General features: G+C 38.4%; 2 protein-coding genes, 2 long non-coding RNA genes and 1 pseudogene across 9 annotated transcripts; 3 read left to right on the top strand and 2 right to left on the bottom strand.

Annotated features, from left to right (window-relative positions):
* Window positions 1–782: 782 nt before the first annotated feature.
* LOC141515521 (uncharacterized) lies at window positions 783–6,435 on the top strand. Its single transcript, XR_012476342.1, has 3 exons — window positions 783–914; window positions 3,930–4,035; window positions 6,264–6,435. It is a non-coding gene; the product is annotated as an uncharacterized LOC141515521 (long non-coding RNA).
* Window positions 6,436–13,485: 7,050 nt separating this feature from the next.
* On the top strand, window positions 13,486–108,384 carry MAPRE3 (microtubule associated protein RP/EB family member 3). Of its 6 annotated transcripts, XM_074209890.1 has the most exons (9): window positions 61,250–66,401; window positions 87,537–87,628; window positions 90,818–90,967; window positions 104,306–104,433; window positions 105,042–105,187; window positions 105,953–106,154; window positions 107,607–107,761; window positions 107,912–108,064; window positions 108,225–108,384. In XM_074209890.1, the coding sequence occupies exons 4-9, from the start codon at window positions 104,313–104,315 to the stop codon at window positions 108,291–108,293; spliced, it is 846 nt and encodes a 281-aa protein (XP_074065991.1). In that variant the 5' UTR covers window positions 61,250–66,401; window positions 87,537–87,628; window positions 90,818–90,967; window positions 104,306–104,312; the 3' UTR covers window positions 108,294–108,384. The 6 variants fall into 6 exon arrangements, with proteins under 6 accessions (XP_074065993.1, XP_074065992.1, XP_074065991.1 ...); XM_074209891.1 differs by lacking the exon at window positions 90,818–90,967 and having other exon boundaries at window positions 61,249–66,401; XM_074209889.1 differs by lacking the exon at window positions 87,537–87,628.
* Window positions 38,994–65,439, bottom strand: LOC141504711 (uncharacterized). The gene is made up of 3 exons (XR_012473460.1): window positions 65,287–65,439; window positions 61,228–61,399; window positions 38,994–39,181 (listed from the first exon to the last, which is right to left on the bottom strand). It is a non-coding gene; the product is annotated as an uncharacterized LOC141504711 (long non-coding RNA).
* On the top strand, window positions 92,663–95,877 carry LOC141515515 (cellular tumor antigen p53-like; annotated as a pseudogene).
* A 6,930-nt stretch (window positions 108,385–115,314) lies between the features above and the next one.
* On the bottom strand, window positions 115,315–115,779 carry LOC141504708 (small ribosomal subunit protein uS8-like). Its single transcript, XM_074209887.1, has one exon. It carries the CDS (start codon window positions 115,755–115,757, stop codon window positions 115,374–115,376), a length of 384 nt encoding a protein of 127 aa, XP_074065988.1. The 5' UTR covers window positions 115,758–115,779; the 3' UTR covers window positions 115,315–115,373.
* Window positions 115,780–118,528: the final 2,749 nt, after the last annotated feature.

Raw genomic sequence — 118,528 nt, 5'->3', positions numbered from 1 at the left:
AATTTATTCACATGTCAACTCCATGAATGAGAATGAGCATAGAATAGGGAAATAATGGTACCTGTGTTAGACATCTTGAGTGTCCAAACTCTTCAAAGTGGGTACTTTTTACCCTTAACCTTCTTTGGCCTTGATTTATTTTCTTCTCTACCCATTTACCAACTGTTTCTTTGAAAGACCTTTCATTTGTAACCATTCTGTTTTACCTTTTTTTTTTTTTGGTAAGGCAATGGGGTTAAGTGACTTGTCCAAGGTCCCACAGCTAGATAATTAAGTATCTGAGGTCAGATTTGAGCTCAGGTCCTCTTGACTCTAGAGACTATCCACTGTTTCACCTAGCTGCCCCCATTTGTAACCATTCTGGAGAATAATCCTGAATTATGCCCAAAGAGTTATTAAACTGATATACCCTTTGACCTAACAATACCACTACTAGGTCTAGGATTAAGATAAAAGGAAAAGAAAATATTTATAGTTCTCTATGTGCTGGCAAAGAACTGGAAATTTCAGGGATGCTCTTCAAAGGTGGAATGGTTGTGATATAGGATTGTGATTGAATACTACTGTATTATAATAAATGATGAGCTCAATGATCTTAGAAAACGTGGATAGTCTTGCATAAAATAATGAAGAGGGAAATAAGCAGAACAAAGAGAACATTCTAAGAACAACTCTGCATGTTTTTTTTGTGAGTTTTACTGTGACATCAGCCCTGACTTAGCTTTCCCACAGTCCCTCTCAGTTCTAAATCTATGATCCCATGATTCCCTAAAGAACTTACCTAAAGCCAGGGTAAGAGAGACAGTCCCTTTTAGCCCCATGTTGGTAGAACTCACAGAATGGTGAGGTTTCCAGAAGTTCTGTTACTCAGGATTGTTCTTTGGAAAGCAAGGTGTTACCTGCCTGTCTAAAAGGTGAGCCAAAAGAATGTGAATTTCCTCAATGACTCAGGTCTGGTCTACCATGGAGAAGAGGAGTGTACAAAGAAAAAAATTGTCTTTCCTTGATCAACCCTGGTTGGATGTGATGAGAGAAGGAATTTGAACAGAAACCCCTCTGAATCTTGTTAAAGGTATCTTGTTTAATAGGTCAGTGAATGGTAAGTTTGGTTATCTGGGTTTTCTATGAACCAACAGACATCATGACCCCTATAAAACTTCATAAACAGCCTTCAAGATTTGTTGGTGTAGGGGCGGTTAGGTGGAGCAGTGGATAAAGCACCAGCCCTGGAGTCAGGAGTACTTGAGTTCAAATTCGGTCTCAGATACTTAATAATTACCTAGCTGTATGGCCTTGGGCAAACTACTTTAACCCCGTTTGCCTTGCAAAAAACCTAAAAAAAAAAAAACATTTGTTGGTGAAAATTGTGAAGTATTCATCACTTTGACACCTCATGAAGCAAAAAATAAAAATGCAAATACTTAAAATAAAAGTTTAAAAAAATCTTCCCACCCAGAGTCCAAAGTGGGGATGAGGTAAACATCATTACATCTGTTTCCTTTCCCTGTCTATTTTCTGGATAAATGCTTCAATGCTTCCAGAATTTGCCATAAGAATTTTTATTTATTTATTCATTTATTTATTTGTTTGTCTGTTTATCTAGATATTTATTTATTTATTTTAGGTTTTTGCAAGGCAAACGGGGTTAAGTGGCTTGCCCAAGGCCACACAGCTAGGTAATTATTAAGTGTCTGAGACTCCTGACTCCAAGGGCTGGTGCTTTATCCACTTCGCCACCTAGCCGCCCTTAAGAATTTTAAGCAACCAGAATATCTAAGAATATCTAACCAGGGATCTCTTGACCCTCAGGGGAGAATAAGGAGATAGAAGGGAAGTGAGGACTTTTGAAAATAAGATTCCATCAGTGAACTAGTTTCCTCATTCATTAAATGAAGGATTGGATTGATGATCTCTTAAGATTTCTTCCAAATCTAAATCAATGATCCCATTATGCTGACCTCATACAAGTATCTGGGTGTCCCCATAAGCTAGTAGCTAAAAAAGTAGTAGAAGGATTGATAGATCTATCCTTAAAATTGAACTTTGTGTGTCATTAGTCTTCATCCTGAAGTTGGAATCTTTCATGCAACAATAATTTTGCAGATAAGATGAGAAGGGGTCAAAAGAAACTCAGACCACTAGGGAAATAAAGCCCCTAACAATGCCTAATGGTCTACATCTCTATAAGACATACATCTCTGGTTGATATACTATCCAATGAAGCAATGAATCCAGAAAAAAAAATGATTTTTTTCCATGTTTGAGACCTGCCTATTTCCATTTCAGCTTCAATTAGTCATCTCTTCCATAACCTATTTTATGATATGACATAGGGGAATAGCTCCTTCTTCAAAGTTTCCTTTTCTATGTTTTGGGCAAGGATTGAGGTCTTTGAAGTCTATAGGGTAACAGCATTATAGTAGAGGCCTTCAGATGGTTCCTTTAGTTCACTGGGTTTGATCTATTCTCAGGAGAGAACAGGGAGCTCCCTGAAAAAGGTAGATGTACCAGGGTCAAGAACACCTTGACCACCAGCTCCACAAAGCAACCTTTTCAGGTCAGGAAAAGCTATATTAGCTTCAGACTATCCCTCCTCATTCAGAGATCCCCTTCCTGGAATACCATGTCACTTCTTTGACCAGTCTAAATATGTGGATCTACTCTAGGATAGATCTGGGGGTTTGAAGGGCATCTCAATTTATGCAAAAGTAAAGTCAAACTACAATGGCACATCCATCCTTGGTACACCCATTCATTCAATAAATTGACTTTCTACACTAAACTCCTTTAGCTAAATAAAATAGGCAAATTCCTCTTCATCTATGATGAAATTGTCAAATATCTCATAAATATGGAATTGATCCCTTTTCATTCCAAGGCCCTTTTTCCATTTTTAACTGCACTCTGAGATAGGAATCAAATATATATTTCAATCTTATCAAATACTGTTGGCATTCTAGAAGCTCTACAATCTGTTAAAATTCTCAGAATTTTAAAGTTAAAAGGAACCTCCCTCACTTTACAGGTAAGGAAACTAAGGGTTTTCCCAAAAACCATATAACTTGTTAATTGCAGAGTTAAGACTCAAGTCCACAATGAAGGTAGAATGTGACTCTGTTATTCTAAGTTCAAATCTTATTATTTCAATTTCTCCTGAGTCACAGAATATCACTGAATTTTTCCATATGTTTTTCATCTCCCCAGGAAAGTGCAAAACCTAAAATTCATCTGTACATTAGGGCAGATTATAAATAATAGACAAACTCTGTTTACTTCTACATCATTCCAACCATTTGGGGATCATGTGAATCCCCTACAGTCTAGATCAAGTAGGGTGACCAAGCTGGATTGAACTTTCTGAGACTCCTCCAAATCATAACTTTTCCTCTAGGGTCACCTGGATCTGAACCTGTACCATAGAATCTGAGTTAGAATTGGGCAGGACTTTAGAGTACATTAAAAAAAAGAAGTTGCTCCCAAGGAGGCTCCATCAGGACCCCAGTTATGAAACCAGAGGCTGGTCCTGAACACCCTAGGAAAGCATACAACTTACAGGTCTATCTCTATGCCATCTTTTCCTTGACCAAGAAAAAAACAAAGCTTAGGGAAGTGTTGAATTTTTATCTCTATGTTCTCCCTGATACATTTCCCTCAAGAAGGTCCTGTTCCATATGAGACAAACCAAAATCCCCTCTTTGCTTTTTGGTTTAGAGAGTTGCAGAATGATAAACTCAGCCTCCACACTGACTCCCAAGTCTTCCCTTCTTCTTTAGAACTTTAAGCAATGAGATATTTACCTCTCCCAGATTCCCACCTCCTCCACCATGAGCTTTTCATCTATCATAGCAAATTCCCTCAGTAGAGAAAAGCCTTAGTTCAGACTTGCATCACTTTTCACATAGATTATTATGGTTTTTCTTTCTATTTAGTCTCCCTCCTGCCAGAATCTTCTTTCTCTGATCCACCCTCCACACAACTATGGAAATAATCTTACCAAGGCCTAAGTGACAGTGTTACTCTACTACTCAAAAAAGTGTAAGTAGCTCCCTCTTGTCTCTAGGACAAAAATCTAAATTCTTCTACAACCAGACTCAAATCTATCTTTTTGGACATATTTCATATTATTACTTTTCACATACCCTATGTTCCAGGCAAATTGACTTTTACCCCAAACTCTGAATTCCATCTTTCTCTTTTCCAGGTTTCTCCTTAGCTCTCACTCCCTCCACTGACCTTTCAGAATGTTTACCTTTATCTTCCTTTAAGGCCTCTAGTAAAATGCCAATTCCTTAATGGCAGAGACTTTTATTTTTCTTTTGAAAGGCAGAGATTTTTATTTTTGTTTTGAATCTTACAATGCATAGTACTTGGATTAATAAGTGTTCGAATTAAAGTCAATGGTTTAACCACAGTGGTCCTGGGGTTCACACTCTCTGATAACAATATCAACAGGCTTAAGGGAAGAACAGTGGTACCAAGAATCTTTTCTCTGACATTCCTATGAGAAGTTACTCAGAGGGGCAGCTAGGTAGTGCAGTGGATAGAGCACCGGCCTTGGAGTCAGGAGGATGTGAGTTCAAATAAGGCCTCAGACAATAATTACCAAACTGTGACCTTGGGCAAGTCACTTAACCCCATTGCCCTGCAAAAAAACAAAACAAACAAACAAAAAAGAAGTTACTCAGAAACTTCCTCTGAGATCACTGACCTGATTCTAACACCAGTGTGTTGTAGAAGAATCCAGAATGCAGTATTAGGAGATATGTCCCTTTTTCTGGAGTCTCTTCCAGCTCTTCTAATATAAAGAGGAAATAGTGGTATTTATCAAAAAAGAGAACGAAGAGAGTCAAAATGTGGGGTTTCTTTTGTTTTAATACTTGGTCTGAAGAATGGTATAGGTCCTTGGAGGCATGTTAATCAGCAGCTAGTAAGGAAAATTCTTTTGACATAGACTCTTGGAATTAAGATTAAAATTTTAGATGGAAGAGAAGTAAAATTACAAAACATAGATTATAAACTCCTCTATATGATTTCAAATTCTTAGGGGGAGAAGAGCTGAGACAGTCTTGTTTCATCTTTGTATTCCCAATGCCTAGTATAATAGCACAGGAGGCTATTAAATTATTATTATTATTAATAATAATAATAATAAATATGACACTGGCTCTCACCTGGGGTCCTTCGGTAGTGACTCAAACATCACTTTCCATAAGGCTACAGAAAAACATTGTTAAGAGAGTGTGTGAATTTTCTGCAAATTAGTTCTTTACCTGAGACTGTAGCATCACATTGAAAATTGCAATCTCTCAGGCATCTGGACGAGAGTCTTTTTCTAAAATAATGCAATATCAATTTTAGCCACCAGAGGACACTCAGCCAACAAACGCCTAGACAAAATTTTGAAACCTAGATCTTTGATTTGTATTAATCCTTTCCTAGTTGGACCTAAAATTACTCCAGGGAATAAAATAAAATATTACTTAAAATATAAAAATATTAAATATGTAATCTGTTCCTAGCTTAGCACACCATACAGTCTTTTACATTTTTTCAATTTACTGTCTACTACATTCTGAGATTGAAAGATTTAGCCTGCTTTTATCACCTTGTTTATTCTATAGAAAATACCCTGAAAAAATAAACTATACTAAACTGTATAGAGGCATTATTCTATTAGTCTACCACCATCTCCTAGCCTTCCTCTAAGATCCTTTCTGGATCTTTGGTTATGAAAGGGAAAGAGTACAATCACTCATATCACCAGATTTTGAAAAACAATGGTTGAAAGGAGCAGGCAGAACCCAATTTTTTTTAAGGTTTCTTGCAAGGCAAATGGGGTTAAGTGGCTTGCCCAAGGCCACGCAGCTAAGTAATTATTAAGTGTCTGAGACCGGATTTGAACCCAGGTACTCCTTACCCCAGGGCTGGTGCTTTATCCACTTCGCCACCTAGCTGCCCCTGAGCCCAAATTTTCTAATTCTATAGAAAGAACTCAAGAACACCATTTGTTTCCCAGCTTAGACAACTACTCCAAGGCATTAAAGGGAACCTGAGATAGAAGAACAATGACTAGTTGATTCTTTGTTATAGGGATAAGAATTGGAATCACTGAAAAGGGAAAAGCAATGAGATGCAATCCTCTGGAACAGGATATTTGACCAAAAATCTCAAAGGTCATCCAGGGTTGGGAAAGAAACAGACTAACATCTATGTCTTTGCCTGGAAGCAAGGAATTATACCTACTCATTTTTTTTTTTTCTCAGGACTTGCATTCCCTATTTCTGAATCAACTAGTTAGAGGTCCCAAGGAAGAATAAAGGGAGAAATCAAGAATCTTTATCCTACACCTAGTCTATTTAGACTCTCACTAACTTAATGGCAGACTTTGGACTATAGCAAAAATGGATTGTGATTGAAAGAGGGAAGAGTAAAAGCTAAAAAGTAAGTCTTTAGTAGTCATTTCTATTGGGGATTCAAGGCTAAAGCCTCCCAAAAAAACAGGTGAAATGAAAGGTACAGAATGGGGAAAGTTGTGCTTGGTGTGGAGGGAAAGGAAGGAAAATTTCTGGGTAAACAGTATCCAAAGGCATGAGTCCTCCTGATGCCTCTCCTCTCCAAAAAACAAAAACAAAAACAAAAAAACCAAAAAACTCTATTTTGAAAATATATTTTTCATATACTAATAGGTATTCTTGTTACCTCCTCCAATAGAATGTAAGTTCCTTGAAGTCAGGGACTGTTTTCATTTTTGTTTTTATATTCCCCATCTCCTGGTACAGGGTCTGACACATAGTGGGCAATAAATAAATTTTTGTTGATTGAGTGGGAGAAAAAAAAGAAAAAAGAATGAGTGGGAAATCCAGTCAAGTTGGCAAATAGGAGCAAAACACTTCAAATTCCATACATGTACTCCAGAGAAGATAAAATAAAACAAAACAAAAAAGAATCAGTCTAAATAATGATAATAATGATTAAGTAAACAGGGAAACTACACTTAAGTACCATCATCTGTCCTAGAACAGTAAAGGGGGACATTCAAAAACTTGTAGGCGCTAAGGTCAGTATCACAGCCAGGTAATCCGGGGAGAATCAAGCAGTAGGAATTTGGGGACCTTTTAACTCCCTCAGTCTTTGTGCTCCAGTCGAAAATCCAAAGAACCACTGAATGCTCTGGAGAAGAGACTTCAAGGCAGTTAAACTCAGGGAGCTTTGGGCGCAGGAGTGAAGCAAATCTCCTCCAAGAGGGTCAATTGATACACACTCCAAGGGGCTCTGAAAGTCTGCAGAAAACTGATAGGAGCTCTCCAACCCTTATCACCTTGACAGGATACAGGCTAATCTAGGACTTGTGCCTAACAGATACAGTGAAAGGCAGAACCAGTGGTAGAACAGGGACTCTTATTATCCAATCTAAGTATGTAGGAACAGAGTCTGTCTTTGATAAATATGGAGGAAGGGATGTGAAAAGCAAGCATCAAATGAATTTCATTGTTATTTGAACTGGAGAAAGGAGTATTGAATGTATATATATACACAAATACTTTACTATAGAAAATCATTAAAATCAATTTGAAAATAGGTCAGAATAGCAAGAGGAAAGGGAAGTATTAAGAATGCAAGCCTGGGGTGGCTAGGTGGCATAGTGGATAAAGCCTTGGAGTCAGGAGTACCTGGGTTCAAATCTGATTTCAGACATCTAATAATTACCTAGCTGTGTGGCCTTGGGCAAGCCACTTAACCCCATTTGCCTTGCAAAAAAAAAAAAAACTAAAAAAAAAAAAAGAATGCAAGACTGAGTCAGAGGACCTGGATTTGGATCTGAGATTAATTTACGGTCTTTGTCACCTAGGACATTATTTAATTTCTCTTAGCCTCAAACTTCATCTCTAACATAAGAGTCTTGGGCTTGATGGTTTCTAAAATCTCTTTCAGCTCTAAATCTGTGTACATATGATTTATTGAGATGAAAAATACAGAAGTGTCTGCAGCTTTGGAGAAAATGACCAATGAAAAGGCTTCAGAGAAAGGATGGGATCTTCTGATCTCATTCTAAATTTAAAGTAGCCTTGAGACATTCAGATAAGTCATTGAGAGGTTAGTGGGGAGAGAGAGAGACAGAGACAGAGACAGAGAGAGAGAGAGAGAGAGAGAGAGAGAGAGAGAGAGAGAGTAGGAGGGGAGGGAGCGAGCTGGGAATTATCTTCATACTATGCAAATTTATTTTTAAAAATCATATGAGGAACAAGAGTTTGATATGACAGTATGAATGACAGCAGAGATCACAACTTACAATAATAATAATGGTAATATTTATATAGTTCATTAAGGTTAAAAACACTGTGGCACTTTATATGGAAATAAAGTGAGTGCTAGTTACCTTGAGGACCAGCTGGACAAGGGGTGGCAAATGAACATAATTGAATATTATTATGTAGAGAAATCAGAGTAAGACTTAAATGAAATGATACAGACACAAGGAGAACAATATGTACAATGATTAAAATAATGTAAACGAAAGTAACATTAGGAGATAGGTAAACTCAGATTAAATGTAATTAATATTCTTAGTACTATAGAAAAGCTGAAAGGAACACATTTATCTCTTAGGTTTTTTTTTTTCCCAAGGCAAGTGGGGTTAAGTGGCTTGCCCAAGGCCACACAGCTAGGTCATTATTAAGTGTCTGAGACCGGATTTGAACCCAGGTACTCCTGACTCCAGGGCCGGTGCTTTATCCACTGAACCACCTAGCCACCCCACACTGCGCCACCTAGCCACCCCAACACATTTATTTCTTAGTAAAGATATGGGACACTATGAGTATGGGTTGAATGTTGTATATAGTGTCAAATGCACTTTGTCAGTGGATTTTGCTAAACTATATTTCTTTTTTTTTTCTTTTAAAGACAAGGATCAGGGCAGGTAGGTGACACAGTGGATAGAGCACTGGCCCTGGAATCAGGAGTACCTGAGTTCAAATATGACCTCAGACACTTAATAATTATCTAGCTGTGTGACCTTGGTCAAGCCACTTAACCCCATTTGCCTTGCAAAAAAAATAATAAAATAAAGACAAGGCTCAATGTAGAGAGAAGCATATCAGGAAATGAGTGCAGTATACAAAAAAATACAAAAGGTTTCAATAAAACTTTTTTGACATTTTTATTCAAAGTATTTAAAGACAGTAAGCAATCAGATATAGTTTATACCAATTCAATTATGTAAAACATTTCCATTATTAGTAATTTTGTGCAAGACTAAATAAAAGAATAAAGTGAAGTATCATGCTTCAGACTTGTATTCAAACAATATCAATTCTTTTTCTGGAAGTAGATGGTATGCTTCATCATTAGTTCTTTGGGTTTGTCTTGGATCATTGTATTGCTGAGAAAAGTTAAGCTATTCATTTTTTAATTGAACAACATTGCTGTTACTACACTGTAATGCAACAATCTCCTGGTTCTGTTTATTTCACTATGCATCAGTTTATATATATTTTTCCTGGTTTTTCTGAAATCATCTTATCATTTTTATAGCACAATATATTCTATTATAATTATATACTACAGCTTGTATAGTCATTCTCTCATGATGGACATCTCTTTAATTTCCAATTCTTAGCCATCACAAAAAGAGCTACAATAAATATTTGTCCTTTTCCCTATTTTTGATGCCTTTGCACTTATAGATGTAGTAGTGGTATTGCTGGATCAAAGATTATGCACAGTTTTATAGCCCTTTGGATATATAGTCTCAATTGATCTCCAGAATGATTGAACAGTGCATTGGTGTCCCACTTTTCCCACATCCCCTCCAACATTCAATTTTCCTTTTTTTTTTTTATCATACTAGCCAATCTGATAAGTGGTACCTCGGAGTTGTAATAAAACTTTTTAAAGAAGGAAATCTAAATAGTATTGTAGCAGGAAAAGCACAGAGGTTCCAGGAGTATCCTGAAGGACTTAGAACTAAGAGGTAGAAGAATAGGGGGGAAATCCTTGTGTAATAGGAAGAATATGTAAGGCCATTAGAAGTGGAATTCAAAAGACATTTAGAAGATGAGGAAATGATGAACTCTGTCAAAAAGAGTGGTGGAGTCAGAGAGGAGAAAGAATTCATTCTTAGATTAGTATGTGACTGTAAAGATAACTAAGAGACCTAGGAGAGAGGAGAAGGGTTTCAGAAGCCAAACTAAACAGTCCAAAAAGAAATTGATTTAAAAAGGGGGGTGGGGTCAAAATCAAATGAAAAGGATGATCAAGAAGCATAGAAATGAAAAGGTGATGAATAAATGGGGACCCCAGGCAGCCAGTCCTTTTTTTTGGGGGGGGGGCACAATTACGGACTTCAGAAGAGAGACAAACAGTGATTAGTGATAAAGTTGGAGGTTAAACTTTCTGGTAGGAGATGATAGGGGTTGAAAGCAATTAGATCTCTGCAGAGAGGTAGTCTATATAGTGCGGAATGAAGAATACACGATGTTGACTTGTTTTATTGTATTTACTTATTACAAGGGAGTTTTCTATTGTGGGACTGAAAGGATTTATTTTTTCTATTGCTGTTATTTATTATACTAATAGTATTTTTTCCAATTACATGTAGAACTAGTCTTCAACATTCATTTTTGTAAATGAATTTTGAACAATTTGTAAAACTTTCTCCTCAAGAAAGTAAGCAATCTAAAATAGGTTATACATGCACAGTCTTGTTTAAACGAATTTTAATATCAGTCATGCTATGAAAGATGAATCAGTACAAAAGGGGAAAACCACAAGAAAGATGAAAACAAATAAAAAGTGAAAATAATATGCTTTGATCTGCATTGGAGTCCATAGTACTTTGTCTGAATGTGGATGGCATTTTCTATCACAAATCATTTAGAATTGTCTTTAATCGTTGTATTGCTGAGTAGAACTAAGTCTATCATAGTTGATGATCACACAGTGTTGCTGTTACTATGTACAGTGTTCTCCCTGTTCTGCTCACTTCACTCAACATCCGTTCATGTTAAGTCTTTCCAGGTTTTTCTAAAATATACCTGCTCATTATTTCTTATAAAACAATTATGTTCCATTACATTCATATATCACAACTTGTTCAGTCAGTCTTCAACTGATGGGCATCCCAGAAGGAAGAATTTTTTGTAAAGTAATGGTGATTTTTTTAAAAAAAAGAAAAGAAAATGTGGTTGGTATGTGATGGTGCACAAAGTTAGAGACTTATTTGTACTCTCTACTATTAACTTATTCCCAGATGGTTTTCCCAAAATAAATTTCTTTTCTCTAATCTGGGAAGTTGTAATAAATGAATACATAATTCTCTCTTTTTTGTTTTTTTTTTCTTAGTTCTGAGTCTCTAATCAGAGAAAGCACTGGGAAAACATCATACTTGTACATTTTTTTCTCCTGGAATACTCTCCTCAATCACTTATTCCTATCTGCATTCTTAATAAGAGCACCCAACAAATAAAGATAAATACAATTTTAAGAAATAGACTTTTACCTAATGGCAAGGGTGCAACCTTCTATAAGGAAGTTCAAAGGGAAAAGAAAATTAAAAATAACCACTGGGGTGAAGAATTAGATATTGAGGGAATGCTCAACAATTCAGAAATGGTCAAGCAAGTTGTAGAATACAATTATGATGGAACACTATTGCGCTATAATAAATGATGAAAGGGATGATTTCAAAAAATTTGGAAAGACTTACATGAACGGATGTAAAGTGATGTGAGCAGAACCAAGAAAACATTGTACATTGTAATAGCAATATTCTAAGGATGATCATTGTGAAAGACTTAGTTGTTCTAATCAATACAATGATTCAAGACAATTCCAAAGGACTCATGATGAAAAATGTTTTCCATCTCCAGAAAGAGAACTAATATCATTAAAGCATATTGTTTTTCACTTTATTTTTCTTGTCTTTTTGCAACATAGATAATATAGACATGTTTTGCATGACTTTACATACATTATAGCTGTCATGTTGTTTGCTTTCTCAATGGGTGGAGAAAGAACTGAAGGAAAGGCAAAGAATTTAGGATTCAATTTCTTTTTTAAATTGCCATCCCCAACAGTGTAGGAGTCTTGGGCAGGAAAGGGACTGATGCCCTTAATGTGTATGGCTCACTGTGACAAACCTCTCTTTTCAGTTGCCTCTACCCAAGCTCAACTCTGGTTTTTCAGACCTCCCCTCTCCCAGTTTCATTATTTTTTTTTTTTTAGATTTTTGCAAGGTAAACGGTGTTAAGTGGCCTGCCCAAGGCCACACAGCTAGGTAATTATTAAGTGTCTGAGACCGGGCCGCCCCCCCCCCCCCAGTTTCATTATTTTCAATGCATATATTTAGGGACTGGATTCCTCTTGCATTTCTGGAGTCAGGAGTACCTGAATTCAAATCCGGCTTCAGGCACTTAATAATTACCTAGCTGTGTGGCCTTGGGCAAGCCACTTAACCCCATTGCCTTGCAAAAAAAATGCAGCCAGAGCGTGGTCGTTTTAGATATCTACCCATGGGGTGACTGGCTACCCTTTTTTCAGTTCAATTAGGGAAGTCCTTTATCTTTGTGAAGGGAAGGCCAGGTTAAGTCCGGTCTGTACTTTGGTAGCAAGGTAGCAGGGTGGATAGCCTGCGGGAAGACTCATAGGTGGGACCCGGGATCCGGCCTCAGACACTTTATTGGCTTTGGGGTCTTGGGCAAGCTTGTCAATCCTCTTGGCAAAGTTTGCTCATCTGTAAGATGAGCTGGAGAAGGAAAGGCCAAGAAAACATGGAATGGACTCGTGAAGCGCTGGACACGCCGGACAGCAACACATGAATGAATACCTGTTATCTGCTTTCTATGATTATCACATCGACTAGAAGGGAGGTGAATCAGAATTTCCTTCCTTTTTTTTTTTTCATGTCAGGCAAAGGGGTTAGAGTTCAGGCCACGGCGGGGAGCTCCGTCGTGGAACACGGAGTGGGGCTCCGGCCCTCCCCTGCGCCTCCCTTTTGCTCCGGAATCGAAGCTCGTTCTCTCCTCGCTCTTATAGGATGGAGACGCGTCCTTCCCTTCTTCCAGGCCACTAGTTTCCAAGGGTGGAGTCACCCGGTTACTATGGGGAAAAGGGGGGAAGAGTGTTCCTAGTTGCCATGGTGATGCGTAAGAGGGTTCCCTGGGTCTCGAAGGGACCGAGAAGGCCGATGCGGTTGTCACGGCTACCAGCGGGCCTGTTCCGTCGCTAAGGAGGGGCGGCGGTTCGGGCTGTCCCCGTCCCTGTGCCCGGTTGCCGTGGAGACGGCGGGTGGCCCGGCCCCGCCCCCTCGGACTCTGACAGCGGCGGCCGCATCGCGCCTGCGCAGTGCTCTCTTCCCCCGCAGTCTCGGTGCGTTGGAGCCGGAGCCAGCGGCGGCCTTTGCCTCGGACCCTCCGCCGCGGAGCCCCCAGCCCGCCCGCCCGGCCGGCCCGGCGCCTCAGCAGCCGCCGCCCCGCCGGCCCCCGCCCCCGGCCGCCGCCCGCCCCCTCCCCACAGCCGCCTCCGCCGGAGCCGTCGCCTCGTGCACTGTGAGTCGGGGCCGAGGCGACGGGAGCCGCCGTGGGGCTGAGTCAGCGAGAGGCCCGGGCCCGGGCGGGGGAGGGGCGGGGCGGAGGGCGGGGGCCCGGCCCGGGGCCCCGCGGCAGCCGCTCCCCTCCCCCCCCCCGGCCCTCCGCACTCCTGCCGCCCGCTCCCACCCGCCTCCGCCCGCTCCCCTCCCCGGGACCTGGCGGCGCTGATCCTGGGGCATCTCCGTGGTGTGGACCGGGCAGCCCGGAGAGGGAGGGCAGCGGGGGCACGGGGAGGGCAGCGGGGGCACGGGGAGGGCAGCCGGGGGCACGGACACAGGGCAGCCGGGGGCACGGACACGGAGGGCAGCGGGGGCACGGGGAGGGCAGCCGGGGCACGGACACGGAGGGCAGCGGGGGGCAGGGCCTCCTGCCCACTCTCTCCCTCTTGCCCGGGCTGGTTGGGGGAACAGGTCTGGGCAATCCCAGCTGGCAGCTGAGTCCTGTGATTTCAGAGCAGCTTGAGGTGGGGATGGGGGTTACTTTAGCCGGGAGGGAGCTCCCGCCCATCCTGTACAGTCAAGATTCGTGGTGCCCTCCCGAGGGCACAGCACCAGCTGGGGTGCCATTCTAGGTGGGGCAGCCTCCATGTCATCCTTTTCAAAGTAATCTTAAGACTTGATGGAGGTAATGAGGGAAAAGGGCTGTATTTGGCAACTAAGAAGTTGGTATACTGAAGACCTTTTCAAAATGTGATGATTAGGAGTAAGTTATCTGAAGCAAATTTTCTTTAAAATACTCTTATGGTTGGAAGAACTGTGTTTTAGACTTCCATAATTTTTTGTTTTACTCTTTGTGTTTAAGATTAGATATGAAGACTGGCTTAGATTAGGAAAATCTCCAAACTACCTTTCAGCTCTGTTGTGCTAGGAGTCTGATTTTACTTGCAGTATAACAAAACCTACAAACAACTCTGTTAGGATTCTGCCATACTTGCATAAGAGGCAGGAGATGTAAGAAATACAGTGACTGTAAAATGTATGACTGAAGCATGAACTGCAGGTCCTGGGCCTAGAGAGCCTAGCCTTCCGCGGTGACTCTGCATGAGAACTATCGTGATAGCAGGAACAGTACATTTGGGTGTGGGTTGTGTGCTCCTAACTTGGAACCTGATCATGTTTCATATGCTAACTCATTTTTTCCTGCCCCATCAGAGTAAGGATAGTTCTCAAATACCTTTATTTTTCTGAACAGAGCCAAAATCTGCATTGAGGTCAAAAAGCTCCATTAGCTGTGCTCAGCCAGGAGCAGCCTTTTAATTAATATGCTTCAACATGAAAGCTCCCTAACCACTCCACTCTTCATATATGTCGATTTCCTTTGATAATTTTTTATTTTATTTTTTTGCTTATAAATTTCATTGCATGGCTAGTAGGCAAGCATAAACATAAGCTAGTTTCACTAGTTGAGTTCCACTGTATTATATGTTGGGGTCTGAGATTATGGGTTTATGCAGCAAATGGGATGAAAAAAGCATGGTGAATTATCATTTGAATTTGCTGATTGCAAACAGTAATAAATCATGATGAATCTGACTCTTAACTTTTCCCAGCCACAGCCTGTTAGCAGCTTCTCTAGACCTCCCTGATTCACATCAGATTAATTTAAAATAGCATAGGTGACTGCCACTCTTGTATAAATTTGGATATGAAATATCAGAGAGAAAAGTATTGGATCCTGTGTCAAATGTCACAGACTGTATTTGGTGGGATCTATCTTCCTCTGGTGTGAGAGTAATTTGGGATCTAGGAGTTCATTCCTTTTGTTTTTTCCCTCTCTGACTTTCCTGTCAGACCAGCTGATAAAATGCCTGATGGAGTAGAGTTAGTGAAAGCATCTGGGTCCAGAAACTGTTCCTCTTGCCTTAAGTAAATTTTAAGAATCATCAGCATTAATTGGGAATAGAGAAAGGAAATGCATTATGATTATAATAGGTCAGGAAAATGTTCCTTGTAGCTTTCTGTGGGATAATGATGATGGTTCATTACATCAAGCTGGACTTACATGATTAATTAGTTTTTAAATATGAGCCAAAGTTTAAGAACTTTGTCCTTCTATCTGTATCCTCAGAGATAATATACCCACTAATTGAGATCATAACATAAAGATATTGAAATTGGAGACTAGTGCTAACTTACGTGCTAACCCAGTTATGTTAGTCTTTTTGTATATCTACTTGTGCTTCTAGGGACATATAATAAGGAAAGTAATAATAACTATCATTTATATAACTCCTTCTTTGAGCCAGGCATTGTTGCTAAGCATTTTTCAGATTTTATTTCTTCTTATTCTCACATCAACCTCAGGAGGTGGGTGCTATTATTATCCCCATTTTACAGATGAGAGAATTGAGTCAGAGATGAGAGAACTTTGCCCAAGGTAACAAAGCTAGTAAATGTCTTAGACTGCATTTGAACTCCGGTCTTTTTTGACTTCAGAACCAGTGCTCTGTCCACAGCACCATCTAGCTACCGCTGAATGTAAAGAGTTATGTTATGAGATAATTTTATTTGCTTTACAGATTTATGTTAAATATACTGAGAAGCAGCATGTAAAGATGGATAAAAAACCAATTTCAGGTTTAGGAACACAGGTTCAAGTCCTACTCTGATTATTTTGGCTGTGTGATCCTGGGCAGATCCCACAACCTCTCAGTACTTAGGCAGGTCTCTTATCCTATATGTTTCAGGCAGAGTTCTGGTCTGCATTGGTAGAGAAAATTTCCTCAGCCAAGAGTTCCCTGAACCAGTGAAATTGCAGGTCTAGTCCTCATCCCTGTTAACAATCATAACTGATGCTCTTATCAGTACAGGATAATCTTAGAGCTATTTTTTTTTTATTGGTGGTGATGGCTTTGCACTGGTCCAGTCCTCCTTATAATTGCTGCTTAGGGTTAAGAGGTCCCACATCATGACGATGGAGCAGAAAAAATTTGGGGATTGAACCTATGATCTTGGCCTCAGTTATCATGGTATTCAAACCAACTGACCTAACAAGATGGCAGAACATTTTGCATCTGCTATGCTTTAGGTTAGACAGATAGTCTACATCTTATTGGATGAAAACATAAGATTATATTTTGAGTCAAAATCAGACCTTGCCCAAATGTGTTTAGATTCCTTTGTGTAGTGATTAAGGATATGCATAGTTATCCAGAAGTCTTAAAATATCTTTAAACTTTTCCAGTCATATAATTTTATGTAATTTTTTCATAAATTTATGTAATGAAACCTAATGTAAACCAACCCCTTCGTTTTATAGATGGAGAAACTGAGGCTACAGAGGCAAAGTGACTTATTTGAGGTTATATAGCTGGTCAGTGATAAAGTGAGGCTAGAGTCAGGCCTCTTGATTCTCAGAGTGAATACTCAATATTCTTTTATCTATATAATGCTGCTTCATTCCTGCTATTTCAAGGTCCTTTGACAAAATAATTTGCTTTTATATGATTATCCCTATAGATATGAATTGTTTCTCTTGGCATATTGCAGAATTAGGAACATCTTAGCATGACCTTCTCCTCAAACATTCATTCTTGCCACCAAAAAAAGAGAATTTTTTTCACTCATTCTGACTTCAGAAGATGCTAACCAGTTTTTTTTTTTGTTGTTTTTTTTTTTTGAGCTTGGATGAGACTAACAAAGAACAAATGGAGAGTTGAGTGTTTGGGGTCTTCTCAGATTTGTCTCTGGCTGCTGCCCTCTAAAAGGCAAAGGTTGTTCTGTGTTACTTTTTAGCCTATCTTCCTTCCCTTAGGAACAAGAGGGAAACTCCAAACCCATTCTACATTCATACAAGTGGAAAAAATGAAAAACAGCATTTTGAACTTTACTGTTATGACTTTATTCCTTATTGAAATGCTAGGAGTAAGACACTGAACTTTCAGGTAGTTTCTCAGTGCCTCAAGGGTAAGTTTGGTCAGGGAGAATTTTATCCCATAAAGATCTGGCATATGAAATGTTGTTACAACTGCCAAAGTCTGAATATATGAAATGCCCTTTTGTTTCTGGATTTTCAGCTGACCTGATTATCTGAAAGGCTGGTGTATGCAACATTTGGCTGTTGGAGTACAAGCTTAGTGTGTTTTTGTATTTTGTGGGGGTAGCTGGTCCTCAGTTGGGCTCAGGCTGGTCTGGCTAGTGCCTGTAATTTCTAATGGAAGAGCAACCCAGGTTTTAAGCAATTTTGGTTGTTTTTGCTTCAAGAATGAAGGTTCCATGCAGCTTCTCCACTAGTTGTGGGTGCAATTTTATTATGTGAACTTGTCCAGGTTGGCTGTAGCTCAGTGTTGCCTGGAGAAGAGAAGAAAAGACTCAAGGGAATTATGATAACTGTCTTCAGATACTTGTAGGGCTGGTATGTGGAGAAGGTATTAGCTTGTTCTGTTTGGTCCCACAGGGTAAAACCAAGAGCCACAGGTGAACAGTGCAAAGAGGTAAAATTAGACTTGATGTCTGGTAAAACTTCTCAAAGTAGAATGGCTGCTTTGAGAGGTGGTGGGCTCCCCTTCTGGGTTATCTTTTTTAGATAACCTCTGGTGGGTCAGGATCTAATAGGAATTCCTTTAGTTCAAGAATTGGCCTACTTAACCACTGAAGTTCCTTTGAACTTAGAAATTCTGTGAAATGATAAAGGAGTATCAAGGGGAAAGCAAAGAAGGCAAATCTAAAATTTGCAAAACAACAACCTCATTAGGGTGCAAAAGTTTTGTATTTGGTTGACAGTTGCTTCATAAGAAGCCAGAAAAGAGATTATAGCCTCACTGAGGAGCCTGTTCATTTATGAAGATAATGTGGTTCAATGAAAAGAAGGCTGGATTTTGATTCAGGACATAGGTTTACTTGGGAAAGACACACCTCTCTGGGTTTCAGTTTTCTCATCTGTAAAATAAAAGATTGGATTGAAACAATTAACAAGTATCCAAGAAATATATCATCACAGAGACTGCATCAGCTCTAATACTCTTAACATCATCTCTACCCTCACTTCTCTCTGACCTTCTCAGTAGAGGTCTGAGAGGCAGAGCAAAAAACTTCTCCCCAATCCCCCATTTAAAGAAGGCTCAGTGCACAGACTGGAATTAGACTCCACCACTCTGCTACCCCAGCTGTGGTAGCCCCGGCTCTTAGCACAGTGCCCAGGACTTACCAAGTGCTTCATAAATGTTTATTGTGTTGTATTAGTTTATTGTTTCAAGCCTACTATGTGCTAGGCAATAACTGTTTAAAATGTTTAAAAACCCCTGCTCTCAAAAGCTTGGAGATCCCATGTACATTTGTGAGGCAACACAGAATAAATACAAAATCAATACAGGAGGAAGAAGGACACTAGCAGTTGTGGGAATCAGAAAGGCTTTCTGAAAGAGGTGCTGCTGGAGCTCAGAGACGGACTCCCCGAGAGAGAGAGGTGGAGAAAGTGTGTGCTGGGTATGGAGGATGGTCAGTTTCTGGGCATGAAGGCAGAATACTGAGGATGAGAGAAGGCCAGCTGGACCTGGACATTAGAGTGCAGGAAGGGAAGTCTATATAATGAGACTGAAAAGACAAGCTTTGGACCAGACTGTGAAGGCCTTTCAAAGTCAAACAGAAGAGTTTATATCATGTCACCTCCTTAGTAAATTAATTAATCGACAAATATTTATTAGTGCCAGGCCCTGGAGATACAAAGATAAAAATGGAAAAAATCTCTGCCCTCAAGGAGCTCTTACATGATGAATATGAGAAGACAGCACATACATGCTTACAACACGGTAACGTTTTGGGGAAGTACTAACAACTAGAGAAATCAAAAAAGATCACCTTTCCTGTGGAAGCTGACCTATGAGCTAAACATTTCAGGAAACTAGAAATTCTAAGATCAAGTTACTAAAAAGGGAGGGCATTTCAAGCATAGAGGTAAGAAGCAGAATATCATATATGAGGAACAATAAGAAAGTTGGACAAGAGAATAAATTGTGTGAAGGGGAGTAATAAGTGAGGAGACTAGAAGAGGTAAGTTGGAGCCCAATTGTGAAAGACTTTGAATACTCAATAGAGGAATTTGTATTTGGTCTTAAATATGACTAGGGAACCAATGCAGTTTATTGAGCAAGGGAGTGACTTGTGCTCTCAGCTCTAAAGCTATGTTTCTCAGATGGAAAGGGGCAAAAAGACTGGCAAAGGCTATTTATATCAGACTTCTTTCTTGCTTTTAAATCTATTTGTGGAGTTGCATCTTACTATGGAGGGGGGGAACTTCCTGAAAGGCTAAAAGTAGAGACGTGAAACCCTGGGGTGGGTAGAATTGGACCACTTCTTAAAAGAGTAGTCAGAAAAAAAATAAAAAATTAAAGAGTAGTCAGGGCTAGAAGAATATTGTACACATAAACAGCAACATTGGGTGATGATCGGCTATGATGGACTTGTTCATTTCAGCAGTATAATAATCAAAGATAATTCTAAAAGCCTTGTTATGGAAAAAAAGACATCCATATTTAGAGAAGGAACTATGGAGTTTAAATATACACCAAAGCTTACTATTTTCAATTTTTAAAAGTTTTCTGATTTTTTTCCCCATTTTGATTAGATTCTTCTTTCACAACATGAGTAATATGAATCTATTTTAGCATGATTATGCATATATAGTCTATATTAGATTGCTTTCTCTAAGGGGAGGGGTAAGGGAAGGAGAACAATGTGAAACTCAAAATAACTGATTGTTGAAAACTACCATTGCATAATTGGAAAAATAAATACAATATTTTTTTTTTAAAAAGAGTAGTCTGGGCTGATGATCATGATCCTAAGCCTATAGGTGAAGTTTTGAGGCATAGAACTTCCAGGAAAAAAAAGAACTTTCAAGAAGATTATGTACTTTTGCAATCTAGGACATTTCATATTTCTTGGATAAAGAGCTTTAGGGTTCATATTCCTTTGTCCATTCTACTTCTTTCTGGTCATTTCATACCCTTTTGAAATTTATTCCTTTTCTATTAAACTGTTATGGCAAACATTGTAACTCTGAGGACAACTTTTCCCAAAGTATGATCTGTATGTTCCTGAGACCATTTCAGGGCATTTGAGAAGTCAAAACTGCTTTCACAGAAATACTAAAATGTAATTGCTTATTTTCCAACTACATATCTGTTTAAGACTGTATTTTTTTTCATTTATTCAATCAGCATTTATGTGATTAGTATGGTGCTAGACACTGGAAATACAAAAGTTAAAAAAAAAACAACCTCTCTGTCCTCAGAGAGCTTATGTTCTCTTTTTTTTTTTATTAAAGATTTTATTTATTTTGAGTTTTGAGTTTTACAATTTTTCCCCTAATCTTACTTCTCTCCCCCCACCCCCCACAGAAGGCAATTTATATTGTTTCCATGGTATACATTGATCCAAATTGAGTGTGATGAGAGAGAAATCATATCCTAAAGGAAGAAACATAAAGTATAAGAGATAGCAAGATCAGACAACAAGATATCAGGTTTTTTTTTTTCTAAATTAAAGGTAATAGTCCTTGGTCTTTGTTCAAACTCCACAGTTCTTTCTCTGGATACAGATGGTATTCTCCATTACAGAGAGCCCAAATTGTCCCTGATTGTTGCCCTGATGGAATGAGCGAGTCCATCAAGGTTGAACATCACCCCCATGTTGCTGTTAGGGTGTACAGTGTTTTTCTGGTTCTGCTCATCTCGTTCAGCATCAGTTCATGCAAATCCCTCCAGGCTTCCCTGAATTCCCATCCCTCCTGGTTTCTAATAGAATAATAGCGTTCTATAACATACATATACCACAGTTTGCTAAGCCATTCCCCAATTGAAGGACATTCGCTTAATTTCCAATTTTTTGCCACCACAAACAGGGCTGCTATGAATATTTTTTGTACAAGTTATGTTTTTACCCTTTTTCATCATTTCTTCAGGGTATAGATCCAGTAGTGGTATTGCCGGATCAAAGAGTATGCACATTTTTGTTGCCCTTTGGGCGTAGTTCCAAATTTCTCTCCAGAAAGGTTGGATGAGTTCACAGCTCCACCAACAATGTAATAGTGTCCCAGATTTCCCACAACCCTTCCAACAATGATCATTATCCTTTCTGGTCATATTGGCCAGTAAGACTGTATTTTTTTTTAATTGTTTAGTCATGTCCAACTCTTCATGATTCCATTATAGAGTTTTCTTGGCAAAGATAATGGAGTGGTTCTCCATTTCCTTCTCCAGTGGATTAAAGCAAACAGGTCAAGTGACTTACTAGTAAATGTCAACTGATCATACCCAAAGGCTGGATTAGAACTCAAGTCTTTCTGACTCCAGGTCTAACACTGTATCTAGTGAGCCATCTAGCTATTTCAGGTGTTCCTTCAAACACTTCACCCAAAACAATCATAACAAATTGAATGAAGACTCAAATAGGAAAATCTAGCTGTTTCCTTTTAAGTCAGACTTTAAAGAGATATGCAAAAAAAAAAAAGAGATATACAAAAATATGTAAAACAGGGATAGAGCATTGGATAGAGCATTGGCCCTGGAGTCAGGAATACCTGAGTTCAAATCAGGCCTCAGACACTTAATAATTACCTAGCTGTGTGGCCTTGGGCAAGTCACTTAACCCCATTTGCCTTGCAAAAAAAAGCCTAAAAAAATATGTAAAACAATGGTAGTCTTCACATTAATTTTCGTTTTGTTTTGGAAAATAGTTCTTTTATAAGATGTTATTTATGTTGATGTTGTAGGTTTTTTATTATTATTGTTTTAAAATGAATTAGATAAATTTTTAATTATCTGTTCTAAGATAGTAAATATTGATAGATATAAAATCACATGAGCAAAAATTCTTCAGAGTATAAAGAAGTGGGGTGGCTAGGTTGTGTAGTGGATGGAGTACCAACCCTGGAGTCAAGAGGACCTCAGTTCAAATGTGGCCTCTGACACTTAATCATTAATTAGCTGTGTGACTTTGAGCAAGTCACTTAACCCCATTGCCTTGCAAAAAAAAAAACAGAAAAAAAGTATAAAGGGATCCTGAAAGCAAAAAGTTTGAAAATTGCTGTATTATGTTACTCTAATAACACGCAGACTCTGAAAAATCTTTTAGCTTAATATTAAAAAGTAGTGTTAATATTATTACTAATAACTTACATTATAGATTTTAATATTTAAGTACATTTTATATACATTTTCTTTTGAACTTGCCAGCACTGAAGTAGGTAATGCAAATATTACTTTAATTTTCCAGATGAAGAAATTGGAACTTGGAGAAATCTTCATTTACCATAGGTAAAAAATAACAGAACAGAGACCCAAATTAAGTGTTCAGACCTTTTTGTGTGTGCATTCTCTTTCTGTTGTTTGTCCTTCAGTTCTTGAAGAAGACCATGACATCAGGTGATGCCATGACAAGCACAAGAATTGGATTTGAGTGAGGGAGTGCTGTGCTAAGTTACCAGCTTTACTTTTTTCCTCCAGAGCCATCTGGGTCCAATGGCCAGATATGAATCAGGATGATGGGAGATGACCCTGAATGTAAGGCAATCAGGGTTAAGTGATTTGCCCGAGTTCATACAGCTACTAAGTGGCAAATGTCTGAGGCTGGATTCAAACTGTTGTCCTCCTGACTCCCAAGTCCAGTGCTCTATCCACTGTGCAACCTATTTCTCTTTCTAAAAGGAAGCTAGCTGAAACACCCAACACTGTTTTACAACAATTATACTTTTAATCAGGTATATGACCGTGACCTGAAGAAGGAAACTGAAACTCATAGATGATAAAGTACATGTCCAAGGTCAGTTAATTCATGACAGAATTGGAACTAGTGTGACAGCTTCCAGTCAGGTACTCTTTCTAGTAGTTCATATTTATCAAATGCAGGTCTACACCTTCATCCTTGTTTCATTTAAACCATTTGAATGAATAACTACGAATCAGTAGGCATTTATTCAGTTGCTGTTATGTAACTAAGCACTGTGCTGGATGTTGGGAATACAAAGGCAAAAATGAAGAAGGCTCTGCCCTCATGGAACTTATATTCTAATGGAATAAGCAACATGTACATAGATATGTTAATATAAGATAAGTACAAGGTTATCTCAGGGGGTAAGAAACTAGAAGCAGTTCACTGGGAAAGGCCTCTTTTAAGAGGTGGAGGCACTTGAGTCAAGCTTTGAAGACTCAGATTCCAAGGGGTGTAAATGAGGACAGAGAGCCTTTCAGGAATTGGGGAACGGGCAACTTGTGTAAAGGAACAGATAAGGAGATTCAGTGTTATGTTATAAGGTGCCCCAAGTAAAGTTGTTTTGTTGGAATCATAGAGGGTGTGAAAGGGATTAGTGTATAATGAGTCTGGAAAGGCAGACTGGAGCCAGAAGGGCTTTAACTGCCAGAGGACTTTTATATTTGATCCTCAAGTCAACAGGGAGCTATTGAAACTTCCTGAGCAGGGGCATGACATCATGTTAGACCTTTACTTTAGTAATTTCATTTTGGCAGCGTTAAGGAGGTAGTTTTAGCAATAAATGAGCACTAGATGATAGTACAGTTAGTGAATTCAGAACTAGTTGAATAAGTGGACCAATCATCACTAATGAATCATCTGAAGAGGAATTCTCCAAGGACCAGTCCTTGGCCAGTTGCTTGGATAAAAATAACATTTTTATCAGTGATCTTAGTGAATGAGTGAGAGAGGGAGGGAGGAAGGGAGTGAAAAAAGCACTGGAGAATAACAAGGCAATCTCTTTTCTCCAGGAACTCACGAGGGGGAGATGATACGTAAAGATGTCTCAACTGTACATCAGACAGCAATAGCTTGTAACTCTTAGGGTGCAGCAGCAAAGCAGATGATAATACATCTACTTCAATGTCATTTTTTGATAATACCATGCCAACCCTGTTATCAAACCATTGGAAAGTGCCAAGGCCTATCTATAGTGACAAGATCTTTCTTTTCCAGGCCCTCAGCAGCTTTACTGCTGAGGGAGGTAGGTGCAGCTACTTTCAGTTGTTATATTCCAGTAGTTAGGATGTTTTGACCTTAATAATTTACATTGTCATCTACTCCATCTTTTTAAGAAAAATTCTATTGCTGCATTTTGGTTTTTAAATATCTCAACTTTGATGGACTGTGCTTGCTTTTAATGAGGTTTTTGTTAGTTTTTATAGTTGTTCAATGGAGGAGAATCAGTAGGAGAATTAAGTTACAAATGAAATATAAAATATTTTTTAAAAAATTCTCTCCCATCCTTGGCAGAATCTATTCTTTTGATATAGAAAAAAACCTTTGGCAGAACTGACTGCCATACTGACTACATTCTATCCTAACCCTCCTTTTGTCCACAGGGACCTGTTTGTAAGATAGCATAGATAGGCCAGGATGATCATGGAAAAATTTCTCTCTGTACCTAGCTTACAATTTTAAACTAGATTTAATCCATGATCTTGATTTTATTAGCTAAACTGCCATACTCTTAACAAACTGAACTAAATGCCCAGACTTTCTAACACAACTTTGCAGCATTTCATCAAAGACTCATAGAATTGGAATATATCTTAAATATTATCCCCTCCAGTTAATAACTTAAGGTATGACTCCCCTCTGCCACATTCCTGACAAACAGTTATTCAGCTTCTGCTTGAACATTTACAGCTGAAAGGAATCTATTATCTCATAAAGCAATATTTGGGACTTTAAATGCTTCATTTGCCCATGAAAGTTAGCCTTAATGCTCTTTTAAGAACATCTCTATTTGTTTGGGGGTTTTTTGGGAGGGGGTTGGGCAAGGCAGTGGGGTTAAGTGACTTGCCCAAAGTCACACAGTTAGGTAATAAGTGTCTGAGGCCGGATTTGAACTCAGGTCCTCCTGACTCCAGGGCTAGTGCTCTATCCACTGCACCACCTAGCCACCCCAGAACTTCTCTATTAAAAAACCAACTCTCTAATATTTGGTATATGTAGATATGTTTTATATGTATATGTATATTCATATTTCAATGCCACTTGCCTGGAGATATAGGACTTTAAAGTGAGTGTGATATCAAAACCACCATTGCTCAATTTAAAGCCAATTGAGGAACAGATATTGTTTCATATGTCCATAGTGATTCTTCTATGTTGTAGCCTCATAGGGTATCTACACCAGGGGAGCCTAGGGTCTTTAATTTCTCCTGAGGGACTCTGCTCACAGTCTCTATGCTATCATGATGACTGAGAATTCCACACCCAAGTACTTTCCTCCAGATTACCTCTGTAGATGACCATAGGGTCTCTTCATTGATGAAACAAGAAAGGACATGCTGTGTCCTTTGTGCTTTTGTGGCTTAAAAGTGTCATCACAGAGGAATATCACCAAGTGGAACAGTTTCTGATTGTGAAATGCAAGACATAAATGTAATATTTTTAATGAATAAAGTAGATCTTAAAGACAGTGTTTTCTGTATCTTCCAACCTTTACCATTTAGAATTTTAAAGAATTTCAAAGAAAGAGCCCTAATGAAGAACCTCTTCCTTCTGCCTTATATTTTAGGATTTCACTTAATTAACATTTTTCCCCATCCAACCAAAATTCAGCCTTGACCTGACTCTTAATTTTTTTTTGCCATGTGCTAATTTACTTAGAATTTCTGACATGGCTTGCCAGTGCTGAGCCCTGCCACATCCTCTGTGACCACTGGCCTTGTTTCTAAACCAGGGCAAGTGGAGGTAAAAAAAATTCCCATTTTCTATAACTATGTCATCTACAAAGGACTGGACTGGTAGTTTCCTCCTGGTTGTTCCAGTATACCAGCTTTTCAACCACAGCATCATTAAGAGACCAGAACAGCAACATTCCTCTTGTCTCTGGTATAGTAGAGATCATTCTGTTTTCCTTTAAATAATTTCTCCCTACCCCACTCTTCTATGTATTACCTTGATTGCCTAGCCTCCTGGACATAAGCCTGACAGGGAAATATGTTTCTGGCATCATTTTCCAGGATCCAGGGCTTGGAGCATACAGAACATATGGGCTGTCATGCAACTCTGCTTGTGCTGCCGTAAATGTTTTCTAAGCAATATCTGTCTTGTCTTCTAAACTGCTCTGAATACCCAAACACTTTTGTCTAGGGTGGTGTAAAGGCCTCCTCTGCTACATGTGCTTATTAGAGAGTAGCTTTGTGGATTTGCTTGTGATGGCAGTGTACTGTAGAGTGATTATGGGGCAGGATTCACCCAGCCCCAGGGGAATTGTTGTCTTCTTCCTGAGTGATCTAAAATATGTTTGCTGACTGGCAAGAAATAAAATCGTGGGTACTTCTGAGTCAGTGAGACCAGTTAGGTTAATGAGTATATGTGAAAGGGCAAGGCTTGGAAGGTTGGGTGAAACTGAATAGCTCTTCCCATGTGAGGAGTTCTACACTGAATCTGTATCTGTTGTAGTTTTACATGAACTACAAAGTCAGACTTTTTCTTCAGGCACCTGACTTTTGGCAGACAGCCCACTGAATCTTTGTTCATCCCTGCAGGTTATCAGCAATTTGAATTTATTTGCTGGTTGCCTTGATTTTTAGATGGGAATAGTACAGAGTTGGAAGTTCCCAAGATAGAAGTTGATTTAATTTTGGCATTCCTCTGATATACCTTTCAGTTCTTGGCATTGTATGTGCTGTTCTGTACTGACCTCAGAACAGCATAATGTAGTTTTGACTGCAGGCAGGAAGGTGGTAGTGTTAAATATTAAGTCTTTGTTATATCAGGTCCAAAAATATCCAAATTTGTTGGGATATTCATACAGATAGGATATTGGGATCATAGGACCCTCATATAAAGCAAAATGTCAATCAACTGACTTATTAAACCTTTGCTTTGAATTTAGTTAGTAGGGTGCTAGGTAATATGAGATACCCACAGTGAACTTAGTTGGAGAAATGAGATTTAAATAACTAGTAAACAAAATAGTGTTATATGTATGTATATATTGTATTATATATATAATGCTAAATTACAATTGTATATTATAAATACTATGTAATATATAAGATGTTAATTCTACACTATAAACAAATGCAAAAATAGTTTAGGCTTCTCAGAGGGAGTGATAGAAGGGATACAGAAGAATCAGAATGGTGCAGTGTCATGAAATCAAGAGAGAAAATTTCCTGAATAAAGAATAGTAGGGGGCAGCTAGATGGCACAGTGCATAGATCACTGGCCCTGGAATACAGAGGACCTGAATCCAGCCGCAGACACTTAATAATTATCGAGCTGTGTGACCTTAGGCAAGTCACTTAACCCCATTGTCTTGCCAAAAAAAAAAGTGGTAGTATCAGATACAGTGGAGTAGTTCAAAGGAATTTAACCTGTGAAAAGACCATAGGATTAGGCTGCAAGGAGGTCATAAGTCCTTTCTACTCTTGAAAGTATAGATATAGGAACCAAATTTTTTAAAGATTGGGAGATAACGCATATAAAGGCAAAAGAACACTGTCTCCTATCATTCAAGGCCTCCAACTTATCCTTCTAGATTTAAATATCATTACTTCCTTTTGTGAAGTCTAGGTTACTTACTGTCCTCTCCCATTCTCATTCTGTCCTCTCCTCATGCTATGCTCATGCTATTTGCTATTCCTAGACTAGATTCTCCATGAATTCCCTACTCCTAAACCCATGCCAATCTCTATTTCTTGAGATCTTTTCCTTCCTTCAAAACCCAACTCAGATACCACTTGTTCCATGCCTCTCTGCCTAAGTGAACATTTCTTCCTCTACAGCTTTCTCATTGTAAGGTTCAAGACAACATTTTTTGAATCTATTATGTATATTATGGCTTAATCCTTGCAAATTGATTATAAATATCTTGAGGGCAAGGTCTGTGTATTGTATCCTCTTTGTATCCTTAACACTTTACCCATCAATTAATGAATACTTTTTAATTGAATTGAACAAAAAAAAGTTAAGTGAGCTGAATAAGCTGAAGATGATAGAAAGAAGAGAGAAGCATGGAATCAAGTTCTCCTGACTCAAGGGGTAGGAAGGGCTGACATATAGAACATAGATGAAGGAGTTAACTTCCCCAAGGAAGAGTATTACCTCTTTCTCTAAGACTAGTTGCAAAGACAAAGACATGGATGTAAAGACAGGTATATTAAGATGAAGATAAGGAAGCTTATTCTGTGTGGTTTCAATCTTTTCAATAAAGAAATAATCAACAGTGAGGAAAGAGGTAGTCTTGAGTAGATCTCACATAGTTTGAGGAGTTTTAAATGTAAGAGATGAATAAAGTAATGTACAAGTCGATGTTTGATAACATGAATTTGTAATGAATCTAGTCTATATAGTTCTGCATCTTTTTTCCACCACTGTTCAATATCTAGGGAGCAGAAACAAATACAATCAGTTCTTTTGTGATACTTCCTTTTAAAAACTCATATTTGTTCCAACACAATTGATTAGAGAATATTGTGAGTATAACTAAAATTCAGATTCGCTGATGCTCAAATTCTTCCATGAGAAACAGCAAGAATGGTCACAGTAATTCACAAACTGCAACCCTTCTGACACCAACTGACACCAACTTTCACAAGAGGTCTTTATTAGGTAAAGTGCCCTTTATTGTATTATCTTCCAGTGCAATAAGAGCTGTGGGAAGAGAGGACTGATCCACCTCCTTCCCCTCCAGTTTTCCACTGTGACCTCCCAAGTTCCATAGTTATGTCCTCCCCAACTTACAGTTTTTCCCATCCCTAGCCATGGAAACCTAACAAGGTCAAACAGCAGTCTAAGACCGAAGAAGCTGCCAATATTTATTATTGTATTTATGTAATTCTCAACTATTAACATGAGTAAAGTTGTCATTAAATACTAATAAAAAAACTACCATTCCAAAAATTAGATTTTTTGAAAGTAACTAATGAAGTTTTTGAATATTGTATCCTTAAACCCCATTCTCCCTCATAAACTCTATGGTTTTCATTGTGCTATTTTGCATAGCAAATGAAAAAATATAGCAGAACTGACTTTTGTATCTGGAGGTGAGAGGGGATAGAGATTCATTCTTAGGCATTTGATAAAAAATGCTGTGGAAGGTCTAATCAGGGTAATTTAAGTGAGAGAGCAATGTCATTGAATTAGTTTATCATGTTGTCAGAAGTGGATAAATAGTCCAGTGAATCTAGAAAAATAGGCTAATGATCCAAGTAAAATAATAGCAAGTGAGCAAATTATAGGACCCAGTGACTACAGAAAGCAAATTCACTATCTATATAAAAGAAGACATGTGAGGAAGTAGTAGTTTCAGGTGAGGATGAGGAATTTGGGGAAGGGGGGAATATTAAAGATTCTGAAAGTGAAGTGGTAGTGTTTTTTTAGTGATCAGATAATAAGATATTGGTATATGATTGAAGGTAAGGACTAATAGAATAAAGACTGGGAAGGTTTTAGAATTGAAAGTATTCTCACAAAGGATATGCCCTCTACTGGTGTTTGGTAACTAGTCATAAACACAAGTGTTTCTCTTTTCCACTCTGGAAAAGAGCTCCCTACCTGCCAGCCTTTACTTGTCCCCAATTATGCCTTTTGGGGAGTGTATCCTCTATACCAGAACCTAAGATCCTCTTTACAGACTCCCTGTTAGGACTCTGTTCGCTGTCCAACTCTCTTCCTGTTCAGTTAAAATGTGTGAATGGTTGGGCCATCTTTCCAGTACCAGTGCCCTGTTTATAAGTCTATACTAACCTGCCCTGCCCTCTCTTGTCCTCTTACTGCATCCACATGAGCCTGTGCTGATACAAGGATCTTAGAGGTTCAGGGGCTTGATAATAGCATTGCAGAGGATGATGGTAGGAGACAGAAGAGAAGAAAAATGTGAACCATGTGCTGACAACTTCTTGAAAGGTGGAAAAAGTGACATTCATTCTCTCTTGTGTCCCAGGATTCAACCCTGAATCCTGCTGTGATATTGTACAAAAGTGTCATTTCCATAATAAAAATACTGGACAAGATAAGTGATGATAAGTCTGCACCTGGCTTTCCTAGGATTAGACAAATAAATCAAATAATTCAGGTTCAATCTTGTCCTGGACAAAAGCCAAGAGATCTCATTTTATACCTAGATTGAAATAAAAAGAAACTTCTTGCCTCTGCTCCTATTATTTTTCTCTCCCGGGAGGTCTTGTAGGGAGGCAATTCAGAACTCCCTTTAATTTTCTATTTAGAACACCTGCAGAGACATAAGTGAGAAGCAGAGTACCATGGAAAGATATACTTAGATCCTTCCCCCCACCCCCATCACTTCACCTCTTCAGGACTTTGTTTCATCTGTCAAATAGGGAAGAGACTCACACCAACTGGCCTCAAAAGGCTACTCCCAAGTCCAAGATTTTATATGGTTCTATGAAAGAAGTCTTGGAACGGGGCGGCTAGGTGGCGTAGTAGGGGCGGCTAGGTGACGTGCCTTGGAGTCAGGAGTACGTGGGTTCAAATCTGGTCTCAGACACTTAATAATTACCTAGCTGTGTGGCCTTGGGCAAGCCACTTAACCCCATTTGCCTTGCAAAAACCTAAAAAAAAAACCCCAACAAAAAAAAGAAGTCTTGGAACAAGCTGACAGAGGCGATAAAGACATTAGGATTGAAGTACTTGCTATCCAGGAATGGGAATTTAAAAGCATGTAATGAATCCATGGTCTAGAGATGAGAGGAATGGGTGCAGGGTGTGCATCAGTAAGATATGACAACAGAGTCAACATTTGAAGGAGTATCAGGCTTTCATTATAGCAGTGACATAAAGACATGTAAAACAAGTCCAGGGGTCACAGTAAAAAGATGCGGTGAGAATAGTAGGGACTCAAGTAGTGTAGGATTGAGGAGAGCTAGGAATGACCAAGGTAGGTGTAAGAGTTTGGGTTGAAGAATACTGTGACAAATGGAAGACCTTCAAATCTCTTTGAGAACAAAGGACAAACAACCACAATAATGAACAATAAGGAATATAGTAAAAGTACTGCTTTTCAATGTGTCCCTTTACCCTGTAAGCTCAGTGTAAACTCGTGAATTACCACTACTTTACTGTTAGAAGAATCATGTTGCAGTCATCATCAGCAGTGGCTGCTGAGTGGCATGGTGATCAGAGTGCTGCACCTGGAAATAGGTGGACCTGAGCTCAAATCAGCCTAAAACAATTACTAGTTGGTGATTTACTTAATTTCTTGGCAAGTTACTTAGCCTCTTGTTTGCCCCAGCTTCCTCAAGCCTAAGTGGGAATAATCCTTCCCAAGCTTGTGAGAATCAGAATAAATAATACTTGTAAAGCACAGTGTCTGGCACATAGTAGGTAATATATAAACGCTGGGTATTATCATTAATAATGATGATTATAAATTCTCTTCCTGTTCTTCAACCTAGCTTCAGAATAGCTTCCCTGAATTGGTCATCTTTTATTATTATTTTTGTTCCAGAGAGGTGTGTGTACCAGATTGTACAGAAAACAGTCCTAGAAGATAGGAGACCTGGGTTCAAGTCCTGTCTTTGACACATACTTACTATGCAACTGTAGTCAAGTTAACCTTGCAGAGCTCTAAGAAACTATAAGATTCTAAATTGGGAGCAGCTAGATGACACAGTGAATGAAGCACTAGCCCTGGATTCAGGAGGACCTGAATTCAAATTTGGTCTCAGACTCTTACTAGCTTACTAGTGAATTGGGACAAGTCACTTAACCTAGATTGTCTCCAAAATAAAAATTCTAAATAGTCAAAATTTCTATACCAGGAGTTTCTCATATATCAGTACACCAAAGAAATCCCAGGTCCATATCATGTTATTGTTATTTATCATTTTAAATGTATTTGTGTTTTAAAGTTTAAAACATGTTTTCCTCATCACAAAGGGGAGAAAGGATACCTTCATAAACATCTCACAGCCACATCCACATTCAGACCCTCCTACCCTTTTGCCTGGACTAATGCAATAGCTTCTTTTTTTTTTTTTGCAAGGCAAACAGGGTTAAGTGATGTGCCCAAGGCCACACAGCTAGGTAATTATTAAGTGTCTGAGAACAGATTTGAACCCAGGTACTTCTGACTCTAGGGCTGGTGCTTTATCCACTGCACCACCCCCTAGCAATAGTTTCTTAATTGTTCTTCTTGCCTTATATCTCTCTCCTCTTCAAGGCTTCTTCTCCACAGCTGCCAGAGGGATATTCCTAAAGATGATCCAGTCATTCTCACCCTCTGGGGATCCCTTTTATCACTAAAAATAGAAACAAACTCCTCTGTTTGGCATGTAATAGGTTTTTCCAACTTTCTTTTACATTACTCCTCATTATGAGCTTAAGTCTAATCTAACTGACCTTCCTAACTGACCACCCTCTCTGGTGACATTTTCTCTTCCATCTCTGTGCCTTTGTATAGACTATTCCCTAATGCTTAGCATGTTCTCCTTCCTCTCCTTTTCCTCTTACAATCCCAAGTTTCCTTCAAAACTCATCTCAAATTCTGCCCTGTGTGAGGCCTTTCCTTATTCTCTGAGCTTTTAGTGCCTTTTCCTAATCTTTTTCCCTTTCCAAGAAATTTTCTTGTATTTATTCTGCACCTATTTTTTGTAATTTACCATATGTACAATTATATCCCTGTTTAGAATATGGACTTCTTGGAATTAGGGATTGTTTCATTTGTCTTTGTATCCTTCAAAACCTAGCACAGTTGCCTGGCAGTTAAACATTTAATAAAATGCTTGCTGATTTGTTTGGTTGGGATGAGACAGTAATTCCAGGTGTGGACTCATTCAGACATTATGTATTCCATCACCATTATTTTTCAGAGGAAAAAATTGAAACCCAAGAGATAAAGTGACTTTCTCTAGATCACAGAAAATAGTAGAACTAGGATTCTGACACCATCCTTGCCAGGACACTGATTATAAGCATTGAGATGAAAAAGTAGCATAGGCCATATGGGGAGCAGAAAATTAGAGTCCAATTTGACTGGGGTCTAGAATAATATAAGAAAATTCTGTTAAGATGTTTAGTTGTTTTGCATTAAAAAAGAATCTTCATTGAAAGTTATGAAGGTGGGGAGGCTAAGTGGCGTAGTGGATAAAGCACCGGCCTTGGAGTCAGGAGTACCTGAGTTCAAATAGGATCTCAGACACTTAATAATTACCTAGCTGTGTGGCCTTGGGCAAGCCACTTAACCCCATTGCCTTGCAAAAACCTAAAAAAAAAAAAGTTATGAAGGGGAGGCAGCTAGGTGGTGCAGTGGATAAAGCACCGGCCCTGGAGTCAGGAGTACCTGGGTTCAAATCTGGTCTCAGACACTTAATAATAATGTAGCTGTGTGGCCTTGGGCAAGCTACTTAACCCCATTTGCCTTGCAAAAACCTAAAAAAAAAAAGTTATGAAGGGAGAATTGCCTGACAGATACAATTATATTTTGTCTTTTATTGGTCCTATTCCCGAGACACTTACCAGGGAACTTTCATCTTTTCCCTGAGAAGCTAGTAGACATTGAATTTTATTTCCACCAACACACATGGAAGTTAAGACATAGATAACATGATGGCTTGGGCCTTGAGTCTCTTACTGGGCCATCTACTGCTCTGAACTGTCTAAATTAACTTAAACCTTACTGAAATATTTAGAGAACAGGAGATAATCCTAGATTTGGGGGACAACTGATTAAATTGTCCTCTTCTTTGTTCTTTGATAAAATGATTCAGTATCATAAGAATCATTAAATTGAGATGTGCTGTATTAGAAAGAAGGCTGGATGTAAGTAATGTAATATCTTTCACACTGGGCACATGATTTTAACCCCTTAGAGCCTCAGTTTCTTCATCTGTAAAATGAGGATAAAAATAGTAAACCTATTTTGTAAACCTCAAAGAGTATATGAATGGAGAGAGTTACTCTGTAAACTTAGTCCTATCTAGCAAAGCTAGCTCCATCTCTCCCTCAGGGTCTCAGGATACACTCAAATGGTTTGCCCCTTTGGCAACTGGGTTCCCCTCATTGTTAGCTCCCCAGTTCCATTTAACCAATTTATGTCAATTAACTGTTACAAATTAACTATTTACTTTGAAGATAGAGCAAAAACAGGAATAGAACAATTTTCTCCCAGTATTTCAGGAGCCCCTTCTCTCCTATACTACCTCAGAACCTAGAGAGGTATCTACATAGCATTGGCTCCACCAAGTTCAGTACTTATTTCAACTCCAGCTGAGTTAAATCCCTGAAAGCTATTTCATGCTCCTTAAAGCTGGGCTTGCTGTGAAACCCATCCTGTACTTGACTTCAGCACCTCCTGACTGAACCTTCAGACCTTTTGACACAAGGTTGTAGCCTCTAATCTCTTTCATCTAAAAGGGAAAAAAAGAAAAAGAAAGAAAGACCAATCCCCTCATAGTATGTCTCTCCTTACCCAAGCACTGCCATGCAAGAAGTCAAACCAAGAAAGGAAGGGAGAAGTTGATTAGTGCCTTTTGATTGCATGCCAGTTCCAGGTATTCCACTTTAGTCAGTCAAAGAGGTTCCTATTCTCCTCATGTTTAGCAAATCAGATCCAAGAATAGAATGTTTTCCCATGCTCCAAAGCTCTCCAAGGCACTTTTAATACATGTCATCACTACTCTCCTGGAAGCAGGCTCCCCAGCGTCTTCCACCTGGGGAATTGCATCAGCAGTACTCTGCTCATGATCATAAGTCCTGAGCTCCCCAGCTATTCCCCTGTTATACAACTATAAAATGATGGTATTCTTCTATGCAGTTGTCTGTCTTCTCTACACCCCCCCCCCATACTTGGTACATAATAGGTACTTAATGAATTACAAAATTTCCTATTTGGGGGTAGCAATAGCATAGATAGGGTCATTTCTAATTTATCTCTAAATTAAGGATCATATGATCATAGATTTAAAGCTAGAAAAGACCTTAAAGTTCATCAAGTATACCCTAGTCCTTTTACAGATTAGGAAATTGAATTCCAGGGTATTAAGTGACTTGCTGAGAGTCGCACGAATTTGAATCCTGACTCCTTCCTTACTCTAAGTCCAGGCCTTCACCTATTGCACCTCATAACTTTTCATGGACATAGCTTGGTCTGGACCCTTTCTATGATCATAGGAAAGTGTATAGGGGAAAATCTCTCCAGTTCATGAGCCATTTGAAAAACAAGATTTTACATTTCATTTCTCTATAATGTGGATGCAGAAAGATATATATATATATGTATATATATATATCATAGTTAGCAGATCAAAATATATGTGTGTATATATGCAGATAGATAAAGATATATTTTTTACAGAAGCAGAGGATCTTTTTTTAACTAGATGAACAATTGGGTTCTAGAATCAGAAATGAGCCCTAGTCACTAGATCTATTTCACTATTTCATATCTTCCCTGAACCTGTCCTACTCCAAAACTTTTCTTGGCTAAAAATTGGTTGCCCCTGTTTAGTTCTCATGAGTCTGGATTTGGAGAGAATCTTTTGAACAGGGCCTATGGATAGTAAAAGAAAATTTTTTTCCAATGACTCTGAAAATTTGTTCAAATCTAATGAAATTATGTAGGTTCAAAAAGTGATTAGATAAATTCATAGATGATAGCCTAGAGCTTCATTAAGGTAAACTAGGAATATTGGGATTCCAAATCTGTTGAGGTAACCCTTTGGAGGGCCTCACAATCTTCCCTTGATAATATCCCTTGATATCATTATTGGATTTAGAATCTTAGACTGATTGAACCATTGAATTTGGTCCATTATGACATTATTTTTATTGAAACTCCTTACATTGCCAGTATTATAAAGTACTGGCAAGAAAGACACAAAGAGATGAACCCAGAGATTAGTAGAAATACTGGAATTGGGGTGATGGAACAGATTTAAGAGATCAGGTGTCAAGGATCACATGGGACATGGGAAGATTGTGATAATATAGATAAAAGATAGTAATATTGGGGCGGCTAGGTGGTGCAGTGGATAGAGCACCAGCCCTGGAGTCAGGAGGGCTTGAGTTCAATTCTGGCCTCAGACACTTAATAATTACCTAGCTGTGTGGCCTTGGGCAAGCCACTTAACCCCATTGCCTTGCAAAAACCTAAAGAAAGGAAAAAAAATGGTAATATTAGTCTTCTTGTTAAATAAGAATGATAGAAACAGGTCCTCAGGAGGTAATAGGAAAGTACTAGCAGGGAGACATGGGACAGGAGTAACAAAAAACTGATATGCTGTAATTGTAACATACTTCTCAGTGTTGAATTACCATTTGGGCATCTTACAATCAATGTGTACTTTACTGGATAGGATGATTAAATATTCTAAACCTAAATAGGCCATCAGGGGCAGTGTTCTAATTCCTCCTCTGTTTTTATCTATGACTTTGGGAAATGACACTTTAAAATCTTCCTCATATGTAAATAATGCTCATCTCCCACACAGAGTTACTAGATGATGAGCAAACATTAATTATAAATATGTGTATTTCCATATCCACCACTTCAAAGAGTTAGGCTTGGATCTTGGGAAAACTAATAATAGGAGCTTCAAAATTATCCACTGTTCTCACTCACAAAAGTCCAAATTCTATTGGCAGAATTTTTCATAGTTGATTTTGCTGTCAACTCTAAAGGGAAGAGTTCTACCAGCAGAATCAGAAGCATCAGGTAGTAAAACTGCTGGAGGTCACATGAAATATGAAAAAAGCAGGTCCTCTTTCTCAAGGCTTTGTGTTACTGATCACTTTAAATAGAATAAGTCTTTTAGCAGAGATGTCTTAACATTCCCAAATACTGGTACATGCTGCATACTTTGACAAAAATTTCTTAAGAGTTATGGTGAATTCCTAGGAACTGTGTGAAATGGTTGATGACTTATTTCATTTCCCACCTCATACACATAGACCAAAGACATATTGAAATTAAAGAAAATTTGTTTTATTTGCTTTGAATACTTGAATGCAGTGACTGGAAACTGAGGTAGTAAACAGAAAGAGAGCTTATAGAAATTATTGATTGCTCTTCCATCTCAGAGCTATCTATATCTATATAATACCATTGCCACTTCCCACCTCAGCAGAGATACTGGATCCAACCATAAGAAATTTCAGCATTTCATCTGCTCATCATTCTAGGCTGACTAGGCAGGTTTATTGGTATATATATATATATTAAGGGTTCTAACTGTGGTATGTGAGGCCCTTCTCTGTTAAATATAAGGAAAGACAGTATTACATATCTTCCAGTTTCATATTCTATGATTGTGAGAGGTTATTTCTGCTCTGACCTTGGAAATCCATACTGATTAAAAAAAATTCTCTGCATGTAACTGACTTTTCAAGGAAGGGACACTGTGTGCTTTATGCATTTGGCCTGTTTTTGAATGCTGGCCGAAGAGATCATTGGTCATTAATAACTATGACCTTTCACTGAATGTCACTTTTCAGTATCTGTATAGCAGATTTCTTCATTTTGTTTGCTTTGTGGTTTTGCCTCCACCAGAATCAGAATGAAGGCCTCTAATTCTAGGCTTCAGGATGAGAGAAGACTGGGAGAGATGAAGAGAAATTAAAGTGTGGAAAAATCAAACACTTCTACTTCTCTGCTACATATCAAGTCTACTCTGAGTCAGAACAATGACCCCTTATCTGTCATAAGGACCAGTACTATATGCTAAAAGTGAAAAGGCTTCCAGTTCTCCTCATTTCAGGAGAAGAATCAACCATTTTCCTCTTCAATATAAATGAATATAAATGAAATCAAACCCTCACAGGACACAGCTTCATCTTATGCTTCCAGTCAAATTTGAATTCCTGAGTAGGAAAATGGATGTCTGTTCCTCACAGTGTATTCCCTAGAATCTGAAAATAGCTTAATGGGATAGTAGGTGAGCCCCAGCTTATTCTGTGGTCTTACTTTTATTATTTACTCTCCCTCTTTGTGCCAGTTGGGTTTAATATTTCAAGTACTTCACAACCATATATGTAATTGTTATGTTTTATCTATCTAAATTCTGTTAAGCCTTGAAATGCAGTTTTCTTTGCTACTCTTATTAGTGATAATAGCTAACATTTATATGGCACTCACTATACTTTACAATTATTAACTCATTTAGTCCTCAAGGTGCTATTATTACTACCCCCATTTTGCAGATTAGGAAACTAAAGCAAATAGGTTAAGTGATTTGCCCAGGGTCTGGTGTCTCAGACCACATTTGAATTCAGGTCTTCCTGATTCCATTGTGCCAACTATGTGAACTAGCTTGCCCAACAGTGATTGTTTAATCATTGAAGCTTTTGTTGTCTCAGTGAAGAAATTGTATTGTATTAAACTGGTTTTAATTTCTTAATGCACCACAAAAAAACTATTAGAAACATTACCTAAACTTAACTGGTTTCTTGGGTAGGCTTCTCTATGTGTAGACAAGGGAGAAAAGGATTCATTATGACTTTCTTACCATCAGGTTGAGTATCAGGAATATCTGGAAATCAGCAGTCTTATTTCAGCCTGTTGTTGACTCACCACTGTAAAAAAGGCATTGGACTCCACAGTGTCTCAATTTCTCTCTATAAAATAGAGTTATTACCTTCTTCCATTGTCTGTGCATGCACTCAGGTTTAGAAGCACTCAGATGAAAGACAAAGAAAAATTAAGTGTCCCTGCAGGAAAGTAGAAAGGGAAAAAAACAAGATGGAAAAGTTTGGGAGAGCAGTGTTCTCCTAATTTTGCAATGGGAAGGGACCTTTCTGAAACTCAGTTCTCTTTGACCTTGTTGTTACTGTAAATAACAACATATATGTGTGTACATATATACACATATACCAAGTATATTATTTGTATTTGTATCTTATATAATAACATATTAACCATAAATGTAGGTATATTTGTAGACATATATACACATATACATATATAGTTTTAAAATTACAAAGTACGTATATAGTTGGGCTTTTTTAGGTTTGTTTGTTTTGTTTGCAAGGCAAATGGCGTTAAGTGGCTTGCCCAAGGCCACACAGCTAGGTAATTATTAAGTGTCTGAAACCGGATTTGAACCCAGGTACTCCTGACTCCAAGGCTGGTGCCTTATCCACCAGGCCACCTAGCCGCCCCTGTATATAGTTTTAAAATTACAAAGTACTGCATATATTCTTTGTTTCTCCTCACATTAGCCCAGTGAATTGTGTTATAAGTATAATTCCCATTTTTTAGATGAATAAATTGAGGTTAAGTTTGGTTTTTTTTTTTTTTTTTGCAAGGCAAACGGGGTTAAATGGCTTGCCCAAGGCCACACAGCTAGGTAATTATTAAGTGTCTGAGACCGGATTTGAACCCCCAGGTACTCCTGACTCCAAGGCCGGTGCTTTATCCACTACGCCACCTAGCCGCCCCTAGTTTTGGGTTTTTTTGCAAGGCAATGGGGTTAAGTGGCTTGCCCAAGGCCACACAGCTAGGTAATTATTAAGTGTCTGAGGCCGAATTTGAACTCAGGTACTCCTGACTCCAGGGCTGGTGCTCTATCTACTGCGCCACCTAGCTGCCCCATACTTCTCAATAATCTTAAGAAAGAATAATGTAATTCAGGTGCCAAGAAACTAAAATTGAATGATTGTGTCAACAGAAACAGAAAAACAATAGAATGTAACTATCATTCCCTTTTAGTGATGAAAAGAAGCATTGAGGTGGCATAATGTATAAACCCTTGGCTTGGAGTTAGGAAAATCTGAATGTGAATCCCATAGCATATGCTTGCTAGCAGCATGATCTTGGGCATATTAACCTGCAGGCCAGCCTCAGTTTCCTCATTTGTGAAAAAGAATATTAATCGCACCCATCTCACCAAATTATTGTGAGAATCAAATCAAAGATGTAAAGTGCTTTGCAAACCTTGAAGCCCAGATATACCATATTTCCCCATGTATAAGACACTCCCATGTGTAAGGTGCACCTTAATTTTGGGGCCCGAAATTTGAAAAAAAAATGTATTATGTAAAGTTATTGAACTCAAGTTTTATTCATCATGAAATTCAAGGACCTTCTGCTCATAGCTTTCAGACATCTCTTGGGCAAGTCTGGTGCATGGACACATGCTTGATCCATTGTGTTTCGTGAACCTGAGGCACCATTTGTGTCCTTTAAAATCAGTAGCTTCTTTTTTTATCAGCAATTCTTCTTGCTTCATGCTGAACCATCTTTGTGGACACAGGAATTCCAATTGCCCTCTGCTCTTCGATCCATATCTTCAGTTCCCTCTCTAAATCTGACTTGCTTCTCATGGCCTTTTTCTGCTGTGGTGTTTTCAGTAGGGTTTCTTCTTCTCCAAGTCAGTCTCAGATTGTTTTTTCAGTTGGAGGAGGACCAAACTGATGTTCAGCAGCAAGGTTGCCATTCACTTTTGCAAACTGGATCACTTTTAACTTGAATTCAGCACTGGACAAAAATCTTTTCTGAGTAATTTCTGGGCAGAATATGGCAAAACATAACCATATATATATATATATATATATATATATATATATATATATATATATATACACACACACACACATACAGGTAACAAATGCTAAATGAACACAAAGACAACAAGCATGAAAAAAAGCAGGAAAAGCAAGTAAAAAAATCTACAACCACAGTATAAGACGCTCCCAGTTTTTAGACTCCAAATTTTTTGAAAAGGGGTGCACCTTATACTGGGGAAATACAGTAAATGTTGGGCATTATTATTACAAATATCCCAACAGATGGGGCAGCTAGGTGGTGCAATGAATAGAGCCTATCTGGCCTCATATACTTAATTACCTGTGTGACCTTGGACAAGTCACTTAACCCCATTGTCTTGCCAAAAAAATATTAAAAAATAAAACAAATATCCCAACAGCTAAGACTTTTCAGTTCTTGAATGTCAATTAACTAGAATAGCAAAAAATTGACCTTAATCCATATGCATTTGTAAAAACTAATGAGACTGTTTCTCTTCTGCTACTATTTCTTCAAAGCCCAGGATATTTATGGGCTTTCTGAAAACTAGAATTTTACTTCCAAAGATTAACATCTTTTTGCCAAATCAGGGAATCTTTCCTCAATCTTCATCTTCAGTCAGTTCTCCATAGTTCAATATATATACAGGGAATCCAGGAAACAGAAGTGACATGTTACAATAACTTCAACTCAGCCCTCATTGCTACAAGACAAACTTTTTTATACTATCCTAACTCACTATCTCACCACAGTGACTTTTCTAAACCTTTTCATTCCACCTACCATAACTTTTCCTCTGTAACCCCCCCATCATCTCAGTGAGAATATTGCTTCATATTTTACTGAAAAAACTTAGACTATTCACTAAGAGCTTTCTCTTCTCCCCTCTTCCTCATCTCCTTCCAAAGAGTCAACAGGTACTTTAGGACAGGGTGACTAACAAAAGACCAGGTAAGGCTGCTTGGGAAACAGAGACAGACAGAGGAAGATCAGCAGAGCTGACTGGGTCAGAAAGTGGACTGACTGCCCCTAGTTGGGGTGCATTTAAGTCAAGTCCAGTAGCCCCAAAAGGAGCAGTACTCTCCAGACCATCAGTCCTACTTCTAAACTAGTTTCTTTAGCTATAATCCTAGGAAGCAACCCTCTGGAGATAGAACTTGACAAGTTCTTCTCCAGGTGTGGTAGCCCCATTTCAGCATATAGTTACAAATCACAACAAATGGGGCTCTATCACCAGTGGCCCTATGTCTTCACCACTGGATTCCATTGATAATATAGAAAAGAGTGCCTCACCTAAATACAGTTCATTTGCAAGTCAAGACATCACTCTCTTGATGTCATTGGTACTCTTTGAGAATGAAGGACAAACAACACCACCACCAAGTGGGCAGACATGGATATGTTGTAGTCTGCATCATTCAAAGGAACATTTACATTGATTTACATTGATGCTCAGTCATCCAGTTTTACTAGAATATGGAATGCTAATAGAAGATATTATAAGCTTGGGTTGATATCAGACAATGGAGGCATTAAATGTCTGACTTAGTTTGTATTTTATCCTCTAAGATGCTAGGGAGACACTGAAAGTTTGGTTTTTTTTTTTTTTTTGGTCAGGGAGTAATAAATTTGACACTATCTTAGGATGATTATTTTGGTAGTTTTGTAAAGGATAGAAAGGGAAAAGACTGGAGGTAGGAAGACTCAATTAGGAGGTTGATATGTTCATCCAGGTCAGAAGTGATAAGATTTTTTTTTTAGGTTTTTGCAAAGCAAATGGGGTTAAGTGACTTGCCCAAGGCCACACAACTAGGTAATTATAAGTGTCTGAGACTGGATTTGAATCCAGGTACTCCTGACTCCAGAGCCAGTGCTTTATCCACTGTGCTACCTAGCCGCCCCATAAGTGATAAGATTTTGAATTAAGATGATGGTGATGTTAGAGGAGAGATGGATACAAGAAATGCTGTAAAAATAGACTCAAAATGGCTTGGCAGTGAATTACATATGAGAGATGCAGAAGAGGGAAGAGTCAATATATGACTCTAAAGCTTTAAGCCTAGATAACTAGGAAGATTGTGATACCATGAAAAATGGAAAATAAAATAGCAAAGTTGGAAGAAAAAAAAAAGCAGGGTTAGGAACAAAGTTGAAAAGTTTCAACCATGCAGAATTTAAGTTGATATCTAGATCATGATGCCTGCCAGACCATCAGAAATGCAGGAATGGATTTCAGCAGAGAGATTAGGGTTGGATACCTAAAATTTAGGAGGCTCCTTTATAGAAGAGATGATAGAGTTCATGGGAGCAAACTAATCACCCAAGAAAAGACTATAGAGTGAAGAGAGAAGAACGCCCAAGTCAGAACATTGGAGACACCCACATTTAGTGAAAGAGAGATGAACAGAAGAATAAGGGAAAGATCAATATCATAGAAGTCAGGAAAAGACATCAGATATCATATTTAAGTTGTAACCTTTCAGAAAGTAATTCCAGCAAAATAGACAACCATCATCTGGGGAATAACTGAACAAATTAAGAATGTGAATGTAGTTGAATTTTATTGTATCATAAGAAGTGAGCAATATGATAAGAGTCAGAAAAATATGGAAAGACTTATATGAACTTATGCAGAGTAAAGTGAACAAGCCCCATAAGAATACTTTATTCAATGACCATGATAATGTAGTGAGAAATACCTCTGAAAGACCTTAGAAATTTGACTAAAACAGAATCCAATATCACTTCATTAGACTTTATAAGAAGAGCTACCTTTGAAACTAGTGATAAAAGAACCAGTCATTCATTCAATATGGTCAATATTTTGGTTTTATTTTGCTTGACTATACATAGTTGTCATAATGGAGGACTTGAAGGAGTGAGTAGAGAAAGGGTGGACAGTGACAAATAATAAAAAAGACCATCAATGACATTTTAAAAGTTGCACAGAGGGAAAGGGGTATTTGAAGGTATAAAAAATAGAGAACTGTTGCCCTAGTTGAACTTTATTATTTATGAAAATTCATTTGTTTGTTTACTTAGTTACAACCAAGATATTATTTGGCAGAAGTGCACAGTTTTTTATATGTCAGAATTAAAGAAAGGTGTTTGTTTTTTTTAAGGATAAAGGAGACTTTAATGACATGCTTAAGCTAGTAGATAGAGGTGGGGGATTAAAAGTGAAAGTGGGAATACTTGATGGGATAAATACCCAGAGGAGGATGATCTTGTTCAGAGCCTTAACAAGGGATTTCCTATTGATGAGGTTCCCCAAATATTCCTAATCATTGATGATATAGAATTAATCCCATTATGTCCTGGAAAATATCAAGCTTCCTTAGTAGAATCTAGTCATTTGAAAGAGATTAGTCTAATCATTTATCCTGGAATAACAAAGTGAATGAGGAATTCATGTTGCCCAGAATACAACATGCATTTGTAAAACAGTCCATTGCGTGTGTGTGTGTGTGTGTGTATGTGTGTGTGTGTATACATACATATATATATATATATATATATATATATATATATATATATATATACATGTATATATGTATATATGTGTATGTGTAACTAGCACTACAGATAAATAGTGCCCTGTGCTGAGAAAAAGATTCCATTGAAGATACTACCCTCCCCTTTTGATAGTCTCAAACTATTCACTGCCACAAAAGCCCATGATAGCATTTTTCTAGAAAAACAGGAAACATTAGCATCTCACAGGAATGAAAGTTATAGATAGCCCAAAGTACAATCGAAAAGTGCACAATGGACAAAATTAGGACTTGTGGCACAAACTATATAATCAAAGAAAGATGGAGAGGACCACAGGTTTACAGTTTTAAGTGCTACATAGTATTCCAGAAGCATTACAAAAACCAAAAATCTCTAGCCCTCTTTTCCTTCTATTCCTGTTCTGCTAATTTCCAGCCCTGGGTAATTCCCACAAAAGTAAATTCTCTATAGATGATTTATAGAAAGATATGTTTGAATTACCCTGTTAAGAAGGCATGGATAGGTTGTAATCTAGACTTTGTATTTACTAGGGATCTTATATATACCTGTTCTCTTACACCTTTTAAAATGTAAGCTCCTTGAAGGCAGAGATTGTTCACTATTTTTCTTTATTACCCTAGTCCTTAATATAGTGTCTGGCACATAGCAAATGCTTCATAAATCATAAGATCTTAGAATTAGATCCAAAAAGAACCTTAAAGAAAGAATTTTAGAGATCTAGACCAACCTCCTCATTTTAGAGTTAAGAAAGGCCAAGAGAGGTTGAGTGACTTGGCCAGGCCACAGAGCTACTAAGTGGGTAAAGCAGGATTCAAGTTCAAATCTTTCTGACTCCCTGTCCAGAATATCCATTGTACAGCACAACTGCTTTATTTGAAAGAATACCCATATAGATGACACTGCAGAGCCACACGATTAACAAATAGTTGTAAGATAGTTAATTATTCTGATGGATAAGGATAGTTTTGAGAGTGACAGGAAGTATGTCTGAGTTGAGCTGCCCTGTGGATAGATGAGCATCTGAAGCTCAGCTAATCAATCATCAGACTTTCAAAAATAAGAAGTCATGCAATACTCTGACAACACCTTGCAGGATTGTATTTGTATAGAAAGGAACCAGAGGAAGCATTTGCCTAGTCTTTTTGGACTTGGAGGTAGGGTCTGAATGTTCACACAGATACACACACAGGCAGATACATACACAGACACACAGATACACCTGAGATGCTGGAGTCATATAACCATATACCTACACAGATTGTGCAGCTTTGGAATTTTTTTTTTTTTTTTTTTGTGAGTGTTAAGGTTTCTGATAATCTAAGAATTCAGCTATCCTTCCTATAGGAAAGTTCTGTGTGGTAAACTATTTGAGATAATATTTCTTTTTTTTTTTGTAAGGCAATGCGGTTAAGTGGCTTGCCCAAGGCCACACAGTTAGGTGATTATCAAGTGTCTAAGGCCGGATTTGAACTCAGGTTCTTCTGACTCCAGGGCCGATATTCTATCATCTGCGCCACCTAGCTGCCCCGAGATAATATTTCTAACTATGTAACTGTGGCTGTGGGCTTCTTCATCCCTCTAACGATTCTATCATCCTTGGTGACTTAAGTATTTGTACTTATAACCTGTTTTATCCTGGCCTCTCCATCCCTCAAGCTTTTTAGCTTCTATGACCTATGTCACTATTCTGTTCATCTATCCAGGGTAGTCATCACACCTTCAACACCATCACTAATAATTGTGCCATTTCTATAATTATTAAACTATGAAATTCATCTCTCTTAATTTCTATCTCTTGTTCGTTCACATACGGCACTCTCTTATTCCTCACTGAGACCAGTTCCCTTTATCTCTCCCTATTTAAATTCATCACCTCTTTCTTCCTTTCCTCAAATATCATTTTGACTATTATAAGATATTTCAGTAATCTTCTACCTTTGAATCTCTAGCCCTCTTGTCCTTCTATTCCTATTCTGCTAATTTCCAGCCCTAGGTAATTCCCACAATCTTATTTTCTACTCCTACTAGGTTAACCAAATGCACCTAAAACTATCGACTAGGTGTACCAAGTGACTATGTGATTCATGTGCAACTGTGCCCCTCAAAGCTGAATGATAATTATTTTATTCACCTCTGATTGACTTGTATCACATTCCCCATAACAACTGTTTTAATCTCTCTTAAACCACCTACTTCAATCAATATTTACTGAGAGTCAGTCACAATGCTCAGCACTGGAAATAAAAAAAGTAAAAGAACCCTTGCCTTCAGGATATTATGATTTCATTGAGGAGAGGTAATATATACATACCCACCAGTACACACCCTACTCTCTCTCATAGCAAATCTAACTCATTACTTTAAGGAGAAAATTGTGGTCATCAGTTATATTCTCCTTTTCCCTTCCTTCTGTTACCAGAAGTTAAAGTGACTCTCCTTATCTCAGTAAGGCAGGAATAGTGAAAAGACAAAGGTGCAAAACTAGGGTTGGACAAACTACAACTATAGACCAAATTCTGCCCCACAATTTGCTTAGCCTGTTTTTAGTTTTATTGTATTTAAAAGTATAAAAACTATCCTGAGCTACCTAAAACCAGGCAGATGATTGGGATTTGGCCCTCAAGCAATAGTTTGCTGGCCCCTGGGTTAGAATATAAGAGTATAGTCTCCTTTTGCTGGATCTTCATCCAGATCATGCCCCCTAACCCTGAGAATCCCCAAGGCATTGTCCTGGGTCCTCTTCTTTACTTTTCTTGGTGTTCTCATCAAATTCCATGAGTTCAACTTTCATTTTTATGCACATGATTCCTAGATCTAAATACCCTAAAATAGGGATGCATTCTCTCTCCAACTCTAGCTTTGTATCTGAATTAGGAAGTTAGGTGGTATAGTAGTTTAAGAATCAGGAAGACCTGAGTTTAACTAACTAGCTGGGTTACCCTGGGCAAGTCACAGTTTCCTCTACTATAGACTGGGAATAATCTTAGCACCCATCTCCCAGAGTTGTTGTAAAGATAAAATGAGATAAAATTTGTAAAGTATTTATCATAGTTCCTGGCACATAGTTGGTTAATAAATACTCATTTCCTTCCCTTCTTTTAAATATCTAATAGAATGTCCTGATGTATGGATGGCTAGGTGGCACAGTGGATGGAGCACCAGCCCAGCAGTCAGGAGTACCTGAGTTCAAATCCGGCCTCAGACACTTAATAATTACCTAGCTGTGTGGCCTTAGGCAAGCCACTTAACCCACTGCCTTGCAAAAAAAAATGTCCTGATGACATCTCAATCTCAGCATTTCTGAAAAAGAATTTATTATCTTTCCTATCAAATCCTCTGCCCTTTCAAAATTTCCTATTACTGTCGAGGGGCCATCATCCAACTTGGCATCTGGGTTAGCAACTTCATTGTTATCTTTGACTCTATTCTCAATTCAGTAGAGATTTCCAAACTGTCATTCTTAATCTTCATAACATCTCTCATATATGCCCATCTCTTCTCTTGACACTGCCACCACCTAATAAGGCCTCATCACCTTCCGCCTGGACTGTTACCTTAGCCTTCTAATTGTTCTTTCTTCCTTAAGTCATGCCCCATGACAGTCCATTGTTGTCTACACAACTGTCAGGGTGATTTAGCTTTCTAAAGCTCAGATAGGATCATGTCATTTCCCTACTTGATAAAACTCCAGTGGCTCCCTGTTACCTCCAGAATTCAATATATCTTGTTTGGCTTTTAAAGCCCTTCACAATCTGGCTCTTTTCTACTTTCTAATACTCTAATACTTTGCTTCCCTACACATATTTTTTGATTTACTGATAGCAGTGCCCTTTCTGTTCCTCTAACAGGATATACTAAATCTCAACTAGGAGCCTTTTAACTGTCTGGGACCTTTGCCTGGATTGCTTTCCTTCTTCCCCTCCACTTCCTTGCTTCTTGCCTTCTCTTAATATCCTTAATATCCTCTGCTCTAGTCACACCTTTAGCTGGAGGCCTTTCCCACTCTCCACCCCCTTCCTTTTAGAGATTTATCCTCTATTTGTCCACTAAAAATGTGAGCTCCCTGAGGGGAGCTTTGTATTCTCTTTGTATTTCCAACACTTAGCATGGTGTTTTATATGTGGAAATCACTTAAATGCTGTTGGCTTCCAAAACTGCTAGAGAGCAATGGGCCTAAAGGCAGGAAGACCCGAGTCAAATTTTTACTAAATGTTTGACCCTACCTTTGTCTGCCTCAGTTTGTTCACCAGTAAAATGGGAACAGTCTCCCTCCAAGGGTTGTTGTGAGGACCAAATGAAATCATACTTGTGAAATACACAGTACCTGAAGCATGATTTGTGCTTAATAAAGGCTTATTCCCTTTTCTTCCCATAACTAATCTTTACCTTTAATTTTAAATGCCACAAAAGACCAATTCTTTGGTAAATCCAATGCACCTTTCCAGTCTCCATCCTGATTGATCTTTTTTTTATTTAGGGTTTTTTGCAAGGCAAACAGGGTTAAGTGGCTTGCCCAAAGCCACACAGCTAGGTAATTATTAAGTGTCTGAGACCAGATTTGAACCCAGGTACTCCTGACTCCAGGGCAGGTGCTTTATCCACTACACCACCTAGCCGCCCCTGATTGATCTTTCAACAGCATTTGTTGCTGTTAAACAACCCTTTCTTACTAATCCTCTCCTTCCTTGGCTTCTTCGATTCTACTATCTACTCTTCAGGCTCCACTTATTCTTCAGCCTTCAGATACTTCTAACAAGAACTGTGTTAAAACTGTGTGCTTCCTGTGTGCATGCTCCTTGATAAGTAAGCCCTGGCAATACAGAAATGACAAATAAAAGGAATGCTGTTACCTGCATAGACCTTACAACATCATAGATACAGTTAAAGGATGATAGATCACAGAACATGAAAATAAGAAAGGACTGATCCTGAAGCAGCTCATTAACTGGGAACTGACAGTTCACCCTCACTTCACTTCTGTTCATTGCCCCTCATGTTATCCCTTAGGAAAACAGCCTACTCCTTCCTCTCTACCTCCTGGCTCCCCTGAGGACCCAGTTAAAATCCCATCTTCCTCACTATAGAAAGCCTTTCCCAGCTCCCCTTAGTGCTAGTGCCTTCTCCAGTATGTCCTATATGTGTCCTGGTTGCATAGAGTATTGCCTCTTGTCTCCCTCATTAGGTTGGGGCTTCAAAGCACAGGTCTGGTTTTGCCCTTCCTTGTATGCCCAGTGCTCAATGCCTGGCATGGAATAGGTGCTTAACAAACATACAGAACATTCCTTTAAATATTTGAAGCCCTTGATCATGTCCATCTAGATCTCCAAACTTAACATTTCCTACTTCTTTCAAGGTTTTCTCCCATGATTTCAAGATCTCAGCTGGTAAACAAGCAATTGATGGAAGTACTTATTATATTCCAAGCATTGTAGTCTCCCTCCTCTGAACACTTTTCAGCTTCTTGGTATGTAAAATGTAGCCTCCAGAACAAAATGCAGTCCGACTAAAGCAGAGCACAGCAGCCTTGGTCCCTGCTTCTCCATGTGGCCAAAGATCACATTCTTGCGTTGGGCTGCCCTATTACATTCTTGAATCATACTGAATCCTCTAAAACTCCCAAGATCATTTTCAAGCAAGGAGCCATGCCTCACCTATCTTGTACTTGTAGAGTTTATTTTTTTTATAACTAAATCTAAGATCACATTTATCCCAGTTAAATTGCATTTTATTTGATTCAAATAAATTTTCTAATCTTTCAAGATATTTTGGATCCTAAATCTATAATCCCACCTATTAACCATTCCTCCAAGCCTTGTATCTCTGAAAATTTCGTAAACATGCCATCTATGCTGATATCCTAATCATTGGTGATGGTAGTGAGAGTTGAGAAAAAGGAACATGTACAAGAATATTGTGGAAATAGGGAGCAAGTGATGGGATGTGGAGAATATATGTGAAGACAAGAGTCAAAGATGATTCTTAGGTTACAAAGCCCAGGAACTGAGAGCTTGAACAAGGGAGGAAGAAAGATAAAGGATTCAGTTCTGGATTTAACGAGTTCCAAAATATTGATGGGCAACCAAGGCTAGAATACCTATCAGACAAATAGGAATGTAAGACTAGAACTCAGAGGAGAATTTGGGGTTGAATACTTAATATTTGTTGGGAATCAAATGCACAGAGGTAAATAATTGAAACCATGAAAATGAATGAGCTCATCAAGGGAGACATAAAATAAGAGAACTAAAAACAGAGCTTTGAATAAGAATTTATATATTTAGGGAGCCAAAAGTTGGAGATAAACTAGAGGAAATGGAAAAGGAGTGATCAGAGAGAGACAGGATAACCAAGAGATTACAGTGTCACCAAAGCTGATAGAATATAAAAAAGAGGCGATAGTAGGGGCAAATACTATGGGGGAAACATGGAGGATAAGACTTAGGAAAGGTCATTGGATTTGTCAATTAAGAGATCTTTATTACCCTTAAAGATCAGTTTCAGTAGACTGGAAATAGAAGTAATACTGTAGAGGTTTAAGGAATGCATGGGTGTTGGGGAAGCAGAGGCAGCAAATGTAAATAACTTCTGAAAGTTTGGCAGCAAAGGGAAGAGTAAATGATAGCAGAGGATAGTGGAGACAGAAGCTTTTTTTTTTTTAACTTGACGTTGTTTGTAGTCAGAGAACTCAAAAAAGAGAGAGATTGAAGATGAGAGAGAGATTGAAGATGAGAGAGAGAGTGTGATCAGTGGAGGAAGAAGGGGAATGTAATTAAAGGCACAACTAAGGTTTGGCCTTGACAAGAAATAAGGTTACCTCATCTTTGACACTAGAGAAAAGGAGGAATAAATTGAAGACAAAAAAGTTTTGAGGTATGAAAGAGGGAAAATGAGGACACTCAGCCACTCTCAGTGTAGGAAATAAGAACATTCACAGAGAGTGGTATATAACACTTGAGTAGAGATTTTAAGCAGAGGAGAGATTTAAAATAGTTGTGATGAAGAGTATGATTGGTATTAAATGAGGAATGAATTTTTAAAATGGCTATTAAAGCTTGTAAGGGTCCAGTTGACTCTTTCTAATGAACTTAGAATGATTTTTGTGACTTCCTTCAGCAACACTCAGAAATTTAGGATTAGGAGCAAAGATGACTGATAGGAGTAACATAGGATTATCAGTAGAATGACTAGGATTTTCCTATGGTTTCAATGATGACCTCTGTGAGGCTAATATAAAACCCCAAACCAATCCCTCTTCCCTCTTCCCTTTCCTTTAGCTAGTTTCAGCATCTCAAACTCAATATTTGGCTCTTTTCTCTTCATTTCTCCCTCCATCAGTTCAGTTTTTTAATATGTCTGAAGTTTATCCTTGTTGTGGCTTTAACATACACCTAGATTATTGTAATAGACTCTTTTTTTTTAAGTTTTTGCAAGGCAATGGGGGTTAAGTGGCTGGCCCAAGGCCACACAGCTAGGTAATTATTAAGTGTCTGAGGTCGGATTTGAACTCAGATACTCCTGACTCCAGGGCCGGTGCTCTATCCACTGCGCCTCCTAGCTACCCCTGTAATAGACTCTTTTTTAAATTTATTTATTAAAGATTTTATTTGAGTTTTACAATTTTTCCAGATCTTACTTCCCTCCCCCTCACCCCCACGGAAAGCAATCTGTCAGTCTTTTATTTATTCTTATTTTGTACAAATAATGCTTTTTTATACATTACTAAAATATTCTTGTTTAAGATTAAACATAATACCCCCCCCCCAAGAAAATATAGACCAGCATAATAGACTCTTAACTAGACTCTCTGTTTCTCATTTCATATTTTACATGGCCATATTTTACATGGCCATATTTTACATGGCCATCAAAATCATATTCTTAATGCATACCTTCTCCCTGGTTAAGAAACCTTTAGTAGTTTCCCATTGCCTCTAAGATAGAATACAAAGGTGTTAACATGACATTGAAGGCATTACCCAATTTGTCTGTAATTATTTCACATTGCTTCATGTTCTTTGGGTATATCTGATGCTTACTCCTAGGCACTATCCCAAGAACCTACCCCTAGGTTTACCCCTAAGTTTAGCTTAACCACAAGTTTCATAGAATTGTGAAGCTGGAAGACAGCTAGTAGTTCTCTAGGCTAGCCTATATCTAAACAAAAATCCCTTCTGGGTCATTCTTAACAGATGGCTAGTACTCATTCTTAGAAAATGTTTCCTTATATCAAACTGAAATCTGCCTTTTAGCAATTTGCATCCATTATTTCTACCTTCTGAAGATAAATAGAACAGATCTGAGCCCTTTTCTTTACATTGGAGGACAGCTATGAAATTGCCACCAAATTGCCTCTTCTTCAGGTTGTACTTTTCTAATTATTATTTTTATTTATTTAAGGCAATGGGATTAAGAGTGACTTGCCCAAGGTCACACAGCTAGGCAATTATTAAATGAGGTCAGTTTTGAATTTGGGTCCTCCTGACTCGAGAGCCAGTGCTCTATCACTGCACCACCTAGCTGCCCCCTTCTCTTAATTATTTTAAATAAATCTTATGTGGCATGGTTGCAGCTTTCTGCTTATATTTGATTTTTGTCACTATCGTTCTTAAAATTTTGTTCCCAGAACTGAATACACTCTTTCAGATGTGGTCTTATTAATTAAGTCATAGGATAGTAGACCTATCATGTGTCTTAATACTAGATATGGGACAGCTAGGTGGCACAGTAGATAGATAACTAGACCTAGAATCAGGAAGTCAGGAAGACTGAGTTCAAATTTGACCTCAGACACCCTGGACAAATCACTTAACCCTGTATGTCTTAGTTACACCATCTAATGAGTTGGGGAAAGAAATGGCAAACTACTTTCCAGTACTTTGCCAAGAAAACCTTGAACAGGATCTGGAAGAATTCAACACAACTACCGAGCAACAAAAGGTATTGGATGAAATACCTTTTTAAAATGTTGACTGAGATTGAATTAGATTTCTTGCTGTTTTGTCTTACTGTTTGATTCACATTGAATTTGTGAATTAAAACCCCTAGGTCTTTTTCACATCAACTCCTCCATCTTCTACTTTTAGAGTTCATTTTTTGAATGACTTTATATTTATTCCAGTCAAGTTTTAATCCTTTAGATTTATCATTCTAACTTGTTAATTTTGGATCCTGACACTTATCTGGTTTGTTAGCTATCCCTTCCAGCTGTGTCATCTGTAGACTAATATGCTACCCCAACCTTCATTGAAGCTGATAAAAATATTGAAAACAGCCAAGAACAGATCACTCTTCATACTTCACTAGACACCTTTGTCTAGATTCACATTGATCCATTAATAACTTCTTTGTGGGTCTGGTCATTCAACCAGGTCTGAATCTCTCAAGCCCATATCTTTCCATGCCATGGGAGACCTTGTCAGATGCTTTACTGAAAATTAGATGTGCATTGTGTTTATCTAAATCTTTTCTATTTCTGAAAACTAGTTTGTTTCAGCTTTAGTTATCCTATCAAAGAAGAAAATTGGATTAGTCTGACATAACCTTTTTTTTAACTAGCTCATTGTGATCGCTTCTTCCCTTCCTAAATGCTCACATCTTTTTATAAGACATTCTAGAATTTTTCCAGGAATCCAGATCACATTTAATGGCTTATGAAGTCTGAATAATACACATTTCCCTTTGAAAAATTGGGACATTTTCCCATCTCTAGTCCTTTGAAACCTCATCGATCTTATACAGTTTTCAGTGATCATCAACAGCAAGTTAGCATTCAGTAACTCAGCAAACAGTTAATCTGAACCTGGTAAATGGAACTGATTAAGGACAACTGGGTGTTCTTATGCTGCCTCCTTATTTGATCCTGTTATTCAACTCCCTATAACTATTTGTTCCATCCTTCCTAGTATAAAGATCATCCTCTTTAGGAGAGAAAATAGAAGACAAATGAAAATTAACAGATGACCGTTTTTCTCTGTCTTATTATCATCATACCATCCACTCCTGATCAGACTTCCTATATCCCTTCTTTGAATTTTCCATTGCTTCTAATATGACTAAAAAATCCTTTTTGTTCTCTTAACGTTTTTTGTACTACTTTCAGATCATTCTGTGACTTAGCACCCTATTTTTGAGGACAATTACTGTTTTGTAATTCATTCTCTATTTTGTTCCCATTTCCCTCTTCTATACATGTGTAAGGGGAAACCATTTAGTCTGGGTTGGAATGTGAATTTTCCTTAATCACAGAGTGTCTAACTTGACTGGATAAGACTCATATTTGAAGATTTACTTAATAAGGGTTATATAATCAAGGCCGGACATACAGTCCTTATTTGGGCCTAAAAGCAACTACTGTTATATAAATTGTTTATACACGTCTCTGATTTGGCATGATGCCAAGTTTGTTCTAGGCCCCTATAAAAGTCCATTTTTTTCTGAAATATTTGATGTAGTTCTGTAGCTTCAGAGGTTTCTTCAATGCAAGTTGTTTGTAGAGATTTCCTTTTTCTGTTGAAATGTCTTACTAGAAAATGAGGTAGGAGGTAGATCATTCAGACAGGAACTTGTGGTGGGAACAGGCTTGCTAGCTTGCAGCATGGAGCAGGCAATGGTGGACATGAAGCAAACCAGGAACTTGGGAAACTGATAAGCAAACTTGGTCTGGTCAGATAGATTTATGTGTGGACTTGACCCTGTAGCCTCCCACTGCCAAGTCCATACAATAAAAGGTATCCTCCTCAGCTTTCCTTTGGTCTCTCTGAATAAAAAACCTGCAAAACACTTAGAATGGAATTTGTTTGAAATATCCAGCTCCCTTCCATTAGATAAGGATTTCTATTTGTTTTTGAGCTAGAAGTTTTGATAGGATTCTATTTGATTTACAATTGGCTCAAGTTGGCAGAATTTGCCACACATTAAGATTTTTCCATACAACATAAAAAAGGAAGGAAGAAGTTTTTATACAATATAGACAAAAACAGTAAAACTTTTGGCAGCCAGCCAATGAGATTTCACATAGATGACATGGTTTTACAAACACAATTCTCTCAAATCTTATAACATGTACTAAAAAAAATCCTACTGACAAGAATTCCACTTAAGCTGAAGAGTAAATGTTTACAAACAATAGGATTTTCTCTCTGCTCATCCAGGATGTCTCTTATCTCAAAGTTTGTTGATCAAGGTACTAACATTGTGATACTGACACAGGTGAAGTCAACATTTTTAGGAGACAGACCTTACATACACATTGCATTTTATAACCCTTAGTTAAAGGTTAAGAGACAAACTTCTAATTGCTTAAGAAATATAAATTCCGGGGCAGCTAGGTGGCATAGTGGATAAAGCACCAGCCTTGGAGTCAGGAGTACCTGGGTTCAAATCTGGTCTCAGACACTTAATAATTACCTAGCTGTGTGACCTTGGGCAAGCCACTTAACCCTATCTGCCTTGCAAAAAAAAAAAAAACTAAAAAGGAAAAAAAAGAAATATAAATTCCATCCTAATATCAGGTTATACATTTGGCATTGATCAACCAGAGCAGTTTTTCTGTCTTTCAAGAATGACTTTCCATCTCATACACAATTTGAAAGCCATCCTTTGAGATGTCCATATGAATAGATCTTATAGACAAAACCTTTTCCTTTTGATCTATTTAAAAAAGAACAGGCCTGTGGGGAGATAAATATTTCTGAACCTACCTTCCTCAGGAGAATTGTTTTCTTTTTTTAATTGGAACTATAGAGATCAAGAAATATTAATAAACTATTTAAGGATATGAGAGTAGACATTTCCCCCATTTTGATCATGACAGACTTTGCCCTTCACAGATCAATTATAAATTTTAGGAAAATAATGGGGAAATCATATCAGTGGAATTTCAGACTTTTCTGAGAACCATGGGCAAGTAAAATCTACAACAATAAGTAAAACAATCACAAATAAAAATTACAGAGATTCAAAAGAAAGGGGTAATCTTGAATATATATATATATATATATCATATATATATGGATAGATAGATAAAAGCACACAGTAGCAAGGAAAGGTTTCAAGTCCCATTTTTTTCTGAAACACTTGATGTAGTTCTGTAGCTTCAGAGGTTTCTTCAATGCAAGTTGTTTGTAGAGATTTCCTTTTTCTGTTGAAATGTCTTACTAGAAAATGAAATTCTGAAAACCCTTAGATCTTTATGATTTACAATTTGATCTGATATTCACAGAAAATTCAGTTACATACAAAAAATTACAATCATCATTTCGTTAGTCCCCCATTTGGAGAATGCTTTCCACTTTAACAATTAGACTTTCATAATGGTTATGCCAAATTACACATTGAGATGACTATTTCAAATTTAGATAAATACAGGCCAAAATTACTTAAATTTCTAAACTTGATTCTAATATTGTCTGACACGATTATAGCAATTTACCATAAAAATCAGAGACATATAAGAAAGGACAGTGGTACCTTATGTATTTTAGGTGTCTGTTCCAGGTGGATAGTGTAGGATAACCAAGTCTCTAGCCAAAATTCTCCTTCCAGGTGAGAGACATTTTTTCCGAAAATGCCACATTCATGGGAACTGAGTTAGGAAGAAATCCAGTCTCAGATCAACCTGAAAACCGTTTCTCCCACTCTCTTACCCTGAACAAATTGTTTTCACCTGTAAACTTCAACCCTCTTGTGTTTCTTTCTAATGGCTTCTATAGACTGTGGCTTACCAGTCTTTTCCTTTGATACCTGGATTTCACACTTAAAATAGGAAGTCAATTTCAGCCCCATGTCATTTTTATAGCAATTTCCTATAATCAGACAGAGATTCATCTTTAAACTTCACAAACTAAAGGATCAGAAATCATGTCATATTTTGATTATGATCATATAGTGGTAACAATTACAAAAATGTTAATCATGTTGAACAAGTGCCAAATTATAACAAAAAGTCTGAAACAAAACATAGGAACAAAATTTTCTTTAAGATTCTCCATTAATTTGCTTCAACACGTATATGTAAAAGCACTCGGATGTTCTGAATTAACAGTGTGTGTGTGTGTGTGTGTGTGTGTGTGTGTGTATGTATATGTATATACATGTACATATATACACACACACACATATACACATATACATATTGCAGGACAATTGGAAAAAGAAAACAAGAGAAAGAAAAACATTTTTAAAATATAATAACCCCAACTAAGAACTATATAGTTGAGAACATTATTCATAATATGTTTGATTATTACAGAATATCTACTACCATATTTTAAATGTACAAACTACTGTTACAAAATTTTACTATCAGTCATACTGAATCTTATGTCACTATCACTTCATCACCCTGCCCCCTTCAGTCAAAGGAGCACATAATATCACCTGCAGATTAAAAGAGAAAGAGAAGGGGCCACTAGGTGGCACAGTGGATAAAGCACTGCCCTGGAGGCAGGAGTACCTGGGTTCAAATCCGGTCTCAGACACTTAATAATTACCTAGCTGTGTGGCCTTGGGCAAGCCACTTGACCCCATTTGCCTTGCAAAAACATTAAAAAAAAGACATCACATAATTAACCCATTCATTGGCGATTAAGTTAATTAAAATGACTAAAATCAGGTAGCTAAAATTGTTAAATGCCCATCAGACTTCTTTACAGAAAAATTCTTGATAAGGATTTATGACTTGATGGTTCCAAAAATCCTTTCTCTTTATAATTACAAGATTTTCTTTGTACTTAACAGCCTTATGAAATTCATGAGTCAAATGTCAAAGACTATGGTTACAATAAACAATAATAATACATAAGAAATTTAGTTTTCCTTCATATTGTTTGTTAATGATACAATTCTAAACTACCAATTAGTGAGCAATATTTCTTAATGTTAGAATATTTATGAATATCACAATATCATAATTCAAATTATGTATTTTCCAACAAAAAATTTCTTAAGTTAAACAATAACTTAATAATGTACAGAAAATCAATCCATGTATGGTTATCTCATTAAAAAGGTGATCATATAGTTTTAATACATTTCTTAATTTATATAATCCTATTACTTTTTCCTTCAGAAACTAAGTTTTAGATTAAATCAACCCAAAATCTGGACTTCTAGGTCCTTAATATATACATGTAAGTTACAGGTATTCCTCTCTCCCTTTATTATTATTTAAAAAGAAAACCAAAAACTTTTCTTTCTGCAGTGTCTGAGTAACAGTATTAGAATAAGATTTTTCAGCTTCCATTCTTTATTCTGAAATCAACACTTATTTTTATGAGAACTAACCAAACCAGCACTGTTTAGAGATACAATTTTAGTAGATCAAAGATCATGCACTGGCATCTTGCTTTGTGAGGTTTTAGGGGTTCTAGCCTAGACCTCCCAAATCCCCCCAAAAGGTCCAGTGACCTCTTCTTTGATCTCCAGGCCCAGAGGCAACTAAAGAAGAGCTGCTGGGGGAGCAACACAGAGAGACCTTTAATCTAAATTATTATTATTAGTTTTTTAAGCATGCTAATTAAGACCTGTCAAAAATAATTTTAGGCACAATTTTAATTTCTTCTAGGTCCCTTACATGGAAAATTTGTCAAATCAATAAATAAAACCCTGCTAAGTCAATTAGACCAGGAAGGGAATAGAAAAATAAGGAAAAATAGAAACCCCTTTTCCCCCAAAAAAAATGATTTTCAGGAAAATCTGTCCTTTTGGCACCAAATCATGAGTTTTTGGAAAAGAAAAAGATCCAATTTTGAAAAGGGAGAATGGAAAGAAGATTGGCCAATCAGAACACAGAGACATGACAGCAGGCCTGACCATACAAAGACAGCTGAGAGCTTCCCTCTTCCTGTAATTTAACACAAACACATATACTAGAGGGTAGACAAACACTACCCAAGACAAGGGGGTGACAGGCCTCAGCACCCTCCCCAGCAAACAAAAAAAACAAAACAAAACACCATAAGTGACAAATCTCCAACAAAACAGAGGTTAAAAAATCCAGAGAAACATTCCACTTCCAAACAATTGAGTTGAGCCTTATTACATATTCCAAAGCATATTACATATATTTAAAAAAAAATAAGTCTATCCACACAGATTGCTCACCTTCCCATTTGAAAGCAGAGATGTATTTACTGCTAGAAAAAACAGCTATGGAAAGATAGCCATTGCATTGCTCAGCCACAGTGAATACTGCAGCAGAGGGAGGACTGGACACCCCAGCACAGGGAGGCAGGACAGTTGCTGAAACTGGTTCTGTCCAAGAGGAGCAGAAAGAGGAGTTTTAAAAACTTGGAAGGACTTCTTAATTTCTGCTTTTTAATATTTTCTAGAAAGGACCTATGCTGTTAGTTCTGATGTCCAGGCTTTTTGCAATTATTATAAACCCTGGCTGCCTGATCCTCAGACTGCTTCCTAGGGCCTCCCAGCTGCTTGAACTGCAGAATCAGTACCTTATTTTGCTTTTCCCTTATAATTTCCTCTTTTCTTGGAGATATTTTTCTGTTTGCTCTATTAAATTTTGACTCAATTTCTGAGCTGATATTGAGGAGTTTATCTTGCCAGCGAGGCTCACTTACCTTAATATTCCTAGACAGGATAGGCTGTAGATTGTTAGCAAAATAAGAAAGAAACTGAGTCTGACCTCCTTCCTTATCATGCTTCATCCTGAATTTGCATCAAAGGCTTCTGCTAATCTATCAAAATATTGAAACACTGTTTCATCTTCCTTCTGAACTATAGTTTTAATTTTTGAAAGTTTTACATCAGATACAGCCTGTGCTCCATCCTCAGGTTGAACAGCCCGAGGACATGGTGTGTTTATTACTTGAGAGGATGGATTCCCACTAATTCAGGTTTCAGGTCTCTATTTGGAGCCGGAGAACAGGTAAATGAGATAAGAGGGTAAGGAGAGTGAATAACCAAGGAAGAGGGAGGATACGGATAAGGAACCAAATCAGCAGAGGGCTGAAAGAATGAGTTAGGAACAATGCTCACAGCCTGCTCTGGTGGCTCAGGAGATCTCAGAGAACTCTGCTGGAGGAGAATCAGGGGAAAAGGTTTTTGAAGAGATTTTTCTTCTAGCTCTAAATGAGGTCTCAGATTTCTTTTCTCTTTCTAACATTTGCATTCTTTTTTTTTTTTTTTTAACATTTGGCTAGTTTTTAAAATTAGCTTTGTCTTAAGATAATTAACTTTAGTCCTGTCAAATGAACCCCACCTAGGCCAACTTAATTGGGCGTCATCATTAGTTAATTTTTGCCACTTCTGGCAAGATATGTGATCATCAGAATTGTAATTTTTAGTCATATAAAAAGCCGGAGTTCTCTCTACCGGAGCTCTGATCTTAGATTTAGTTTATCCCATATTTTCAATAGTCAATTAGCAATAGCCATACACAAAAACTACACACCAGAAAAAGAACTAAACATGCAATATACACTAGACATGAGATTCCAGGCAAATATTCCTTTATGTTTTTATCAAACCAAAAAACACCAGAGATCTAACCACCGAGTTCTTAACAACCAAGATACCTCCTTAGATTCTAGAAATAAAGCCTTAACCATCCCCCTTTGGCCAGGATCCAAAACCAATCAGGCAGCAATTTGTCTATTTAAAAGTCTCAGTAACAATCCCAGAGAACTTCACTTCATAAAATGACATAGTTCACACAACTAGGGCAAAATTTGAGTTGGGGGGGGGGGGGGGGACTCACCTTTAGACAAGCCACTTTGTTCCAGGTTCAAATGTCTTGGTTTGGTTTGGTTTTGTTTTTCCTTAGGGATCCCTTTGATGAGTTGTCCAGAGGAAAAGTTTTTCCTTTTTCAAATTCAAGCCTAGATCTGAAGTCATGGCACCATTTAATGTTAACCATTATTTTCCTTTAGCTAAAACAAAAAACAGAGTTATTTTTATAAATGAAGTTTAATTCTCTAGGATTTTACCAAACCCATAGGTGGATGACATTCTTTCAAATGCCAACATCTTCCCAACATTTTGGGGAGTTTTTATACAACTTAGACAAAAGCAGTAAAACTTTTCTCTCTGCTCATCCAGGATGTCTCTTATCTCAAAGTTTGTTGATCAAGGTACTAACATTGTGATACTGACACAGGTGAAGTCAACATTTTTAGGAGACTGCATTTTATAACCCTTAGTTAAAGGTTAAGGAGACAAACTTCTAATTAGAAATATATTGCTTAAGAAATATAAATTCCATCCTGATATCATGTTATACATTTGTCATTGATCAACCAGAGCAGTTTTCCTGTCTTTCAAGAATGACTTTCCATCTAATACATAACTTGAAAGCCATCCTTTGAGATACCCATTTGAATAGATCTTATAGACAAAACCTTTTCCCTTTGACCTATTTTAAAAAAAGAACAGGCCTGTGGGGAGACAGAGATAAACATTTCTGAACCTACCTTCCTCAGGAGAATTTTCTTTTTTTAATCGGAACTCTAGAGATCAAGAAATATAAATAAGCTATTTAAGGATATGAGAATAGACAGAAGGGAGGAAGGAAAAAGGAAAAAAAATTATTCCTTTTTATAATCTTAAATGAGTTGTCTATATACATTTACATGAGATTTTAGATAGTTTTCTTTCTCAGAAATTGTCAACAGAATTTCAGCCTTGTCATCATGAGTTTCCCTTGAAAACTTTTAGGCTATGGAATCCTATTTAACCTTTCTCTAAAACTCAAGTCCAGTTTACCCAAAATTCCCATAATTTCTATTTTAACAGTGCTTAAGGAAAAGTACTTGGCATATAATTAATATAATTAACAAATTTTTTTTGACTTGACTTCTTTACTGGTCGAATCAGTTCCAGAATACCAGTTTCCTTTATTGTTTTTGGTATTTTTGAAGAATTAAAGTATCATTAAAGGACATTTTTAAATGCATTCACTTCTTTACAAATGGATGCAATACATTATTCTTGCTCTATCTCCGTGAATGAATGAAAAGGCATTTATTAAGCACTTACTATGTGGAAAAAACTAAGGATAGAAATTGAAAAAAGATAGTCCCTGTGATCTAGAAGCTCGCAGCATTAGATAAGAGGTTTCATTTGCAAGTTAAATGAGCCCCTGCTGCTTCCAGGCACTTCTCAGCCTTCCTATCCTACTCTCCACAGGTGCTATTATAGACTTTTCCTTCCTCCTCAATCCTCCCATGGCTCCCCTTCCCTCCACTCTCTCCTTATATTTTGCAGAAAAAAAATGAGGCCATTCACTCTGAGTTTTCTCTCTTTCTCATCTCCTGTCTCTCAGATGTCTTCTGCCATTTTCTCCTCCTTCACCCATCTCAAGAATGGGCTATTTTCTTGTTCAATTGATCCCATTACAACCCATATCCTCCAAAAGATTGACTTTGCTGTTAGCCCACTCTTATCATTTATCTTCAGTCTCTTTATCTCCCAATCCCTATGCCAAATCCAATAATCTTTTCTCAGTCCTCATTTCTCCTTGAATTTTCTGTGGTTTCTGAAACAGTTGATCACTCTTCTTTTTTTTGAGCAAGGCAATGGGGTTAAGTGGTTTGCCCAAAGTCACACAGCTAGGTAATTATTAAGTGTCTGAGGCCGGATTTGAACTCAGGTACTCCCGCCTCCAGGGTTGGTGCTCTATCCACTGTACCACCTGGTTGTGCTCTGTCTCTGACACTTTTCTTCTCTCTAGTTTTTCAAAACTCCACTCTCTCCTAGTTCTCCTACCTGTTAGACAATTCATCTGTTTCCTTTGCTGGATCTATATCCATATCACTCCATCTAACAGTAGATGTCCCACAGAGTTCTGTGCTGGACCCTCTTCTCCTTCTGTAATATATTGCATTTGGTGACCTCATCAGCTTCCATGGATTTAATTACAACCTTTACACTGATGATTCTCAAATCCATCTTGCCTCAAACTCTCTGCTGACCTCCAATCTCCACATGCCTCTCAGAGTTATTCTGGTAGCAGGACCGGTTGTCTGGAAATGCCCTTCTTACTTCTGGGACATTTGGTTTATTTTGCCATTGATGGCAGTTGGTCATTGGTTGATAATGGGGTTGGCAAAGTATGTGGACCCCTTCTCCACAATGATTGTTCCTCTTAATAATGACTGAAAGACCTGAGCAAGGTGCAGGATTGGTGAAGGACCCTGTTATTGCAAGAATTTGTGTTTGGAGTACTGGGATGTCTTCGCTTCAGGTCTGAGGGGAGATGGTGATTGAGGTGGTGGCCTTTTTGCTTTGCCTGGCACATGCTTCCTCAGGATGTTTTTGTTGCTCCATGTGATCACTTTCTTGAACTGATCATACCTGTTTCTCCCTTCTGAGTGTGTGATAGTTATATTTGGTTCTGCTTCTTCCATTAATCTTCATCCAGATGTTTCCTATCATGATCCAACCACACTTGGTTCACCTTAGCCATCTTCTAACCTTTCAATACCAGGGCTGTCTCCCACCTTACTTTCTTCCCCATTGAATTGTAATCAAATCAAGTCAGAAAACCTGAGTTTAAATGCAGCTTCAGATGTTTACTAGTTGTTTGACCCGGGGAAAGTCACTCGATTTCTCTGCCTGCTTCATTTTCTTTGTAATATGGGGGGGAATAAAAGCCCCCTACCTCCCAAGGTAATTGTGAGAATAAAGTGAGCCAATATTTGTAAAGTGCTTCACAAACTTTAAAGTGCTATATGATAGTAACTACCATCACTTCTGGAAAGGGCACATCCTTCATCATTCCCCTGACTTCCCTGACCACTCCCCTATTTATTATTGCTTCTTTTTCTCCCCCACCTTCGGCTCTGCTTCTTGATTACCTGTGAAACTGTGGCCTCAGGTCCTCATCTGTAAAATGAGAGGAGTGGACTAGGTGGCTTCTAAACTCCCTTCCAACTCTAGAACTATGATTCCATGATCCCTTTGGTTTCCAGACTTCCTCACAGAGTATAACTTCTTAATACTACCTATTTTATCCTGTTTCTTTGGACTAAGTCGTTCCCTCTTGGTGCCATATGTCAGTGAAATCTATTGTTAACTGATTTGCCTTCCCCCAGGTTATTAGACATATTTGATACAATTAGGCATTTATTGAGGCCATGGATTTTTATTGCTGGTTGTTTTCTTGCATTTTTGTTTCCTGTGGCTTTCTAACTATCCACTTCTACGTTTCTTCCTGCTGTTATAATACTCTCTATGTTATTTGGGCTTAGTAGATGTGTAGAAACAGTAATTTCCCTCCTCCTTCCTTTTTAGCTCAGTCCTTTTGATTAGATTAGTGAGCCACTAGACCAAAATATTTTGCCAACCCTTGTAGGCTATATTATTTGCCTTAGGCAAGAGTTTATTATGTCCACATTTTAAGCTATAGTTCAAAAATCTAAATCTTATCATCATACAACTGGTCATTTGTAAGATCTGTTTTTTCTGAAGTTTTTACTTTTGATCAGTGTTATAAATGAATGAAAAGAAAAACCTGCTAGAGTGAGAGAAAATTGTACATTTTATTCACGAACCTTGTAGTATACATCTTACAAGATACAGGTACCTCACTCCTAGGCATGAGGCACAAGTTAGTCCTCAAAGTCAGGTAATTTATGGTCTTCAGAAACTCCCCTCCTTCTTGGATGTTCATAAACTCTCAGAGTTTGAGTTACAATCTAAGAGGTCCACCCATTCCATGACATGCCCCTAATTTGATCCCCCCCACACATCATACAGTGCATGATATGCTAATGGACCCCAGTCTTCACAGGGGTTGTGTGGGTTAATATTCAGTTACCTAATTCCGTAGACTCAGTAGCATTAGGTCAAGATCTTGACCGTTTGAGAACCAGTTTGGGGTTTGGTATCCCTGGAATGGATTAGGAAAACTCTTCCAGTCTTGTGATTGGATGGGTCATTCCCCCTTTGTAATGGATTCCCTAAGGGCTCCCCTCTGCATCCTGTGAAGACCAACACCCTACATTCCTCACAGTCACTAAAGAAACCACAGTTGTATCACTATTCCTGACCTTAACCAATCTCTGCTTCCCTTCACCCAGATCACTCACTTTGACAACTATTTTGATTCAAGATACACCAGCCTCCTTCCCATTGAGTAGATCACCAAAAATATCCTACTTCAATGAAAGCATTCCAAAGACATTTTTATGTTCAGTGAGTGTAAAGTGCTGCCCAAACCTTCTTCCACTATCTCTCCCCAAGTCTTACATTACTGACAGACTGGACCACAAGAAGTTCCCATGCCTCATCTTGCTTTCTCCTTATTCTATATATATATATATATATCTGTGTACCCCCATCATCTATGCCTACAATGTACTCCCTTTGTATCTCTGCCATTTGAACCACGTATCTTTTTTAAAGGTTCAACTCAGGTTTTTGTCTTCCATGAAACTTTCCCTGATTGCTGCCTCCTAGCACTACTTCCCACCACCTGCTATTGCCTCTGGTTTATTATAGTTCTTTCTAGACCTCTCTTTTGTACTTGTAACTTTCTATTTTGTATCACCTTCTTCACCACCATTCTTAATATTCCTTTATCAATAAACTCTGTCCTTGAGGACAAGAAAACATGTCATTTTTCACCTTGGTATCCCCAGCAGTTAGCAAAGGTGCTTAATAATTGTGTGTTCAATTGAATTATGATATCACAAAAAGAAAAGTGACCTCAGAAATTTATTCCATCCTCCTAGTTACAAGTAGTTTAAACATAAACCTTCTAAGATAGGTAACTGTTTTCTAACCTCAGTGGCAGCTCTCATGCTTCTTAGCTGGTGTCATCTCAGTTCTCCACCAGCTCACACATAGTAGAGCCCTAGCAGGGGAACAGGGGAGGAAACCATCAACACCTTCAGCAGTATACTGGTGGGCATGGACCCTGCTATCCCTAAGGTAAGAATAGACTTTGAATTTAAAGATCTTCAAGAAAAGAGATTGCATATTTCCCAATGGAAGTCCTTTCAGAATTTATCAGCTCTATTCTTAGTCTTTCTAATAGACATTTAAACCATAAAGGGATGGAAATGAGAGGCATTTCAGAAGAATAATCAATCAGACACAGTGTCTATATCTTAATATAGATGCCTAGGGTTATGGGTTGAGCTGAAAGTGACCCCAGATATCATGTGTCTCAACTTAGTTCATTTTACAAATGAGGAAACTGAGCTCCAGTTTTTTGTTTATTTGTTTTATTGGTAGAAAAAGCAGAAGGGAAAGGAATTTATAGTTGTATTTGTTGCATTTGAGGAATGAGAGTTCAACAGGTATTCATAAAAGACAAGTGTTATGGATTATAGAGGGACTAATAAATGAGTATGGCATAATCCCTGCTTCTCAGACTTAAGACCTAGAGGAATTTATTCAAAGCAGATGAGTGAAGGTTCAGAGACTTTATCAGCAGATTGAGAGAATCTTAGAAGAGCAGGTGAAGCTATGAAGAGGGCATGCTCTGCAAAAACCATAGATGCCCAAAGGCTTGGTGTAGTACATTCCAACCCTGGGCCTTACTTGGGTGAATTGATTTCCCAAACTTGCCTCTCTTTTCCTCACCTTTAGATCCACAGGCCTACTGGGGGCAGAGTGGTAGCACGGAAGAAAAGCCCTTTGGGAGACCTGGGATCTTGCCTAACACACCCAGCAATTTACTCTCTGCCCCATCTGTCTTGTGTAATCAGTAAAATGAGATTGTGTGGGATGGTCTCTATGACCGTTTCCAGTTTTAGATTGGAAGAGAATCCTAAAGCTCATTTACCCCTCATTTTACAGATGAAGACATTTAAGCCCAAAGATACTGAGCCATTTCTACACGGGCAGCAGAGGGTGGGTTGTCGCCCAGGTGGAATTTGAGCCTTTCTGCTACATCATATTGATGTGGAAGAAATTGGTGTCACCCTCGAGCCTAAACCTGGCCAGCTCTTAAACCTGTTTTTTCCTTTCTCTTTCTCCTTGAGGGAGCACTGGCTGGAGCTTCAGCCTAGCCAGGTCTTCTGACTGCATTCTTGCACTTTCCTTCAGGCACCTCCCCTTTACCTTTGTTATGCACCCTATCCTCAAGCCTTGTCTCTCCAGGAAAAAAAGTTTTAATCTGTAAATTTTGCAGGCTTGTGAAATCTACATCTTGAACTTTTTCCAACTCCAGGGATACCTTGAGTTTTCCACTTCAAGAGCTCTCAGTCTTAATGACAATAATGTGGCTTCCTTCTCCCCCACTTTGCTAATTGGAAAATTTTCCCTTTTTTTTAAACACTCTTTTAGTGTTAGTTACCTTCCAAGAAATGTCACATATATTCCAGAGACCTCTGAGATAGGTGTCCTTATTTTAAGATCATGACTTATTCATTATTTATTTTATAACTACAGCACTTAACATAGTGCTTTGTATAAAGCATGAGCTTAATAAATAGCTGCTAAATGATTTAACTCTCATTCCTCCAGTTCAACAAGACCCAGTTCCAGACTTCCCTACCTTCTGCTTTCTCTATCATTAAAAAATATTTGGAGCTCAATTTCCTCATTTATAAAATGAATTATAAAATGGGCTAGATCATCTCTGGAATCCACTTTGCAGAATGCAGGTTGCATTTTAGTATTGTCTCATTTTATTTTTCCTTTTTAATTGATGCTTATCTTATGATTCTGGCAATAATATAACCTGTGAGCTTATTAACTTGGTATCATATCTTATTTTGTATGTGATATATATGGTACACATTAATGTTTATCACCTTTATGGTATGAGTCTAATGAAGTCAAAATGTTTCTCAGTCCTGACTTTGTCCTTGAGAGTGGTGAGTGTGGAAAACCCAAGATATATTCCCTTGATTGGCGAGAATGCAAAGACATAGGAAAAGAAAGAAAATTTTAAGTTAATTAAATCCTAGAAGTCAAGAGTGTGAAATTTGGATTTGCATAGAAGGTTTTGAGAAGCTAGAACAGGGTTTTGATGAGTGTAGGACATGTTTCCAGTAACAGGGAAATAAGCTAGTCTGTAATACTATTTATTTTTTATTTATTTATTTTTAGGTTTTTGCAAGGCAAACGGGGTTAAGTGGCCTGCCCAAGGCTACACAGCTAGGTAATTATTAAGTGTCTGAGACCGGATTTGAACCCAGGTACTCCTGACTCCAGGGCCGGTGCTTTATCCATTATGCCACCTAGCCGCCCCTGTGATACTATTTAGTGAAGGTTTCTACTGGTTCTTGGCCTTGCTAGATTTCTATTTACTTAGCAATTTTTCATTGTTGATATGAACTCATAAATCATACAAGATTTCTATTTCAGAATTCGGTTTTTTTAGTGAATTGTTCTTTACTTAAATTCTATACATTATTTTAATCAACCTAGGAAGAATGATTCTAATAATTTCTTTGCTGTGTTTCCTTTGAAAAACATTTTGGGTTATTACAATGGTGTTTCAAATGTCATGATATATATATAATACATATATATTATATGTATATATGAACTTTAAAAGTTCTTATTTATATTGTTATCTTCAAGATAACAATATAAATAAGAACTTTTAAAGTCTCAGATTTATTTGACCTTTGAGACAAAAAACATGAAGTGATGGAATCATTAATGCTTAAATGTTTAAATGTAAACAATAGTTTCCTAATGGCCATAAGATATCTAGCAATGTTCTTTGAGATGTATTATAGTAAATATTCCTGAGAGCCTGTGTGTCTTAAGTTTTCCTAATGATAGTAATTTAGAACTGAAATTTTTATTCGTTGAATGACTATTACCCTGTTTTTAGTTCAATTAATCTTTAATTGCAAAATAATAGAATAGTTTATTTTTTCCTTTAAAAATAAATGTCAAGTGAGTTGCTTTATATATCTTTGTGGCCCCTCAATTGAGTTTTTCTATGGGCCAGCGATAGAAAGAAAATTATTTATTAATTATTAATCATTACTAATTAATAATCATTTATTGATAACACTTGAGCTATCTAGCCCTGTATCTTAAAATGTAATCTGTAAATGCTAGCACTTTTGTGGGAATATTTAAGATGATGATGATCCAAATATATTTATGAAAGTAACGTGGTATAGTGGAAAGAATGCTTCATTTGCAATCAAACAACCTGGATTTGAAGAGTTTTAAAACCTTGGGAAAGCTTCATCTTTTCAGAATTTCAGTTTCCTTCTCTGTAAATGAGGAAATAAGACCATAATCTCTCCTAAGATTCTTCCCAGCTCTTTATGATCCAATGAAGACATTGTGACTTTTTTATTTACCCACATAAACATTCTGGATCCCATAATTTCATGTCTTATCAAAAATTATTACACCCCCCCCCCCCCCCCGTCTCCTATTTAAGTATCCAGATGTGGCTTTTTTTAACAAGTTCAACTAAGGGAAATTTGATGACTTCCAAATACAAAAATACTTGTATTTAGCTAAGAAACCAGACAACCACATGAAAATCACTTGGTATTGTAAGTCAGGGCTCCAACCTTACTTTCAAAAGTTTTTATTGAAACAATAGATAATATATTTTGATTTGACATTTTAGTGAGAGTGTTTGTTCCACTTTGTTTACTAAAGTATTTAATAAACCTGGGGGGGGGGGCTGCATAAAATCGCCTGTGGGCTACATTTTAGACAACCCTATCCTAAGTAATCAGTTCTAGAATTCTATTCTGACACAAAATTGCCTTCTAGTCAAATTAGGAGTGCATGCCATTGTGCCCTCTGGGTTCTGTTATATTGGCCTCCCTTCTAGGAGATGATACCCCCACCTTTTATGAGAGAACCTTTACTGTCCTGTAACCTCATCATTCTGTTCCAGTCTCTTTTTCCCAAAATCTAGGGAAAGGGTCCTGATATGAGGGATCTTAAGCCAGGATGAAGTCTTCTGCTTAGGTAGATGAAGCTGTTGGATATTCTTCCACATGTCACATATCATCAGGCCAATAAATCTTAAGTTTTTGGAGATGAAAACAGCTTAATGTACATGCCAGGCAGAAATATAAAAAGTGCTACTCAGATGCCTCAAAGTTCTGAGTATTTCCTAGATTGGACTGAAATTAAATGCGCTAGATTCTTACAAAGTAGAGATATTTAATAAACTGTTATGATCCAGAATGGCTTACATGTAGAGGGGCAGTTTCAAACTGTGAAATTTTTACAGTGAAATTTATAAACACAAGTGCCACCTATAGCCCCAGGGAGAATATTGACCTTACAGTGATTGTGTAATCTTTGGCCTCCTCTTTGGTATGAGATCATCTGTATGTTTGACTTTGTTTCGGAGTGATTACATTGTCTGAATAAGGAGAATAGACTAAAGTAAATTTATAAGAAGTTTCATCTAACCTCCTGTAGTATTTTGGAAGTTTTGTTGAGGAATGAGCTGGATTTTTTTTTTTATAGTGTTCCTGTTTTCCTAATGAATCCTACTTGTATAGTCATTCAGCACACAGTCCATTTCCAGGATGAACTAACTTTTGAGTACCTAGGGTTAGAGGGCCTGTCCTAGTTCTTCTATCTCTGTAACTCATGCTAACATGAGAACAATAAAGTCAGTTTTAGTGATTATGCAAAAACTGTTTTGAGAACTTAATCTTCATTGATTAGTATACATGTTATACCCTAATTTTCTCTGTCTGAAAATGTATAATAGCCTATAGAATCCATTTATTTAGGTAGCTTGATCCACATATAAAGAGAATCAAAGTCCTGGTGTTAGTCAAACAAATCAGAAAAAGGAGACTGGTGGCAGTGTAGTAGATGAGGATTAAGGGTCTCCAATAGAGATTGCGGGTCATTGAAAGTGAATGAATTCACATAAGCCCCGGGATTTTAAACTGCTCAGGATTTATTACAGAAGGCTCACAAAGTCCACAGATTAAAACTCCTAGAAAAACAGTAAGCACTTTGAGGACAGGTAGGTGGAAGTTTGAGTGAGAGTGAATGAGAGGGAGAGGAAGAGGGAAAGGAGAGGGCAGACAGCCATGAGGGCTGTCTTAGCCTGGCCGCATGGCATGGGGGCCCATGGTGTTATTGCAGGGCCTAGATTGGGAGCACATGGTCTAGGAAATGAGAGAAGGCCATCCTTGAAAGGTGGAAGGGTAGAGTCAAGAAGGAATAGAGCCTGAGGAGGGGCAGTGCTGCTTCTTAAATGTACTTCTGAAGTGGGTTGGACAAAAGGTGCCATTTGAGAAGTGAACTAGCACCTTGCTCAGATATTCTCCAATGGGCAAGCTACATTACTGGTCCTTCTCTCCCAAGGTGCATGACCTCTTAAGTTCAACATATCATTTCCTTTCACTTCAGTGTCAGTGGGCAAGGTCAGGTAGCTGGAAAGCTGAAGCTGGGGATTTGGAATGAGGAGATGGTACAAATTTTACATTGAACCATAGGAACAGTATAAAGATTCCAAAACTTATTTGCAATTACAAATCTCCTATATTCATAGTTCCTTGCATTAGTAGGGTTGGGGTAATTAAATACGACTGTGGTAAAAACAGCAACAAAAAAAAAGAGCATTTGAAGTAAGAATAAGAATAGCATTAGCAAGAAATAAAAAGTGACTCCAAGTGTTTTGTGGGAGTCTATCATTTCAATCAGTTTTCCTGTTCCCAGATATGAAGATTGGAATTGTTATGTCTTTCTCATCAAAGTAATCCCTGATATTTTTCCAAGTTAAAGACTTTCCAGCTATCCTACAGAAGTAAATGAAGCAGTTTTCATTTTGACATTGTTGTCCTGCTGTCTTCCTCTTCTCTTCCTCCTCATATTTTCTTACAATTGTAGAATTTTCAGGTTTGCAAAGCACTTCGTACCTCATTAATCCCACTAGCCTGTAAGAAAAGAGCTATTATTATCCCCATTTTATGGATGAGGAGACTGACTGACTTGCCCAGGGTTACATCCAGTAAGTTAAGACAAGAATCCAAGTTCATCAGTCTGCCTACTCTGCAGGGAGGGAGCATTTCAAAATCATTGTTCTAGACTGCAGAAGAGTCTTTCTAAGTTTGATTCCCACCCTCACTCCTCAAAAATAGGAAGAAACATCAAAGAAATATAACCTATGAGATGAAAAGAAACATTTCCGATAAAGGTAATTCCTACAGGGGGGAAAAATATTACCTGACTAACCTCCAGCTCCCAATGCTCTCTACCTGCTTCTTAAAGCAACAGGGTACAGAAATGCCACTATAATATTTCTCCTTGCCAGTGACCCAAGCCAGATACACCAACTTCTTAATTTGGGAAAGTTGTTTAATTTAGCCAGTGCTTATATTAGCAAGGACCAAACCATGTAAGACCTAATCTAACACTGAAATAAAAAAGGAGGGGTCTTGAGACAAGAAGGCAAAACAGTTGGCTGTAAATCCAGTCCCCATTCAGCCAGTCAGCATACTACCATAGCTAAAAAGATGCAAATAAACTAAAGAAAACAAAAGTGTAATGTATGGTAGAATGAATGACAACTACAAGAAAAGAAAGGAAGGGACCAAGCTTAGTCCCCTTCTGAAAAACTCAAAGTAGCAATCAAAGAGAAAGGAAAAGAGAAAGGAAAGAACTCATTATAGGAAAAGCAAACAAAAGAAGCAATAAAACATGATGATAAAAAAAAATGAGGTTCACACTTCCTTTTTTCTACTTGGAATAATCATAAACAGGGGAGAGAAAAAGATGCCATCTATTCCAGAATCCCTTCTGATGTGGTAAAAAGCTTTTGCTAAATTGAAAGAAGCTTGTTCTTTTAAAAAAAAAAACCTCCCTAAACTATGAAAGATATAAAATTTGTCATGAAATATAGTTCAATATACAAAGGTAAAATTGTGCAGGTAAGTATTATGTACCTTTTGAATTCAAATTAGTTTTTGTGAGGAGAATCAAGGATAACAATGGTGTCAGCCCCAAGAATACATGAGATATTTTGAGTCTTTATCATATTTTCAGTGATATTTGTTAAACTCAACAAGGCTTCAGCTAACATTCTTAAGGATTATTGAACCATACACTGAATGGGATTACTTAAACCTGAAATCTGTAAATTACTTGATCTAGTAACATAAGAGAGGATTGTGGTTCACTTGAACCTTGGTTTCCTCAGTCATTTCAATCAGTCCACCCATCGCACATGTTTATGGCAAGATCAAAAAACAGTCAGTTACCATGTTGATAATGCCCTGATTGTAAAATCTCTTGGTACATACATATGGAAGTATTTGCATGAAGGACTCAATCCATAAGATCTGTATTGTTACTAAGATTTCAAAGTTTCCAGCAATTTCCTATGGTCCTTTAAATTACCTTCTCCACATCTGTTGAAAGTTGAGATGCTCTTAAGAAAGGTCAAATCAACAGATTTATTCAAAGAGTTAATAAAGATATGAAGGCCATTATTTGTCTAATAGTTTATTAATAATAATTCCTATAGTTTAGTGGTGGGGAAAATGAAAAAACAATCTGGAAGGGAACACTATACATTGGAAGAGAAAGTATATAGTATAATGGATACTTTCTGGACTTAAGAGATAGAAAGACCTGGTTTTGAATCCTGTTTCATATATTAACTCCTGCCTAACAGAATTGTTTTGAGGATCAAATATAATGTTCATAAAGTACTTTGCAAGCCTTAAAGTGTTAGATAAATGTTAGATCTTAGCTAACTAAATACTATAATGGGAAAAGACTAAAAAAATTCACAATGAAAGAAAAGGCAAGGAAATAAGTTTTAATGGGCACCTAGAAATAATAATGGAACTCTATAGGAAGAAGCTCCAAAATGGTTCAGAAGAGATATAAAATAATTAAAAGAGATAAGAATGGAAGTTAAGGTAGACATTAGTTCTCAGAAAAGATATCAAAAAGACAAATAGGGTTGACAATTTAGATGAGATGTAAACACATCTCACATACACATTATCATTTGATGCTGGAATGTTCCTTTTAAAAAAGAAAGATAGAGTTTAATAGGAAACCCAGGGAAAAAGGAATCTGAAAAGTCAGAGATGTGAACTGACATGTCAGAAAAGGTGGAGGATGGAGAAATATCACAGAAAAGGAAAAAAAATGATTGAACACATGGAAATAAAATTTAAGCTCTTGCCAAATATGTTGGGGGGGGGGGGGATTTGGGAGAGGGTTATTTGAAAAACCTGGCACATAAACCTGACACAGAGGAATGATCCAGTAGTAGTAAGAGACTTCATTTATCCAAACATCAGCTGGAGCATTTACAAAAATAGATTTGCTAATAATTTTTATTTGACTTTAATTAGCAGAGAAATTATATTCTGCATAGGATCCTCACTAACAGGGAGGAATTGGTTGTTAGGATAAAAATGATGAGAACATTTCAAGGAAGTGTGATGATTTTTTTTTCTTAGAATTTGTCATAGAGAAAAAGAAGAGGGGTGGCTAGGTGGGGGAGTAGATAGAGCATTGGCCCTGGAGTCAGGAGGGACCCAAGTTCAAACCCAGCCTCAGACACTTAATAATAACCTAACTGTGTGGCCTTGGGCAAGCCACTTAACCCCGTTTGCCTTGCAAAAACCTTAAAAAAAGAAAAAGAAAAAAAAAACATGCACTTAGATTTTGACAACATTTGCAGAAAAAAATAAGTAGAATTCCATGTAACATTTATAGAAGCAGGTCAGGGGAGGGATGATAAGATCTCAAGAATGAAATTACGAAGATGCAGAGAAATAATTTTTTTTCACTCTTTTTTTTCTCTTTCAAAGATTTTATTTTGAGTTTTACAATTTTTCTTCTAATCTTGCTTCCCTCCCTCCACCTTCCACAGAAAGCAATTTGCCAGTCTATACATTGTTTCCACAGTATATATTGATTCAAATTGAATGTGATGAGAGAGAAATCATATCCTTAAGGAAGAAAAACAGTATAAGAGATAGTAAAATTACATAATAAAATAACAGTTTTTTTTTTTCTAAATTGAAGGTAAAAGTCTTTGGTCTTTGTTTGAACTCCACAATTCTTTCTCTGGATACAGATGGTATTCTCCATTTCAGACAACTCAAAATTGTCCTTGATTGTTGCTCTAATGGAATGAGCAAGTCCATCAAGGTTGATCTTCACCCCATGTTGCTGTTAAGGGTGTACAGTGTTTTTCTGGTTCTGCTCATCTCACTCAGCATCAGTTCATGCAAATCACTCCAGGCTTCCCTGAATTCCCATTCCCTCCTGGTTTCTAATAGAACAGTAGTTTTCCATGACATACATATACCACAATTGGTTAAACCATTCCTCAGTTGATGGAAATTTACTTGATTTCCAATTCTTTGCCACCACAAACAGGGCTGCTATGAATATTGTTGTCCAAGTGATGTTTTTACCTTTTTTCATCACCTCTTCAGGGTATAGACCCAGTAAGGGTATTGCTGGATCAAAGGATATGCACTTTTTTATTGCACTTTGGGAGTAATTCCAAATTGCTCTCCAGAAAGGTTGGATGAGTTCACAGCTCCACTAACAATGTATTAGTGTCCCAGATTTCCCACATTCCTTCCAACATTGGTCATTGTCCTTTCTGATAATGTTGGCCAGTCTGAGATGTGTGAGGTGGTACCTTAGAGATGCTTTAATTTGCATTCTCTAATAAGTAATGATTTAGAGCAATTTTTTCATATGACTATGGATAGCTTTGATTTCCTCATCTGTAAATTGCATTTGCATACTCTTTGACCATTTGTCAATTGGGGAATGACTTGTTTTTTTAAAAATTTGACTCAGTTCTCTGTATATTTTAGAAATGAGTCCTTTGTCAGAAATACAAGTTGTAGGGCGGAGCCAAGATGGCGACAAGAAGGGATCGAGTCTTAGGAGCTCTCTGATAAAACTCGTCAGCTAAGGACTCTAACTAAACTTTCGAGAGACAAAACCCACAAAGGGATCCAGTGAGGCAGTTCTCCTACTCAAGGTAACCTGGAAAAGAGCAGAAAGGCTCTGCTTCCCAGGATCAGAGAGGCAGCCCTCCAGAGGGGTGGCCCACCAGAGGGGTGGCCCGCCAGAGCGAAAGAACTTCAGCCTCCCGGAGGCTGCCCCAGGGCACTGGGAGTCACAGTTCACAGCAGCGGGGGAGTCTCCTGAGCTGCACCCCGAGGAGCACCGGGTACAAAGTGGGGGAACAGCGGGGGACCTCTGCCAGAGCGAGCATGTGGAGCCCAGCCCTCGGGGCACACAGCAAGCAGCTTGGTCTTTCTCCCAGACCTGGAAACAGAAGCAGGAGCCCCCAGGGCATGAGCCCATTGAGCTGAGGGAGGGGAGTGAAGAGAGAGACTGCCCAGCTCTGTCCTCAGCCCCAGGAACAGGACTCTGGGGCTCTGACCACATTCAGATCCTGATCCCAGTCTAGGCCCCCCAATAGAACAGCAGGACCCCCCCTCCACCTCAGCCCCGTGGCAGAGGGAGGTGCTTATGGTCATTCACAGACCAGGAGGGAGGACAGAGCCTCACACACTGAGACCCTTGTGGGCGTTTCCCAAAAGCTCAGGAAGCACCCTTAAACCAGGCCCAGGCTGGGAAAATGAGCAAGCAGAGAAACAAAAGGAAGACTATTGAGAAATATTTTACAAATGAGCCCAAGAAGGATCAAAATACTCAGTCTGAAGATGTGGAAGCACAAGCTCCTGCATCTAAAGACTCCAAGAAAAACAGAAATTGGGCTCAGGCTATGACAGAGCTCAAAAAAAGACTTTGAAAATCAAATGAGGGAGTTGGAAGAAAAACTGGGAAAAGAAAAGAGAGAGATGCAGGAAAAACATGAAAATGAAGTCAGCAGCTTAGTCAAGTAAATCCAAAAAAATGCTGAAGAAAATAGCATGCTAAAAACCAGCTTAGGTCAAATGGATAAAACAGTTCAAAAAGTTATTGAGGAGAAGAATGCTTTAAAAAGCAAAATTGGCCAGATGGAAAAAGAGATAAGAAAACTCTCTGAGGAGAACAAATCCTTCAGACAAAGAATAGAATTCAGGGAGATTGATGAATTTAACAGAAATCAGGAATCAATACTTCAAAACAAAAAAATGAAAAATTAGAAGAAAATGTGAAATAGCTCATTGAAAAAACAACTGATATGGAAAACAGACTTAGGAAAGATAATTTAAAAATTATTGGAATACCTGAAAGTCATGACCAGGAAAAGAGCCTTGACATCATTTTCAAAGAATTACTACAGGAAAATTGCCCTGATATTCTAGAAGCAGAGGGCAAAATAGAAATGGAGAGAATCCACCGATCCCCCCAAGAAAGAGATCCCAAAAAACCAACCCCTAGGAATATTATAGCCAAGTTCCAGAACTCCCAAGTCAAAGAGAAAATAGTACAAGCAGCCAGAAGGACACAGTTCAGATATCGTGGAGCTGCAGTCAGGATCACACAGGACTTAGCAGCAGCTACATTGGAAGCTCGTAGGGCTTGGAATACAATATACCGGAAGGCAAAAGAGCTTAGAATGCAGCCAAGAATGAACTACCCAGTAAGGCTGAATGTCCTCTTCCAGGGAAAAAGATGGACTTTCAATGAACCAGGGGAATTTCAAAGGTTCCTTTTGGAATGGCCAGAGCTGAACAGAAGGTTTGATCTTCAGACACAGGACTCAGGTGAAGCATGGAGATTGGAGGAGAGGGGGGAAATATGAGGGACTTAATGAGGATGAACTGCATGTATTCCTGCATAGAAAAATGACACTGATAATACTCATATGAACCTTCTCGGTTAATAGAGCAGGTAGAGAGAGCTTTTATAGTTGAAGCACAGGAGAAAGCTGAATTCGAAGATAAAATATGGTGTAAAAATGGAGTCAATAGAAAAAAAGGGAAATGGAATGGGAGAAAGAAAAAGGAGAGGGGGAATAGTCCAAGATATTTCACATAAGATTTTTTTTTATTACAATGAGCTATTGCAATAATATGGAAGGGGAGAGGCAAGGGGGAATGAGGGAATCTTTGCTCTCATCAGAGGTGGCTAGGAGAGAAAACAGCATATATACTCAATGGGGTATAGACATCTGGAGTAAGAAGGAGGGGGGAGCAGGGGGAAGGGGTAGGGATGTGAGTGATGGAGGAAAGGATGGACCATGGGGGGAGAGCAGTCAGATATAACACATTTTCTTTTTTACTTCTTGCAAGGGTCTGGGATTGGATGGCCTACCCAGGACCATAGGGCCAGGTGGATTCTGGGCCTAAGGGGTGGTATGGGGGCTCAAGGCTTCTTGGCCCCAGGACCAGGGATCTGTCTGCTGAGCCAGTCAACGACCCTACAGCAGAGTCAAAGTGAAAGGAGAGAGAAAATAGAGTACATGGTAGTGGAGAAATAAGAAAGGAGGGAGTTGCAATCAGCAATGGCAACAGTGGAAAAATATGGAAGTAACTTTTGTGATGGACTTATCATAAAGAATGAGATCCACCCATGACAGAGTTGTTGGTGTTGGAACAAAGACTCAAGCACATTTTTTGTTATTATTATTTGGGGGAGGGTGCAGGGCAAGTGGGGCTGGGTGGCCTGCCTGGGGCCACATAGCTGGGTGATCTTTGAGTGTCTGGGGCCGGATTTGGACCCAGGTGCTCCTGGCTCAAGGGCCAATGCTCTGTCTGCCACCCAACCACCCCTACTATTATTACTATTTTATTTTATTTTGGGTCTTTTTTTTTTCTTTTTGGTTTTTGCAGGGCAGTGGGGATCAGGGAGCTTGCATGTCACACGGCTGGGTGATTGTTGGGCTTACAAGGCTGGATATGGGCTTGGGTGCTCGTGGCTCCAGGGCTAGTGCTTCGTCCATTGTGCCACCTGGCCATACCTACAATTATTACTATTTTTTTAATTTTAATTTTTTTCTCTCCCCTTTACTTTTTTCGCCCAAGCAAGTCTATCTATATTCATGGGGGAAGAGGGGTATTTTGTTTACTTGTAAACAAGAATATTTTATTAATGTAAAAAACATTTGTACAAAATGAGAATAAAAAATAAATAAATAAAAAAGAAATACTAGTTGTAAAGATTGTTTTCCAGTTTACTACATTTCTTTTGATCTTGGCTATAATGGTTTTATATGTGCAAAAGCTTTTTTAATTTAATGTAATCAAAATCATTTAGTTTGTTTTTAGTGATGTTCTCCATTTCTTCCTTGGTCATAAACTGCTTCCCTTTCCATATATCTGATAGGTAAACTACTCCTTGATGTTCTAGTTTTGCTTATAATATTGCTTTATGTCTAAATCCTGTATCCATTTGGATTATGATCCAAATGAGTTTTTATCCTAATAGCTGGATTCTTTGGGTTTATCAAACAGCAAAGATTACTATAATCATTTCCTGCTATTGCACCTAGTCTATTCCACTGATCCACCACTCTATTTCTTAGTCAATACCAGACAGTTTTGATGACTGATGTTTTATAATATAATTTTAAATCTGGTAGAGCTAAGCAGCTTTCTTTTGAGCTTTTTTCATTGAATCACTGGAAATCCTTGACTTTTTTATTTCTCCATATGAATTTACTTACAACTTTTTCTAACCTATTATAGTAATTTTTTGGAATTTTGATTGGCAGGGCACTAAACAAGTAATTTAGTTTTGGTAGAATTGTCATTTTTATTATATTAGCTCGACTTATCCATGAGCAGTTGATGTTTGCCCAGTTATTTAAATCTGATTTTATTTGTGTGAGAAGTGTTTTGTAATTGTTTTCAAAAAGTTTCTGAGTCTGCCTTGGCAGATAGATTCCCAGCTATTTTATATTATCTGCGCAGAGAAATAAAATAATTTCAATGAAAAGAAAATAGGGGAGTGATCTAAGTAAATAGATAGGATACACAGAGAAATCAGTAAACAATTTAGATTTTATAAAGATAAACATAGAAAATGGAAGTAAGGGTTGGTATCAGAGCTACCAAAAAAATTTGCATTTGTGCCATAAAAGCATAATTCTAAATTTAAATTGTAATTTAAATAAAAAGTTGTGGGGCCGCTAGGTGGCGCAGTGGATAAGAGCACCTGCCCTGGAGTCAGGAGTACCTGAGTTCAAATCCGGCCTCAGACACTTAATAATTACCTAGCTGTGTGGCCTTGGGCAAGCCACTTAACCCCATTGCCCTGCAAAAAAAAAGAAAAGAAAAGAAAAAAACGAGTTCTATAGAAGTCAAAATGAATTATTTTGAGAAAAATTCACATATCCTCAAAGGTTCTTCTAGGAAAAGAATGGATGTTTTTTTTTTCAGGTTTTTGCAAGGTAAATGGAGTTAAGTGGCTTGCCTAAGGCCACACAGCTAGGTAATTATCAGGTGTCTGAGATAGGATTTGAACCCAGGTACTCCTGACTCCAGGGCTGGTGCTTTATCCACTGCAGCCATCTAGCTGCCCCTGTTGTTTTTTTCTTTTAAAGACTGTATAATAATATTAAGTAAATCTCTCAGATACTCAAAGGGATCTAAGATCTCATCAATTTAAATGTTCCCTCCAATATACTAAAGGCCTCCCTTACTTTTTCTTGTCATTGCAAGGATATTAGTTTAACATTCTTACTATTCTTCCTGTCATGATACCAGCCCATCTGATTTCTTAGTATACAATTCATTAATAATATATCTTTTATTCCTATTCTTTAGAGTTCCTCATTGGGTATATATTATAGCTTGCTCATGTGACCCTCCATTGTCCTCTTATGTGATATTCATTTTTAATTCTTCATAGAAAGTTAAGTTCTTTATCTCATTGCCATGTAGCAAGTTGTCTAAATATATTGGGAATGAAGAGCAAAAGATTTTGCTAGAATACACATGATATTAACAGAAACACCAAGTTTAATTTACCAAGAAATGTTATAATCATACTTATGAACTTCACTGTCAACAAATATTGCAAGTGTCTAGAAAAACCAAGGGAAAAATAGTCCAAATATTTACTCATTTATCAGAGTCAAGTCACAGCTAGGTAATTATTAAGTTTCTGAGGTCGAATTTGAACTCAGGTCCTCCTGACTCCAGGGCCAGTTCTCTATCCATTGCACCATCTAGCTGCCCCCATTGTTATTTTTTAATTGCTCTACATGGGAAAGAACATTAAGCAATAGAAAGTGGGAATGGGCTCTTAATATGGGAAAGGGATACTTCTTCAAGGGCAGGGCCTTGCAATGGGTTATATTCTGGAAACAGACATTTCTGGAGACCTATTTTCGAGCAAATGTGTTCCCAAGGACTGCTTCCACTAAAAGGGAAATGAGGGTTTCAGCTCCTGACATGGGTCAGGTGGAAGCAGGGACACAGGGTCAATAAGAGATCAGATTGGCAAGTAGTTAATGAAAAGGCATGTTGATGGCAGGATACAAAGTACCCTCTCTCCCACTACACTGTTTCAATTTCATGAGTTAGTTTTTTTCAAAAGAAGGGCCTTCAAAAATAAATAATAAAATAAAATAAATGTTTTAAAAAGGGCCTTTGGGGCAGCTAAGGTGGCACAGTGGATAAAGCACTGGCCCTGAAGTCAGGAGTACCTGGGTTCAAATTTGGTCTCAGACACTTAATAATTACCTAGCTGTGTGGCCTTGGGCAAGCCACTTAACCCCATTTTCCTTACAAAAAAAAAAGGGTCCTCAGAAAACTGAAGAGATGATTACAGGAGGCTACAGTAGAATGCATAATGGAATAGTTGGGTTGGATAGAGGATGGGAGCAAGGCTTTTTGTCTTCCAGAAGCTCAAGCTGTTCAGGAATTTTCAGAGACAACCTTAAAAAAACAAAACTGGTAAGCACAGATCCCATGAAGAGGAAATAAGATTCCAAAACAGCCTTGTAAAGGAGGGAGGATTAATTAGGCCTTCTTTGCCAAGAGTGCCATAAATGACTATCGCTCAGTCTAGGAATGAAAAGAGAATGGTGGTGTTAGGCTGGTAGGATTTTGTACTGATCTTATATAGGCAGAGACAGAAGATGGGGAGAGAAAAGGACAAAAATAATGCAAACTCAAAAAATTTGATGAAGAATGTGATCAAATTAGTAAAAAACAAAACATCAGACATTGGGAAAAAATCAATATAATAGAATTAGCAGAAAATCAAAATTTAACTATATATGATTGTTAAAACCCTAGATATGAGTGGACTAAATTTTCCAATAAAATGGCAAATTAGATATGAAAAGAAAACTAACAATCTGATGCATACAAGAAGCATAAAGACAGTGAAACTGAGAGACATGGACAATATGTTTAAGAGGATTCCGAAAAGCAGAAATTTCAGTCATGATTTCAGATTAGGCAGTTAAAAATTGGCAGTGGCAGAGTTAAACAAGCAAGGTACATTAAAGGCACCAACTATGGTGCAACAACATATATGTGTAAAAAGTTAACTGAATTGCAAAATTATGTGATATTAAACAACTGTAGGAAACTTCAAATGGTTCTTTTTCAGGGGTAGATACTTCTGATAAAAATAAGAAGAAAAGGGGTGGCTAAGTGGTGTAGTGGTGGGGCGGCTAGGTGGTGTAGTGGATAAAGCACTGGCCTTGGAATCAGGAGTACCTGGGTTCAAATCCAGTCTCAGACACTTAATAATGACCTAGCTGTGTGGCCTTGGGTAAGCCACTTAACCCCATTTACCTTGCAAAAACCTAAAAAAAAAAAAAAATAAGAAGAAAAAATGTAGAACTTTAGAAAAATTATATTTAAAGCTTTATAGCAACTTCTGAGTGGAAATACTAAAAAAAAAAATTTCCTAGCATCAAGCAATACCTTTATAAACTTGGATTTGTTCTAAGGCAAAAAGAAATCATTTGCAGAAATAGTAAATTCTTTCATTTTTCCTAATCTCCCACTGTTATTTTTTGTTTCCTTTAACTTTAATTATTTTTTATTTTTTCCAACTTCATATATAGTTTTCAACATTTATTTTTTTGTAAGGTTCTGAGTTCCACATTTTCTCCCTTATTCCCTTTCTTCCTTCCTCCCTCCCCTACAATAATCTGTTATAGGTTATATGAGTACAATTATGTTAAACATATTTCTGTATTAAATACTCTTTGTAGACCATGATAAAATTTTTAAAAATCAACAAAAGATAAAGATTTTAATGGAGACTAAATAACAATTATATCTAGAATGAGTGAGGCAAAACTCATTATTTTTAGGGGAAGCAATAAATTTAATAATAATCTAATTCTGTTTCCAAGGAGTGATTTTAACTGGCAATGTTACCAAGAGTGAGGGAGATTAATGTTGCTTTTTTTTTTTTAAGGTGGAAGTCATGACAATATAAAATCCTTGCAGAATCAAATAAGAAACAAAACAGATTGGAACCTAACTGGTCAGGGTTAGGCTATTCTCTTTTTGGCAGTTCTGTCTATGGTACATTTCTTTCTGTGTTCCTATCTTGAGATACCCCAAATTCTGTTCTTTTACCTCTAATATCTGCTATTTCATTTTGACTGCTATTTCATTTTGACGACTCTTTCTAGGCCACTTTTTTTAACTTCATTTCCCCCCATTCTAAGAACTTTCCCTTGAAAAGATTGTTTCAATCCAATGCTTAGGATTCTCTGTTTTGTATATACCCAATGCACAGGGACTTGGTTAGGTTCCTCTGCCATCCTCTGGGGATGTACATGGGTTTCAAGTAGAAGAGCAGACAAGGTAGAATTTCAGGGCATTGTAAGAACAAACCTGGGAAAGAGCTATTTATCACAGTTCGTCTCCCTTTCTTCCTCAGGGTCAGGTAGAATTTTGCCTATCTATTGTTCACTTCAGTCTATGCTGAACAGTTTCAAGATTACAAAGACTTCCATGTACTCTTTCACTTATTTCACCATTAGAACACAATTACTTCCCTAAGACATAGAACCCTAGAATACCGATATTATCTGTGACCCAGAAAGAGGCAATTTCCTCATTCAATTAACATTCAGCAAATTTTTATTAAATACTTAACTTCGTTCTAAACACTGTCCTGGGTGATGGGGAAGATACAAGGTTTAGGTGAAATATGATCTCTGTCCTCAAAGAACTCAAAAACTAAGTAATAGGATGGAACAAATTGCATTCATGTAAAGCTGTAACACATAAGATGTCCATTAGACTGATATAAAACCAAAGGTATTCAGGAAGAAATGTTGCCAACAGAGGATCCAAAAAAAAATTCATGAAGAAGTTTGTGTTTGATTGTGGTTGGTAGAAATTCAGTAGGCAAAGAGGAAGGGAAAAGACCAGGCACAGAAGTAATACTTTAACAGAAGCAGAAACAGGAAAGCTCAGGAAATATTTGGAAGACCCTCTTGTCCATTTTGACTGGAGCAGAGTAAAAGAGGAGACTAATATAAGATTAGGCTGGTACTTCAAATCCAAGCAAAAACATAAGAATTTTAGTCAGTAGAATCAATAAGGAACTATTGAGTTTTGAGTGGGGTTTCTTTTTGGTTTTTTGATTTTTGTTTTTATTTTGCAAAGGAGTAACATGATCAGAACCCCTGTCTAAACCCAAAGGTTCTTGGACAGTTAGAAAAATTTAAGGTTCCTATTTGATTTTCCTATCCTGCATGGTTAGTAGGCTCCTGAATACTCCTCTAGTCTTGAATAATAAGTTTTAGATTATGATTTTTATTTGTAGCTTGGTGAGATAACCAGGTCCAGAAGCATCATAATACTTAATTCGGGTCTCTTTCCCATCTCTTTGCAGACTTTAATACGTGTAAGTAATTAGGGACACTGTTCAGTACCTAGCCTAGGAGGATAAAAGTTTGGTGAATAAGAAATCTAATTCTAGCTGATTCCCTATCACAAGGACTAGTCACAAAAATTTTCTGTGCTTCATATGAAATCCAGATCTCAACAGGTGGAGTCTCCAGAAAGCAATTTACTCTTGTGAACACAGGGGTTAGATCTACCAAGGGACATAAAATATTACAGTTCATTTTTTCCTCCAACATGCCTCAGTATTTTAGCTTTAGTATTAATCTCAACATAGGAGTTGTCCATTTTTTCAGCTCACTTCTATCTACAGGGGGAGGGGTCAACTTGGTTATTTGGGACTGGATCTGATGAGGATGTTTTACTTTGAATCCTCACAGAAAGAGTCTAATTTCTTATGACTTTAGGTCTGGAACGTTAATGATCAGTTTACTTAGAAAGTGATTTCTTGGCAATTGTCACCTAAAGTTTGAGACGCATTATCTTTTTTTTTTTTAGGTTTTTGCAAGGCAAACGGGGTTAAGTGACTTGCCCAAGGCCACACAGCTAGGTAATTATTAAGTGTCTGAGACTGGATTTGAACCCAGGTACTCCTGACTCCAAGGCCAGTGCTTTATCCACTATGCCACCTAGCCGCCCCTGAGACACATTATCTTAAGAAATTTAAATATTATCTTAATTTTCTTTTATTTCTCAGTTTAAGGCAGGGGTGGAGAACCTTTTTTTCTTCCAAGGTCATTCGCATATTTATAAAATTATTGGAGGACTATATTTAGTCAAAGATTTAATTAATCCATCTCTAAAAAGCTCATAGATATATTGAATTTCAAGTCTCTCCTGCAGTTGTCTTGGTAACGCCACACCAATACAACCGACTGACTAAGATTCCCTCCCCCTGGTTTAAGGCTTCATACATTAATCTATGAACTAATACTAATTTCAGCAAAATTCCCACAAATATTTTAATATCTAAATTCAGCAGGAGTAAGGTTCTTCAACTCTTGTCTTCCTTTATTATCTTTCTAAAGTAAAGTCTGATCAAACAGACTTGACATTTTCTTCTCTTGCCAATATTCCATGTAGAAATCTCTGTCAAGGACTTGTTTAACCAATTAGTACATTTCAGTTCTCTAATGAATTCCACCTATTCTTGGAGTACTTCATTCATTAGGTTTGTTGAGTTTTCTATTTTCAAGCTTCTCAGTTCCCCTTCTTTTGATAGCATCTTAAGAAAATACTCCAAATCCTCCTTTATTTCTTTGGTGCTACTGTTCACTCCTTTCCAATCACGTCCAACTCTTTGTGACCTCATTTGTATTTCTCTTGGTAAAAACACTAGAGTAGTTTAGCAAAGATACTGGAATAATTAGTCATTTCCTTCTCCAACTCATTTTACAGATGAGGAAACTGAGGCAAACAGAGTCTTGCTCAGAGTCACACAGCTAGTAACTGAGGAAAGATTTGAATTCTAGAGTTCCTGACTCCAGATTGGGGACTCTAGCCACTTGTCACCTAATTGGTTTATTTTTTAGCCTTCTGTATTTCTATTTATGATGTGCCTCATTTTGTCCTTCAATACCATGAGTGATACTTTTTATTCCTTTCTATTTCCAAATAACATCTGCAGGTTATATAGTATAACTTTCACTTTTATTTCACAATTATCTCAGTGACCTTTTTATATTTCTCATTTATTCCTTCATCTCAATGTAAAACTTTAATTTGAAAACGACTAACTAAAATTCTCCAATAAACATTAATTTTACTGAACTCCAGGTTTAGAAGAAATTATGGGGCAAATTTTGAAATTTTGGAGGGGTTTTTTAAGAAGCTATATTCAACTCATCTTCTAATGACTTTTTTATCTATAGTAATAGGTAGATGATAAGAATTCATGTAAAGAATTGGTTTTCAGAATTGCTTCAAGAGCCATTATATTTCTGAGGCATAAAAGTAGCTTGTATATTTCAGAGAAATCAGATTTTCAGCAAGAGATTTCTGATTAACCTTCAGTTAACTAGAAAATTCAACTAATATTGCATTTTCTAAACATTCTGTTTAACTAGGATTTTATTTTATTTGCGGAAACTTCTCTGTCATCTTAATTTCTTCTCACTCTGGGCTTGAGTTTTCACTTAGGGCTGGGTATGCACATACATGCATGCATGCCTATGTATATGTGTTTATATATATATAATCTGGGAAAAGTGATTTTTACAGAGGACAGACAGCCATTCTAGCTTATTAGTAAATCAGATGCAGATTTTAGAGGAAGAACATAAGCAGGGATGGAAAGGAGGCTGGGAGGGAGAATGTAACATCTATATTTTATTTCCAGTCTTTACTCAAAGCAGCATGTTGGTCCTTCATACTGCAGGCAGAGACACAAATAGTCAGACAACAAAACTGCAGCAGAGGAAAATGGCCTTCACTGTAAACTCCTGGTCTGGCGTCTCACCATGGTTATGGGCAAGTAGTCTATACTTCCTTTACTCCCTGCAATCTAGTATCCATCTCTACCTTCTACTGAAATGTCTTCCAGTCATCGTGACTTTGACTTTCTCTGTCCTCATTCTTTTTTGTCATATTTGACACTGTTGGTCATTTTGTTCATTCTTAAAATTTTCCCTCACTTTGGGTTTCATGACATTGCAGAATTCTGGTTTCTTATCCTTTTCTCACAGCTTTTCTCTTTTTCTTTCATCTTCAAAATTGTGATCATTTTCCAAGCTTTCATTCTTCCTTTCTCTACACTTCCTCCCTTGTAGAGTGCATCAATCTCATTGTTGGGACTGGCAGCTTTATGTTAATGTCTTCCAAATTTTTATCTTTAATTCTAAATTCTAGTCTTTGTATCCTCAGTTATTTTGTATATATTTATATATGAGTATCTTGCCATCACTTCAAACTCACCATGTCTGACATGAAACTCAACATTTCCTTGCCATACACTTAAGTAGCTCACCTTCCACAATTTTTCTAATACTGTTAACAGTATTAAAATTTAGCTGTTAACCTAGTCTGATAGGCTTGCAATCCCCTTTAGCCTGTCTCCTTCATCTTCTGTATCTATTCCATTACTAAATCATGTTCTTTTTTTAAAACTGAAATTGCTCTAACTTCTGTCCCTTACTTTGCATTTCCTCTGGTACCAGCCAAGACCAAACTCACATCTCCTCACTCCTGTGTCCCAGCAACAGTTGGCTTCTCAGAATCTTTCTTAAATACTACTTTCTTTATTTTGCTCTTCTTTTCAAAAACCTACAGTGGTTTCCTGTTCTTTAATGCATCAAATCTAAATATCTCTGCCTAACTTTCAGGACCTTCCAATATCTGGACCTGTCCTACCTAACATTATTTCTCACTAATCTCCAACATGCCCCTTTACCTCACTGCCCCATAAATATGTTTATTTCTAACTTTTTGTCTTTGTTAAAAATTGTTCCTTTTCCTCCTGTGTATTAAAAGGCATTCCTTCCTTTTAAGGCCACTTTCCAAGTCCTAGTTCTTCTATGAAGCCTTCTCTGACTTTTCTAGTCTTCATCTCTGCCTTTTAAGATGGAGTTACACATAATGTAACTCACTTAAGACAACTCCTGTTGTCTTATATTGTTTCCCTTTGGTATATTTATCTTATTTCCTTCATTTACACAATTATCCCAGGAAAGCAAGGTTTACATTTTATTGCTAAATCCTCCACAAAACAAGAGTTTAGCATATATTTAGGTGCTCAGGACACATTTCATTAATATCAAGGCAACACTGTACTTGCCTGGAAAGATGGAGAGATTCAGTTTCCTTGCCTAAAATTTCCTTTCAGACACTAAACTGAATCCTTGCCTGAAAAATGTCAGAAGAGTAGTCTTTTAAATTAACTTTTCTCCCCTGTCCAAGGAAGGGTTAGACTGTTATTTAAATAGTTTGTCTTAGTGCAGTGCATTGCCTTTTCAGTCATCTCACTAATACCACTCCTCTTCCCCACTCCAAGAATGCTTGGTTGAACTCATGTTCCCTATTAGAGTTACTAATTGAAATTTCAAATACCATGATGGGCCATTGAAGGGGAAGTATTCCTTGAAGCACTCCTCAAGTCACATTATCTATATACATAATCTTCCTTAGATGAAGTTGGGATTCCATTTGTATTTTTATCTTCTTTCCATCAAAGTAAATCGCCAGTCCTCCATGCTTCATCATTTTGTCATATTCTAACTTGTGTTTTCCCACATATATTCCATGAAAGATCTTCCCAATATTCTAAAGGCAGATCTCTTATTCTTAGTATCTTTGCCTGCATTTGCCTATCTTTGTCCCTTATTATCAATATATGCCAGTTACATACACCCTCAATAATATATTTTATACATATGTGCTTATACACAGATAATCATTGGCTTCCCTATACCCGCCATGCATCTTTTTGTTGTCCTTTGGGTTATCTGTGACTTTAATTCTTTTGAAATCCTGATATTTCATGATGGCCAATCATATAGTATCACTGGCGGGGATACTGATGTTAAATATATAGGTTTTTAATAACAGCAGTTTGGAATCATTGAAATCACTGTAAATGTAGTGTGAATCTAATACAGTCTCCTTTGCCTATTCAGCTTTGGTACTAGCTTATTATTCATCCATCATACTTGTTTAAGATTAATTTGATAGACTGCCCATCAAGTGGCATGTCATAATTTGGAAAATATGTAGTTCTTATCCACTTTTTTTGCAGTGGAGATAGCTAATCTACTGTGAATTTCACTGAAGAGGCTTTCTAGCATTTCTGTGCTTATTGCAATTATTATATTATCATTTATAAAATAGGAATATTTGGAAAAAACTGCTATCATATCCCCTGAATGGTTTCACAGGGGAAAAGGCTCTAACAAGTGCCCAAAGCAAGTGAGAAAGGAGACATGGTCAAAAATGGAAGCCAGGTGAGTATGGTAAACCAGTGACTAGGATAAGTGAAGAGTCCTCCAAAAGCCCAGGTTCAGCAAGTTGAGACAGAAACAGGAAACTAAAGACCATAATAGAAATTTCAAGAGAGTAGTCTGCACAAAATCAATAAGAGCGAAGTGAATAAGTCTTCCTGCTCTGTGTCAAATATGCCACCCCCATATGTTGATATGATCATAGGCTATAGACATGGATGTCATTCCTCCTCTTTAAGAAAGTTCCCCAGAGTTTGTATAAGAACTGTGTTCTCAATACTGTCCTGCCCTCAGGCTGACACCTTTCTGCTCTACCAGCACTAATGGCAACCCTGTCTCCTCTCCGAGTCTAGATTATGTTGAATGGCTTAGTTTTGCTGCCTACCTACAGTTAATGATGGTGGGTAAAGGTCAAAAAAGGCCAATGTGTGGTTTTTGTTGTTGTTCAATTGTGTTTATTGATTACAAGAAAGTGGTTTCGTCTTGTTTAGAATTTTCAGGGAAGATGGTAGAGGATGACATTAGATGAGAGAATTTTGGAGTGCTTTTGGGTTCACAGAGCATTTTGCATATGTTAACTTAATTGAGCTTTAAAAAGTGAGGTAAATGCTATTATCTCCATTACAAATGAGGAAACTGAGGCAGAGTGGTTTAATGACTTGCCCAGGATCACACAGTTTGGAAGTATCTGAGGGTAGGATTTGAACTCAATTCTTCTTGATTCCAGGTCCAGCACTTCTTCCACAATAAAACCTAGAAGGATAAGAGCATCAATGAAGCATTTTTAAAAGAGAAAGGAAAAAAACTGAAGGAGGTTCAGAGAGAAACAAGCAAGCACTATCATTTGGAACCAATATTTGGAATCAATGAACTAATGGTATATATATTAAAGAAAAAAGGACCAAACATGAACTGAGTTTTATATACAAAAAAAAATTTTTTTTCTTCTTCATATATAGAAATGCTTGTGTTTGCTAGTGTTCATCAAGCTCAGAAGATACCAAAAATAAAAGGGTGCATTCTGGGTGGATAAATAGTCAAAGTCACTATAAGAAAATTTCACAGTAGAAAGTAGAATAGTTCATTCACTCCTCCTGATGGCAAGGCATGTAGCAGGCAAGATAATTTTTCAAAGTTCAGTTTATGTATTTTCCATGCCACTGGAATGGCAATGATTATACTGCCAGCAAAATGACAGCTACTCTGGGAGATTCTTAGTCAGTTTAGATAAACTCCCTCCAGATGCTGATTCTATACCTAAAAGCAGAAATATGGTCCTGAGTGCTTTTATTAACAGAAAAAAAAAGAGAATCTCAGGTTTTATATTGACATTTAAAATAGAAAAGAAAATCACATATCAAAATCAAAGGAAAAAGATCATTGAGCTTAAAGTGGAAACTAATAAAATATGAAATAAAAGAACACTTTGAAATGCTAAATAAATCAAGAATTGTTTTTTAAAGACTATAAAAATTGTCACAAGTAATTTACATTTTTTTGGTGTCCACAAAAGTCCTACTTGAATGCCTCAATATGACATAAGGGCGACTCTAGCATGGTGTGGATTTATTACTACTGCCACTCCATATATTTTGTTAACATTGTCTTTGTGTTCATCTATTATCTCTATAATTTTTTTAACCCAGGCATTTCATTTAGTAAATAATTTTTACTATTGATGTTTACTTTTTTGATTACATATGTCAATTTTTTAGTTTATTCTTATGATCTATAAATTTTTCTGTTTCAAAGGGATTCCATTGTGATCTGAAACACTGATTTTTGTGAATATCCAATATACATTTGTTCCTTGGTTGTTGTTTTTTTGGGGGGAGGCGGGCTTTTTGTAAGGCAATGAGGATAAGTGACTTGCCCAAGATCACGTAGATGGATAATTATTATATGTCTGAGGTCATATTTAAACTCAAGTCCTCCTGATTCCAGTACTCTTATCCACTGTGACACCTAGCTGCCCCTTAATAAACATTTGAAAAAAATAGTATGCTAAAGATGAAACAAACCACTCATCTCTTTTCAGAATCTAGGTGATGATGAACTTAAAATACAAAAAAGAGACATATTTTTGGCCATGGTCAAAATGGAAATTTGTTTTGTTGAACTATGCATTCTTATGATGGTTTTATTTTTCAATTTTGTTCTTCATTTGAGGAAAGGGAAATTATAGGAGGAATAAATTATCAATGCTTGTGTAAATAAATTTATTTTTTAGAAAGAGAAACCATAGTTTTCCTAAAGGAATACATATTTACTATAAAAAAAAGTCTTTATACAAAGTAAGAGTTCACTAGTAAGGCAAAAATTTTAATTATTTTACAAAATTAACTTAGTAATTTATGAAAATAAATATTTCCTAAATTCAAAAAATGCATATTCCATATTTTGTCATTGTTATTCATACAATGTCATGTTATTCATATAATGACAAAATATGGAATATGCATTTTTGGAATTTAGGAGCTATTTAGGAACATATATACGTGTTTTACATATATATATTATATATATATATATATAATATATATAAAATCCTAGTTCTTACAACATTGCTTGTTTGTAACTTTTTTCTTATTTAATTTTTTTATTTGTATCCTATTCTAACATACTTAATTTTCTATTGCTTCTTAAAAGACTGTGGACTTAAATTTAAGGTATGGATAGGGATTTATCTAGAAAAGGAAGCCATGATTACAAATAGCTACATGACTTAATTAAGAACAGATCATGCCAGACTAAATTTATTTCCTTTTTTAACAGGGTTACTAAACTAATATCATGAGGCCTAGAGAAGTTAAATGACTTGCTCAGGGTTATACAACTAGTAATTATCTGAGGCAGGATTAGAACCCAGGTCTTCCTAAATCCAAGTCCAACTATCCACTGCACCATGTGTTCTTCTAAATTTTCAATAGGTATAGTTTTACTCTTATGTTCAAAAAATTAATTTCATAACTGCAGGATGAGGAATATAGCAATCCAACTGAAAAAGATCCAGGGCTTTTAGATTGTTGTGATGGCAAACTCAGTCTGAGTCAGTAGTGTAAATATGGAAATCAGAAGAGTTCAAGCAGTCTTAAGAGGCTACATTAAGAAATTCACTCCTGAAAGCTGGAAGCGAGCAGTCCCGGCGGCAGATGAGTTAGGCCAATTCATAGCTTCCTCAACAGTGTACTAGGGCCTCATCATCTTCTGGTGACTTTTTGACCAGCAATTCAAGCATTTCCCCTTGCTCCTTCCATGCCACAAAACTGTCTTCCTGAAGCCTATCATGGAGGAATCATTGTCAGATCTGGAGCCCCCACCGAGCCAGGAAACCTTCTCAGACCTATGGAAATTACAATGGAACAATTTGCCAGATGATTTATCAAACATAGATGATATACAGTTTGCCTCACCAGACGATATGAGCTGGCTGAGAAATGAGAAAGAAAGCCCTGGATTTCAGGTGTCTGCACCACAAGTTAACTTGCCTACATCATCTACCATTCCATCCAGAAAGGATTAGCCTGGGGAGTATGGTTTCAGACTTGGTTTTCTACAATCTGGAACAGCCAAATCTGTCACCTGCACGTACTCCCCTGAACTGAACAAGTTATTTTGCCAGCTGGCCAAGACCTGCCCTGTCCAGCTCTGGGTTACCTCACCACCACCTGCTGGTTCTCGAGTCTGTGCCATGGCTATTTATAAGAAGTCAGAACATATGACTGAGGTGGTTAAGCATTGTCCCCACCATGAATGATGCATTGAGCACATAGATGTCCTGGCACCCCCACAGCACCTGATCCGGGTGGAAGGAAACCTACAGGCTGAATATCTCAGTGATGCCACCACCATGCGACAGAGTGTGTCCATTCCTTATGAGTCCCCAGAAGTTGGCTGTGATTGTACTACAATTCATTACAACTATATGTGCAACAGTTCCTGCATGGGGGGTATGAACCGGCGCCTGATCCTCACCATCATAACCCTGGAAGACTCCAGTGGTCAACCTCTTGGACGTCGAAGCTTTGAAGTACATGTATGTGCCTGCCCTGGAAGAGATTGGCGGACTGAGGAGGAAAATTTTCACAAGAAGGGAGGTCACAACCCACAACCATCTTCTGAGAGCAATAAACGTGCATTGCCCCACAACTCCTGGAAGCACTCCCAAGGCTAAAAAGAAGCTATTGGACGGGGAATATTTTACTCTCCAGATCCGAGGTCACCACTGCTATGAGCTGCTCCGAGAGCTAAACGAAGCCTTGGAACTGAAAGAAGCTCACAGTGGGAAAGAACCTGAGGGGAACTGTCCACACCGAAGCCAATTGAAGTCCAAGAGAGGAGATTCTACTCCCTGTCAAGGCAAGAGACTTTTGGTAAAAAGTGAAGTTCCTGATTCTGACTGACAAAACTACTCCTACCCCAGGGACCCCTCTATTTCTTATTTCTCACATGAAATCTTTCCTCTGAAGTCTCACCTTTGGAAATTTCCAATCTTTAGCCTTCCCCCTTCTTGAAGTGTTCCTCCTTAAAGGAGTGCAGAGCCTTTCTCAAGTCCTCTCTCTCTGCTAGTCCATGTTCCCTCATTTTGTTGTTCAGTCATCCAGCTCTTCATTCCTCATGGACCACAGCACTCCAATCCTGCCTACGGGGTTTTATTGGCAAAGTGGTTTGCTGTGTCCTACTCCAGTGGATTAGAGCAAACAGAAGTTAAGTGATTTGCCCAAGCTAACATAATTAGGAAGTGCAAATTTTAACCCAGGTCTTCTGATTTGAGGCTCAGTTCTCTTATCCATTGAACCACCTTGCTGCCTTCCTTCACTTTGTCACCCCTTTAAAAGAGGAAAAAGAAAAGTGTTCTGAATACAAATGGTAGGAACATTGGAATCATAGACTAAGGAAAGAGAACTCAAGATTACAGTTAATAAGCAAGATATAGGATTTAAACCCAGCACACCCAAGTGATGGGTACTGGCTTTCTAGACAAGAGCCATGATGGTTTCTTGAAACTATTACTTTGGAAAGTGTTTCATTCAGAAATATGTGCCTGGTAAGGTGAGGGATGGTAGTCACAAATAATTGTTGCTGGGTTGACATCTATGACAAAATGAGATGTCGTCTCCCCATCTTATCCCCAGGATTTAGATTCTGAAATATCTGTTGGAATGTGTTTCTCCAAAATATTTTGTACCCTCTAGCATTAAGCTAGAATCCATAGACAACAGGGTCAGTAAAGTTTTCTTTCCACTCATCTCTAACTGAAATTCAGCATTTCCTTTCATGATGAATGTAAGTAACAAACATTTTGAGAAGGGAGCTGTAAATTTCACCAAGACTGCCAAAGGGGGTTGATATAAGAACCCTAGCTCCAGCCCCAGATTCTCAGGAACACTCTAAAGAAAGGAGAACTATTCCTTTTCCCCACTCCCACAGATGCATCCTCATTTTCTTCCACAAACTATCATCCCTTTTTTTGTATCTTTTTTTTTTTTGCTATTTTTATAGAAGGTCTTATTTTCGAATAAAGAGTTAATACTTGTCAAAAAAAAAGAAATTCACTCCTTTACAGGCAGCTAGGGTGCAATGGATAGACCACCAGCCTAGGGTCAGGAGGACCTGAGTTCAAATCCAACCTGACACCTAATGCTTATTTAGCTATGTGACTTTGGGCAAGTCACTTAACCCCACTGCCTTGCAAAAAACAAACAAAAAAATGTGCAGCTTTCAAGAATAAGAAGGCAGTCAGGTCCCTTAAATATTCTGTTGTAGTCAGATCACATCTTGAGTCAGTTCGGGGGGGGGGGGGGCTCATGTGAGAGAGAGAGAGAGAGAGAGAGAGAGAGAGAGAGAGAGAGAGAGCGAGCATCCAGAGGCGGGCAGCTAGCTACACATAGCCCCTGGTCAAGGGGCCTGAATCCATGTTATCAGGGGATCATTTGAATGAATTGGTGATATTTAGCTAAGAAAACAAAAAAATTGAATGGGGGGAGGGGAGATGGGGGAAACAAATATAATAGTTGTTTTTAAGTATGTGAAGGGATGTCGGGTGGACAGAAGTCATTATATTTGTTCTATTTGTCCCCAGAGGGCAGAACTCAGAGCAAGGGATGCATATTGCAAAGAGGCAAATTTAAACTTAGGAAAAATCTAACAAATAGAAGCACCTAAAAGTGGAATGGGTTGCCACAGGAGAAAATAGTTATCCCATCTTTGGAGGAGAAACTGAATGTTTACTTGTCAGATACTTTAATGTGGGGATTCCTCTTGGTTATGGGCTACTTGATGGCCACTGAAGTCCTTTAAAATTCTAAAATTCTGTAATTTTGTTAAATCTAACTCAAAATATATGTAAAATATTTTATGCTCATTATTGATGATGCTGTTATTTGCAATTTATTATGCATTTTCCTGTATCATTAATCTCTAGCAAACCACTACATACCTTTTCAGACTTAATTTCATGGTCCTCCACAGCTAATGTGAATTATTTGTTCTCTGTCATCCTAGTCTCATTTCTGGCCATTATATATGCTATTCTCTCCATAGGAGACTTCATTCCCACTCCCAAACTCCTCTTAAAGACAGCCTCTATTTTAAGGTCCAGTGCATGTGCTATTTCATCTATTCTGGTTCTTCCTAGCTGGGAATTGCCAGATCCAATCTCTAAAATCATCAGTTTGGAACTGGAAGAAACTTTCTCATTTTGCATAAAAGATAAATGACACCTAGAGAAGTTCAGTTGCTTTGCTATGGTCACATAGGTAATAAGTAAAAAAGACAATTTGAACCTATGGTTTATTTTTGTGCATGTCTCACATCATCTATTGTAAGCTTCATACTTTATATTATCAGTACTAGAAGAGTTGTGCCCTACCAAATGTTTATGCTGGATTAGATTAAATTGAATTCCTATTGGATCCTATTTCCTCAGGATATAAGGAAAGTAAGAAGGACAGGATTCAAACCAAAGAGCTTTGCAGAAAAGGGTGGGAAGGGTGAATTTGGAATAAGGGCTTGAAAATATGAAAAAGATAGTAATTGAGGGAATGTAGATGACAATTTGACCTGTTCATTCCCTCAAAAAGTATAGATACACTAATCTGAAGTTTTAACAGAAAACTATTCCAAGATCAGATCCGTCAGTACCTGAGGGGGAGAACTTCCTTGATGTCTTTCATGCAGGTATAGTCTATGCTATATCTCAGTCCCTAATATCTGCCCAGCCACCTTATAGAGCAAAATGTGACCTTAGCCCCCTAAATTGACTAGGCTGTTCTCTATGACTGAAAAATCAACCAGTGGACCCTTCCACCTCTATTGGTACTAAGTCTGACCCAGATATACTTCCCAAATCATCAGTAATTTCTGTTCACCAAACAAATGATGTGTGAGCAAATCTGCCACCATCATGTTACCTATTCGTGTTCACTTAAATCAGGGGAAAGAATTTTAAATTCTCCTTCCTTTGGAATCTCAGGCGCTATACAATTTGTAGCATCCATGTTTAGGTATGCACAGAAACATTGGGTCACTTCATTTTTTCCAGCTTTGGATTTTCCTTTCCATAACACTTCAAAGCCAACAAACCTATTCTGGGGACATGAAATCCAGCTCTAAGTTTCTGATTCCTTTTCTTTACATTAGAAGAGCTATTCCTGAAAATGTACATATAGCAGTTTAACATTTATAAAGCACTTTTTCTCATAATGTTTCTGTGAAAGTAAACAGTAAAATGTAGCTCCCATTTTAGAGGTGAGAACACTGGAGATCAAAGAGGTAACAAGACCTGACCAGAATCAGCAAATAAGTGCCAAAGCCAATATTTGAATCCAGGCCTTCCTGATTTCATGTCTGTTGATCTTTCTACCATGCTATCTTGTAATTAGGAAGGAGCCTACAATTGTCTCTTAATATACACTTAAAAATCTAGGTTTTTCCCCATTAATTTATTAGACGATAACTTTGAATCATCTGGCATGTGTTCCTGAGCTCCATGATTTAAGCTATTCTCTCCCGGTAGCATGATACAAGTCGAAATAACTCTGAACACATGGTCAAGAAATCTCGTTTTTAGTCCAAGCCCTTATACTATATATGTGTGGTGAGGGAAAGTGAAAAGTTGGAAACAATTCTAGAATTTTGAGTTTGAAAAACTGGAAGAATAGTGCTACCCTCCACAGGAAGAAGGGAGGGATCCTCAGAACAAGCTGTAACAAGGCAGCAGTACAACTCATGTCTTTCAGCCTTCCTTATACCAGCTCTCTACCTCCAACTCTGTTACCTTGATGGAATAAGCCATCCCCTTCACCAAGGACTTCCTGGCTGGTGTGACATTGGTGCTGTTCTCTCCAGGACTGAAGTGTTCCCCAACAAGAGAGTCAAACTTCTATTTCAAATATGACCTACTGATAACTTACAAAGGCAAAATGGATGTATTGTCCCAATTTCAAAGACATAAGAGCTATTTTCTTTCTGGCACGGCAAGAGAGCAAGTGTCATCAGATATATCTTCAACCAGACCCTTCACCTTTAAGATTTAAGTGTAAGCAGGTATTTGGGGGGAGAAGTGGACAAACACAGTTTGGTGGAGTATCTTATTGGTAATCTTGCCTGTATGATGCCACTATTCTCTCTGCTTAGTCTATTCTTTTTTTTTTTTAGGTTTTTGCAAGGCAAATGGGGTTAAGTGGCTTGCCCAAGGCCACACAGCTAGGTAATTATTGTCTGAGACTGGATTTGAACCCAGGTACTCCTGACTCCAAGGCCGGTGCTTTATCCACTGCGCCACCTAGCCGCCCCTGCTTAGTCTATTCTTTGGAACCTGCTTGGCAGCATAGTGGGAAATATGGCACCAAGAGAATTCAAATGCTTGGCAGACTGTCTTGTGAAAGTCTTGTGACCTGTATCATGGCTCCAGTGTCATAGTGCAGGGTATCATTATCTACAAAACAGCCTACTCTGGAATCTTATGATACAACAATACTCTGAGGTGATCAGTTTGATGATTGGACAAATGGCTACTGCTGGAGCAGGTATGGCCTCTTATCCCTCTGATATAGAGAGAGGCAGTGAATGACAATGTCTTCTGGGTCCAAAGGAGCTGATATATCATGTACTGGGACAATTGACAGCTGGAGGAAGAATGTCAAAGATAAGGCTTTCAAAGCTTTCTTCAAGGGTTCCTGGTCTAATGTTCTAGAGGAATAAATGAAGCCTTCATGCTTGTCCTTTGTGATGAATTAAAGAAAGTTATATAAGAACATACTTACTAAAAATAGAAGCAGTGAATATAGGTTATGCAGAATACTTAACCATAGTACCATTTCAGACCACTGATCTTCAGTAAACTCCTGTTTTGTATACCAGTCCAGTTCATGTTTGTAGAGGACTAATTTATTGTGATCCATTATTCATACAGTGGAACTGATGATTCAATCGGTTGGGGGAAATGAGTTACTGTGAATCCAAGGAAGCAGATCAACTTAGATTATCTAGTTTAATGCTATTTTTGTAGGACCATAAATTTGTATTTAGGTATTTTTTAAGTTATCACTTCCACTTATACTTAAGCACAATATATACTGTTTTGAACAGCTGAATATTTGACAGTTATGATATGTGTTGGGCATTCTGCAACAAAACAATAAATACACAAAATATTCTTTTAAAAATAAAGGAAAAATGGAAGGATTGAGAAAAAGATGATCAGTTCTGTTTTGAACATGTTAAATTTGGGATGCAGTTAGAAATACCCAACAGACAATTGATTTTAGGAGAGAGAGTAGTGCTCTGTATATATGTAGATATGACAATCATCTCCAGAATTTATTGATTCAATGGGAGAAGATAAAAAATAGAGGACCCAAGACAGTGATTTGGGGAGGTGTGCTCCCTGTTTGATGGGATGGGGTCATTAAAGATGTTCCACCACTTGAGACTGAGGGGCCAGACAAGGAAGAGGAAAATCCCAATATGGAAGTGTCACAAAAACCCAGGGGAAATGAGTGTCCATAGTAGGGGAAAGCATCATATGCAGCCAAGAAGTCCATCAGTATAAAGTCATCATTGGATATGGCAATTAAGAGAACACTGGCAACCTTAAAGAGAGCAATTTCAGTTGGATAATTAGGTCAGAAGACAAATTACACAGGATTGAGTGACTTTTTTTTTTTAAAGAGTGTGGCTATGAAAGAAAAAAAGGGATAGCTTTAGGTTATGGTAAGGTCAAGTGAAGGATTTGTTTTTTTAAGGTTGAGGAGACTTGTGAATATTTTTAGATGAGGGAAGAGCCAACAGATAGGGAGAGATTAAAATTAGAAAAAAGGATGAGGATGATTTTAGGGAAAGGAGGAAAAGGAACATGACTGGTAGAGAAAACTCAAGGAAACTTGTAGAAGAAATTTTATCAGAATATGAAGCAGAAGAGGAGAGAGTGGGAGACACTTTAAAATTGTAGCATGTGAGAAGAAACTACTCACATCAGTGGCATCTGTTTCTGCATTCAAGATTGAAGCCCTCCCTGCTGAAAGGAAGGTGGAAGGGAGTGGGGAGCTGTTTGAGGAGAAAGAAAAGGTCTGCATCAGCCCTTATGTGAAGTACAATTGAGAGTCCATTAGAATTGAGAGATGGGTGGTTTGTAGTTGGATCTTGTTGCAAAAACAATAGATGGATAAAAAGATCCCACAAGCAAATGGTTACTTTGTGCCAAGTGACTACCCTCAAAGAGTTTACATTCTAATGGAGGAAGATAATACAAGTGGAGAGAGAAGGCAACCCCACTGGGAGGAGGAGGGAAGCATTTTTAAAAGTCTGGAGCAGAGATGGGCTTTAGTATATTTTGGGTCTAGAGAGGTATGGGCAAGACCCCACCTATCAGAGGAGGGGGCAGTAAGGGTAAAGGAGTCACCTGAGAATTGGAAATAGAGTGGATTGGAAGAAAGCATGGTGGAATTGGGCAATTCTTCCAATGCCACCAAACAAAAGAAAGAGGCATTGTGCAAGTGGAAAGAGCAATGGACCTGACTACTTTCTAGCTTTGAGAAAGTCATTAACCTCTTTCATTAACTCTAAACTGGAAATAACATTTGCCCTACCCACCTAGACGGCTAAGTGAATAGAATACCAGATGGGTCAGGAACACTGCTTTATCCTGCCTCAGACCCAAAGCAGCTGTATGACTATTCATTTAACCTCAGTCTCAGTTTCCTTATTTGTAAAGTGGGGGATAATAATAGCACATACCTCATAGTGCCATTAAGTGAACTAAATAATATCATATATGTAAACACTGTATCAGTGCTCAGAATCTTATTCTCAAATTATTGTTGTGAGGTTTCTGTGAGATAATGCATAAGCCTACTGTGGAGTGTGGAATTTCCAGGCATAAAAAAAAGTTTTAAGTATCCTTCATTGTACACATACAGATAAGTTTCACTTGGTCTATTTGACTTACCTTTCTACCTCTTGTCTGGGTTCTCTCAAGGTTTAACTTTTTCATTACCAGTAGAGAAGTTCCATTCAGTGAATCTCAACTTCCCAAAGAGAATTCCAGAACAGAGAGTGACCTGACAAAAGTCATATAGAGCCTTATAGACAAAATCTTTTCCTGGAGTCCCAATAGTGACAATACAATGGCTATCTGTCATAATTTGTGATGGTCACAAGATGATTATAGGAAAAAACAGGATCCACAACCAGAATGATCCTTGGTATCACTACTAATAAATCAGAGCCAACCTCCTTGGAAAATTTAATTCCTCCAAACTCCATAGCCTGCTTCCAGAAGGTATCTACCATTTGTCAAAGGATAACCACCTGTAGTGATGGCAGCTGCCCTGTACAATACTAACCATTGCTTAATCTCTCCTACTGTAAGTTATATTCTTAACACAACTATGAGATAAGGTCCAGATAAGGTGACCAGAGGAGAGGGAGGGGCCTACATTCCAGGCAAGAATATTTCTGGAAAAGGCAATCCTGAGTCATCCCTAGCTCAGAAGACCCTCAAATTACTCCTAAAAGGAGCTGCCCCAGAGTAAAACTATGTTCAGTAATTGCCCTTGAGGCTCAAATTCTAGAACCTAACATGTTGGGGTCATCTGAGAAGCAATTTATCATTGAATTTTGGGATCTAGACTGCTCACCCCTATTCCGACAGGTTCAACTTCCCCTTATTCTCAAACCCCCTTCCCTTACCCTCCTTGGTATTGTATCGTAATTAGAACCATTTTGTAGTCCAAGTTGTGGCAAGTCTGTTTTTAAGAAACAGAGCTCCATCTGCTGGTCACAGCAGACCTTTGTCTTCAGAGCAAAAGTCACTCCCAGGAACCCAGGAAAGAACAAAGCAGGGAAGAAAGATAATTAAGGTATTCCCCATCTCTGCCAGCCAGACCATGAAAGAAGGTTGGACTCTCAGGTTGTGCAGCGGATAGAGCTCTGGTCCTGGAGACAGGAGGACTTGAGTTCAAATCCTACCTCAGACATTTAATAATTACCTAGTTGTGTGATTTTTGGACAAGTCACTTAACCCCACTGCCTTGCAAAATCAACAAAGTCCCTAGAATTCTGGGATGATTTCTTCCAGATTCCAATGTAGAAAGAAGGCCAAAATAAATCCCCAGGTAGAGCAGAGTCTTATCTAGTTGTGTCCCATTTCTGAGGCAAAAGTTGATATCCCCAGTAACACAACAATGATAGTACTGAGTTCTTTCCCCTCAAGACATACATATATATATGTATCTCATACCACCACAGTGAATGCTTGAGATATATATATGAGATAAATATATGTATATGTACATATACACACATACATATATACCATACATATATGTTATATGTGTATGTATGTTTGTATGTATACCACTACAGTCAATGCCTGACAAACCTGAGCAGCTGCCTCTGAAAGAGGGCATTTGAACCTAAATTGATTTAATGCAATCTTGTAGAAATCCTAAAAAAAGATTACTTTCAAGCTGGAGGACCCTTAAAGTTCAGTTTGTTTAGTGGATAATTAGTGATCTATTTCCATCTAGGATCATTGCCTCTCCTTTGCCATATTCCAGACTCCTCAGGTAAAGAAAATCTTTCTTGATCCCCTCAAATACTCATTCCTGCTCTCCTTAATTAACTGTATTTAGTCTATTTGTAGTTTGTTTTTGGGTTTTTTTTAGGTTTTTGCAAGGCAAATGGGGGTTAAAGTGGCTTGCCCAAGGCCACACAGCTAGGTGATTATTAAGTGTCTGAGACCAGATTTGAACCCAGGTACTCCTGACTCCAAGGCTGGTGCTCTATCCACTGTGCCACCTAGCCACCCCCAGGTGTTCTATCCACTGCGCCACCTAGCTACCCTCTGTATGTAGTTTTTTAAGTACATATTATCTCCCCCAGTAGAATGTAAGCAAGCCTCTTAGGAGTAGGAATTGTTTCTTTTGTTTTTGTAATCCTATCAAGCAGCACAGTGATACTTAGTGAATATGATCATTCTTCATTTCTCATCCCCTTCACTAGGCCTAGAACTGGACCAAAGTGCCCCTGGGCACAGTCTTTGCTAGACTTCCCTGACCTGCCCCAGTGCAAGTATATTTAGCAATAGAACAACCGCTAGAACAACTGTGCTTTGAGGGATATAGACCAGAATAGCCTTCAATCCTATCATTTACCAGATTGCACAAACCTACATGCCTTTGGTGACATCACAGCCCTTGGGGTTCTGACCATTTATCATAATGGCTTTTGCTATATTGTTATCTCAACCATTTCTAGGAATTTCAGTATTACAGGCCTCTAGGAATGAAACAAATATAGTCAAATTTTCCTCCATTCTAAAAGTAATCCCATCTCCACAAAGCCTTCTCATCAATCTTTTCCCTTTGATCTTTAGCACTGGCTTTGACATTCCTTTGACACTTTTATATTCTGTAATCACTTCATTTTTCTCTAGGATGATGCTACAAATTCCTTGAAGGCAGGGGTTTCACTTATTGCAAATAACACAGTGCAAGGCACAAGATAGGCACTCATCAAATCCTTGATGAATTTATAATTTACGCAACTTGTCTTCTCAGAATGCTTTGCAGATGCTGCCTAGAGGCAACACCACCTTTTTCCTTTCTGTTTTAAAAGAGACTAATACAGTTCTTTCCTTTGGCTAAAGCATAGACAATGTCCAGTGAAATATGCTGAAAAATGACCTAGCTTCTTTTCTGTCTCGTTATAGCTGGGGTATGGCCGTCAATGTGTATTCCACATCTGTGACCAGTGAGAACCTGAGTCGCCATGACATGCTTGCTTGGGTCAATGACTCCCTGCACCTCAACTATACCAAGATAGAACAGCTATGTTCAGGTAAGTGACAAAAGTGGCAAAGCCGGAACCTGAGCTAGATATAGAGAAGGAAGGAGCAGGAATCATGAGAATAAAAATAACTGGAGAATTAGAGAAAAGGTTTAACAGAACGATGGTTAGGATGGAATCAAGTAACTGAAGCCTGAATTCAGTTACCATATATAAAGCTTAAATAAGTAAACAATGTTTAATCAAGGGAAGGTAAAGAAGGGACAGGGAAGTTGTAAGAGGAAAGGGGTGATTAGGAGGAGGATTCAAAAGAAAAGAACAGAGAGGCAGATGAAAGAGTATCAACAGTCTCTATTCTCAGTCAAATTGGCTCCCCAAACTTTAGACTCAAAAGGTATGGATCTGGGGGGCGGCTAGGTGGCGTAGTGGATGGAGCACCAGCCTTGGAGTCAGGAGTACCTGGGTTCAAATCCGGTCTCAGACACTTAATGATTACCTAGCTGTGTGGCCTTGGGCAAGCCACTTAACCCCATTTGCCTTGCAAAAACCTAAAAAAAAAAAAAAGTATGGATCTGGGAGATGTAGGGGAAGAAAGAGTTGAGGAAGAACAGGAGCTAGACTCTGGGGACATCCCTGAAGTCAGTCATGCCAATCCACAGGGGCTGCTTACTGCCAGTTCATGGATATGCTTTTTCCTGGATGTGTGCACTTGAGGAAGGTGAAGTTCCAGGCCAAGCTAGAGCATGAATATATCCACAACTTCAAGGTGCTGCAAGCTGCCTTCAAGAAGATGGGTGTTGACAAAGTAGGTGTCTGCACTCAGGAGACCCTGAGGAGCTGTCTGGCCCTGGGGAAGAAGACAGTCCGGCAGCACCACCACAGCAGGGGCTGATGGAGCCATTTGGGTCCTTCTGCAGCCTGCTCTGCCCTCTTCTTTCCCTCCCTTCCTCCTTCTCACCCCAGCTCCATGGGAAGAGAATCTAGCTTTGGGGGGACCAAAGCCCCTTTACATACTATCCTGAAACTTTCAAACTCCCCACCCCATTGTACCCCTACCCACAAACTTCTTCCTCCTACCTGAGATCAGCATATCCTTGAAACTCAGACTCTCTATTTCTGGTCCCATTTACTTGTCATTCCTTGATTAGCACAAGGAAAGTCAGATCCTCTTTTCTTTCTAAAGTCAGATCCTCATCCTAATGCCTTTGTTCCCCTAGTATATTATTTTCCTTCTACCTGACTCTCTCCCCCCATTGCTGAGGGGAGGGGGAGGGCGCATGAGTTTTTGTTGGGGAGGATGGGGGATAGCTCTTTCCAGTTGGTGGAAGGTCTTGCTGAAAAGCGCTCGCGCGCGCGCGCACACACACACACACACACACACACACCCCTTTTTGTCTCGATGGAAACTGGGGTAGAGGCTTGGATGATGGGGAGGGAGGAAGCTAAAAAATATAAGCACATTGCATGTTGACCCCGGGTAGGTGGTCCATGATACAAAATCATTGCCCCCTGAGAGAAAAAGCCCTTAAGTGGCCTATGGTAAACCCTCTGCTTATCTGGTCTGTTTCAGATAATTCCTGTAGAGAAATTAGTGAAAGGAAAATTTCAAGATAATTTTGAGTTTATTCAATGGTTTAAGAAATTCTTTGATGCGAACTATGATGGAAAGGATTACAACCCCCTACTGGCACGGCAGGGCCAGGATGTGGCACCACCTCCTAACCCAGGTGATCAGATCTTCAACAAACCCAAGAAACCCATTGGCACTGCAGGTAACGTGCCCCAGCTGGGGGAGGGAAGATGGGGGGCCGAGCCTAAAGTGCCTGTGGGGCCGGCCCCATGCCTACCAGCCTGGAGGAGACTGTTATCACGGAGTTCAGATGTCACCTACACTTGTGGGAGAGATCCAACAGTAGGGTGGTGATGAAGGGACACAGGAAGGGGTGGGTGTTGGAGAGTAGCTGTTCACCTGGAAAGTGGCAGACAGCTCAAGGTAGGAAACATGAGGTATTTCTTCTTACTGCCAGTGCTTGATCTGTGGACTCAAGGGGATAGAGGTGACAGCTATTCCTCTGTCCAAGTCTATTCAGCCAGCGGCTCAAGGCACCATTGTTACAAAGGCCAATCTAACCAATCACCGTGCTTGTGCTTGTGGGTTTTCCTCCCTTTCCCTGTCCTTTGGGGTCCAGACCCTTGGATACGTTCTATGTTCACTTATCCCCAAAGCCATTGTCCTGAATACTTAAAGCAGAACAGCAGCTTGAAATGAGAAGTTGAAGAGAAGGAAGAGAAACAGGAGACCTGAGAGGGATGGGAATGGAAAAAGAGCAGGGACTCCCATCAGATAGAGTCCATATCTGACTCCGTCATAGCAGAGTCATCTCTTCTGCTTGCGCTGCCTCCCCTACCTCCTACCCGCTTGCTTTGCACAGCAGCAGCAGCCAAATCCACCTGGGCAACAGCAATAGAATGGAAGTTAGCCACAGGCTGGTCAGCTTAGAATAGTGGGAAAGGCTAGGGGCACCTTGGGTTGACAAGAACAGTATGACAGTGGCACATAGCAGAAGGGAACAGAGCAGACAGAGCAACTATGTAAGTCAGTCTAGGGAGAGGAGGAGGAGGGGACCATCATAAAGAAGGCACAAGAAGGGGGATGGGCCCAGTTTCTGCTGGCAGTCCCATCTCCCTGAATGAGGGAGAGAACACTTGGAAGTATCCCCAGCTGTGAAAGCCCAGGGTCTCTCCTGATCAGGACCTGACCAGGCAGGAAGATGGATTTGAGTTAGGAAAGGCAAGAACTAGGGACAAGCCTTGGTTCTCCTGGAGACCTATTTCCTGGGTCTGGCTGCTCCTCCCTGGGCTCTAGCTGTTGTTAGGGGAGGGCCTGGCTCTTCTTTGTCCTCTCTTCTCCCCACTCTCCTGCCTACTCCCTCTTGCCCCACCCCACTTCACTCTCAGGTCAGCTCTTTTCTCTAACCCTTTTATTTCCTTCTCTTGTTCCCCAAAGTCCCCAAAGAGGTCTCCCTGGCTACCATAAAATCACACATAGCTAACAGTTTGGGGCTCGGATCCCTCTTCCTGGCTCCCCAGTCAGGCAGGGGAAGGGGAAAACGACTGCCTCTTGCATGGGCTGCCTGAACCCCTGCAGTCGCTACAGGGGCCACTTTATGCCGAGCTGAGTCACTGGGCACATCTGGCCTGTTCTGATCCTTTTTTCTGGGCAGTTCCCCAGAGGACATCACCCACAGGCCCCAAAAATATGCAGACTCCTGGCCGGCTGAGCAACGTGGCACCACCTTGTATCCTCCGAAAGAATCCTCCTTCAGCACGCAATGGCGGTCATGAGGCTGATGCCCAGATCCTTGAACTCAACCAGCAAGTGAGTATGGATGCTGGCCCGCACAGGGTATGTGGTGAAGGACCACTACTCCAAAGCCTTGGTCCTTCACAACACTCAGGATCCTTAGGATGCCAGCCAAGAGGAGAAAGGGGCCTCCAGATGGGTGAGGGTCATTCTCTTTCCAAACAGTTACTGGACTTGAAACTGACGGTGGATGGGCTAGAGAAAGAACGTGACTTCTACTTTAGCAAGCTTCGTGACATTGAGCTCATCTGCCAGGAGCATGAAAGTGATAACAGCCCTGTCATCTCTGGCATCATAGGCATCCTCTATGCCACAGAGGTCAGCTTTTTTGCTCTGTCTCAACCCCAAGTCCTTAGACCCTTTTAGTAGCTCTTACCTGCCCCAGTCCCAGCCCTTGATATACAGTCTGCTCCTTTGTCTCTTCCATTCTCTGCTCAGCCTCTGATGATTGTCTTTTCTGAACCCCCCCTCCCCCTAGGAAGGATTTGCTCCCCCTGAAGATGATGAAATTGAAGAACATCAACCAGAAGACCAGGATGAATACTGAGGGGAGCACAGCCTATGCCAGCCCTGGTTGATTGCACGGCTTTCCCCGTGCTTCCCCCCAACCCAACACATTATATCCCCCTTCCCTCATAGCCAGTCGGCCAGGTGCTTTGTGTCAGTGCCGCAGCATTGGGGAGCCCCCAAGAGCAGGGGTGGGTGGGGGATGGGTGAGCAGGCACGGGGCCCTGGACATGATATGGCACTGCCCAAGTGGGCAGGACCCCATGCTCACTCCTCACATCTATTTATTTCCGTTGTCTCTTTGCTGTGTTGGTCAACACTTTCTAGGGTAGTACTACCTGCCCAATCTACTCCACCTGCCCTACTCCCCCAACAGCCTACAGGTGTATATTTGACAGACAAATTCATTGGTATATTTTTACTTACTGGATTTTCCTTGCACTTTACCTATTCTTTTCCCAGGGTCATAACGGCCAGGGGCTCCGGGGCATCGAGCCTGGCTTGGCTCCCCTTCTCTGTTGCCAGGGGGCCAGGTTAGGGCTCACAGATCCTTATTTATTTTGTCACTTGACTTCCCAGTGGCTGAAGGGCAGGTCCAGGGTGGGGGATGGGGGAATACAGGATAGGTTTGCAGAATGGCAAGGGCTTGGGGGGCCAAGGAGGAGGGGAGCACCTAAGGGGTGGAATTATTCCCCCCTGAAACTAGGCCCACCCTCAATCTTCTGCTCTCGGCACTGTAGCCTGGCACTGCCCCTGTGTCCCTTCCCCCTACCCCCACAGCCTCCCATTCCTGCAGCTTAGTTCATACCACACGGACTCTGCCTGGATCCTGCTGTATGTCTGCCCTCTCATCATCCCCTTCCTCTCCCTTGCCCATTTGGGCCACCCAGCCTGCATCTGTGTTCACTTTTATTTAAAATAAACTTGTGTGGTAAAAGTTGGTGCCGTGTCTTTCTCCACTGAGCTGTGCACTGGGTTTCCTTTACCCACTGAAGCAATATTGTGACTTTTTATATCAGTACCTGAAGTCTACCCTTGACTTCCAAATTTCAGCCCTGATCTGGATTTTAACACCACCATTCACAGAACTGTCTGGGCAAAATGAGAACATTTGAAAAGAACCCAAAGCAGGCCACAAAACAAAAGTAAATGAAACCTGTAGGAAGGTAGTTGTGAGGAAGGACCTCCTACTACATCACAGTAACTGCTACTACTGGGAGTGTTTCTGGGTTTCACAGATGAAAGGCCCAAATATGCAGCTAAGACAGATAAGAGTCTGGAAGGAAGGGGGCTGGGGTTAAGGCTAGGCAAAACTAGGGGAAGAGAAGGGTTTTTTTTAGGTTTTTGCAAGGCAAATGGGGTTAAGTGGCTTGCCCAAGGCCACACAGCTAGGTAATTAAGGCTTGCCCAAGGCCACACAGCTAGGTAATTAAGTATCTGAGACCGGATTTGAACCCAGGTACTCCTGACTCCAGGGCCGGTGCTTTATCCACTGTGCCATCTAGCCGCCCCAGGATGAGAAGATTTTAAAAGAATCAAAATGCAGCTACCAAATAAAAGAAAGCACAAATTAGACAACCTAGACATCATTGTTATTTGGAGAGCAGCCTGGAGTTATGCCCAAAGAGTTATTAAACTGTCTCTACCCCTTGACCAAGAAATACTGCTATTGGGTCTATTTCCCAAGATGATTAGAGAAAAAGGAAAGTACCCTATATTTTCAAAAATATGTAGAACAGCTCTTTGTGGTATATTATTGTGATGTAATACTATTGTGCAATAAGAAATGAGCTCCAAGGGCAGCTAGGTGGCACAGTGGATAGAGCACTGGCCTTGGAGTCAGGAGTACCTGGGTTCAAATCCAACCTCAGACACTTGTGTGGCCTTGGGCAAGCCACTTAACCCCATTGCCTTGAAAAATCAAAAAAAATGAGCTCAGTCTTAGAACATGGATAGTCTTGCATGAAATGAAGAAGAGCAAAATGAGATAGAACCAAGAGAATAATATATACAGTAACAGTATTACTGCTCTAAGAACAACTTTTAAGTGATTAAGCCATTTTGAGTATTATAAATAGTTAAACCAATTACAAAGATGCTATCTACCTTTTGTGTCTAAATGGTAGTCACTTTGGGGCAAAGTGGGAAGGGAGGGGAAAAATTATAAAAAGTGCAAAGCAGAGAATAAAAATTTAAGAGGAAGCATAGAAATCAGGGTAGCTTTGAAAACATGTAGTACTTAAGTTTTTCCAAAAATAATAAATAGTATGAAATAAAAATTCATGGTTTTTATAGTAAATCCTCTTTATATTGTGCTGTGCACATGGAACTGGCCTTTTTTTGTCTTTGTGTTTTAAGATCAACTTCCACGGTGGCTATTAAAAAAATTATTACTCTCACTTTACCCATGAACAGAGTCTTTAGATAAAGTGACTAAGTCTGAATAGCAAAGTGTTTGACCTAGAAAATCTTATCTCTGTGATCATTTCAACCTCATCTGTAAAATGGGGATAACAGCACCTACCTCACAGGTGGATGAAATAAAATGACCATGTCATCATTTGGCATGATATATAAATACTTCCTACTTTTATAATTGTTTGAGAACCAGCTTAGCTAAACTCAGAAAGGCTCATCACCAAGTTGCCTATAGGATGTTGAATTTTCCTATTATAGAAACCCTCAAGAATCATCTTCAAAGACAGCAGAAACAGAAGCTGTATTATCAGAAGAGTATACTATATTTCACAAGGACTAAATGGGACATACATGAGGCATCTATCTGGGAAATATGTCTGTTATATCAATATGTCCTAGTAATAGTAGTAGTAGTAGTAGTGGCAACTTCAATTATCTGGACATTTGCTGCAATTTGCTGCCCAAGACAGAGCTACTAATAATTTCCTAATTTGCCTTAATGCTATTTAATTCTTTAAAAGGTAGAACAGCCTATAAGAGGAATGAAATGATGGGAACACTGGGAGGCAGTAACCACAAGTACCATAAATGATAGGAGAGCAAATTTCAAAGTGTTCAGAGAAAAGATAGTAACAAAAGGATTCCATGGCCTAAAATTCTCTAGGGAAAGGCAGCTGAGGAAAGTCATAAAATTCTCAATAGAAAATTATAAAGAGGTCAAAAGAACATCCCAGTAGGGAGGAATGAAGGGTTATCTAAAGAAACAATATAATTTTCCAGGGAACCAAGCAACCGTCTTGGATTATTAAAAATCAAGTACAGAAGAAACGAGAGGATGAACAGAAAAGTATGGCAAGGTTCTGAAGGGAAGAGAAGTGATTAAAACTCAGAAGGAATTGATGCTGCCAAGTGATTTCAGAAACAACAAATAAGATCTTGTTTGGATTGGGGGAAGAAGAGTTGTGAGGGGGTGATTTGCCATATCAGGGAAAGAGGATCAAAGAAAGGACAGGATGACTACTTGAGGGTAAATGGAACAATAACAATATAGAGAAGGAAGAACTGATTGATTTTTACTTTGTTTTCATATTCTCTGCCAAAGAAAATTATTTTTGGAATAGAAAAAATAAAAAGACAGGTATTTGATGCCATAGGTAGATTAGGAGGTAGTAAGAAAGCACCTGACTGCTTTGGATGAATTCAGTTCACCAGGCCCTAAATAGATAGTATTCTCAGACAATAAAAGAACTCAAAATTGTGAGAGCTCAACCCCTGAGCATAACTTTGAGAGTTTATGGAAAACAGGCAAGGTATGATTAGAGGACAGATGTCTGAATTTTCAAAAAGAAGTATGACTTTGACTTCTGACAAACATATAGAATGTAACCTTTGGTTAGTAAATATATAAAGAAAGAAATTAAAGCTCACAAAAAGCCAGGAGAGCTTCACAAATAGACTATGCAATTTGGATTCTGGAAACCTAATGAAAAAAACCTTCCTCTTCCTTAGCAGTGAAATAAGAGACTCCACATGCAGAATATGCAGAGTGCTACAGGGTTACCTTACTAGTACTTCAGAGGATTTTTAAATTGGCTGAATGACCAGAGTCAAAGAGTTTACCATCAATTTGAAGGTTGCCTTTAATAGATTACACTCTAGAAATCAGTACCTTGGTTTAGTACTGTGTTAAAAAAAATATGGACAAAGGCATAGAAGGTCATGATTTTCAAAAATGAAAATGACACTGAGCTTAAAAAGATAGTCAACATGTTTCAGATTAAGAATGTAAAAAGAACTTGACAAGCTAGAACATTGTACCAAATCTATTAAGATGAAATCTAAAAAGAAAAAATGTAAAGTTTTATGATAGGGTGCAAAAAAATCAATTTAACCTTAGCCTTGGAGAAAAGATGAGAAAATACACCATTAATAGTTTCAGAGAAACCTAGGAAGACTTGCATGAACTGATGCAAAGTGAAGAGAACCAAGAGAACAATTTATAGAACAAGAACATTGTAATGACAATTTTGAAAGATTTAACTCTAATCAATGCAATAACCAACCATGGTTCCAGAGGACCAGTGACAAAGTGACCCACCTTATGACAAGTGATCAATCTAGGATGCAGAATAAAAAAAAGACTTTTGGACATGGTGAATATGGGAATTACTTTCATTTTTCATTTTCATTTTCATCTCATATCTGGTCACTGAACCCAGATGACTAGAGGAGAAAGTGAGGCTGGTGACCTAGCATAGCAGCCTCTCATGCAAATCCAATTCATGTGCTTGTCATGGCATCACTTTACTGATGTCATGGTCTTCTTTAAGAATGAAGAACAGGGCGGCTAGGTGGTGCAGTGGATAGATCACCAGCCTTGGAGTCAGGAGTACCTGGGTTCAAATCCGACCTCAGACAATTAATAATTACCTAGCCGTGTGGCCTTGGGCAAACCACTTAACCCCATTGCCTTGCCAAATCTAAAAAAAAAAAAAAAAGAATGAAGAACAAATTATAAAGCATCAGTCATCAAAACTGTCTGGTATTGGTTAAGAAATAGAGTGGTGGATCAGTGGAATAGACTAGGTGCAGGAAATGATTATAGTAATCTGCTGTTTGATAAACCCAAAGAGTCCAGCTTTTGGGATAAAAACTCTCCAATAAAAACTGTTAGGAAAATTGGAAGTTAGTATGGCAGAAACTTAAATTAGACCAACACCAAGATCAGATCAAAATGGATACAGAATTTAGACATAAAAACAATATTATAGGAGATAAAGGAATAGTTTATCTGTCAAATCTATGGAAAGGGAAGCAATTTATGACCAAGGAAGAGATGGAGAACATCATTAAAAATAAACTAGATAATTTTGATTACATTAAGTTAAAAAGCTTTTCACAGACAAAACCCACTGTAACCAAGATCAAAAATGTAGCAAATTGGGAAACAATTTTTACAACTAGTATTTCTGACAAAGGACTCATTGCTAAAATATTACAGAGAACTGAGTCAATTTAAAAAAAACAACAAGCCATTCCCCAATTGACAAATGGTCAAAAGATATGCAAAGGCGATTTTCAGATTAAGAAGTCAAAGCAATCCATAGTCATATGAAAAATTGATCTAAATCACTATTTAGTAGAGAAATGCAAATCAAAGCAGCTCTGTGGGGCCACCTCACACTTCTCAGACCAGCCAATATGACCAGAAAGGACAATGCTCAATGTTGGAAGGGATGTGGGAAATCTGGGACACTAATACATTGTTGGTGGAGCTATGAACTCATCCAACCTTTCTGGAGAGCAATTTGGAATTACACCCAACGGGCAACAAAAATGTGCATACCCTTTGATCCAGCGATACCACTACTGGATCTATACCCTGAAGAGATCATGAAAAAGGATAAAAACATCACTTGTAGAAAAATATTCATAGCAGCCCTATTTGTGGTGGCAAAGAATTGGAAATTGAATGAATGTCCATCAGTTGGAGAATGGCAGACCAAATTGTGGTATGTGTACATTATGGAACACTACTGTCCTATTAGAAACCAGGAGGGATGGGAATTCAGGGAAGCCTGGAAGGATTTGCATGAACTGATACTGAATGAGATGAGCAGAACCAGAAGAACATTGTACACCCTAACAGCAACATGGGGGATGATGATCAACCTCAATGGACTTGCTTGTTCCATCAGTGCAACAATTGGGCACAATTTTAGGGTATCTGTGATGGAGAATACCATCTGTATCCAGAGAAAGAATTGTGAAGTTTAAACAAAGACCAAAGATTATAATCATTCTCATTATATCAAACTTCTATGCCAAGTCCACAATCTGTTTCTAGAACTTCTCATTTATTTCTAATTTCTGTCTAGATAGCCTATTGCATACTGCAATGCCTAAATGGCCCACTCCAATGACTAAATCATCTATTTTTTTCTTCCATTGATCTTTCCCCAAGTATCCATGAATCCTTGCTCTGATTCCTAGATTTTCTCACTAGAATATTATTCACCAAGATAATTGCCACTCTTGTTGGAATTACTTTTTTTTTTCCTTGTTCCTCTGGTCTTCCAGGATAACTTTAATGGCTTCAAAACGAAATGCAAGGGGCAGCTAGGAGGTGCAGTGGATAAAGCACCAGCCTTGGAGTCAGGAGTATCTGGGTTAAAATCCAGTCTCAGACACTTAATAATTACCTAGCTGTGTGGCCTTGGGCAAGCCACTTAACCCCATTTGCCTTGCAAAAAAAAAAAAAACCTAAAAAAAAATGAAATTCGAGTTATAATAAGGGAAGAGTGCTGTATTCCTTGAGACAGATACCTACTCAACTCTTATAAACCCAAATATTATGCAATGGGCTTATTAAACCAACATTCAGGATTGATGGTCTTCTTTCCATGCCTCAGTGGAAAAGTCTGTTCTGCAAGTACACCTTTGTTCATTTCAGGTTCTGATACTTTTGGATCAATACTCAAGCAACTCAACACAAATCCAATCATATAAAATCCAACAATCAGACTACTCATAACCCAAAAGATCAGAATGGGACCTTTAGAACTTAGCATCATATACCTATGAGAACCAAAAATATGAGCTTCGGCATGATGCTATTAAAACTTTTTTCAAGGTTCAAAACCACTGACTGGAAGCACCATAGTCCACTGGAGCATTTTATTTGTATATATGTTTTACACTCTTAGAAAAAGAATCCCAGGATTTTTCCTCCTGTGTGTTTTCGTCTTGCTTCCTCATGGTCCATGATGCCAGCTGAGGTTGTAAGCAGAATGAACCCAAACTGATGGGATGGTAGCAGATTATTCTGCCACTTTTCCAGATGTTTCAATTGAACATCAAATCTGGGGCTGATTACGCCATACTTGTTTAATCTGCCCATGAGGTTCACAACAATTTTTCCTGCTCTATGATCATCAATGATCTCAAATTCGCCAATGTAGCCATGCTTCATCATCACAGTTAAGAACCGGACGATTACTTCAGAGCATGGCCTAATGAGAACCTGGTGTTTTCCTCGCTTTTCTACACTGTTGATGCTTTTGAGAGCATCTACCAGGACATTCATGCGCACCAATGATGGCAGCACTGCAAGATGGCGGAAAGCTGGAATTACTTTTAAAGTTTATCAACTAGCAGAACAACAAAACTTCAGAGATGGAAGTGAACTCAGTGGCTGTACTTAGATTTTATATAACATATAATAAGGTGGTTCACAGCCTTTGCTTGAAGATCTAATAGGAGAAGAACCTGATACCATATCGGTCAATTTGGTTCCCACTGACAGGTATGTGGGTTTCTGGTCACTACTGTGCTCAGCAAAGAAAGCGTGACAACTCAGTGGTGATGTTATGTGAGTTCAGTTGTTCCATTATGTGTCAGACAAGATAGCCTCTGCAATCTTTTCCAACTCTGAGATTCTGTATTATAATAATAACCAGGGCAAACAGCAAGATGCCTATGCTGAGTAGGCCCTCCTACTGCCTTCTGGGGCCAAACAGAACAAATCTAATACTTCTTCCATAGGATGGACCTTCTAATACAATTAAAAAAACTATTATATATTCTACCAGATCTTTTCACAAGTTTAAACATCCTCATTTTCTTCAACTGATCCTCCCTATGATAAGGATCATTGACCCTTCACCCTCCAGTTGCTCTACTCTGGACACTTGTCAATAGCCTTCTTGAACTATGTCCCTCAGAATTCAATTAATCAATCTGACTAGGGTAGAAGTCAAAGAGACAAACACATCTGTACACCTAGGCCTCTCCATGTAGCCCAAGGTCATATCCATTTTTAAGTAGTTATATCATATTGCTGACCTATACTAAAATGCCAGCACACTAAAACCTCTGGAGCTTTTTTCAGACATACTGCTGTCTAATCATGCCTCCTCCATCTTGTACTGAAGATGAATTTTTGTACCCAAGTGAAAGCCTTTCATAATTCTCTTGATTAGATTTCATCTTATTAGATTCAGTTCAGTGCTCTAGCTTGTCAAAAATATTTTTGGATTCTGACATCCACTACATTACAGACTCCCAGCAAAGTGTCATCTACAAATCTGATGACTATTCCATTTGTGTCTTTATAATCAAATCAATAAAAATGTGAAAATTATATAAAAGGTAAAATCACAAATTAAAGGAGAAATTTTCAGGACTATAGATATGGGGAAGGTTTTAGAAGGAAGCTTTAGCAAGCTTAGAGATGATCATAAAAAAGATAAAATGGGGGGTGGCTAGGTGGTGCAGTGGATAGAGCACCAGCCCTGGAGTCAGGAGTACCTGAGTTCAATTCTGGCCTCAGACACTTAATAATTACCTAGCTGGGTGGCCTTGGGCAAACCACTTAACCCCATTTGCCTTGCAAAAAAACTAAAAAAAAAAAAAAAGATAAAATGGGGCATTTTGAAGCTATGATTCTCTTGATGCAGGTCACAATCCCTGTCCTGGATGCCCCTTCAAGTGGCCAACTCAATGAAATTGCCTTCAAGATACTCTCTCCTATTGCCATAAACACCTCACCTCTCTTCCCTATTCAAGAAAGAATGACTCCAACAGAGTAACTCCAACAGTGGGACTAGATTAGTGTCATATAGATCTAGAAACAGTTATCTCAGAAGCCATTTAGCACAACCCCTTCCTTCATTTTATAGCTGAGGAAGGTTGAGTTACAGAGGAGAAATTTGAAGTCCAAGTCTTTTGACTCCACAATTCAAGCTCCTTTCACTGTATTAGTGTGCTAACACATCTCACACTTCTACAACACTTTAGAATTTGCAAATACTTTCCTCAGCATCCTTTGAGGCAACTAACATAAGCATTGCTAACCCCCTTTTAGAAATGAGGAAACAGGTTCAGAGAGATGAAGTTAAGATCATACTTCAGACATCTGTTGAAGTCGGGATTAAATAAAGCCTAACTCATCTGATTCCCAGTCTAGTGGAGTAACATTATAATGCACCTGAATTTGAATTGGCTGGGCCAACATAACCCTTAATGAGCTCCAACCTTCAAATATACTGCCTATCTTCAAGAAAGAGGCACCTTAATAAAAGAATAAAGGGCAACTATGGTAGCTTGGTGGATAGGGTACCAAGACTGGAGTCAGGAAGATCTGTATTCAAATCTAGCTTCAGACTTTAGCTTTGTGACCCTGGGACTCTAGGCAAGTCACTTGAACCTGTTTACTTCAGTTTCCTCATATGTAAAAGCTGGAGAAGGAAACCACAAACCCCAAACGAGGTACATCACCAAACAAACACAGCAACAGTAAAGGAATGGTCCATTTCTTCCAGGCATTGACCCTTGGGGAACGCTAGCACCAGCCTGGGCCCATATTACCCACCCACCATCTTTGCAGGCCTGGAGCCAGAGCAGGCTTTTTCTTGGAACATCCATGAAACGCTGCAAGAGCTGCTTCTAGCCACTGGGATCAAGGATCATATTGGGCAAGCATGATCTCTTATAAAGTAACTGAACTGAGGGAGTTTAAGCTACTAAAGAAAAGGTTAAGGGGCGGCTAGGTGGTGCAGTTGGATAGAGCCCTGGCCTTAGAGGCAGGAGTACCTGGGTTCAAATCCGACCTCAGACACTTAACAATTACCTAGCTGTGTGGCCTTGGGCAAGCCACTTAACCCCATTGCCTTGAAAAATCTAAAAAAAAAAAAAGGTTAAAATTGAGCAGTTTGAGGTAGTGTTAAAAAGCATGTCGTTTGTAAAGAATGGGGTTCAATCCTAACTTTGCTACTCAGGACTTGCAGGTCATTTCCTTCTTCTGGCCGTCGTATCTTGTAATAATATTTCAATATAGATGATTTTCCTTGTAATCCT

Source organism: Macrotis lagotis, chromosome 1, assembly GCF_037893015.1.
Source record: "Macrotis lagotis isolate mMagLag1 chromosome 1, bilby.v1.9.chrom.fasta, whole genome shotgun sequence".
Taxonomy (NCBI): domain Eukaryota; kingdom Metazoa; phylum Chordata; class Mammalia; order Peramelemorphia; family Peramelidae; genus Macrotis; species Macrotis lagotis.
This window is presented reverse-complemented; position numbering and strand designations above follow the sequence as displayed.

What these genes read in the sequence shown, in the direction of transcription:
- MAPRE3 (XM_074209892.1), top strand. Translation starts at nt 104,313, where the DNA reads ATGGCCGTCAATGTGTATTCCACATCTGTGACCAGTGAGAACCTGAGT. An exon ending in GAAACCCATTGGCACTGCAG is followed by an intron (nt 106,155 to 107,606) that starts GTAACGTGCCCC and finishes TTTTCTGGGCAG; the next exon opens with TTCCCCAGAGGACATCACCC. An exon ending in TCCTTGAACTCAACCAGCAA is followed by an intron (nt 107,762 to 107,911) that starts GTGAGTATGGAT and finishes CTTTCCAAACAG; the next exon opens with TTACTGGACTTGAAACTGAC.
- LOC141504708 (XM_074209887.1), bottom strand. Translation starts at nt 115,757, where the DNA reads ATGAATGTCCTGGTAGATGCTCTCAAAAGCATCAACAGTGTAGAAAAG.